This window comes from Taudactylus pleione, unplaced genomic scaffold (assembly GCF_031769625.1).
Source record: "Taudactylus pleione unplaced genomic scaffold, aTauple2 ptg000093l, whole genome shotgun sequence".
Classification (NCBI taxonomy): Eukaryota; Metazoa; Chordata; class Amphibia; order Anura; family Myobatrachidae; genus Taudactylus; species Taudactylus pleione.
The window spans coordinates 16,642,773-16,786,951 of record NW_028284495.1 but is presented as its reverse complement, the minus strand read 5'-3'; the positions used below and the strand labels follow the sequence as shown (position 1 = coordinate 16,786,951).

Below are 144,179 nucleotides of genomic sequence, written 5' to 3'. Positions count from 1 at the left end.
GTTGAAGGGCTAAATACCCCTATAAAGAGGAAGAAAATATTGCGCCATTTAAAATGTTTCTCACCAGATGTGGCGTTTTTGCAGGAAACCCACTGGAAGCAGGGTGAACCAAACACTCTCAGAGATAATTGGGTTAAGGAATTTAGAAGTGCCTCTTTCACTACCAAAACCAGATGGGTAATTATTTTGTTTAGCAAATTTATCACCTATGAGATATTAGATGAAAAAGCTGACCCAAATGGTAGATTTTTATTTGTGAAATTGTGGATAGAGGGAGACATGTTTACTTTTGCTTGTGTTTATGCTCCTCCTGGCCCAAATGCATCTTTTTTTTCTGTCATATACTCAAACTTACAGGTTTGGGCAGAAGGAACTCTAATTTTAGGGGGCGATCTCAATGTGACTATGGAACCAGCTGTAGATTACTCGAGCAACTCGGGGAGGGATGGGTGTCGACAAGGTGCACCACCCACTCTACCGTTACTTATAGACACATTACACTTGATAGACCCTTGGCGCTATTCACATCCTGTGTCCAGAGAATATACTTTCTTTTCCCATCCACACAATTCATTTTCTAGGTTAGACTACTGGTTGATTCCTGAAAATTTATTACATAGAGTGATAGACTCAGAGATAGCAGATATCCTGATATCTGACCAGGCTCCAGTGTGGTTTTCTCTCTGTTTGCAATCCCCTATTCTTTCTTCTTATAATTGGCGTTTCCCAGATTATTTTTCCTCCTCAGAGGACTTCAAACAACAATTAATAAGTAATTTTCAAAACTATATAAGTGATAACCTAATTCATAAACAGGATATAAATCTTCTCTGGCAAGCCTCTAAATCAGTCATGAGGGGCCATGTGATAGCTTATGTCTCATACAGGAGAAAATCTCTTAAGCAAAGGTTCCATCAGGCCAGTATTTCGGTAGCCACAGCTTATGCCAAAATGTTACAAGACTCTTCTGATTCTCATTCTAAGGGATATAGGGATGCTAAGGCTTTATATGACCAGGTATGTACTGAACAAGCCCAAACAAATCTCAATTATCAAAAAAACAAATACTTTCATTGGGGAAACCATCCTGGTAAGTTTTTAGCAAGAATGGTAAAATCCTACACATCTTCTAAGCCTATTTCTTTAATCAATTTGACCCCCTCCGAGTCTACTAGGATGCCTGATAAAATTGCAGAAGCATTTTTACAATATTATGAAAAATTATACCAGGTACCTATGGATGACTCCGATAAAGGAATGAAGTTTTTGGAACAGGCAGGATTAACCAAATTTACACCATTAGATAGAGAGAGCCTTCTTTTACCCATAACAGAGCAAGAGATTACTTCTATTATAAAAACGTTACCTACTGGTAAAATCCCGGGCCCTGACGGATTATCAGTGGCATACTATAAAATGCTCACACCGCAGATCACACCCCACCTTTCAGCTTTATATAATTCAATACTTAGCGGAAATCCTGCACCACCTGCATTTAATACCGCACGCATTATAGTTATACCGAAACCCAATAATGACCCTGCTTCAGTCACCTCATACTGCCCAATTTCTCTACTCAATCAAGACCTGAAATTATTTTCCAAAATTATGGCCCAGCGCTAACAATCTTTAATACCTAAACTATTGCATCCGGCTCAAACAGGCTTCATTAAAGGATGTCACTCTACTCACAATATAAGCACAGTTTTAGCAGCAATGTATGAGTCACATACAGAGAAAAATAAAAGAAACATTGTGGTGAGTTGTGACGCTGACAAGGCATTGTCATTGATAGAGTGTCTTGGTCTCATTTAATACGCATATTTAAATATCAAGAGTTTGGTCCTGATTTTATTCATATATTTGAAACATTATATCAAGATCCAATAGCCTTTTTGACAATAAATCTTTTAAATACCAGACCATTTTGCCTAACTCGAGGCATGAAACAAGGTTGCCCACTTTCGCCACTACTTTTTGATTTAGCCCTAGATCCCCTCTTGCGTCACTTTGAAAAAGCGAGAGGCTGGCAAGGCATTTTCCTGGCAAAACATGAGATAAAATTTTCGGTGTTTGCCGATGACCTCATTATATTTTGCCAACCCTAAGGAAGCTATCCCACTACTCTTACAAATCCCGCAGGTGTTCGAGGAGATAGCGGGTTTTAAAATTAACTATGCTAAAACAGAGGCCTTGGCCTTTATTAGGGAGGTGAAGGCAGGATGGGAAAATTCCTTTCCCTTCAAATGGGCAGATAAATACATTACTTACTTAGGGGTCAATATTCCTTCACACCCTTCTCAACTATATGAGGTTAACTATACCCCCCACTATTGTTAAAAACATATAATGATTTCAAAAAATGGGCCCATCTTCCACTATCCTACATAAGTAGATGTCACCTTTACAAAATGATCAGTTTCCCCAGATTCCTTTACATTCTCCAAATGTTGCCAATTATACCAGACAAAAGAGACCTCAAATTTTGTAATCAGGCTCTCCAAAAATTTATATGGGCAGGAAAAAGACCCAGAATTTCATTGTTTAAATTGCAACAGCAGACACATTTTGGAGGGGTAAATTTGCCATGCATCAGACAATATGCTATGGCTGCTAATTATCGAATAGCAATGGACTGGATTGGAGGTCACAACATTTATACCACATACTCTATGGAGCAGGCATTTATTCCCCACCACAACTTGATATCTCTTGTACATAAACATCCCCGTAATATACCTTCAGAAGCTAGAGAAAACATATTAATAAATACGACATGTATAGCATGGCGAGTTATTAGATCACAATCCCATTTATCCAAATTGTCCTCAATTTTTTTACCATTATGGAAAAATCCGTCTTTTTCACCTGGTAACTCCACCCAATTTAAATGCTGGCACGCTAGTGGTGTTCGGTACATTTACCAATTATTACACGACCAAACACTTCAACCTCTCACTCCTTGACAAATGCAGGAGAAATTTCCTCTGGTCACGATCCCTTTATTTCCATATTTACAGGCGATGAGTTATATTCAAAATATGCTACATGGACTTTCGGAAACCAATCTAATTGGTGTCTAGATAGTGCACTACGCTGTAAACCAAAAGGACCCTTTTCAACATCTTTTATATATTCCTGTGCCCGATCCACTCATAAATTTAGAAACAAGTACTACAGGACTTGCAAAATGGAAAGAGGTTTTCCCACAAATCCCCATAGAGCCTATTGCTCTTTCATGTTTTAAAATGAACAAACAACTGGGATCAGTCTCTTATGCTGAAATGCATCTAAAAATATTACACAGAGCATACTACACCCCTAAATTGAAATATATTATTGGTGATGCGCCTGACGCCAATTGTTATAAATGCTCAGCGCCTAACGCTGACATCGTGCATTGCCTGTGGGATTGTCCACAGGTACAAGTTTTCTGGGAGGAACTTAATAATTATATTAAAGAAATTCTAAAAATTGATTTTGTGATTCGTAGAGAATGGGCATTTAGGAATATATCGGAAAACACACATTCTCAGAGATTGACTAAGGGAAATAAGCAACTTATGACCAAATTGACAGCAGCAGCTAAAATGACCATTCTTTCACAATGGATTGACCCTAACTCACCTACTCTTACATTATTACACCCTAGAATTATATTTTTGTTTACAATGGATTGGACAGAGACGTCCACTAATAAAGAAAAATATGCTGAAAGATTTTTTGCCACATGGTTACCCTATATTCGTACTCTTTCCCCATCAATTAAGGACTCCATATGGAAATGTTTCCAATTAACATCATGGTATAATTTCTAAGTGCTTGATAATGGCCCCCCTTTTTGACTTAACTCAATCTATGTTATTGATCTATGTCATTAATGGTAACCGACTTACTGACAGTATTAATATATGTAACAATGCATGTAAATGTTTCTTATATGTGCAACTACAATTTATATCTGGTTTTCCGCACTGCAAATATTATAATAATTTTGTTGTATGATCGTTCTTGCAAAGTGATTGTTTCATTTACTATGTTGAAGATGATTGTGCATATATCTGTATCACAATATTTTGTTGTCCTAACAATAAAAATTATTTTGGAAAAAAAGAAAGAGATACATGGGTCCATTCCACTCACTGCAGAAAGGTCAACCACCCGAAGGAGGTACAAGGTGAAGTCGAGACAGACAACGTGGACCTATCGATCGCGAGCCTGTTCCAGGAGAACTAAAGACTGCAGTGAAAACTGCCAGAGACATGTACAGATTACTATTTCAGCAATGGAGTGGTGATCTGTTTGTTACTTTTTCTTGTTCCAGGGTTCTTCTCATTCTTATTTGTTTTAGGATATCCTATTTCTGTGATGGAGGATAGATGACAGAGAGGGAGGCTGTTAGTGATGTTGATAGAGAATGGAGTCAGAGTAGAGAGCAATAGAACGATCAGGGCAACCTATGGTCAAACTCAGTTCAGGGATTGTTAAGAGAAATATTAGTCATGGAACTCGGAGACAGTGTAAGGGGTTATTGTCTGAGGAATACTGTATTTGTGAGTACTGCGGATTCCTAGTTGATGAGAAATGCATCCAACAAAGCCAGTCCAAGAGTAATCTGTATTTGGGTGAGTATCCTTTAGAGGATTACCATTCCTTAGTGAGTAAGGTCTTAACCCAAACAGAATGTTGGGTGTGTTCACAAGTACCTCAAGGACAGAGTAATTCAGGATTAGTGCCATACCCATTAAAGTTAGCAGAGGTACTTGAATTACATGGGGGAGGATCGGTGGACAAGAAATTTAATATATCTAGACCCCCTAGCCTTAAGCTCCACCGGTACCATGTAGAATGTAGATAGATCCCTGGTATGATTAAATCTCACAAATTTCAGAAAACCAGGAAATTGGGAAGTGATCTGGAACAATCAGACAATGACCTATTCACATAGTGCTGATAATGAGCCTATTGATTCTGAACTTGTATGCAGAATTATTTCAAGTGGGAGATACTTACGGTATAGGTACATACACAGATACGACAAAGTAATGGTTGGTAGAGTATCTGTAGGGTACTGTGCAAATATTATACAACCAGAAATGTGTACCAGTCAAATGGGGGAAATGAGAATTGGATTCTTTGTAAGAATAATGTGTTCAATGATAATGATGCATTCAGTTCCTTACCTTCTCCCAGATGATGTGTATTTTATATGTGGAAGGAAAGCGTACAAGTGTCTCTCTCCGAACTCTGAAGGTTTATGCTATCTTGGAAGGGTACTACCAGAAATCATGACCCTTACACATGATAAAATGATAGACACTCACCACAACTCTCCCCCTCCTTATACCCATACTCATTATGAATGCATTTTTAAAAGGCACCTCACAGACCGGGGAGACCCCTTAGCCTCAAGTTTGATACAGCAATCCACCGGGATTCAATTCCTCACCGCCTTAGATATCACCCATATGGCCAGAGGAGTTATAAATTACAGGTACATCCGAGCGTTGGCATATCTGATTGATAATATAACTGAGATGTATGATGACACCATCAGGTTTACTGGTAGGGAATTGCAAACCTACAAGAAAGAAATTGTGCAACACAGGATGGTTTTGAATTATGTCACGGCTGTAAAGGGTGGGTACTGTGTAACCTTAGAAACTCAGTATGGAGTCAAGTGTTGCACGCACATCACCAATAATACTAATGACCCCAAAGAGGCGATGGAGCAGAAAATGGATGAAATCTTACAACTAAAGTTGGAATTTTGGAAGGCCCATGATACTTCCTTGTATGAAACTGTGGTAAAGGTAGAGAAATTGTTCTCATGGTTAAACCCTGTAAAATGATTCTCCGGTCTGGGAGAGTGGGCACAGGAGATGATTGCTAGTATAGGTAAGCTCCTTATGTTTATACTTGTTGTCATCTTAGTATTTGGTTTATGTGTCAAATGTATTCTTACTGTGTTAAGGTGTGGAAAACGTACCACCAAGGTAAACCATGAAAATTAAATTCTAATGGTGGTGAGTGGTGGTGGTATAGGTACTAAGGTTGATGAAGAACTGCATTACAATCCTGAAATTGAATGTACCATCAGATAATAATATGTGAATAGGTTTGGTCATGTATAATAAAATATATTGTAAATGTTCCGTTAAACATCATAGATAATGTAGTCTCAATTTCCCCCAAAACTTCCTTTATAGGTTTTATGAGGTCCCACATCCTACAAATGGTCCCATATAGATCTACTGAGTGTGTATAGAGGTTGTTTTACCCTTTCCTGAGGCACACTGTTGATGGTAGATAATAATTTATTATGCATGACTAAGTAGGTTAAGAATAGAATGTGATAGTTTTATGTTTGCTATCAAAGGGTGGACTGTCAAAGTCAAATAATTGGATATGATCACTGTACAATTATTATCTGACGATATAGTTTTCTATGGTCTGATGACGTGTTACTAGGATGCTACTTTGCGTCGGTGCAATTCGATACACTAAAATGCATATTCACAACACACGCTGATGCACATAATGCACACATACAGTATATACACACAGCCGCTTGTATGCGTATTCACATACATACACATGGACGCTCATTTGTATATATTCACATACATACACATAGATACACATTTTGCTATTTCAATACACAGACGCACAAATGCGAACGCATACATATAAAATGGTTCCCACACATTGTAGTTAATAACCAGAGTTATTAAAGGTATTATTATCTAATAATTATGATGTGAAATGTACTTAAAAGAGATCTAAGGTTCAGAATACAGTGGACATGTCATGTTTGCTATCATACTAAATCCCTGTTTATTTGCAGACATCCGTTTCTATCTGCAAAGAAGTTGCATCATGCACCCACTAGTTATGGATGATAGGGAGTTATTGTTTAGAATGTTATTACTAGTATGCGGTGTTGTAACCTGTTTTAACCAGTTGTTCAGTGGGAAGCTACACAATGTGACCATTGGAGAATTGAGCCATACCCCTGATAACACCGTATGAACTGACCAATGACCAGATTGACCAGAAGCAAGAACCAATGAGAACCTGTCAATTTGTCCCATTGTTAACTTTGAAGCCTGTAAGGTATAAAGGCTGTGTCCTGACCTCAGTGTACACACATCTTCTTGTGACCACAGACGTCTGGATTGATGACTGTATACTGGGACCAGTGCGCATGCATATGTATCGGGCTGTACTATTTCATTGTTTTTTGATTGGACTGGAAAGCAATTCTTTCTTAAGCAACTTGCAGTGCTAAATAGCAACATATAGGAATCAATAATCTTCCATTAATTATCTGGACATAACCATCAAAATAAAAAACAACAAAACAACAAAATTGAAACTTCTCTTTTCACTAAGGAAATGGACAGGAACACGTTATTGATGTCCAGCAGCTTTCATCCCCTCAAATTGAAAAAAGGCCTGGCTAGGTCTCAAAAGATACGTGCGGCCCGTATCACTAGTAACAATGCTAAAGTTGAACAAGAGATAGACAACATTGTTGCAAAATTTGAGGAAAGAGAATACAACAAACTCAAATTATTACTTCAAAAACAGGAAGTGTTGAGGATACCAAGAAGTAAGCTATTAGACAATCTGTCTAAACAGAGTGTTTTGAATAAAATTCCTCTGGTTACAGAATTCACTTTGGGAAGTTCAGTGATTCCTAGGGCATCTAAAGCACTTTGGCCCATCATTTGCAGCGATAGAGAATTACATGGTTTGCATTACACATCCCCTTTAGTGAGTTATAAGCAGGGAAAGAATCTCAGAGATATTCTTGTAAAAAGCGATATAACTCCCCTAACGCAAAAAAACATACCAATGTTCACTAAACAACCTGGATGTTATAGGTGTATTTCCTGTACCACATGCAATTACCTGGAGGTGGGTACAACATTTAAACACCCACATACCAACAAGGAATTCAAAATAGCGCATGTGGTAACCTGCTCTACACAGTATGTTATATACATGATTACCTGTTCTTGTGGGCTTAGTTATATAGGCCAAACCACAAGAATGTTTAAAGAAAGGATGGCCTTACACCGATCGGCCATTAAAGCGGCCATTGGTGGTAAAATGAGTGAACAGCCTGTGGCAAAGCACTTCAAGGAGGCAAACCATCAACTATATGACTTGCGCTATAAAATCATAGACCATATACCCCCACTTTATAGGGGAGGAGATCTTCTCCCTCAATACAGTGTCACCGGGAGGATTAAATTAAACACTTTCCTGGAATGTGTGTCTGTGAATAGTTTATTTACATTTTTGTTGACGCTGCCCAGATAATACTGATGCTTCTTCATTAAGTTGTAGATTGGCCACAGATTACTGTTACCCATGCTCTATAACAGTGTGCAAGTTAGTTGATCCAAGCATTTTGCTTTGGGTTCATATATATATATATATATATATATATATTGTTCAAGTCTTATCCTCATGCTTTTTATTTCTTATGCTTTTTGTTATTCAAGTTTGATATTACATATTGCAATGTATTACTTTTTTCACAGCCATCCTCTCAGGGAGTGCCAGGAGCCTGCGTCCACTTGACACTCACTGATGCTTGATACCCATCTCCAAGCAACAGTTCACTTCACAACGATCGGGGAGCCCCCTGCTGTAGTCATCGCTCTTTGATGACGTCCCTGACACTTCGCTCCACAAGACGACACTGAGTGGATGCCAGGATTTCACTTAACACACTGGTATATAGGTAAGCACTGTTTTTCATTTTTGTTTTATGTATAACCTGATGAAAAGACCCTTGTGGTCTTGAAACATTGATTGTATTTTGGATAAACCACGATTTGCTATTTGGAAGTCCGCTGAGTTCTGCCTGACCCTTGCATTAATCTGGGTTCTTTGTATTTTACGTGTTCTAAGGATGGCACCCCAGCATTATTTCATTTACTATGAGTGCCCCTCTACATGAAATGTCATTGGCTACATTTGATAAATGGAGAAGAAGCTGGAATGGAATATTCACTATCAAATGTCTCTTTGACAAAACTATTTTGTATTTTAACAATATGTTTTAAAAAATGATAAGGAGGGATTGCTGCTTGAGCAGCTATTATCACATGACCATCATATGCTTATTATATTATGGGTAATTGAGAGGGAAATGGTGAAAGAAAACAAATTCTAGGTTAGGACATTTCTTCTATAAAGGCTTCATCACGAGGCAATCACAAACAAAATAACAGAAGGTATCTTTATTCTCACAATTTTACCAGCAAAATGTAAAAGTTAATGACCATATTTAATGGCATTTGTAGGAAGTAGCATATAACACTGGAAACAAAATTTTTGCTACTAGGAAATCTCATGGTGTTCTAGGCTAATTTGGATATGCTGACTCCAAATCTTAAATTGAAATGTACCTATCATATTAGGATTTCAAGTTATAGACATTGCCAAAGTTTAAATTGTACATGTTTGTACATTGTATTCATCATGTGAAACAGGCTTTAGAGCAGATCCACAGTCTGGATAAGTGTTTTTTAATTTATTTTTCTCTGAAAAACCCAAGATGTTTGTCATACAGAACTAGCAGTCTGAGTGGTGACTTTTTTTTGGCTTGCACCGTAACATGGGCAATGAAAAAGGCATAGGCTTCCTTTTGCCTCTTGACATTGTGTCAGCCGTGTGTTACACACAGTACAGAAAATGTGAGGTGCCCACCATTTGTCTTGATCTCCAACTTTCACACCAAATTAATGGCGGAAGCAGTCAACACTTTCGTAGCCAAGTTTTAACATTGATCCCGAGGTATAAATCTTCCATAGATATAACAGTAGTTGTCTGGATGGTTGACACAGGTTTGTTTACTTTTCTTCATGGTGATGTGAAAGATGAATATAATATGACAAATGCATATCAGGATTACATGTAATCAGTCACTGTAATTGCTATTGTATAATGTTTATACCTACAACAGTTGGATGGCCATAACTTTAGTTCCTGATGTGATAGTTCGGATTTGGAATCACCACAGAGAAATTAGTCAAGAACACCTGAATTTTCCTTAGTTGCTGTCAATAACTATTTTGTTGTTATCTAGTGTAATCTATGTATGCATTGTACATTTTGCTATGTGATAATTTCTGATAAAGTTATCATCCCAGGCAAAACCTGAAAACAAAACTTTTAACTTTGCTTCCCACTGTATTTTTTGCTGAAAGATTTGACTACAGTACTCATCCAGGGGACAGATTACTGTTATACCATGAGGAGATAACTAATGTAGGAGACTGAGTCATGAATTTTAAAAGAACCCAGGGAAAAGGGCATACTGCCCATTGACACTTAACAGAAAAAAAGTATTTGGGTGTGAAATGTTAACAGTCATAATGTCGTCATTCATGGCATGAGTCATAATAATGTTTACATGCGTCATTTAGACAGTAATGAAATGTTGACATGTTAGAATGTTGACTTTTCATCCTGGTGGACCAGCGGTGACTTACTTGCTCCAAAAAGCTGCAGTGGCTTCTGCTCTGTCTTTGAGGCCTGAGTGGTCATCTGACCATCACTTCTGGGTCAGAGCTCCAGGTCAGGGCAATGTTCTAGTAATTCTCCACTATCCCCAATCCAAGCCCTCCTTGTAGTGCCTAGCCCTAACCTGCCCTCATCCCACAGCCTAACACTAATTCCTCATTCAGCCTAACACTAACCATTGCACCCACAGCCTAACCTTAATGTTGACATTATGACAATGTCAACATTCAGTTGCCTGTTGACATTTTAACAATGTTGACATCATAACTGTCAACATTGTGTCTACATTGTGTCTACATTGTTACTGTTGATCTTTTCTCTACATCCCAAAAAATGTTGCCAGTGTCGTATTTGTGTGTACTTAAAAAGCTCATGGGTGTAAATATTATATTGTACTTCTATATCAGATAATGACATAATAGTAGCATTGTTAAAGATATTTTATAAATGGGATATACTCTTACTCTACCAGCCTTGTAAATTAAGATCAAGGATGACCCTAAACAAAGCATCTAGTGATAAATGCAGGCTTGAAATGGTCAAATCAACTCTCTCATCTCAAAAGGCGATTAGCCTCAATGGCCCTAAGAGGGGAATCAGCTGAAAATGTAATCCTATTTTGAAGCCAGATCATATTAATCACAGGTAGACATGGGACTAGTGCCATCTGAAGTCTAACCCACAGTATCAATGTAGTCCTTGAAAACCAGTTGTTCATCTGATAGAGCAGACAAGTTAACTGGTATTTTTCCAAATTCCAAAATGTTAGGCCTCCCCAATCTTTTGGAAGAAACTGTCTATTTCTGGCAAAGTAAAGGTTTTTCACTTCGACACAGATAGGGACATACTGAACTGTAACAATGAATAGTGCAGGGAAATATTTTAAATTTAATACAATCTAGCATTAATAAGAGTGTTTCTACCAATCTAGCTGTATTTTAATGAAAGAGACAGCCTCCACAAAATAATAGTGTAACAAAATAAAATATTACACATTAGGCCTTAGGCCTAATACATTAAAACATTTTTTCATAATTACCATGCATAAAATGCATTGAAGCATATATGAAATAATAGACATTTTTCAACAGCTGTCAGCTGTAGCACCAAAACCTGTCAGAGACCTACCTGATCAGCAGATACTTCTTCCTAGGGACCTCCATTGTATTAGTAACTGGGTTCACATCCCTATTTGTAATTAACAGCAAACATGTGCCTAAAGCGGAATAATCTACTGTGCAAGAGATTTATTTTCTAATCTGAACTCCACCAACACCAATCATGGAACTGTTAACATTACTACCCTAAGGCTGGACATTTCGCTAATTTGAGGATATGGAATTTCCATTTGACATTTATTTTATTTATCTGCTGACCCATTACTTTCAAGGCCTCTGTATGTGTGTTGTAAGTTGTTATCAATGAATTTTTCAATTAAGATTTATATACAGTGGCAGATTTTACCTAGGGGCTGCAGGGTTGCAGCCCCTCCAGTAAAATCCTCCAGTTCAGTAAACCAGTGCAGTCTGTGACTGCACTGGCAACATTTTGACTGGTAGTGGCTTCCCATTAGAAGCGCCACCTGCCAGTCACACACAGGAAAGGCAGCTCCAGGAGGTGTCTCCTCCCCCTTGGATTGCCAGTCCATGCTGTGATTAGCAGAGAGTGGCTTCCAGTGGAAGCCTCTGCTCTAGCTTTCAGGCAGCCCTACATGGCTTCTCAGGGCTGCAGTGAATGCAGCACCCAGAAGCCAGTGAAATGCGTATGCGCAGCACCACCAAAGCTCATGTGCTAGACTCAGTGCCTACCAGATCTATTGCACAAGTGCTGGGACCCAGCTGGCCATGGCCAGACCAACAGCAGGGGCATCCCCCCTCAGGTAAGAGGACAGGAGCCGCTGCTGTTTATATTTATTATACAGGTAGTTCACAGTTATGCCCTTATATTAAGGTTCAATTGAAAAAAATGGAAATATCCATAGACAATTCCAGAGGGGGGATCATGGTATTTAAGGGGCTACACCTCCAAATCTATTGGACATACCGGGCTGAAATTTAGCATGGGCGGGTAGAACTGTCGCTGGGTGCTACATGCCAAATTTCAGGCAAAAACATAAAAATTAGGATTTGGGAGTAATCTAAAGTTCAAACCGTCAGTTTTTTCTGACACTCTCAATTAGGACCACTTTTCTGCTGTTCTCTATGTGGAGATATTTGGGAAGGTATAACTCAGGGTAGGGGGAAAATTTAGGCTTGGGGTTTGTTTTATTAGGTAGCTATTGCTCCAGGGTAGGGCCTTTTGCAGTTCAGATTATTGAGAAAGTTACAGTTTTTAAACTATTACCTCACAATTGCACCATTATAGAGATAGGAAGATTTAATTCCTTGTGCAGCCTCATTAGTAGCCTCCAGCAGATGTGCTCACTGTGGCTACACTTGGGTGCATTAAGATGGCTGGCCAGTGTGGGCAGTAGCAGTGGTGGGCTTGAGGGAAGAAATCAGTCATTAGCAGCACCGGAACCCGGGGGGGGGTAGTGGGTGTTACCTGTGGCCAGGACCTGGGGATAGTAGCAGGCATTAGCAGCAGTGGTGCAGTTGCAGTGACAGTGTGAGCGGTGGTGGTGCAGGCAGCAGGACCCAGGGAAGGTGGCAGCAGACAGATGCAGGCTTGGATCTGAAAGATCCATGATACCTGCATTTGTGTGTTAATAAACAAACACAGAAGCAGGGACAGGATCAGTGAGACACGTCTGTACTTCTGTGTTTAAAATAAAAACCTGTGTAACAAAAAAAATTGCATGCCCCCCCAAAAAAACAACCAGCCCTGGGCTTTGGAGACCCAGTACTGGTTGAGATAAATACAGGGTACAAATGATGTAGGCATCCCCCATATTAAGCACTAGGAGATGGGTAACAAGCGTCAGTGAGTGTCTAGTGGCTGCAGACTCCTGGCACACCCAGAGAGGATGGCTGTGAAAAAAGTAAAACAGTGTAATATGTAATAAAAGACTTGAATAATAAAAAGCATAAGTAATAACAAGCATGAGGATAAGACTTGAACAATATATATATATATATATATATATATACCCCCAAAGCAAAATGCTTGGATTGACTAACTTGCACACTGTTATAGAGCAAGGGTAACAGTAATCCGTGGCCAATCTGCAACTTAAGTATCAGTATTATTTGGGCAGTGTCAACAAAAATTTAAAACACATAATTCATAGACACACATTCCAGGAAAGTTTTTCATTTATTCCTCCCGGTGATACTGATTTGAGGGAGAAGATCCAACAAAAATTCCCTTTTTAAGAGCAATTTAGCCCTATCTACTCCCCTATAAAGTGGGGGTATATGGTCTATGATTTTATAGTGCAAGTCATGTAGTTGATGGTTTGTCTTCTTGAAGTGCCTTGCCACAGCCTGTTCACTCATTTTACCACCAATGGCCGCTTTAATGGCCGATCGGTGTAAGGCCATCCTTTCTTTAAACATTCTTGTGGACTGGCCGATATAACTAAGCCCACAAGGAGAGGTAATCATGTATATAACATACCACGTAGAGCAGGTTACCACATGCGCTATTTTAAATTCCTTGTTGGTATGTGGGTGTTTAAATGTTGTACCCACCTCCAGGTAACTGCATGTGATACAGGAAATACACCTATAACATCCAGATTGTTTAGTGAACATTGGTATGTTTTTTGCATTAGGGGAGTTGTTACAAGAATATCTTTTTACAAGAATATCTGAGATTCTTTCCCCACTTATAACTCACTAAAGGGGATGTGTCATGCAAACCAGTTAATTCTCTATCGCTGCGAATGATGGGCCAAAGTGTTTTAGATGCCCTAGGAATCACTGAACTTCCCAAGGTGAATTCTGTAACCAGAGGAATTTTATTCAAAACATTCCATATAGACTGATTGTCTAATAGCTTACTTCTTGGTATCCTTAACTCTTCCTGTTTTTGAAGTAACAATGCTTATTTGTTGTATCCTCTTTCCTCAAATTTCACAACAATATTGTCTATCTCTTGTTCAACTTCAGCATTGTTACTAGTGATACGGGCCGCACGTATCATTTGAGACCTAGCTAGGCCTTTTTTCAAACGTGTTCCTGTCCGTTTCCTTAGTGAAAAGAGAAGTTTCAATTTTGTTGTTTTTTTATTTTGATGGTTATGTCTAGATAATTAGTGGAAGAGGTACTGCACTCACAAGTAAATTTAATGGGAGTATTGCGTTGATTGACATTTGCAACCATGGTACAGTATGGAATGATAGTTCATCGCCTTTCCAGAACAGCAGTAGATCATCTATATATCTCACATATAAACTGATGTTATCAGCAATGACAGGATATGTAAAAAAAATGTTCCTCTTGCACAAACATAAAGATGTTCACAAAAACAGGGGCCACATCCAGCTCATTGCAAGTAATATTCCCTGTTGAACAAAAAATAATTTCTCGTTAGGGTGAGGTCCAATAACCTTATAAACAGATCAATGTCCAGGACATCAAAGTTCACTTTGTTTAAGAAAAATCTAGTGACATCAATTCCCTCTTTGTGAGGTATAGCCGTGTAAAGATTTTTTACATCAAGTGTACATAGCAAAATATTATCCGGCACAGAATCACATTGTGATCATTTGTGTCGGAGCAAAGTCGTGTCTTTTAAAAACGTCTTTTGAGACATGACAAAAGGTTGAATCAGACTATCCAAGAATTGTGAGATGGGTTAGTAGAGCAAACCCCAGGCAGAAATGATTGGTCTACCCAGGGGTCTCATCTGGTCCTTATGTATCTTAGGGACCATGTATAGTAGAGGCACCAATGGGTGGGTTTGTGTTAACAATTTCACAATTTTAGGATCCAAATTTTTGTTATCTAATGCTATTTGCAAGATATTATCCAGCTCCTTTCTATACTCATTTGTAGGATCACTAATAAGGTGCTCGTACATATTCAGGTCCGACAACTGTCTGTCAATCTCTTATTGGTAGTCATGGAGATTTTGGATCACAATAGCTCCCCCCTTGTCAACCAGGTGTATAGTAATTGTGGAATCCTGTGCCAGAGTTCTTAGGGCTTTTTGTTCCTCCGGAGAAATATTATGAAAATTGTTTTGTTTGGGCCTGGATATAACGGTGCACTGAATCATCCATCAGCCTAGAGAATGTTTTAATGGAAGGATTATTAGACACTGGGTCAAACTTGGATGTAGAATGTTTCTTTATAAATGGAGTAAATGGTGAATCAGGTGCATCAATTTCAGATTCTTTTTGGTGTTGAAAATATTCTTTATGTCTCAGGGTTCTCGCAAATTTATAATTATACAATTTCCAATCAAACTCCTTATGCTTGTTTGTTGGAACAAACACAAGTCCTTTGTTTAATATGCTTGCTTCAGCCTCTGAGATAATTCTTGAAGAAAGGCTAAAGATCAGATCTTTTTTCTGGCTATTTTTCCAGAGCCTTTTCCCAGGGCAGCTGTTGTAGATGATGAGGATGTCATATAGGCTGAACCCCTTGGTCCACCTTAATCAGCCCAGGTGGCTGAATTAGTGGCATTAAGAAGAGTGTGTGAGTTGGCAGAAGGTAAATCAGCTAACATATTCACTGACTCTAGGTACGCCTTCAGGGTAGTACATTATTTTGGGGCTCTTTGGCATCTTAGGAACTTTATGACAGCAGCAGGCACACCAGTAGCACATTCATAACACATAAAAGGACTTCTGACAGCAATTCAGTTACCAAAAGCAGTAGCTGTCATCAAATGCAAAGCCCACACATGCGAAGAAGACCCAGTGTCAATGGTCAATAACAGAGCAGATGAATCTGCCAAATGGGCATCAGGGTCAAATATAAAGATACCAACTAACAAAGTTATGGTCTTCCAGACAATAGACACACAGAAATTAATTGAAATGCATGATTTGTGTTCCCTACAGGAAAAGGCGGCCTTGAGATTGAAGGGATGTGGTCAGGAGTCCTCTGGACTCTGGAGAGATGGACAATGTAGGCCAGTTGCTCCCAGGGCATACTACCCAAGCCTGGCTGAGGCAGCGCACGGTCTGACTCACCTGGGAAAAGAAGGTATGTGCATGTTGGTCAGAGCATATTGGTGTTGACCAGGCTTTTATTCTCAAGGTGGAAAGAGGGCAATGTCCTGTCTGACTTGTTTGAGGAAAAATGTCGAGAAGACAATACCAACCGAGCCATCCCATATCCCTCTGACAGATGGACCTTTTCAGGTAATACAAATTTACTTCATCCAATTACCACCTTGCAGCAATCTCAAGTATGTATTAGTTTGTACTGATGTGTTTTCTAATTCGGTAGAGGCATATCCAGCTGCCACTAATACTGATGTTTTTACTGCTAAGAAGATTATTCAGGAATTTGTATGCAGATACGGTATCCCTAGAATCATTGAAAATTATAGGGTTACTCATTTCACTGGTGATGTTTTCCAGAACATGTGTAAGCTTATGGGAATCAATAGTAGACTTCACACACCCTACCGACCACAAGCCAGTGCGAACTTGGAGAGAGTGAACGGTACTATTAAGAATAAACTGAGTAAGATCATGCCTGAAACTGGATTAGGATGGCCAGAAGCCTTACCACTAGTCCTCCATAGCATCAGAACCATTTCCGAACCTCCTCTTAATCTGTCCCCCTTTGAGATACTGTTTGGAAGGCAACCTCATTTGATTTTAAGTCGACAGGATGATTTGAAGAGTAATAATGAGGTTACTGTGCAATATCTTATAAAAATGAGTAGACAGTTGAAACAACAGTAACATAAACTGAAAATGTTATTTCCTGGTATCCAAGAAACAAACTGTCATGATGTTGAACCTGGAGAATATGTTATGATCCAAAATTTCTTATGCTTAGGTTGTTTGACAGACTGGTGGGAAGGTCCTTACCAGGTGTTGATGACAAGTACCACATCTTTGAAGTTAGCAGAAAGAGATACCTGGCACTGTGTGTGTTAAACTGGCCTTTGGAGAGCTGTGGCAGGCACCGGAAATTTGAGGCCTAATCCGAGCCAAAAGCCACGGCCTCGATTGCGGTAGGGCTGCCCGACGCCGACTCTGCAACATCGCGGTTCTACCCGGGGCGCTGAAGACACAAAAGGTAACCCCTCCCGCTGATCCCCCAGCCATGAGAGACCCCGAGTACCTGCCACTGGAGACCGTGTCTTGCTGAGGCAGCTGGCGGCGCATGCTGTCTGGCACGCTGCTGTGGCGCTGAACATACCTCGCGGCTGGCTCACTCACTCCCTGCCGCCACAACCCTGGTCAGTGGTTTCCTCCTCACCTCTCCCAGCCTGACTGATCACACACCAGAGGATTTCTACCTCCTGCAAGATATCACTTCTCCCCACATAAGAGATCCCATCATGGGGGGTGGTCTAATTGCAGAGCTAAACTGCAGCGCTTGGAGAGAGCTCCAAGTAAAAACCCTGATAAATCTTTTTTTTTTTCATATCTAAGAGGGGCGCAAACAACCACTTAAATTACTGCTTGTGACCTTCTGTATCCTGTGATTTCCTATATCTGGCTGGATTGATTATTGATCTGCTACCTCAAAATACGTGTAAACAAGCATTTGTAAAAATACTAAATGTACTTGCAAAGTACGCATTGCTGCTACTAATACCTTACATCACTAATACTTGGCTTGGAGCTCCCTCCTGTGTACACTAGTGAAATAACAAACAACAAGCTCCAAACATAAAATACTGGACACTTCTTATCTGCTACATACAGTAAGCACCAGGAGTCCTCTGTAGAATCTTTATACGATCAATCACTAGATCTGTGGTGACGTTGGAAGAATCCTGTTTGCAATAAATTTTGCAGGGAGACACATAGTAGAGAAACACCAGTTTAGTTGGCCCCCACCAAACCGGGACATAACAATTGAAAAGGCTCTGAAAATTTTTTAAACAACAAATTCAAGTGGACTTCCAGTGGGCGGTTCAGATTGACTGGCCGCTTTTAAATAAGAGCTCCCTGCAGGGCGCCTGAGTCAAAACAGCTATTGGCCACGAATACCATTACTTGGTTCTCTAGAACCGACAGAGGCCCCCGGGACACTGCCAGGAAAGAGTGGCTATAGCCCCGGCTCCCTTGGCATCATACCACTGGAGTCTAGCTGCACGTAAGAGCAGCGCCGCTCATAGCCACAACTTTGGATTTGTGGCTGAGCATCTACTTCTACTTCTACATCAACCCCTTATTCTCAATTACTATAAAAATCTTTCATAATTACGCACAACATTATAGGTGCAGTCTTTCCATTGAATCCCAGATAGAGAGAGCAATCTCAAGTTATCATGGAGAAGTTTGTAAAGTCCCAGAGAGGCCCCAGAGGCTCTCAAACAACAAAAAATAAGGATAAAACGACAATCTCGGGACCCTCTTCCCCTTCGACCTCTCTGTCTCCATCTCCTGAGGATCCTTTAGACAATCAGTTTGATTCAAACAAATACAGTACGGTATCCGTTCAAAAAGCTAAAGAAATAGCTGACATAATTTCACCTTTACTGGACCAAAAATTAGCTCCACTGACGGAAGCTATAAACTCAGCTGTTACCCAACTATCACAACACTCACTGAGGCTGACGGAGGTAGAGGAAAGAGTGTCGGTACTAGAGGATGAGTTACATGAGACCAAAAAAATGAAACACACCTATGAATCTACTATAACAGCAATGCATGATAAAATAGAGGACCTGGAGAATAGAAGCAGACGTAACAACCTCATACTAATCGGACTTCCTGAATCGATCAAACCAAGAGAACTCCTGTCGCTTGTCTCCTCATGGCTACCTACTGGTTTAGGTATTGAGACATTGGCGAATCCCATCCTGGTTGAGAGAGCACACAGAATTGGCCCACTTCAACAAGAAACACAACAGCGCCCAAGACCGGTAATCTTCAAAATCCTGAACTATGCTGACAAGATGCGCATTATGGAGGCATATCGCAAAAATAATTCTCTAACCTTTGAGGGCCACAAGTTGCTCCTATTTCAGGACTTTTCGTTTCAAGTCTCATCTCAAAGTCGAGAATTTTCTCCTATCTGCAAGGAACTTTTTAACAAGGGAATACGCTTCGCACTAATGTATCCAGCAAAACTATGTATACTGCATGAGGGCAAACCTGTATATTTTGATTCACCTAAACCTGCTCTGAACTTTCTGAACTCTCTGGACACTAGTTCTCCAATCCAAAATGACAACGACTGATCCATGAAGGAGATATGTTTTTGATAAGTATTTTTGATATCAATAAGTTGAGGAAAATTTATTTTCTATTATACCACGTGATGTTTATATTGTGCACTACATCTAATGTTTTGGGGAGCAATGCACCATTTGGTTCTGATTTATTATCTCAGTTTTACTACACGTATTATATTCAACACCTTTTAGGGTTGTTCTACTGGAATTATTACTTATGTTTATTTTAACTATGAGCAACTATTTTGGTTGCTCTCCTGGGTTCTTAAAATTAAAAATGTTGTTAGGACTCTATGGATAATTGCTATTAATTGCTACCAAAATGCAGTTTTTGTTTCTAATTTGCGCACCATGGTAAATAGATTGAGTTACATGATCTTTCTCCCTTGTCCGATTTGCTGTGAATGGACGGGAGAAACCGATAGGTATATATACGATCACTTGTTGCCTAAGACTGGTATTGGATGATGACTACACCAAATTCAGGGGAGCCATTAGCTAAGAGTACATTGAAATTCCTTACATGGAGTGTTGAAGGGCTAAATACCCCTATAAAGAGGAAGAAAATATTGCGCCATTTAAAATGTTTCTCACCAGATGTGGCGTTTTTGCAGGAATCCCACTGGAAGCAGGGTGAACCAAACACTCTCAGAGATAATTGGGTTAAGGAATTTAGAAGTGCCTCTTTCACTACCAAAACCAGATGGGTAATTATTTTGTTTAGCAAATTTATCACCTATGAGATATTAGATGAAAAAGCTGACCCAAATGGTAGATTTTTATTTGTGAAATTGTGGATAGAGGGAGACATGTTTACTTTTGCTTGTGTTTATGCTCCTCCTGGCCCAAATGCATCTTTTTTTTCTGTCATATACTCAAACTTACAGGTTTGGGCAGAAGGAACTCTAATTTTAGGGGGCGATCTCAATGTGACTATGGAACCAGCTGTAGATTACTCGAGCAACTCGGGGAGGGATGGGTGTCGACAAGGTGCACCACCCACTCTACCGTTACTTATAGACACATTACACTTGATAGACCCTTGGCGCTATTCACATCCTGTGTCCAGAGAATATACTTTCTTTTCCCATCCACACAATTCATTTTCTAGGTTAGACTACTGGTTGATTCCTGAAAATTTATTACATAGAGTGATAGACTCAGAGATAGCAGATATCCTGATATCTGACCAGGCTCCAGTGTGGTTTTCTCTCTGTTTGCAATCCCCTATTCTTTCTTCTTATAATTGGCGTTTCCCAGATTATTTTTCCTCCTCAGAGGACTTCAAACAACAATTAATAAGTAATTTTCAAAACTATATAAGTGATAACCTAATTCATAAACAGGATATAAATCTTCTCTGGCAAGCCTCTAAATCAGTCATGAGGGGCCATGTGATAGCTTATGTCTCATACAGGAGAAAATCTCTTAAGCAAAGGTTCCATCAGGCCAGTATTTCGGTAGCCACAGCTTATGCCAAAATGTTACAAGACTCTTCTGATTCTCATTCTAAGGGATATAGGGATGCTAAGGCTTTATATGACCAGGTATGTACTGAACAAGCCCAAACAAATCTCAATTATCAAAAAAACAAATACTTTCATTGGGGAAACCATCCTGGTAAGTTTTTAGCAAGAATGGTAAAATCCTACACATCTTCTAAGCCTATTTCTTTAATCAATTTGACCCCCTCCGAGTCTACTAGGATGCCTGATAAAATTGCAGAAGCATTTTTACAATATTATGAAAAATTATACCAGGTACCTATGGATGACTCCGATAAAGGAATGAAGTTTTTGGAACAGGCAGGATTAACCAAATTTACACCATTAGATAGAGAGAGCCTTCTTTTACCCATAACAGAGCAAGAGATTACTTCTATTATAAAAACGTTACCTACTGGTAAAATCCCGGGCCCTGACGGATTATCAGTGGCATACTATAAAATGCTCACACCGCAGATCACACCCCACCTTTCAGCTTTATATAATTCAATACTTAGCGGAAATCCTGCACCACCTGCATTTAATACCGCACGCATTATAGTTATACCGAAACCCAATAATGACCCTGCTTCAGTCACCTCATACTGCCCAATTTCTCTACTCAATCAAGACCTGAAATTATTTTCCAAAATTATGGCCCAGCGCTAACAATCTTTAATACCTAAACTATTGCATCCGGCTCAAACAGGCTTCATTAAAGGATGTCACTCTACTCACAATATAAGCACAGTTTTAGCAGCAATGTATGAGTCACATACAGAGAAAAATAAAAGAAACATTGTGGTGAGTTGTGACGCTGACAAGGCATTGTCATTGATAGAGTGTCTTGGTCTCATTTAATACGCATATTTAAATATCAAGAGTTTGGTCCTGATTTTATTCATATATTTGAAACATTATATCAAGATCCAATAGCCTTTTTGACAATAAATCTTTTAAATACCAGACCATTTTGCCTAACTCGAGGCATGAAACAAGGTTGCCCACTTTCGCCACTACTTTTTGATTTAGCCCTAGATCCCCTCTTGCGTCACTTTGAAAAAGCGAGAGGCTGGCAAGGCATTTTCCTGGCAAAACATGAGATAAAATTTTCGGTGTTTGCCGATGACCTCATTATATTTTGCCAACCCTAAGGAAGCTATCCCACTACTCTTACAAATCCCGCAGGTGTTCGAGGAGATAGCGGGTTTTAAAATTAACTATGCTAAAACAGAGGCCTTGGCCTTTATTAGGGAGGTGAAGGCAGGATGGGAAAATTCCTTTCCCTTCAAATGGGCAGATAAATACATTACTTACTTAGGGGTCAATATTCCTTCACACCCTTCTCAACTATATGAGGTTAACTATACCCCCCACTATTGTTAAAAACATATAATGATTTCAAAAAATGGGCCCATCTTCCACTATCCTACATAAGTAGATGTCACCTTTACAAAATGATCAGTTTCCCCAGATTCCTTTACATTCTCCAAATGTTGCCAATTATACCAGACAAAAGAGACCTCAAATTTTGTAATCAGGCTCTCCAAAAATTTATATGGGCAGGAAAAAGACCCAGAATTTCATTGTTTAAATTGCAACAGCAGACACATTTTGGAGGGGTAAATTTGCCATGCATCAGACAATATGCTATGGCTGCTAATTATCGAATAGCAATGGACTGGATTGGAGGTCACAACATTTATACCACATACTCTATGGAGCAGGCATTTATTCCCCACCACAACTTGATATCTCTTGTACATAAACATCCCCGTAATATACCTTCAGAAGCTAGAGAAAACATATTAATAAATACGACATGTATAGCATGGCGAGTTATTAGATCACAATCCCATTTATCCAAATTGTCCTCAATTTTTTTACCATTATGGAAAAATCCGTCTTTTTCACCTGGTAACTCCACCCAATTTAAATGCTGGCACGCTAGTGGTGTTCGGTACATTTACCAATTATTACACGACCAAACACTTCAACCTCTCACTCCTTGACAAATGCAGGAGAAATTTCCTCTGGTCACGATCCCTTTATTTCCATATTTACAGGCGATGAGTTATATTCAAAATATGCTACATGGACTTTCGGAAACCAATCTAATTGGTGTCTAGATAGTGCACTACGCTGTAAACCAAAAGGACCCTTTTCAACATCTTTTATATATTCCTGTGCCCGATCCACTCATAAATTTAGAAACAAGTACTACAGGACTTGCAAAATGGAAAGAGGTTTTCCCACAAATCCCCATAGAGCCTATTGCTCTTTCATGTTTTAAAATGAACAAACAACTGGGATCAGTCTCTTATGCTGAAATGCATCTAAAAATATTACACAGAGCATACTACACCCCTAAATTGAAATATATTATTGGTGATGCGCCTGACGCCAATTGTTATAAATGCTCAGCGCCTAACGCTGACATCGTGCATTGCCTGTGGGATTGTCCACAGGTACAAGTTTTCTGGGAGGAACTTAATAATTATATTAAAGAAATTCTAAAAATTGATTTTGTGATTCGTAGAGAATGGGCATTTAGGAATATATCGGAAAACACACATTCTCAGAGATTGACTAAGGGAAATAAGCAACTTATGACCAAATTGACAGCAGCAGCTAAAATGACCATTCTTTCACAATGGATTGACCCTAACTCACCTACTCTTACATTATTACACCCTAGAATTATATTTTTGTTTACAATGGATTGGACAGAGACGTCCACTAATAAAGAAAAATATGCTGAAAGATTTTTTGCCACATGGTTACCCTATATTCGTACTCTTTCCCCATCAATTAAGGACTCCATATGGAAATGTTTCCAATTAACATCATGGTATAATTTCTAAGTGCTTGATAATGGCCCCCCTTTTTGACTTAACTCAATCTATGTTATTGATCTATGTCATTAATGGTAACCGACTTACTGACAGTATTAATATATGTAACAATGCATGTAAATGTTTCTTATATGTGCAACTACAATTTATATCTGGTTTTCCGCACTGCAAATATTATAATAATTTTGTTGTATGATCGTTCTTGCAAAGTGATTGTTTCATTTACTATGTTGAAGATGATTGTGCATATATCTGTATCACAATATTTTGTTGTCCTAACAATAAAAATTATTTTGGAAAAAAAAAAGAAAGAGATACATGGGTCCATTCCACTCACTGCAGAAAGGTCAACCACCCGAAGGAGGTACAAGGTGAAGTCGAGACAGACAACGTGGACCTATCGATCGCGAGCCTGTTCCAGGAGAACTAAAGACTGCAGTGAAAACTGCCAGAGACATGTACAGATTACTATTTCAGCAATGGAGTGGTGATCTGTTTGTTACTTTTTCTTGTTCCAGGGTTCTTCTCATTCTTATTTGTTTTAGGATATCCTATTTCTGTGATGGAGGATAGATGACAGAGAGGGAGGCTGTTAGTGATGTTGATAGAGAATGGAGTCAGAGTAGAGAGCAATAGAACGATCAGGGCAACCTATGGTCAAACTCAGTTCAGGGATTGTTAAGAGAAATATTAGTCATGGAACTCGGAGACAGTGTAAGGGGTTATTGTCTGAGGAATACTGTATTTGTGAGTACTGCGGATTCCTAGTTGATGAGAAATGCATCCAACAAAGCCAGTCCAAGAGTAATCTGTATTTGGGTGAGTATCCTTTAGAGGATTACCATTCCTTAGTGAGTAAGGTCTTAACCCAAACAGAATGTTGGGTGTGTTCACAAGTACCTCAAGGACAGAGTAATTCAGGATTAGTGCCATACCCATTAAAGTTAGCAGAGGTACTTGAATTACATGGGGGAGGATCGGTGGACAAGAAATTTAATATATCTAGACCCCCTAGCCTTAAGCTCCACCGGTACCATGTAGAATGTAGATAGATCCCTGGTATGATTAAATCTCACAAATTTCAGAAAACCAGGAAATTGGGAAGTGATCTGGAACAATCAGACAATGACCTATTCACATAGTGCTGATAATGAGCCTATTGATTCTGAACTTGTATGCAGAATTATTTCAAGTGGGAGATACTTACGGTATAGGTACATACACAGATACGACAAAGTAATGGTTGGTAGAGTATCTGTAGGGTACTGTGCAAATATTATACAACCAGAAATGTGTACCAGTCAAATGGGGGAAATGAGAATTGGATTCTTTGTAAGAATAATGTGTTCAATGATAATGATGCATTCAGTTCCTTACCTTCTCCCAGATGATGTGTATTTTATATGTGGAAGGAAAGCGTACAAGTGTCTCTCTCCGAACTCTGAAGGTTTATGCTATCTTGGAAGGGTACTACCAGAAATCATGACCCTTACACATGATAAAATGATAGACACTCACCACAACTCTCCCCCTCCTTATACCCATACTCATTATGAATGCATTTTTAAAAGGCACCTCACAGACCGGGGAGACCCCTTAGCCTCAAGTTTGATACAGCAATCCACCGGGATTCAATTCCTCACCGCCTTAGATATCACCCATATGGCCAGAGGAGTTATAAATTACAGGTACATCCGAGCGTTGGCATATCTGATTGATAATATAACTGAGATGTATGATGACACCATCAGGTTTACTGGTAGGGAATTGCAAACCTACAAGAAAGAAATTGTGCAACACAGGATGGTTTTGAATTATGTCACGGCTGTAAAGGGTGGGTACTGTGTAACCTTAGAAACTCAGTATGGAGTCAAGTGTTGCACGCACATCACCAATAATACTAATGACCCCAAAGAGGCGATGGAGCAGAAAATGGATGAAATCTTACAACTAAAGTTGGAATTTTGGAAGGCCCATGATACTTCCTTGTATGAAACTGTGGTAAAGGTAGAGAAATTGTTCTCATGGTTAAACCCTGTAAAATGATTCTCCGGTCTGGGAGAGTGGGCACAGGAGATGATTGCTAGTATAGGTAAGCTCCTTATGTTTATACTTGTTGTCATCTTAGTATTTGGTTTATGTGTCAAATGTATTCTTACTGTGTTAAGGTGTGGAAAACGTACCACCAAGGTAAACCATGAAAATTAAATTCTAATGGTGGTGAGTGGTGGTGGTATAGGTACTAAGGTTGATGAAGAACTGCATTACAATCCTGAAATTGAATGTACCATCAGATAATAATATGTGAATAGGTTTGGTCATGTATAATAAAATATATTGTAAATGTTCCGTTAAACATCATAGATAATGTAGTCTCAATTTCCCCCAAAACTTCCTTTATAGGTTTTATGAGGTCCCACATCCTACAAATGGTCCCATATAGATCTACTGAGTGTGTATAGAGGTTGTTTTACCCTTTCCTGAGGCACACTGTTGATGGTAGATAATAATTTATTATGCATGACTAAGTAGGTTAAGAATAGAATGTGATAGTTTTATGTTTGCTATCAAAGGGTGGACTGTCAAAGTCAAATAATTGGATATGATCACTGTACAATTATTATCTGACGATATAGTTTTCTATGGTCTGATGACGTGTTACTAGGATGCTACTTTGCGTCGGTGCAATTCGATACACTAAAATGCATATTCACAACACACGCTGATGCACATAATGCACACATACAGTATATACACACAGCCGCTTGTATGCGTATTCACATACATACACATGGACGCTCATTTGTATATATTCACATACATACACATAGATACACATTTTGCTATTTCAATACACAGACGCACAAATGCGAACGCATACATATAAAATGGTTCCCACACATTGTAGTTAATAACCAGAGTTATTAAAGGTATTATTATCTAATAATTATGATGTGAAATGTACTTAAAAGAGATCTAAGGTTCAGAATACAGTGGACATGTCATGTTTGCTATCATACTAAATCCCTGTTTATTTGCAGACATCCGTTTCTATCTGCAAAGAAGTTGCATCATGCACCCACTAGTTATGGATGATAGGGAGTTATTGTTTAGAATGTTATTACTAGTATGCGGTGTTGTAACCTGTTTTAACCAGTTGTTCAGTGGGAAGCTACACAATGTGACCATTGGAGAATTGAGCCATACCCCTGATAACACCGTATGAACTGACCAATGACCAGATTGACCAGAAGCAAGAACCAATGAGAACCTGTCAATTTGTCCCATTGTTAACTTTGAAGCCTGTAAGGTATAAAGGCTGTGTCCTGACCTCAGTGTACACACATCTTCTTGTGACCACAGACGTCTGGATTGATGACTGTATACTGGGACCAGTGCGCATGCATATGTATCGGGCTGTACTATTTCATTGTTTTTTGATTGGACTGGAAAGCAATTCTTTCTTAAGCAACTTGCAGTGCTAAATAGCAACATATAGGAATCAATAATCTTCCATTAATTATCTGGACATAACCATCAAAATAAAAAACAACAAAACAACAAAATTGAAACTTCTCTTTTCACTAAGGAAATGGACAGGAACACGTTATTGATGTCCAGCAGCTTTCATCCCCTCAAATTGAAAAAAGGCCTGGCTAGGTCTCAAAAGATACGTGCGGCCCGTATCACTAGTAACAATGCTAAAGTTGAACAAGAGATAGACAACATTGTTGCAAAATTTGAGGAAAGAGAATACAACAAACTCAAATTATTACTTCAAAAACAGGAAGTGTTGAGGATACCAAGAAGTAAGCTATTAGACAATCTGTCTAAACAGAGTGTTTTGAATAAAATTCCTCTGGTTACAGAATTCACTTTGGGAAGTTCAGTGATTCCTAGGGCATCTAAAGCACTTTGGCCCATCATTTGCAGCGATAGAGAATTACATGGTTTGCATTACACATCCCCTTTAGTGAGTTATAAGCAGGGAAAGAATCTCAGAGATATTCTTGTAAAAAGCGATATAACTCCCCTAACGCAAAAAAACATACCAATGTTCACTAAACAACCTGGATGTTATAGGTGTATTTCCTGTACCACATGCAATTACCTGGAGGTGGGTACAACATTTAAACACCCACATACCAACAAGGAATTCAAAATAGCGCATGTGGTAACCTGCTCTACACAGTATGTTATATACATGATTACCTGTTCTTGTGGGCTTAGTTATATAGGCCAAACCACAAGAATGTTTAAAGAAAGGATGGCCTTACACCGATCGGCCATTAAAGCGGCCATTGGTGGTAAAATGAGTGAACAGCCTGTGGCAAAGCACTTCAAGGAGGCAAACCATCAACTATATGACTTGCGCTATAAAATCATAGACCATATACCCCCACTTTATAGGGGAGGAGATCTTCTCCCTCAATACAGTGTCACCGGGAGGATTAAATTAAACACTTTCCTGGAATGTGTGTCTGTGAATAGTTTATTTACATTTTTGTTGACGCTGCCCAGATAATACTGATGCTTCTTCATTAAGTTGTAGATTGGCCACAGATTACTGTTACCCATGCTCTATAACAGTGTGCAAGTTAGTTGATCCAAGCATTTTGCTTTGGGTTCATATATATATATATATATATATATATATATATATATTGTTCAAGTCTTATCCTCATGCTTTTTATTTCTTATGCTTTTTGTTATTCAAGTTTGATATTACATATTGCAATGTATTACTTTTTTCACAGCCATCCTCTCAGGGAGTGCCAGGAGCCTGCGTCCACTTGACACTCACTGATGCTTGATACCCATCTCCAAGCAACAGTTCACTTCACAACGATCGGGGAGCCCCCTGCTGTAGTCATCGCTCTTTGATGACGTCCCTGACACTTCGCTCCACAAGACGACACTGAGTGGATGCCAGGATTTCACTTAACACACTGGTATATAGGTAAGCACTGTTTTTCATTTTTGTTTTATGTATAACCTGATGAAAAGACCCTTGTGGTCTTGAAACATTGATTGTATTTTGGATAAACCACGATTTGCTATTTGGAAGTCCGCTGAGTTCTGCCTGACCCTTGCATTAATCTGGGTTCTTTGTATTTTACGTGTTCTAAGGATGGCACCCCAGCATTATTTCATTTACTATGAGTGCCCCTCTACATGAAATGTCATTGGCTACATTTGATAAATGGAGAAGAAGCTGGAATGGAATATTCACTATCAAATGTCTCTTTGACAAAACTATTTTGTATTTTAACAATATGTTTTAAAAAATGATAAGGAGGGATTGCTGCTTGAGCAGCTATTATCACATGACCATCATATGCTTATTATATTATGGGTAATTGAGAGGGAAATGGTGAAAGAAAACAAATTCTAGGTTAGGACATTTCTTCTATAAAGGCTTCATCACGAGGCAATCACAAACAAAATAACAGAAGGTATCTTTATTCTCACAATTTTACCAGCAAAATGTAAAAGTTAATGACCATATTTAATGGCATTTGTAGGAAGTAGCATATAACACTGGAAACAAAATTTTTGCTACTAGGAAATCTCATGGTGTTCTAGGCTAATTTGGATATGCTGACTCCAAATCTTAAATTGAAATGTACCTATCATATTAGGATTTCAAGTTATAGACATTGCCAAAGTTTAAATTGTACATGTTTGTACATTGTATTCATCATGTGAAACAGGCTTTAGAGCAGATCCACAGTCTGGATAAGTGTTTTTTAATTTATTTTTCTCTGAAAAACCCAAGATGTTTGTCATACAGAACTAGCAGTCTGAGTGGTGACTTTTTTTTGGCTTGCACCGTAACATGGGCAATGAAAAAGGCATAGGCTTCCTTTTGCCTCTTGACATTGTGTCAGCCGTGTGTTACACACAGTACAGAAAATGTGAGGTGCCCACCATTTGTCTTGATCTCCAACTTTCACACCAAATTAATGGCGGAAGCAGTCAACACTTTCGTAGCCAAGTTTTAACATTGATCCCGAGGTATAAATCTTCCATAGATATAACAGTAGTTGTCTGGATGGTTGACACAGGTTTGTTTACTTTTCTTCATGGTGATGTGAAAGATGAATATAATATGACAAATGCATATCAGGATTACATGTAATCAGTCACTGTAATTGCTATTGTATAATGTTTATACCTACAACAGTTGGATGGCCATAACTTTAGTTCCTGATGTGATAGTTCGGATTTGGAATCACCACAGAGAAATTAGTCAAGAACACCTGAATTTTCCTTAGTTGCTGTCAATAACTATTTTGTTGTTATCTAGTGTAATCTATGTATGCATTGTACATTTTGCTATGTGATAATTTCTGATAAAGTTATCATCCCAGGCAAAACCTGAAAACAAAACTTTTAACTTTGCTTCCCACTGTATTTTTTGCTGAAAGATTTGACTACAGTACTCATCCAGGGGACAGATTACTGTTATACCATGAGGAGATAACTAATGTAGGAGACTGAGTCATGAATTTTAAAAGAACCCAGGGAAAAGGGCATACTGCCCATTGACACTTAACAGAAAAAAAGTATTTGGGTGTGAAATGTTAACAGTCATAATGTCGTCATTCATGGCATGAGTCATAATAATGTTTACATGCGTCATTTAGACAGTAATGAAATGTTGACATGTTAGAATGTTGACTTTTCATCCTGGTGGACCAGCGGTGACTTACTTGCTCCAAAAAGCTGCAGTGGCTTCTGCTCTGTCTTTGAGGCCTGAGTGGTCATCTGACCATCACTTCTGGGTCAGAGCTCCAGGTCAGGGCAATGTTCTAGTAATTCTCCACTATCCCCAATCCAAGCCCTCCTTGTAGTGCCTAGCCCTAACCTGCCCTCATCCCACAGCCTAACACTAATTCCTCATTCAGCCTAACACTAACCATTGCACCCACAGCCTAACCTTAATGTTGACATTATGACAATGTCAACATTCAGTTGCCTGTTGACATTTTAACAATGTTGACATCATAACTGTCAACATTGTGTCTACATTGTGTCTACATTGTTACTGTTGATCTTTTCTCTACATCCCAAAAAATGTTGCCAGTGTTGTATTTGTGTGTACTTAAAAAGCTCATGGGTGTAAATATTATATTGTACTTCTATATCAGATAATGACATAATAGTAGCATTGTTAAAGATATTTTATAAATGGGATATACTCTTACTCTACCAGCCTTGTAAATTAAGATCAAGGATGACCCTAAACAAAGCATCTAGTGATAAATGCAGGCTTGAAATGGTCAAATCAACTCTCTCATCTCAAAAGGCGATTAGCCTCAATGGCCCTAAGAGGGGAATCAGCTGAAAATGTAATCCTATTTTGAAGCCAGATCATATTAATCACAGGTAGACATGGGACTAGTGCCATCTGAAGTCTAACCCACAGTATCAATGTAGTCCTTGAAAACCAGTTGTTCATCTGATAGAGCAGACAAGTTAACTGGTATTTTTCCAAATTCCAAAATGTTAGGCCTCCCCAATCTTTTGGAAGAAACTGTCTATTTCTGGCAAAGTAAAGGTTTTTCACTTCGACACAGATAGGGACATACTGAACTGTAACAATGAATAGTGCAGGGAAATATTTTAAATTTAATACAATCTAGCATTAATAAGAGTGTTTCTACCAATCTAGCTGTATTTTAATGAAAGAGACAGCCTCCACAAAATAATAGTGTAACAAAATAAAATATTACACATTAGGCCTTAGGCCTAATACATTAAAACATTTTTTCATAATTACCATGCATAAAATGCATTGAAGCATATATGAAATAATAGACATTTTTCAACAGCTGTCAGCTGTAGCACCAAAACCTGTCAGAGACCTACCTGGTCAGCAGATACTTCTTCCTAGGGACCTCCATTGTATTAGTAACTGGGTTCACATCCCTATTTGTAATTAACAGCAAACATGTGCCTAAAGCGGAATAATCTACTGTGCAAGAGATTTATTTTCTAATCTGAACTCCACCAACACCAATCATGGAACTGTTAACATTACTACCCTAAGGCTGGACATTTCGCTAATTTGAGGATATGGAATTTCCATTTGACATTTATTTTATTTATCTGCTGACCCATTACTTTCAAGGCCTCTGTATGTGTGTTGTAAGTTGTTATCAATGAATTTTTCAATTAAGATTTATATACAGTGGCAGATTTTACCTAGGGGCTGCAGGGTTGCAGCCCCTCCAGTAAAATCCTCCAGTTCAGTAAACCAGTGCAGTCTGTGACTGCACTGGCAACATTTTGACTGGTAGTGGCTTCCCATTAGAAGCGCCACCTGCCAGTCACACACAGGAAAGGCAGCTCCAGGAGGTGTCTCCTCCCCCTTGGATTGCCAGTCCATGCTGTGATTAGCAGAGAGTGGCTTCCAGTGGAAGCCTCTGCTCTAGCTTTCAGGCAGCCCTACATGGCTTCTCAGGGCTGCAGTGAATGCAGCACCCAGAAGCCAGTGAAATGCGTATGCGCAGCACCACCAAAGCTCATGTGCTAGACTCAGTGCCTACCAGATCTATTGCACAAGTGCTGGGACCCAGCTGGCCATGGCCAGACCAACAGCAGGGGCATCCCCCCTCAGGTAAGAGGACAGGAGCCGCTGCTGTTTATATTTATTATACAGGTAGTTCACAGTTATGCCCTTATATTAAGGTTCAATTGAAAAAAATGGAAATATCCATAGACAATTCCAGAGGGGGGATCATGGTATTTAAGGGGCTACACCTCCAAATCTATTGGACATACCGGGCTGAAATTTAGCATGGGCGGGTAGAACTGTCGCTGGGTGCTACATGCCAAATTTCAGGCAAAAACATAAAAATTAGGATTTGGGAGTAATCTAAAGTTCAAACCGTCAGTTTTTTCTGACACTCTCAATTAGGACCACTTTTCTGCTGTTCTCTATGTGGAGATATTTGGGAAGGTATAACTCAGGGTAGGGGGAAAATTTAGGCTTGGGGTTTGTTTTATTAGGTAGCTATTGCTCCAGGGTAGGGCCTTTTGCAGTTCAGATTATTGAGAAAGTTACAGTTTTTAAACTATTACCTCACAATTGCACCATTATAGAGATAGGAAGATTTAATTCCTTGTGCAGCCTCATTAGTAGCCTCCAGCAGATGTGCTCACTGTGGCTACACTTGGGTGCATTAAGATGGCTGGCCAGTGTGGGCAGTAGCAGTGGTGGGCTTGAGGGAAGAAATCAGTCATTAGCAGCACCGGAACCCGGGGGGGGGTAGTGGGTGTTACCTGTGGCCAGGACCTGGGGATAGTAGCAGGCATTAGCAGCAGTGGTGCAGTTGCAGTGACAGTGTGAGCAGTGGTGGTGCAGGCAGCAGGACCCAGGGAAGGTGGCAGCAGACAGATGCAGGCTTGGATCTGAAAGATCCATGATACCTGCATTTGTGTGTTAATAAACAAACACAGAAGCAGGGACAGGATCAGTGAGACACGTCTGTACTTCTGTGTTTAAAATAAAAACCTGTGTAACAAAAAAAATTGCATGCCCCCCCAAAAAAACAACCAGCCCTGGGCTTTGGAGACCCAGTACTGGTTGAGATAAATACAGGGTACAAATGATGTAGGCATCCCCCATATTAAGCACTAGGAGATGGGTAACAAGCGTCAGTGAGTGTCTAGTGGCTGCAGACTCCTGGCACACCCAGAGAGGATGGCTGTGAAAAAAGTAAAACAGTGTAATATGTAATAAAAGACTTGAATAATAAAAAGCATAAGTAATAACAAGCATGAGGATAAGACTTGAACAATATATATATATATATATATATATATACCCCCAAAGCAAAATGCTTGGATTGACTAACTTGCACACTGTTATAGAGCAAGGGTAACAGTAATCCGTGGCCAATCTGCAACTTAAGTATCAGTATTATTTGGGCAGTGTCAACAAAAATTTAAAACACATAATTCATAGACACACATTCCAGGAAAGTTTTTCATTTATTCCTCCCGGTGATACTGATTTGAGGGAGAAGATCCAACAAAAATTCCCTTTTTAAGAGCAATTTAGCCCTATCTACTCCCCTATAAAGTGGGGGTATATGGTCTATGATTTTATAGTGCAAGTCATGTAGTTGATGGTTTGTCTTCTTGAAGTGCCTTGCCACAGCCTGTTCACTCATTTTACCACCAATGGCCGCTTTAATGGCCGATCGGTGTAAGGCCATCCTTTCTTTAAACATTCTTGTGGACTGGCCGATATAACTAAGCCCACAAGGAGAGGTAATCATGTATATAACATACCACGTAGAGCAGGTTACCACATGCGCTATTTTAAATTCCTTGTTGGTATGTGGGTGTTTAAATGTTGTACCCACCTCCAGGTAACTGCATGTGATACAGGAAATACACCTATAACATCCAGATTGTTTAGTGAACATTGGTATGTTTTTTGCATTAGGGGAGTTGTTACAAGAATATCTTTTTACAAGAATATCTGAGATTCTTTCCCCACTTATAACTCACTAAAGGGGATGTGTCATGCAAACCAGTTAATTCTCTATCGCTGCGAATGATGGGCCAAAGTGTTTTAGATGCCCTAGGAATCACTGAACTTCCCAAGGTGAATTCTGTAACCAGAGGAATTTTATTCAAAACATTCCATATAGACTGATTGTCTAATAGCTTACTTCTTGGTATCCTTAACTCTTCCTGTTTTTGAAGTAACAATGCGTATTTGTTGTATCCTCTTTCCTCAAATTTCACAACAATATTGTCTATCTCTTGTTCAACTTCAGCATTGTTACTAGTGATACGGGCCGCACGTATCATTTGAGACCTAGCTAGGCCTTTTTTCAAACGTGTTCCTGTCCGTTTCCTTAGTGAAAAGAGAAGTTTCAATTTTGTTGTTTTTTTATTTTGATGGTTATGTCTAGATAATTAGTGGAAGAGGTACTGCACTCACAAGTAAATTTAATGGGAGTATTGCGTTGATTGACATTTGCAACCATGGTACAGTATGGAATGATAGTTCATCGCCTTTCCAGAACAGCAGTAGATCATCTATATATCTCACATATAAACTGATGTTATCAGCAATGACAGGATATGTAAAAAAAATGTTCCTCTTGCACAAACATAAAGATGTTCACAAAAACAGGGGCCACATCCAGCTCATTGCAAGTAATATTCCCTGTTGAACAAAAAATAATTTCTCGTTAGGGTGAGGTCCAATAACCTTATAAACAGATCAATGTCCAGGACATCAAAGTTCACTTTGTTTAAGAAAAATCTAGTGACATCAATTCCCTCTTTGTGAGGTATAGCCGTGTAAAGATTTTTTACATCAAGTGTACATAGCAAAATATTATCCGGCACAGAATCACATTGTGATCATTTGTGTCGGAGCAAAGTCGTGTCTTTTAAAAACGTCTTTTGAGACATGACAAAAGGTTGAATCAGACTATCCAAGAATTGTGAGATGGGTTAGTAGAGCAAACCCCAGGCAGAAATGATTGGTCTACCCAGGGGTCTCATCTGGTCCTTATGTATCTTAGGGACCATGTATAGTAGAGGCACCAATGGGTGGGTTTGTGTTAACAATTTCACAATTTTAGGATCCAAATTTTTGTTATCTAATGCTATTTGCAAGATATTATCCAGCTCCTTTCTATACTCATTTGTAGGATCACTAATAAGGTGCTCGTACATATTCAGGTCCGACAACTGTCTGTCAATCTCTTATTGGTAGTCATGGAGATTTTGGATCACAATAGCTCCCCCCTTGTCAACCAGGTGTATAGTAATTGTGGAATCCTGTGCCAGAGTTCTTAGGGCTTTTTGTTCCTCCGGAGAAATATTATGAAAATTGTTTTGTTTGGGCCTGGATATAACGGTGCACTGAATCATCCATCAGCCTAGAGAATGTTTTAATGGAAGGATTATTAGACACTGGGTCAAACTTGGATGTAGAATGTTTCTTTATAAATGGAGTAAATGGTGAATCAGGTGCATCAATTTCAGATTCTTTTTGGTGTTGAAAATATTCTTTATGTCTCAGGGTTCTCGCAAATTTATAATTATACAATTTCCAATCAAACTCCTTATGCTTGTTTGTTGGAACAAACACAAGTCCTTTGTTTAATATGCTTGCTTCAGCCTCTGAGATAATTCTTGAAGAAAGGCTAAAGATCAGATCTTTTTTCTGGCTATTTTTCCAGAGCCTTTTCCCAGGGCAGCTGTTGTAGATGATGAGGATGTCATATAGGCTGAACCCCTTGGTCCACCTTAATCAGCCCAGGTGGCTGAATTAGTGGCATTAAGAAGAGTGTGTGAGTTGGCAGAAGGTAAATCAGCTAACATATTCACTGACTCTAGGTACGCCTTCAGGGTAGTACATTATTTTGGGGCTCTTTGGCATCTTAGGAACTTTATGACAGCAGCAGGCACACCAGTAGCACATTCATAACACATAAAAGGACTTCTGACAGCAATTCAGTTACCAAAAGCAGTAGCTGTCATCAAATGCAAAGCCCACACATGCGAAGAAGACCCAGTGTCAATGGTCAATAACAGAGCAGATGAATCTGCCAAATGGGCATCAGGGTCAAATATAAAGATACCAACTAACAAAGTTATGGTCTTCCAGACAATAGACACACAGAAATTAATTGAAATGCATGATTTGTGTTCCCTACAGGAAAAGGCGGCCTTGAGATTGAAGGGATGTGGTCAGGAGTCCTCTGGACTCTGGAGAGATGGACAATGTAGGCCAGTTGCTCCCAGGGCATACTACCCAAGCCTGGCTGAGGCAGCGCACGGTCTGACTCACCTGGGAAAAGAAGGTATGTGCATGTTGGTCAGAGCATATTGGTGTTGACCAGGCTTTTATTCTCAAGGTGGAAAGAGGGCAATGTCCTGTCTGACTTGTTTGAGGAAAAATGTCGAGAAGACAATACCAACCGAGCCATCCCATATCCCTCTGACAGATGGACCTTTTCAGGTAATACAAATTTACTTCATCCAATTACCACCTTGCAGCAATCTCAAGTATGTATTAGTTTGTACTGATGTGTTTTCTAATTCGGTAGAGGCATATCCAGCTGCCACTAATACTGATGTTTTTACTGCTAAGAAGATTATTCAGGAATTTGTATGCAGATACGGTATCCCTAGAATCATTGAAAATTATAGGGTTACTCATTTCACTGGTGATGTTTTCCAGAACATGTGTAAGCTTATGGGAATCAATAGTAGACTTCACACACCCTACCGACCACAAGCCAGTGCGAACTTGGAGAGAGTGAACGGTACTATTAAGAATAAACTGAGTAAGATCATGCCTGAAACTGGATTAGGATGGCCAGAAGCCTTACCACTAGTCCTCCATAGCATCAGAACCATTTCCGAACCTCCTCTTAATCTGTCCCCCTTTGAGATACTGTTTGGAAGGCAACCTCATTTGATTTTAAGTCGACAGGATGATTTGAAGAGTAATAATGAGGTTACTGTGCAATATCTTATAAAAATGAGTAGACAGTTGAAACAACAGTAACATAAACTGAAAATGTTATTTCCTGGTATCCAAGAAACAAACTGTCATGATGTTGAACCTGGAGAATATGTTATGATCCAAAATTTCTTATGCTTAGGTTGTTTGACAGACTGGTGGGAAGGTCCTTACCAGGTGTTGATGACAAGTACCACATCTTTGAAGTTAGCAGAAAGAGATACCTGGCACTGTGTGTGTTAAACTGGCCTTTGGAGAGCTGTGGCAGGCACCGGAAATTTGAGGCCTAATCCGAGCCAAAAGCCACGGCCTCGATTGCGGTAGGGCTGCCCGACGCCGACTCTGCAACATCGCGGTTCTACCCGGGGCGCTGAAGACACAAAAGGTAACCCCTCCCGCTGATCCCCCAGCCATGAGAGACCCCGAGTACCTGCCACTGGAGACCGTGTCTTGCTGAGGCAGCTGGCGGCGCATGCTGTCTGGCACGCTGCTGTGGCGCTGAACATACCTCGCGGCTGGCTCACTCACTCCCTGCCGCCACAACCCTGGTCAGTGGTTTCCTCCTCACCTCTCCCAGCCTGACTGATCACACACCAGAGGATTTCTACCTCCTGCAAGATATCACTTCTCCCCACATAAGAGATCCCATCATGGGGGGTGGTCTAATTGCAGAGCTAAACTGCAGCGCTTGGAGAGAGCTCCAAGTAAAAACCCTGATAAATCTTTTTTTTTTTCATATCTAAGAGGGGCGCAAACAACCACTTAAATTACTGCTTGTGACCTTCTGTATCCTGTGATTTCCTATATCTGGCTGGATTGATTATTGATCTGCTACCTCAAAATACGTGTAAACAAGCATTTGTAAAAATACTAAATGTACTTGCAAAGTACGCATTGCTGCTACTAATACCTTACATCACTAATACTTGGCTTGGAGCTCCCTCCTGTGTACACTAGTGAAATAACAAACAACAAGCTCCAAACATAAAATACTGGACACTTCTTATCTGCTACATACAGTAAGCACCAGGAGTCCTCTGTAGAATCTTTATACGATCAATCACTAGATCTGTGGTGACGTTGGAAGAATCCTGTTTGCAATAAATTTTGCAGGGAGACACATAGTAGAGAAACACCAGTTTAGTTGGCCCCCACCAAACCGGGACATAACAATTGAAAAGGCTCTGAAAATTTTTTAAACAACAAATTCAAGTGGACTTCCAGTGGGCGGTTCAGATTGACTGGCCGCTTTTAAATAAGAGCTCCCTGCAGGGCGCCTGAGTCAAAACAGCTATTGGCCACGAATACCATTACTTGGTTCTCTAGAACCGACAGAGGCCCCCGGGACACTGCCAGGAAAGAGTGGCTATAGCCCCGGCTCCCTTGGCATCATACCACTGGAGTCTAGCTGCACGTAAGAGCAGCGCCGCTCATAGCCACAACTTTGGATTTGTGGCTGAGCATCTACTTCTACTTCTACATCAACCCCTTATTCTCAATTACTATAAAAATCTTTCATAATTACGCACAACATTATAGGTGCAGTCTTTCCATTGAATCCCAGATAGAGAGAGCAATCTCAAGTTATCATGGAGAAGTTTGTAAAGTCCCAGAGAGGCCCCAGAGGCTCTCAAACAACAAAAAATAAGGATAAAACGACAATCTCGGGACCCTCTTCCCCTTCGACCTCTCTGTCTCCATCTCCTGAGGATCCTTTAGACAATCAGTTTGATTCAAACAAATACAGTACGGTATCCGTTCAAAAAGCTAAAGAAATAGCTGACATAATTTCACCTTTACTGGACCAAAAATTAGCTCCACTGACGGAAGCTATAAACTCAGCTGTTACCCAACTATCACAACACTCACTGAGGCTGACGGAGGTAGAGGAAAGAGTGTCGGTACTAGAGGATGAGTTACATGAGACCAAAAAAATGAAACACACCTATGAATCTACTATAACAGCAATGCATGATAAAATAGAGGACCTGGAGAATAGAAGCAGACGTAACAACCTCATACTAATCGGACTTCCTGAATCGATCAAACCAAGAGAACTCCTGTCGCTTGTCTCCTCATGGCTACCTACTGGTTTAGGTATTGAGACATTGGCGAATCCCATCCTGGTTGAGAGAGCACACAGAATTGGCCCACTTCAACAAGAAACACAACAGCGCCCAAGACCGGTAATCTTCAAAATCCTGAACTATGCTGACAAGATGCGCATTATGGAGGCATATCGCAAAAATAATTCTCTAACCTTTGAGGGCCACAAGTTGCTCCTATTTCAGGACTTTTCGTTTCAAGTCTCATCTCAAAGTCGAGAATTTTCTCCTATCTGCAAGGAACTTTTTAACAAGGGAATACGCTTCGCACTAATGTATCCAGCAAAACTATGTATACTGCATGAGGGCAAACCTGTATATTTTGATTCACCTAAACCTGCTCTGAACTTTCTGAACTCTCTGGACACTAGTTCTCCAATCCAAAATGACAACGACTGATCCATGAAGGAGATATGTTTTTGATAAGTATTTTTGATATCAATAAGTTGAGGAAAATTTATTTTCTATTATACCACGTGATGTTTATATTGTGCACTACATCTAATGTTTTGGGGAGCAATGCACCATTTGGTTCTGATTTATTATCTCAGTTTTACTACACGTATTATATTCAACACCTTTTAGGGTTGTTCTACTGGAATTATTACTTATGTTTATTTTAACTATGAGCAACTATTTTGGTTGCTCTCCTGGGTTCTTAAAATTAAAAATGTTGTTAGGACTCTATGGATAATTGCTATTAATTGCTACCAAAATGCAGTTTTTGTTTCTAATTTGCGCACCATGGTAAATAGATTGAGTTACATGATCTTTCTCCCTTGTCCGATTTGCTGTGAATGGACGGGAGAAACCGATAGGTATATATACGATCACTTGTTGCCTAAGACTGGTATTGGATGATGACTACACCAAATTCAGGGGAGCCATTAGCTAAGAGTACATTGAAATTCCTTACATGGAGTGTTGAAGGGCTAAATACCCCTATAAAGAGGAAGAAAATATTGCGCCATTTAAAATGTTTCTCACCAGATGTGGCGTTTTTGCAGGAATCCCACTGGAAGCAGGGTGAACCAAACACTCTCAGAGATAATTGGGTTAAGGAATTTAGAAGTGCCTCTTTCACTACCAAAACCAGATGGGTAATTATTTTGTTTAGCAAATTTATCACCTATGAGATATTAGATGAAAAAGCTGACCCAAATGGTAGATTTTTATTTGTGAAATTGTGGATAGAGGGAGACATGTTTACTTTTGCTTGTGTTTATGCTCCTCCTGGCCCAAATGCATCTTTTTTTTCTGTCATATACTCAAACTTACAGGTTTGGGCAGAAGGAACTCTAATTTTAGGGGGCGATCTCAATGTGACTATGGAACCAGCTGTAGATTACTCGAGCAACTCGGGGAGGGATGGGTGTCGACAAGGTGCACCACCCACTCTACCGTTACTTATAGACACATTACACTTGATAGACCCTTGGCGCTATTCACATCCTGTGTCCAGAGAATATACTTTCTTTTCCCATCCACACAATTCATTTTCTAGGTTAGACTACTGGTTGATTCCTGAAAATTTATTACATAGAGTGATAGACTCAGAGATAGCAGATATCCTGATATCTGACCAGGCTCCAGTGTGGTTTTCTCTCTGTTTGCAATCCCCTATTCTTTCTTCTTATAATTGGCGTTTCCCAGATTATTTTTCCTCCTCAGAGGACTTCAAACAACAATTAATAAGTAATTTTCAAAACTATATAAGTGATAACCTAATTCATAAACAGGATATAAATCTTCTCTGGCAAGCCTCTAAATCAGTCATGAGGGGCCATGTGATAGCTTATGTCTCATACAGGAGAAAATCTCTTAAGCAAAGGTTCCATCAGGCCAGTATTTCGGTAGCCACAGCTTATGCCAAAATGTTACAAGACTCTTCTGATTCTCATTCTAAGGGATATAGGGATGCTAAGGCTTTATATGACCAGGTATGTACTGAACAAGCCCAAACAAATCTCAATTATCAAAAAAACAAATACTTTCATTGGGGAAACCATCCTGGTAAGTTTTTAGCAAGAATGGTAAAATCCTACACATCTTCTAAGCCTATTTCTTTAATCAATTTGACCCCCTCCGAGTCTACTAGGATGCCTGATAAAATTACAGAAGCATTTTTACAATATTATGAAAAATTATACCAGGTACCTATGGATGACTCCGATAAAGGAATGAAGTTTTTGGAACAGGCAGGATTAACCAAATTTACACCATTAGATAGAGAGAGCCTTCTTTTACCCATAACAGAGCAAGAGATTACTTCTATTATAAAAACGTTACCTACTGGTAAAATCCCGGGCCCTGACGGATTATCAGTGGCATACTATAAAATGCTCACACCGCAGATCACACCCCACCTTTCAGCTTTATATAATTCAATACTTAGCGGAAATCCTGCACCACCTGCATTTAATACCGCACGCATTATAGTTATACCGAAACCCAATAATGACCCTGCTTCAGTCACCTCATACTGCCCAATTTCTCTACTCAATCAAGACCTGAAATTATTTTCCAAAATTATGGCCCAGCGCTAACAATCTTTAATACCTAAACTATTGCATCCGGCTCAAACAGGCTTCATTAAAGGATGTCACTCTACTCACAATATAAGCACAGTTTTAGCAGCAATGTATGAGTCACATACAGAGAAAAATAAAAGAAACATTGTGGTGAGTTGTGACGCTGACAAGGCATTGTCATTGATAGAGTGTCTTGGTCTCATTTAATACGCATATTTAAATATCAAGAGTTTGGTCCTGATTTTATTCATATATTTGAAACATTATATCAAGATCCAATAGCCTTTTTGACAATAAATCTTTTAAATACCAGACCATTTTGCCTAACTCGAGGCATGAAACAAGGTTGCCCACTTTCGCCACTACTTTTTGATTTAGCCCTAGATCCCCTCTTGCGTCACTTTGAAAAAGCGAGAGGCTGGCAAGGCATTTTCCTGGCAAAACATGAGATAAAATTTTCGGTGTTTGCCGATGACCTCATTATATTTTGCCAACCCTAAGGAAGCTATCCCACTACTCTTACAAATCCCGCAGGTGTTCGAGGAGATAGCGGGTTTTAAAATTAACTATGCTAAAACAGAGGCCTTGGCCTTTATTAGGGAGGTGAAGGCAGGATGGGAAAATTCCTTTCCCTTCAAATGGGCAGATAAATACATTACTTACTTAGGGGTCAATATTCCTTCACACCCTTCTCAACTATATGAGGTTAACTATACCCCCCACTATTGTTAAAAACATATAATGATTTCAAAAAATGGGCCCATCTTCCACTATCCTACATAAGTAGATGTCACCTTTACAAAATGATCAGTTTCCCCAGATTCCTTTACATTCTCCAAATGTTGCCAATTATACCAGACAAAAGAGACCTCAAATTTTGTAATCAGGCTCTCCAAAAATTTATATGGGCAGGAAAAAGACCCAGAATTTCATTGTTTAAATTGCAACAGCAGACACATTTTGGAGGGGTAAATTTGCCATGCATCAGACAATATGCTATGGCTGCTAATTATCGAATAGCAATGGACTGGATTGGAGGTCACAACATTTATACCACATACTCTATGGAGCAGGCATTTATTCCCCACCACAACTTGATATCTCTTGTACATAAACATCCCCGTAATATACCTTCAGAAGCTAGAGAAAACATATTAATAAATACGACATGTATAGCATGGCGAGTTATTAGATCACAATCCCATTTATCCAAATTGTCCTCAATTTTTTTACCATTATGGAAAAATCCGTCTTTTTCACCTGGTAACTCCACCCAATTTAAATGCTGGCACGCTAGTGGTGTTCGGTACATTTACCAATTATTACACGACCAAACACTTCAACCTCTCACTCCTTGACAAATGCAGGAGAAATTTCCTCTGGTCACGATCCCTTTATTTCCATATTTACAGGCGATGAGTTATATTCAAAATATGCTACATGGACTTTCGGAAACCAATCTAATTGGTGTCTAGATAGTGCACTACGCTGTAAACCAAAAGGACCCTTTTCAACATCTTTTATATATTCCTGTGCCCGATCCACTCATAAATTTAGAAACAAGTACTACAGGACTTGCAAAATGGAAAGAGGTTTTCCCACAAATCCCCATAGAGCCTATTGCTCTTTCATGTTTTAAAATGAACAAACAACTGGGATCAGTCTCTTATGCTGAAATGCATCTAAAAATATTACACAGAGCATACTACACCCCTAAATTGAAATATATTATTGGTGATGCGCCTGACGCCAATTGTTATAAATGCTCAGCGCCTAACGCTGACATCGTGCATTGCCTGTGGGATTGTCCACAGGTACAAGTTTTCTGGGAGGAACTTAATAATTATATTAAAGAAATTCTAAAAATTGATTTTGTGATTCGTAGAGAATGGGCATTTAGGAATATATCGGAAAACACACATTCTCAGAGATTGACTAAGGGAAATAAGCAACTTATGACCAAATTGACAGCAGCAGCTAAAATGACCATTCTTTCACAATGGATTGACCCTAACTCACCTACTCTTACATTATTACACCCTAGAATTATATTTTTGTTTACAATGGATTGGACAGAGACGTCCACTAATAAAGAAAAATATGCTGAAAGATTTTTTGCCACATGGTTACCCTATATTCGTACTCTTTCCCCATCAATTAAGGACTCCATATGGAAATGTTTCCAATTAACATCATGGTATAATTTCTAAGTGCTTGATAATGGCCCCCCTTTTTGACTTAACTCAATCTATGTTATTGATCTATGTCATTAATGGTAACCGACTTACTGACAGTATTAATATATGTAACAATGCATGTAAATGTTTCTTATATGTGCAACTACAATTTATATCTGGTTTTCCGCACTGCAAATATTATAATAATTTTGTTGTATGATCGTTCTTGCAAAGTGATTGTTTCATTTACTATGTTGAAGATGATTGTGCATATATCTGTATCACAATATTTTGTTGTCCTAACAATAAAAATTATTTTGGAAAAAAAAAAGAAAGAGATACATGGGTCCATTCCACTCACTGCAGAAAGGTCAACCACCCGAAGGAGGTACAAGGTGAAGTCGAGACAGACAACGTGGACCTATCGATCGCGAGCCTGTTCCAGGAGAACTAAAGACTGCAGTGAAAACTGCCAGAGACATGTACAGATTACTATTTCAGCAATGGAGTGGTGATCTGTTTGTTACTTTTTCTTGTTCCAGGGTTCTTCTCATTCTTATTTGTTTTAGGATATCCTATTTCTGTGATGGAGGATAGATGACAGAGAGGGAGGCTGTTAGTGATGTTGATAGAGAATGGAGTCAGAGTAGAGAGCAATAGAACGATCAGGGCAACCTATGGTCAAACTCAGTTCAGGGATTGTTAAGAGAAATATTAGTCATGGAACTCGGAGACAGTGTAAGGGGTTATTGTCTGAGGAATACTGTATTTGTGAGTACTGCGGATTCCTAGTTGATGAGAAATGCATCCAACAAAGCCAGTCCAAGAGTAATCTGTATTTGGGTGAGTATCCTTTAGAGGATTACCATTCCTTAGTGAGTAAGGTCTTAACCCAAACAGAATGTTGGGTGTGTTCACAAGTACCTCAAGGACAGAGTAATTCAGGATTAGTGCCATACCCATTAAAGTTAGCAGAGGTACTTGAATTACATGGGGGAGGATCGGTGGACAAGAAATTTAATATATCTAGACCCCCTAGCCTTAAGCTCCACCGGTACCATGTAGAATGTAGATAGATCCCTGGTATGATTAAATCTCACAAATTTCAGAAAACCAGGAAATTGGGAAGTGATCTGGAACAATCAGACAATGACCTATTCACATAGTGCTGATAATGAGCCTATTGATTCTGAACTTGTATGCAGAATTATTTCAAGTGGGAGATACTTACGGTATAGGTACATACACAGATACGACAAAGTAATGGTTGGTAGAGTATCTGTAGGGTACTGTGCAAATATTATACAACCAGAAATGTGTACCAGTCAAATGGGGGAAATGAGAATTGGATTCTTTGTAAGAATAATGTGTTCAATGATAATGATGCATTCAGTTCCTTACCTTCTCCCAGATGATGTGTATTTTATATGTGGAAGGAAAGCGTACAAGTGTCTCTCTCCGAACTCTGAAGGTTTATGCTATCTTGGAAGGGTACTACCAGAAATCATGACCCTTACACATGATAAAATGATAGACACTCACCACAACTCTCCCCCTCCTTATACCCATACTCATTATGAATGCATTTTTAAAAGGCACCTCACAGACCGGGGAGACCCCTTAGCCTCAAGTTTGATACAGCAATCCACCGGGATTCAATTCCTCACCGCCTTAGATATCACCCATATGGCCAGAGGAGTTATAAATTACAGGTACATCCGAGCGTTGGCATATCTGATTGATAATATAACTGAGATGTATGATGACACCATCAGGTTTACTGGTAGGGAATTGCAAACCTACAAGAAAGAAATTGTGCAACACAGGATGGTTTTGAATTATGTCACGGCTGTAAAGGGTGGGTACTGTGTAACCTTAGAAACTCAGTATGGAGTCAAGTGTTGCACGCACATCACCAATAATACTAATGACCCCAAAGAGGCGATGGAGCAGAAAATGGATGAAATCTTACAACTAAAGTTGGAATTTTGGAAGGCCCATGATACTTCCTTGTATGAAACTGTGGTAAAGGTAGAGAAATTGTTCTCATGGTTAAACCCTGTAAAATGATTCTCCGGTCTGGGAGAGTGGGCACAGGAGATGATTGCTAGTATAGGTAAGCTCCTTATGTTTATACTTGTTGTCATCTTAGTATTTGGTTTATGTGTCAAATGTATTCTTACTGTGTTAAGGTGTGGAAAACGTACCACCAAGGTAAACCATGAAAATTAAATTCTAATGGTGGTGAGTGGTGGTGGTATAGGTACTAAGGTTGATGAAGAACTGCATTACAATCCTGAAATTGAATGTACCATCAGATAATAATATGTGAATAGGTTTGGTCATGTATAATAAAATATATTGTAAATGTTCCGTTAAACATCATAGATAATGTAGTCTCAATTTCCCCCAAAACTTCCTTTATAGGTTTTATGAGGTCCCACATCCTACAAATGGTCCCATATAGATCTACTGAGTGTGTATAGAGGTTGTTTTACCCTTTCCTGAGGCACACTGTTGATGGTAGATAATAATTTATTATGCATGACTAAGTAGGTTAAGAATAGAATGTGATAGTTTTATGTTTGCTATCAAAGGGTGGACTGTCAAAGTCAAATAATTGGATATGATCACTGTACAATTATTATCTGACGATATAGTTTTCTATGGTCTGATGACGTGTTACTAGGATGCTACTTTGCGTCGGTGCAATTCGATACACTAAAATGCATATTCACAACACACGCTGATGCACATAATGCACACATACAGTATATACACACAGCCGCTTGTATGCGTATTCACATACATACACATGGACGCTCATTTGTATATATTCACATACATACACATAGATACACATTTTGCTATTTCAATACACAGACGCACAAATGCGAACGCATACATATAAAATGGTTCCCACACATTGTAGTTAATAACCAGAGTTATTAAAGGTATTATTATCTAATAATTATGATGTGAAATGTACTTAAAAGAGATCTAAGGTTCAGAATACAGTGGACATGTCATGTTTGCTATCATACTAAATCCCTGTTTATTTGCAGACATCCGTTTCTATCTGCAAAGAAGTTGCATCATGCACCCACTAGTTATGGATGATAGGGAGTTATTGTTTAGAATGTTATTACTAGTATGCGGTGTTGTAACCTGTTTTAACCAGTTGTTCAGTGGGAAGCTACACAATGTGACCATTGGAGAATTGAGCCATACCCCTGATAACACCGTATGAACTGACCAATGACCAGATTGACCAGAAGCAAGAACCAATGAGAACCTGTCAATTTGTCCCATTGTTAACTTTGAAGCCTGTAAGGTATAAAGGCTGTGTCCTGACCTCAGTGTACACACATCTTCTTGTGACCACAGACGTCTGGATTGATGACTGTATACTGGGACCAGTGCGCATGCATATGTATCGGGCTGTACTATTTCATTGTTTTTTGATTGGACTGGAAAGCAATTCTTTCTTAAGCAACTTGCAGTGCTAAATAGCAACATATAGGAATCAATAATCTTCCATTAATTATCTGGACATAACCATCAAAATAAAAAACAACAAAACAACAAAATTGAAACTTCTCTTTTCACTAAGGAAATGGACAGGAACACGTTATTGATGTCCAGCAGCTTTCATCCCCTCAAATTGAAAAAAGGCCTGGCTAGGTCTCAAAAGATACGTGCGGCCCGTATCACTAGTAACAATGCTAAAGTTGAACAAGAGATAGACAACATTGTTGCAAAATTTGAGGAAAGAGAATACAACAAACTCAAATTATTACTTCAAAAACAGGAAGTGTTGAGGATACCAAGAAGTAAGCTATTAGACAATCTGTCTAAACAGAGTGTTTTGAATAAAATTCCTCTGGTTACAGAATTCACTTTGGGAAGTTCAGTGATTCCTAGGGCATCTAAAGCACTTTGGCCCATCATTTGCAGCGATAGAGAATTACATGGTTTGCATTACACATCCCCTTTAGTGAGTTATAAGCAGGGAAAGAATCTCAGAGATATTCTTGTAAAAAGCGATATAACTCCCCTAACGCAAAAAAACATACCAATGTTCACTAAACAACCTGGATGTTATAGGTGTATTTCCTGTACCACATGCAATTACCTGGAGGTGGGTACAACATTTAAACACCCACATACCAACAAGGAATTCAAAATAGCGCATGTGGTAACCTGCTCTACACAGTATGTTATATACATGATTACCTGTTCTTGTGGGCTTAGTTATATAGGCCAAACCACAAGAATGTTTAAAGAAAGGATGGCCTTACACCGATCGGCCATTAAAGCGGCCATTGGTGGTAAAATGAGTGAACAGCCTGTGGCAAAGCACTTCAAGGAGGCAAACCATCAACTATATGACTTGCGCTATAAAATCATAGACCATATACCCCCACTTTATAGGGGAGGAGATCTTCTCCCTCAATACAGTGTCACCGGGAGGATTAAATTAAACACTTTCCTGGAATGTGTGTCTGTGAATAGTTTATTTACATTTTATGTTGACGCTGCCCAGATAATACTGATGCTTCTTCATTAAGTTGTAGATTGGCCACAGATTACTGTTACCCATGCTCTATAACAGTGTGCAAGTTAGTTGATCCAAGCATTTTGCTTTGGGTTCATATATATATATATATATATATATATATATATATATATATTGTTCAAGTCTTATCCTCATGCTTTTTATTTCTTATGCTTTTTGTTATTCAAGTTTGATATTACATATTGCAATGTATTACTTTTTTCACAGCCATCCTCTCAGGGAGTGCCAGGAGCCTGCGTCCACTTGACACTCACTGATGCTTGATACCCATCTCCAAGCAACAGTTCATTTCACAACGATCGGGGAGCCCCCTGCTGTAGTCATCGCTCTTTGATGACGTCCCTGACACTTCGCTCCACAAGACGACACTGAGTGGATGCCAGGATTTCACTTAACACACTGGTATATAGGTAAGCACTGTTTTTCATTTTTGTTTTATGTATAACCTGATGAAAAGACCCTTGTGGTCTTGAAACATTGATTGTATTTTGGATAAACCACGATTTGCTATTTGGAAGTCCGCTGAGTTCTGCCTGACCCTTGCATTAATCTGGGTTCTTTGTATTTTACGTGTTCTAAGGATGGCACCCCAGCATTATTTCATTTACTATGAGTGCCCCTCTACATGAAATGTCATTGGCTACATTTGATAAATGGAGAAGAAGCTGGAATGGAATATTCACTATCAAATGTCTCTTTGACAAAACTATTTTGTATTTTAACAATATGTTTTAAAAAATGATAAGGAGGGATTGCTGCTTGAGCAGCTATTATCACATGACCATCATATGCTTATTATATTATGGGTAATTGAGAGGGAAATGGTGAAAGAAAACAAATTCTAGGTTAGGACATTTCTTCTATAAAGGCTTCATCACGAGGCAATCACAAACAAAATAACAGAAGGTATCTTTATTCTCACAATTTTACCAGCAAAATGTAAAAGTTAATGACCATATTTAATGGCATTTGTAGGAAGTAGCATATAACACTGGAAACAAAATTTTTGCTACTAGGAAATCTCATGGTGTTCTAGGCTAATTTGGATATGCTGACTCCAAATCTTAAATTGAAATGTACCTATCATATTAGGATTTCAAGTTATAGACATTGCCAAAGTTTAAATTGTACATGTTTGTACATTGTATTCATCATGTGAAACAGGCTTTAGAGCAGATCCACAGTCTGGATAAGTGTTTTTTAATTTATTTTTCTCTGAAAAACCCAAGATGTTTGTCATACAGAACTAGCAGTCTGAGTGGTGACTTTTTTTTGGCTTGCACCGTAACATGGGCAATGAAAAAGGCATAGGCTTCCTTTTGCCTCTTGACATTGTGTCAGCCGTGTGTTACACACAGTACAGAAAATGTGAGGTGCCCACCATTTGTCTTGATCTCCAACTTTCACACCAAATTAATGGCGGAAGCAGTCAACACTTTCGTAGCCAAGTTTTAACATTGATCCCGAGGTATAAATCTTCCATAGATATAACAGTAGTTGTCTGGATGGTTGACACAGGTTTGTTTACTTTTCTTCATGGTGATGTGAAAGATGAATATAATATGACAAATGCATATCAGGATTACATGTAATCAGTCACTGTAATTGCTATTGTATAATGTTTATACCTACAACAGTTGGATGGCCATAACTTTAGTTCCTGATGTGATAGTTCGGATTTGGAATCACCACAGAGAAATTAGTCAAGAACACCTGAATTTTCCTTAGTTGCTGTCAATAACTATTTTGTTGTTATCTAGTGTAATCTATGTATGCATTGTACATTTTGCTATGTGATAATTTCTGATAAAGTTATCATCCCAGGCAAAACCTGAAAACAAAACTTTTAACTTTGCTTCCCACTGTATTTTTTGCTGAAAGATTTGACTACAGTACTCATCCAGGGGACAGATTACTGTTATACCATGAGGAGATAACTAATGTAGGAGACTGAGTCATGAATTTTAAAAGAACCCAGGGAAAAGGGCATACTGCCCATTGACACTTAACAGAAAAAAAGTATTTGGGTGTGAAATGTTAACAGTCATAATGTCGTCATTCATGGCATGAGTCATAATAATGTTTACATGCGTCATTTAGACAGTAATGAAATGTTGACATGTTAGAATGTTGACTTTTCATCCTGGTGGACCAGCGGTGACTTACTTGCTCCAAAAAGCTGCAGTGGCTTCTGCTCTGTCTTTGAGGCCTGAGTGGTCATCTGACCATCACTTCTGGGTCAGAGCTCCAGGTCAGGGCAATGTTCTAGTAATTCTCCACTATCCCCAATCCAAGCCCTCCTTGTAGTGCCTAGCCCTAACCTGCCCTCATCCCACAGCCTAACACTAATTCCTCATTCAGCCTAACACTAACCATTGCACCCACAGCCTAACCTTAATGTTGACATTATGACAATGTCAACATTCAGTTGCCTGTTGACATTTTAACAATGTTGACATCATAACTGTCAACATTGTGTCTACATTGTGTCTACATTGTTACTGTTGATCTTTTCTCTACATCCCAAAAAATGTTGCCAGTGTTGTATTTGTGTGTACTTAAAAAGCTCATGGGTGTAAATATTATATTGTACTTCTATATCAGATAATGACATAATAGTAGCATTGTTAAAGATATTTTATAAATGGGATATACTCTTACTCTACCAGCCTTGTAAATTAAGATCAAGGATGACCCTAAACAAAGCATCTAGTGATAAATGCAGGCTTGAAATGGTCAAATCAACTCTCTCATCTCAAAAGGCGATTAGCCTCAATGGCCCTAAGAGGGGAATCAGCTGAAAATGTAATCCTATTTTGAAGCCAGATCATATTAATCACAGGTAGACATGGGACTAGTGCCATCTGAAGTCTAACCCACAGTATCAATGTAGTCCTTGAAAACCAGTTGTTCATCTGATAGAGCAGACAAGTTAACTGGTATTTTTCCAAATTCCAAAATGTTAGGCCTCCCCAATCTTTTGGAAGAAACTGTCTATTTCTGGCAAAGTAAAGGTTTTTCACTTCGACACAGATAGGGACATACTGAACTGTAACAATGAATAGTGCAGGGAAATATTTTAAATTTAATACAATCTAGCATTAATAAGAGTGTTTCTACCAATCTAGCTGTATTTTAATGAAAGAGACAGCCTCCACAAAATAATAGTGTAACAAAATAAAATATTACACATTAGGCCTTAGGCCTAATACATTAAAACATTTTTTCATAATTACCATGCATAAAATGCATTGAAGCATATATGAAATAATAGACATTTTTCAACAGCTGTCAGCTGTAGCACCAAAACCTGTCAGAGACCTACCTGGTCAGCAGATACTTCTTCCTAGGGACCTCCATTGTATTAGTAACTGGGTTCACATCCCTATTTGTAATTAACAGCAAACATGTGCCTAAAGCGGAATAATCTACTGTGCAAGAGATTTATTTTCTAATCTGAACTCCACCAACACCAATCATGGAACTGTTAACATTACTACCCTAAGGCTGGACATTTCGCTAATTTGAGGATATGGAATTTCCATTTGACATTTATTTTATTTATCTGCTGACCCATTACTTTCAAGGCCTCTGTATGTGTGTTGTAAGTTGTTATCAATGAATTTTTCAATTAAGATTTATATACAGTGGCAGATTTTACCTAGGGGCTGCAGGGTTGCAGCCCCTCCAGTAAAATCCTCCAGTTCAGTAAACCAGTGCAGTCTGTGACTGCACTGGCAACATTTTGACTGGTAGTGGCTTCCCATTAGAAGCGCCACCTGCCAGTCACACACAGGAAAGGCAGCTCCAGGAGGTGTCTCCTCCCCCTTGGATTGCCAGTCCATGCTGTGATTAGCAGAGAGTGGCTTCCAGTGGAAGCCTCTGCTCTAGCTTTCAGGCAGCCCTACATGGCTTCTCAGGGCTGCAGTGAATGCAGCACCCAGAAGCCAGTGAAATGCGTATGCGCAGCACCACCAAAGCTCATGTGCTAGACTCAGTGCCTACCAGATCTATTGCACAAGTGCTGGGACCCAGCTGGCCATGGCCAGACCAACAGCAGGGGCATCCCCCCTCAGGTAAGAGGACAGGAGCCGCTGCTGTTTATATTTATTATACAGGTAGTTCACAGTTATGCCCTTATATTAAGGTTCAATTGAAAAAAATGGAAATATCCATAGACAATTCCAGAGGGGGGATCATGGTATTTAAGGGGCTACACCTCCAAATCTATTGGACATACCGGGCTGAAATTTAGCATGGGCAGGTAGAACTGTCGCTGGGTGCTACATGCCAAATTTCAGGCAAAAACATAAAAATTAGGATTTGGGAGTAATCTAAAGTTCAAACCGTCAGTTTTTTCTGACACTCTCAATTAGGACCACTTTTCTGCTGTTCTCTATGTGGAGATATTTGGGAAGGTATAACTCAGGGTAGGGGGAAAATTTAGGCTTGGGGTTTGTTTTATTAGGTAGCTATTGCTCCAGGGTAGGGCCTTTTGCAGTTCAGATTATTGAGAAAGTTACAGTTTTTAAACTATTACCTCACAATTGCACCATTATAGAGATAGGAAGATTTAATTCCTTGTGCAGCCTCATTAGTAGCCTCCAGCAGATGTGCTCACTGTGGCTACACTTGGGTGCATTAAGATGGCTGGCCAGTGTGGGCAGTAGCAGTGGTGGGCTTGAGGGAAGAAATCAGTCATTAGCAGCACCGGAACCCGGGGGGGGGTAGTGGGTGTTACCTGTGGCCAGGACCTGGGGATAGTAGCAGGCATTAGCAGCAGTGGTGCAGTTGCAGTGACAGTGTGAGCAGTGGTGGTGCAGGCAGCAGGACCCAGGGAAGGTGGCAGCAGACAGATGCAGGCTTGGATCTGAAAGATCCATGATACCTGCATTTGTGTGTTAATAAACAAACACAGAAGCAGGGACAGGATCAGTGAGACACGTCTGTACTTCTGTGTTTAAAATAAAAACCTGTGTAACAAAAAAAATTGCATGCCCCCCCAAAAAAACAACCAGCCCTGGGCTTTGGAGACCCAGTACTGGTTGAGATAAATACAGGGTACAAATGATGTAGGCATCCCCCATATTAAGCACTAGGAGATGGGTAACAAGCGTCAGTGAGTGTCTAGTGGCTGCAGACTCCTGGCACACCCAGAGAGGATGGCTGTGAAAAAAGTAAAACAGTGTAATATGTAATAAAAGACTTGAATAATAAAAAGCATAAGTAATAACAAGCATGAGGATAAGACTTGAACAATATATATATATATATATATATATACCCCCAAAGCAAAATGCTTGGATTGACTAACTTGCACACTGTTATAGAGCAAGGGTAACAGTAATCCGTGGCCAATCTGCAACTTAAGTATCAGTATTATTTGGGCAGTGTCAACAAAAATTTAAAACACATAATTCATAGACACACATTCCAGGAAAGTTTTTCATTTATTCCTCCCGGTGATACTGATTTGAGGGAGAAGATCCAACAAAAATTCCCTTTTTAAGAGCAATTTAGCCCTATCTACTCCCCTATAAAGTGGGGGTATATGGTCTATGATTTTATAGTGCAAGTCATGTAGTTGATGGTTTGTCTTCTTGAAGTGCCTTGCCACAGCCTGTTCACTCATTTTACCACCAATGGCCGCTTTAATGGCCGATCGGTGTAAGGCCATCCTTTCTTTAAACATTCTTGTGGACTGGCCGATATAACTAAGCCCACAAGGAGAGGTAATCATGTATATAACATACCACGTAGAGCAGGTTACCACATGCGCTATTTTAAATTCCTTGTTGGTATGTGGGTGTTTAAATGTTGTACCCACCTCCAGGTAACTGCATGTGATACAGGAAATACACCTATAACATCCAGATTGTTTAGTGAACATTGGTATGTTTTTTGCATTAGGGGAGTTGTTACAAGAATATCTTTTTACAAGAATATCTGAGATTCTTTCCCCACTTATAACTCACTAAAGGGGATGTGTCATGCAAACCAGTTAATTCTCTATCGCTGCGAATGATGGGCCAAAGTGTTTTAGATGCCCTAGGAATCACTGAACTTCCCAAGGTGAATTCTGTAACCAGAGGAATTTTATTCAAAACATTCCATATAGACTGATTGTCTAATAGCTTACTTCTTGGTATCCTTAACTCTTCCTGTTTTTGAAGTAACAATGCGTATTTGTTGTATCCTCTTTCCTCAAATTTCACAACAATATTGTCTATCTCTTGTTCAACTTCAGCATTGTTACTAGTGATACGGGCCGCACGTATCATTTGAGACCTAGCTAGGCCTTTTTTCAAACGTGTTCCTGTCCGTTTCCTTAGTGAAAAGAGAAGTTTCAATTTTGTTGTTTTTTTATTTTGATGGTTATGTCTAGATAATTAGTGGAAGAGGTACTGCACTCACAAGTAAATTTAATGGGAGTATTGCGTTGATTGACATTTGCAACCATGGTACAGTATGGAATGATAGTTCATCGCCTTTCCAGAACAGCAGTAGATCATCTATATATCTCACATATAAACTGATGTTATCAGCAATGACAGGATATGTAAAAAAAATGTTCCTCTTGCACAAACATAAAGATGTTCACAAAAACAGGGGCCACATCCAGCTCATTGCAAGTAATATTCCCTGTTGAACAAAAAATAATTTCTCGTTAGGGTGAGGTCCAATAACCTTATAAACAGATCAATGTCCAGGACATCAAAGTTCACTTTGTTTAAGAAAAATCTAGTGACATCAATTCCCTCTTTGTGAGGTATAGCCGTGTAAAGATTTTTTACATCAAGTGTACATAGCAAAATATTATCCGGCACAGAATCACATTGTGATCATTTGTGTCGGAGCAAAGTCGTGTCTTTTAAAAACGTCTTTTGAGACATGACAAAAGGTTGAATCAGACTATCCAAGAATTGTGAGATGGGTTAGTAGAGCAAACCCCAGGCAGAAATGATTGGTCTACCCAGGGGTCTCATCTGGTCCTTATGTATCTTAGGGACCATGTATAGTAGAGGCACCAATGGGTGGGTTTGTGTTAACAATTTCACAATTTTAGGATCCAAATTTTTGTTATCTAATGCTATTTGCAAGATATTATCCAGCTCCTTTCTATACTCATTTGTAGGATCACTAATAAGGTGCTCGTACATATTCAGGTCCGACAACTGTCTGTCAATCTCTTATTGGTAGTCATGGAGATTTTGGATCACAATAGCTCCCCCCTTGTCAACCAGGTGTATAGTAATTGTGGAATCCTGTGCCAGAGTTCTTAGGGCTTTTTGTTCCTCCGGAGAAATATTATGAAAATTGTTTTGTTTGGGCCTGGATATAACGGTGCACTGAATCATCCATCAGCCTAGAGAATGTTTTAATGGAAGGATTATTAGACACTGGGTCAAACTTGGATGTAGAATGTTTCTTTATAAATGGAGTAAATGGTGAATCAGGTGCATCAATTTCAGATTCTTTTTGGTGTTGAAAATATTCTTTATGTCTCAGGGTTCTCGCAAATTTATAATTATACAATTTCCAATCAAACTCCTTATGCTTGTTTGTTGGAACAAACACAAGTCCTTTGTTTAATATGCTTGCTTCAGCCTCTGAGATAATTCTTGAAGAAAGGCTAAAGATCAGATCTTTTTTCTGGCTATTTTTCCAGAGCCTTTTCCCAGGGCAGCTGTTGTAGATGATGAGGATGTCATATAGGCTGAACCCCTTGGTCCACCTTAATCAGCCCAGGTGGCTGAATTAGTGGCATTAAGAAGAGTGTGTGAGTTGGCAGAAGGTAAATCAGCTAACATATTCACTGACTCTAGGTACGCCTTCAGGGTAGTACATTATTTTGGGGCTCTTTGGCATCTTAGGAACTTTATGACAGCAGCAGGCACACCAGTAGCACATTCATAACACATAAAAGGACTTCTGACAGCAATTCAGTTACCAAAAGCAGTAGCTGTCATCAAATGCAAAGCCCACACATGCGAAGAAGACCCAGTGTCAATGGTCAATAACAGAGCAGATGAATCTGCCAAATGGGCATCAGGGTCAAATATAAAGATACCAACTAACAAAGTTATGGTCTTCCAGACAATAGACACACAGAAATTAATTGAAATGCATGATTTGTGTTCCCTACAGGAAAAGGCGGCCTTGAGATTGAAGGGATGTGGTCAGGAGTCCTCTGGACTCTGGAGAGATGGACAATGTAGGCCAGTTGCTCCCAGGGCATACTACCCAAGCCTGGCTGAGGCAGCGCACGGTCTGACTCACCTGGGAAAAGAAGGTATGTGCATGTTGGTCAGAGCATATTGGTGTTGACCAGGCTTTTATTCTCAAGGTGGAAAGAGGGCAATGTCCTGTCTGACTTGTTTGAGGAAAAATGTCGAGAAGACAATACCAACCGAGCCATCCCATATCCCTCTGACAGATGGACCTTTTCAGGTAATACAAATTTACTTCATCCAATTACCACCTTGCAGCAATCTCAAGTATGTATTAGTTTGTACTGATGTGTTTTCTAATTCGGTAGAGGCATATCCAGCTGCCACTAATACTGATGTTTTTACTGCTAAGAAGATTATTCAGGAATTTGTATGCAGATACGGTATCCCTAGAATCATTGAAAATTATAGGGTTACTCATTTCACTGGTGATGTTTTCCAGAACATGTGTAAGCTTATGGGAATCAATAGTAGACTTCACACACCCTACCGACCACAAGCCAGTGCGAACTTGGAGAGAGTGAACGGTACTATTAAGAATAAACTGAGTAAGATCATGCCTGAAACTGGATTAGGATGGCCAGAAGCCTTACCACTAGTCCTCCATAGCATCAGAACCATTTCCGAACCTCCTCTTAATCTGTCCCCCTTTGAGATACTGTTTGGAAGGCAACCTCATTTGATTTTAAGTCGACAGGATGATTTGAAGAGTAATAATGAGGTTACTGTGCAATATCTTATAAAAATGAGTAGACAGTTGAAACAACAGTAACATAAACTGAAAATGTTATTTCCTGGTATCCAAGAAACAAACTGTCATGATGTTGAACCTGGAGAATATGTTATGATCCAAAATTTCTTATGCTTAGGTTGTTTGACAGACTGGTGGGAAGGTCCTTACCAGGTGTTGATGACAAGTACCACATCTTTGAAGTTAGCAGAAAGAGATACCTGGCACTGTGTGTGTTAAACTGGCCTTTGGAGAGCTGTGGCAGGCACCGGAAATTTGAGGCCTAATCCGAGCCAAAAGCCACGGCCTCGATTGCGGTAGGGCTGCCCGACGCCGACTCTGCAACATCGCGGTTCTACCCGGGGCGCTGAAGACACAAAAGGTAACCCCTCCCGCTGATCCCCCAGCCATGAGAGACCCCGAGTACCTGCCACTGGAGACCGTGTCTTGCTGAGGCAGCTGGCGGCGCATGCTGTCTGGCACGCTGCTGTGGCGCTGAACATACCTCGCGGCTGGCTCACTCACTCCCTGCCGCCACAACCCTGGTCAGTGGTTTCCTCCTCACCTCTCCCAGCCTGACTGATCACACACCAGAGGATTTCTATCTCCTGCAAGATATCACTTCTCCCCACATAAGAGATCCCATCATGGGGGGTGGTCTAATTGCAGAGCTAAACTGCAGCGCTTGGAGAGAGCTCCAAGTAAAAACCCTGATAAATCTTTTTTTTTTTCATATCTAAGAGGGGCGCAAACAACCACTTAAATTACTGCTTGTGACCTTCTGTATCCTGTGATTTCCTATATCTGGCTGGATTGATTATTGATCTGCTACCTCAAAATACGTGTAAACAAGCATTTGTAAAAATACTAAATGTACTTGCAAAGTACGCATTGCTGCTACTAATACCTTACATCACTAATACTTGGCTTGGAGCTCCCTCCTGTGTACACTAGTGAAATAACAAACAACAAGCTCCAAACATAAAATACTGGACACTTCTTATCTGCTACATACAGTAAGCACCAGGAGTCCTCTGTAGAATCTTTATACGATCAATCACTAGATCTGTGGTGACGTTGGAAGAATCCTGTTTGCAATAAATTTTGCAGGGAGACACATAGTAGAGAAACACCAGTTTAGTTGGCCCCCACCAAACCGGGACATAACAATTGAAAAGGCTCTGAAAATTTTTTAAACAACAAATTCAAGTGGACTTCCAGTGGGCGGTTCAGATTGACTGGCCGCTTTTAAATAAGAGCTCCCTGCAGGGCGCCTGAGTCAAAACAGCTATTGGCCACGAATACCATTACTTGGTTCTCTAGAACCGACAGAGGCCCCCGGGACACTGCCAGGAAAGAGTGGCTATAGCCCCGGCTCCCTTGGCATCATACCACTGGAGTCTAGCTGCACGTAAGAGCAGCGCCGCTCATAGCCACAACTTTGGATTTGTGGCTGAGCATCTACTTCTACTTCTACATCAACCCCTTATTCTCAATTACTATAAAAATCTTTCATAATTACGCACAACATTATAGGTGCAGTCTTTCCATTGAATCCCAGATAGAGAGAGCAATCTCAAGTTATCATGGAGAAGTTTGTAAAGTCCCAGAGAGGCCCCAGAGGCTCTCAAACAACAAAAAATAAGGATAAAACGACAATCTCGGGACCCTCTTCCCCTTCGACCTCTCTGTCTCCATCTCCTGAGGATCCTTTAGACAATCAGTTTGATTCAAACAAATACAGTACGGTATCCGTTCAAAAAGCTAAAGAAATAGCTGACATAATTTCACCTTTACTGGACCAAAAATTAGCTCCACTGACGGAAGCTATAAACTCAGCTGTTACCCAACTATCACAACACTCACTGAGGCTGACGGAGGTAGAGGAAAGAGTGTCGGTACTAGAGGATGAGTTACATGAGACCAAAAAAATGAAACACACCTATGAATCTACTATAACAGCAATGCATGATAAAATAGAGGACCTGGAGAATAGAAGCAGACGTAACAACCTCATACTAATCGGACTTCCTGAATCGATCAAACCAAGAGAACTCCTGTCGCTTGTCTCCTCATGGCTACCTACTGGTTTAGGTATTGAGACATTGGCGAATCCCATCCTGGTTGAGAGAGCACACAGAATTGGCCCACTTCAACAAGAAACACAACAGCGCCCAAGACCGGTAATCTTCAAAATCCTGAACTATGCTGACAAGATGCGCATTATGGAGGCATATCGCAAAAATAATTCTCTAACCTTTGAGGGCCACAAGTTGCTCCTATTTCAGGACTTTTCGTTTCAAGTCTCATCTCAAAGTCGAGAATTTTCTCCTATCTGCAAGGAACTTTTTAACAAGGGAATACGCTTCGCACTAATGTATCCAGCAAAACTATGTATACTGCATGAGGGCAAACCTGTATATTTTGATTCACCTAAACCTGCTCTGAACTTTCTGAACTCTCTGGACACTAGTTCTCCAATCCAAAATGACAACGACTGATCCATGAAGGAGATATGTTTTTGATAAGTATTTTTGATATCAATAAGTTGAGGAAAATTTATTTTCTATTATACCACGTGATGTTTATATTGTGCACTACATCTAATGTTTTGGGGAGCAATGCACCATTTGGTTCTGATTTATTATCTCAGTTTTACTACACGTATTATATTCAACACCTTTTAGGGTTGTTCTACTGGAATTATTACTTATGTTTATTTTAACTATGAGCAACTATTTTGGTTGCTCTCCTGGGTTCTTAAAATTAAAAATGTTGTTAGGACTCTATGGATAATTGCTATTAATTGCTACCAAAATGCAGTTTTTGTTTCTAATTTGCGCACCATGGTAAATAGATTGAGTTACATGATCTTTCTCCCTTGTCCGATTTGCTGTGAATGGACGGGAGAAACCGATAGGTATATATACGATCACTTGTTGCCTAAGACTGGTATTGGATGATGACTACACCAAATTCAGGGGAGCCATTAGCTAAGAGTACATTGAAATTCCTTACATGGAGTGTTGAAGGGCTAAATACCCCTATAAAGAGGAAGAAAATATTGCGCCATTTAAAATGTTTCTCACCAGATGTGGCGTTTTTGCAGGAATCCCACTGGAAGCAGGGTGAACCAAACACTCTCAGAGATAATTGGGTTAAGGAATTTAGAAGTGCCTCTTTCACTACCAAAACCAGATGGGTAATTATTTTGTTTAGCAAATTTATCACCTATGAGATATTAGATGAAAAAGCTGACCCAAATGGTAGATTTTTATTTGTGAAATTGTGGATAGAGGGAGACATGTTTACTTTTGCTTGTGTTTATGCTCCTCCTGGCCCAAATGCATCTTTTTTTTCTGTCATATACTCAAACTTACAGGTTTGGGCAGAAGGAACTCTAATTTTAGGGGGCGATCTCAATGTGACTATGGAACCAGCTGTAGATTACTCGAGCAACTCGGGGAGGGATGGGTGTCGACAAGGTGCACCACCCACTCTACCGTTACTTATAGACACATTACACTTGATAGACCCTTGGCGCTATTCACATCCTGTGTCCAGAGAATATACTTTCTTTTCCCATCCACACAATTCATTTTCTAGGTTAGACTACTGGTTGATTCCTGAAAATTTATTACATAGAGTGATAGACTCAGAGATAGCAGATATCCTGATATCTGACCAGGCTCCAGTGTGGTTTTCTCTCTGTTTGCAATCCCCTATTCTTTCTTCTTATAATTGGCGTTTCCCAGATTATTTTTCCTCCTCAGAGGACTTCAAACAACAATTAATAAGTAATTTTCAAAACTATATAAGTGATAACCTAATTCATAAACAGGATATAAATCTTCTCTGGCAAGCCTCTAAATCAGTCATGAGGGGCCATGTGATAGCTTATGTCTCATACAGGAGAAAATCTCTTAAGCAAAGGTTCCATCAGGCCAGTATTTCGGTAGCCACAGCTTATGCCAAAATGTTACAAGACTCTTCTGATTCTCATTCTAAGGGATATAGGGATGCTAAGGCTTTATATGACCAGGTATGTACTGAACAAGCCCAAACAAATCTCAATTATCAAAAAAACAAATACTTTCATTGGGGAAACCATCCTGGTAAGTTTTTAGCAAGAATGGTAAAATCCTACACATCTTCTAAGCCTATTTCTTTAATCAATTTGACCCCCTCCGAGTCTACTAGGATGCCTGATAAAATTGCAGAAGCATTTTTACAATATTATGAAAAATTATACCAGGTACCTATGGATGACTCCGATAAAGGAATGAAGTTTTTGGAACAGGCAGGATTAACCAAATTTACACCATTAGATAGAGAGAGCCTTCTTTTACCCATAACAGAGCAAGAGATTACTTCTATTATAAAAACGTTACCTACTGGTAAAATCCCGGGCCCTGACGGATTATCAGTGGCATACTATAAAATGCTCACACCGCAGATCACACCCCACCTTTCAGCTTTATATAATTCAATACTTAGCGGAAATCCTGCACCACCTGCATTTAATACCGCACGCATTATAGTTATACCGAAACCCAATAATGACCCTGCTTCAGTCACCTCATACTGCCCAATTTCTCTACTCAATCAAGACCTGAAATTATTTTCCAAAATTATGGCCCAGCGCTAACAATCTTTAATACCTAAACTATTGCATCCGGCTCAAACAGGCTTCATTAAAGGATGTCACTCTACTCACAATATAAGCACAGTTTTAGCAGCAATGTATGAGTCACATACAGAGAAAAATAAAAGAAACATTGTGGTGAGTTGTGACGCTGACAAGGCATTGTCATTGATAGAGTGTCTTGGTCTCATTTAATACGCATATTTAAATATCAAGAGTTTGGTCCTGATTTTATTCATATATTTGAAACATTATATCAAGATCCAATAGCCTTTTTGACAATAAATCTTTTAAATACCAGACCATTTTGCCTAACTCGAGGCATGAAACAAGGTTGCCCACTTTCGCCACTACTTTTTGATTTAGCCCTAGATCCCCTCTTGCGTCACTTTGAAAAAGCGAGAGGCTGGCAAGGCATTTTCCTGGCAAAACATGAGATTAAATTTTCGGTGTTTGCCGATGACCTCATTATATTTTGCCAACCCTAAGGAAGCTATCCCACTACTCTTACAAATCCCGCAGGTGTTCGAGGAGATAGCGGGTTTTAAAATTAACTATGCTAAAACAGAGGCCTTGGCCTTTATTAGGGAGGTGAAGGCAGGATGGGAAAATTCCTTTCCCTTCAAATGGGCAGATAAATACATTACTTACTTAGGGGTCAATATTCCTTCACACCCTTCTCAACTATATGAGGTTAACTATACCCCCCACTATTGTTAAAAACATATAATGATTTCAAAAAATGGGCCCATCTTCCACTATCCTACATAAGTAGATGTCACCTTTACAAAATGATCAGTTTCCCCAGATTCCTTTACATTCTCCAAATGTTGCCAATTATACCAGACAAAAGAGACCTCAAATTTTGTAATCAGGCTCTCCAAAAATTTATATGGGCAGGAAAAAGACCCAGAATTTCATTGTTTAAATTGCAACAGCAGACACATTTTGGAGGGGTAAATTTGCCATGCATCAGACAATATGCTATGGCTGCTAATTATCGAATAGCAATGGACTGGATTGGAGGTCACAACATTTATACCACATACTCTATGGAGCAGGCATTTATTCCCCACCACAACTTGATATCTCTTGTACATAAACATCCCCGTAATATACCTTCAGAAGCTAGAGAAAACATATTAATAAATACGACATGTATAGCATGGCGAGTTATTAGATCACAATCCCATTTATCCAAATTGTCCTCAATTTTTTTACCATTATGGAAAAATCCGTCTTTTTCACCTGGTAACTCCACCCAATTTAAATGCTGGCACGCTAGTGGTGTTCGGTACATTTACCAATTATTACACGACCAAACACTTCAACCTCTCACTCCTTGACAAATGCAGGAGAAATTTCCTCTGGTCACGATCCCTTTATTTCCATATTTACAGGCGATGAGTTATATTCAAAATATGCTACATGGACTTTCGGAAACCAATCTAATTGGTGTCTAGATAGTGCACTACGCTGTAAACCAAAAGGACCCTTTTCAACATCTTTTATATATTCCTGTGCCCGATCCACTCATAAATTTAGAAACAAGTACTACAGGACTTGCAAAATGGAAAGAGGTTTTCCCACAAATCCCCATAGAGCCTATTGCTCTTTCATGTTTTAAAATGAACAAACAACTGGGATCAGTCTCTTATGCTGAAATGCATCTAAAAATATTACACAGAGCATACTACACCCCTAAATTGAAATATATTATTGGTGATGCGCCTGACGCCAATTGTTATAAATGCTCAGCGCCTAACGCTGACATCGTGCATTGCCTGTGGGATTGTCCACAGGTACAAGTTTTCTGGGAGGAACTTAATAATTATATTAAAGAAATTCTAAAAATTGATTTTGTGATTCGTAGAGAATGGGCATTTAGGAATATATCGGAAAACACACATTCTCAGAGATTGACTAAGGGAAATAAGCAACTTATGACCAAATTGACAGCAGCAGCTAAAATGACCATTCTTTCACAATGGATTGACCCTAACTCACCTACTCTTACATTATTACACCCTAGAATTATATTTTTGTTTACAATGGATTGGACAGAGACGTCCACTAATAAAGAAAAATATGCTGAAAGATTTTTTGCCACATGGTTACCCTATATTCGTACTCTTTCCCCATCAATTAAGGACTCCATATGGAAATGTTTCCAATTAACATCATGGTATAATTTCTAAGTGCTTGATAATGGCCCCCCTTTTTGACTTAACTCAATCTATGTTATTGATCTATGTCATTAATGGTAACCGACTTACTGACAGTATTAATATATGTAACAATGCATGTAAATGTTTCTTATATGTGCAACTACAATTTATATCTGGTTTTCCGCACTGCAAATATTATAATAATTTTGTTGTATGATCGTTCTTGCAAAGTGATTGTTTCATTTACTATGTTGAAGATGATTGTGCATATATCTGTATCACAATATTTTGTTGTCCTAACAATAAAAATTATTTTGGAAAAAAAAAAGAAAGAGATACATGGGTCCATTCCACTCACTGCAGAAAGGTCAACCACCCGAAGGAGGTACAAGGTGAAGTTGAGACAGACAACGTGGACCTATCGATCGCGAGCCTGTTCCAGGAGAACTAAAGACTGCAGTGAAAACTGCCAGAGACATGTACAGATTACTATTTCAGCAATGGAGTGGTGATCTGTTTGTTACTTTTTCTTGTTCCAGGGTTCTTCTCATTCTTATTTGTTTTAGGATATCCTATTTCTGTGATGGAGGATAGATGACAGAGAGGGAGGCTGTTAGTGATGTTGATAGAGAATGGAGTCAGAGTAGAGAGCAATAGAACGATCAGGGCAACCTATGGTCAAACTCAGTTCAGGGATTGTTAAGAGAAATATTAGTCATGGAACTCGGAGACAGTGTAAGGGGTTATTGTCTGAGGAATACTGTATTTGTGAGTACTGCGGATTCCTAGTTGATGAGAAATGCATCCAACAAAGCCAGTCCAAGAGTAATCTGTATTTGGGTGAGTATCCTTTAGAGGATTACCATTCCTTAGTGAGTAAGGTCTTAACCCAAACAGAATGTTGGGTGTGTTCACAAGTACCTCAAGGACAGAGTAATTCAGGATTAGTGCCATACCCATTAAAGTTAGCAGAGGTACTTGAATTACATGGGGGAGGATCGGTGGACAAGAAATTTAATATATCTAGACCCCCTAGCCTTAAGCTCCACCGGTACCATGTAGAATGTAGATAGATCCCTGGTATGATTAAATCTCACAAATTTCAGAAAACCAGGAAATTGGGAAGTGATCTGGAACAATCAGACAATGACCTATTCACATAGTGCTGATAATGAGCCTATTGATTCTGAACTTGTATGCAGAATTATTTCAAGTGGGAGATACTTACGGTATAGGTACATACACAGATACGACAAAGTAATGGTTGGTAGAGTATCTGTAGGGTACTGTGCAAATATTATACAACCAGAAATGTGTACCAGTCAAATGGGGGAAATGAGAATTGGATTCTTTGTAAGAATAATGTGTTCAATGATAATGATGCATTCAGTTCCTTACCTTCTCCCAGATGATGTGTATTTTATATGTGGAAGGAAAGCGTACAAGTGTCTCTCTCCGAACTCTGAAGGTTTATGCTATCTTGGAAGGGTACTACCAGAAATCATGACCCTTACACATGATAAAATGATAGACACTCACCACAACTCTCCCCCTCCTTATACCCATACTCATTATGAATGCATTTTTAAAAGGCACCTCACAGACCGGGGAGACCCCTTAGCCTCAAGTTTGATACAGCAATCCACCGGGATTCAATTCCTCACCGCCTTAGATATCACCCATATGGCCAGAGGAGTTATAAATTACAGGTACATCCGAGCGTTGGCATATCTGATTGATAATATAACTGAGATGTATGATGACACCATCAGGTTTACTGGTAGGGAATTGCAAACCTACAAGAAAGAAATTGTGCAACACAGGATGGTTTTGAATTATGTCACGGCTGTAAAGGGTGGGTACTGTGTAACCTTAGAAACTCAGTATGGAGTCAAGTGTTGCACGCACATCACCAATAATACTAATGACCCCAAAGAGGCGATGGAGCAGAAAATGGATGAAATCTTACAACTAAAGTTGGAATTTTGGAAGGCCCATGATACTTCCTTGTATGAAACTGTGGTAAAGGTAGAGAAATTGTTCTCATGGTTAAACCCTGTAAAATGATTCTCCGGTCTGGGAGAGTGGGCACAGGAGATGATTGCTAGTATAGGTAAGCTCCTTATGTTTATACTTGTTGTCATCTTAGTATTTGGTTTATGTGTCAAATGTATTCTTACTGTGTTAAGGTGTGGAAAACGTACCACCAAGGTAAACCATGAAAATTAAATTCTAATGGTGGTGAGTGGTGGTGGTATAGGTACTAAGGTTGATGAAGAACTGCATTACAATCCTGAAATTGAATGTACCATCAGATAATAATATGTGAATAGGTTTGGTCATGTATAATAAAATATATTGTAAATGTTCCGTTAAACATCATAGATAATGTAGTCTCAATTTCCCCCAAAACTTCCTTTATAGGTTTTATGAGGTCCCACATCCTACAAATGGTCCCATATAGATCTACTGAGTGTGTATAGAGGTTGTTTTACCCTTTCCTGAGGCACACTGTTGATGGTAGATAATAATTTATTATGCATGACTAAGTAGGTTAAGAATAGAATGTGATAGTTTTATGTTTGCTATCAAAGGGTGGACTGTCAAAGTCAAATAATTGGATATGATCACTGTACAATTATTATCTGACGATATAGTTTTCTATGGTCTGATGACGTGTTACTAGGATGCTACTTTGCGTCGGTGCAATTCGATACACTAAAATGCATATTCACAACACACGCTGATGCACATAATGCACACATACAGTATATACACACAGCCGCTTGTATGCGTATTCACATACATACACATGGACGCTCATTTGTATATATTCACATACATACACATAGATACACATTTTGCTATTTCAATACACAGACGCACAAATGCGAACGCATACATATAAAATGGTTCCCACACATTGTAGTTAATAACCAGAGTTATTAAAGGTATTATTATCTAATAATTATGATGTGAAATGTACTTAAAAGAGATCTAAGGTTCAGAATACAGTGGACATGTCATGTTTGCTATCATACTAAATCCCTGTTTATTTGCAGACATCCGTTTCTATCTGCAAAGAAGTTGCATCATGCACCCACTAGTTATGGATGATAGGGAGTTATTGTTTAGAATGTTATTACTAGTATGCGGTGTTGTAACCTGTTTTAACCAGTTGTTCAGTGGGAAGCTACACAATGTGACCATTGGAGAATTGAGCCATACCCCTGATAACACCGTATGAACTGACCAATGACCAGATTGACCAGAAGCAAGAACCAATGAGAACCTGTCAATTTGTCCCATTGTTAACTTTGAAGCCTGTAAGGTATAAAGGCTGTGTCCTGACCTCAGTGTACACACATCTTCTTGTGACCACAGACGTCTGGATTGATGACTGTATACTGGGACCAGTGCGCATGCATATGTATCGGGCTGTACTATTTCATTGTTTTTTTATTGGACTGGAAAGCAATTCTTTCTTAAGCAACTTGCAGTGCTAAATAGCAACATATAGGAATCAATAATCTTCCATTAATTATCTGGACATAACCATCAAAATAAAAAACAACAAAACAACAAAATTGAAACTTCTCTTTTCACTAAGGAAATGGACAGGAACACGTTATTGATGTCCAGCAGCTTTCATCCCCTCAAATTGAAAAAAGGCCTGGCTAGGTCTCAAAAGATACGTGCGGCCCGTATCACTAGTAACAATGCTAAAGTTGAACAAGAGATAGACAACATTGTTGCAAAATTTGAGGAAAGAGAATACAACAAACTCAAATTATTACTTCAAAAACAGGAAGTGTTGAGGATACCAAGAAGTAAGCTATTAGACAATCTGTCTAAACAGAGTGTTTTGAATAAAATTCCTCTGGTTACAGAATTCACTTTGGGAAGTTCAGTGATTCCTAGGGCATCTAAAGCACTTTGGCCCATCATTTGCAGCGATAGAGAATTACATGGTTTGCATTACACATCCCCTTTAGTGAGTTATAAGCAGGGAAAGAATCTCAGAGATATTCTTGTAAAAAGCGATATAACTCCCCTAACGCAAAAAAACATACCAATGTTCACTAAACAACCTGGATGTTATAGGTGTATTTCCTGTACCACATGCAATTACCTGGAGGTGGGTACAACATTTAAACACCCACATACCAACAAGGAATTCAAAATAGCGCATGTGGTAACCTGCTCTACACAGTATGTTATATACATGATTACCTGTTCTTGTGGGCTTAGTTATATAGGCCAAACCACAAGAATGTTTAAAGAAAGGATGGCCTTACACCGATCGGCCATTAAAGCGGCCATTGGTGGTAAAATGAGTGAACAGCCTGTGGCAAAGCACTTCAAGGAGGCAAACCATCAACTATATGACTTGCGCTATAAAATCATAGACCATATACCCCCACTTTATAGGGGAGGAGATCTTCTCCCTCAATACAGTGTCACCGGGAGGATTAAATTAAACACTTTCCTGGAATGTGTGTCTGTGAATAGTTTATTTACATTTTTGTTGACGCTGCCCAGATAATACTGATGCTTCTTCATTAAGTTGTAGATTGGCCACAGATTACTGTTACCCATGCTCTATAACAGTGTGCAAGTTAGTTGATCCAAGCATTTTGCTTTGGGTTCATATATATATATATATATATATATATATATATATATATATATATTGTTCAAGTCTTATCCTCATGCTTTTTATTTCTTATGCTTTTTGTTATTCAAGTTTGATATTACATATTGCAATGTATTACTTTTTTCACAGCCATCCTCTCAGGGAGTGCCAGGAGCCTGCGTCCACTTGACACTCACTGATGCTTGATACCCATCTCCAAGCAACAGTTCACTTCACAACGATCGGGGAGCCCCCTGCTGTAGTCATCGCTCTTTGATGACGTCCCTGACACTTCGCTCCACAAGACGACACTGAGTGGATGCCAGGATTTCACTTAACACACTGGTATATAGGTAAGCACTGTTTTTCATTTTTGTTTTATGTATAACCTGATGAAAAGACCCTTGTGGTCTTGAAACATTGATTGTATTTTGGATAAACCACGATTTGCTATTTGGAAGTCCGCTGAGTTCTGCCTGACCCTTGCATTAATCTGGGTTCTTTGTATTTTACGTGTTCTAAGGATGGCACCCCAGCATTATTTCATTTACTATGAGTGCCCCTCTACATGAAATGTCATTGGCTACATTTGATAAATGGAGAAGAAGCTGGAATGGAATATTCACTATCAAATGTCTCTTTGACAAAACTATTTTGTATTTTAACAATATGTTTTAAAAAATGATAAGGAGGGATTGCTGCTTGAGCAGCTATTATCACATGACCATCATATGCTTATTATATTATGGGTAATTGAGAGGGAAATGGTGAAAGAAAACAAATTCTAGGTTAGGACATTTCTTCTATAAAGGCTTCATCACGAGGCAATCACAAACAAAATAACAGAAGGTATCTTTATTCTCACAATTTTACCAGCAAAATGTAAAAGTTAATGACCATATTTAATGGCATTTGTAGGAAGTAGCATATAACACTGGAAACAAAATTTTTGCTACTAGGAAATCTCATGGTGTTCTAGGCTAATTTGGATATGCTGACTCCAAATCTTAAATTGAAATGTACCTATCATATTAGGATTTCAAGTTATAGACATTGCCAAAGTTTAAATTGTACATGTTTGTACATTGTATTCATCATGTGAAACAGGCTTTAGAGCAGATCCACAGTCTGGATAAGTGTTTTTTAATTTATTTTTCTCTGAAAAACCCAAGATGTTTGTCATACAGAACTAGCAGTCTGAGTGGTGACTTTTTTTTGGCTTGCACCGTAACATGGGCAATGAAAAAGGCATAGGCTTCCTTTTGCCTCTTGACATTGTGTCAGCCGTGTGTTACACACAGTACAGAAAATGTGAGGTGCCCACCATTTGTCTTGATCTCCAACTTTCACACCAAATTAATGGCGGAAGCAGTCAACACTTTCGTAGCCAAGTTTTAACATTGATCCCGAGGTATAAATCTTCCATAGATATAACAGTAGTTGTCTGGATGGTTGACACAGGTTTGTTTACTTTTCTTCATGGTGATGTGAAAGATGAATATAATATGACAAATGCATATCAGGATTACATGTAATCAGTCACTGTAATTGCTATTGTATAATGTTTATACCTACAACAGTTGGATGGCCATAACTTTAGTTCCTGATGTGATAGTTCGGATTTGGAATCACCACAGAGAAATTAGTCAAGAACACCTGAATTTTCCTTAGTTGCTGTCAATAACTATTTTGTTGTTATCTAGTGTAATCTATGTATGCATTGTACATTTTGCTATGTGATAATTTCTGATAAAGTTATCATCCCAGGCAAAACCTGAAAACAAAACTTTTAACTTTGCTTCCCACTGTATTTTTTGCTGAAAGATTTGACTACAGTACTCATCCAGGGGACAGATTACTGTTATACCATGAGGAGATAACTAATGTAGGAGACTGAGTCATGAATTTTAAAAGAACCCAGGGAAAAGGGCATACTGCCCATTGACACTTAACAGAAAAAAAGTATTTGGGTGTGAAATGTTAACAGTCATAATGTCGTCATTCATGGCATGAGTCATAATAATGTTTACATGCGTCATTTAGACAGTAATGAAATGTTGACATGTTAGAATGTTGACTTTTCATCCTGGTGGACCAGCGGTGACTTACTTGCTCCAAAAAGCTGCAGTGGCTTCTGCTCTGTCTTTGAGGCCTGAGTGGTCATCTGACCATCACTTCTGGGTCAGAGCTCCAGGTCAGGGCAATGTTCTAGTAATTCTCCACTATCCCCAATCCAAGCCCTCCTTGTAGTGCCTAGCCCTAACCTGCCCTCATCCCACAGCCTAACACTAATTCCTCATTCAGCCTAACACTAACCATTGCACCCACAGCCTAACCTTAATGTTGACATTATGACAATGTCAACATTCAGTTGCCTGTTGACATTTTAACAATGTTGACATCATAACTGTCAACATTGTGTCTACATTGTGTCTACATTGTTACTGTTGATCTTTTCTCTACATCCCAAAAAATGTTGCCAGTGTTGTATTTGTGTGTACTTAAAAAGCTCATGGGTGTAAATATTATATTGTACTTCTATATCAGATAATGACATAATAGTAGCATTGTTAAAGATATTTTATAAATGGGATATACTCTTACTCTACCAGCCTTGTAAATTAAGATCAAGGATGACCCTAAACAAAGCATCTAGTGATAAATGCAGGCTTGAAATGGTCAAATCAACTCTCTCATCTCAAAAGGCGATTAGCCTCAATGGCCCTAAGAGGGGAATCAGCTGAAAATGTAATCCTATTTTGAAGCCAGATCATATTAATCACAGGTAGACATGGGACTAGTGCCATCTGAAGTCTAACCCACAGTATCAATGTAGTCCTTGAAAACCAGTTGTTCATCTGATAGAGCAGACAAGTTAACTGGTATTTTTCCAAATTCCAAAATGTTAGGCCTCCCCAATCTTTTGGAAGAAACTGTCTATTTCTGGCAAAGTAAAGGTTTTTCACTTCGACACAGATAGGGACATACTGAACTGTAACAATGAATAGTGCAGGGAAATATTTTAAATTTAATACAATCTAGCATTAATAAGAGTGTTTCTACCAATCTAGCTGTATTTTAATGAAAGAGACAGCCTCCACAAAATAATAGTGTAACAAAATAAAATATTACACATTAGGCCTTAGGCCTAATACATTAAAACATTTTTTCATAATTACCATGCATAAAATGCATTGAAGCATATATGAAATAATAGACATTTTTCAACAGCTGTCAGCTGTAGCACCAAAACCTGTCAGAGACCTACCTGGTCAGCAGATACTTCTTCCTAGGGACCTCCATTGTATTAGTAACTGGGTTCACATCCCTATTTGTAATTAACAGCAAACATGTGCCTAAAGCGGAATAATCTACTGTGCAAGAGATTTATTTTCTAATCTGAACTCCACCAACACCAATCATGGAACTGTTAACATTACTACCCTAAGGCTGGACATTTCGCTAATTTGAGGATATGGAATTTCCATTTGACATTTATTTTATTTATCTGCTGACCCATTACTTTCAAGGCCTCTGTATGTGTGTTGTAAGTTGTTATCAATGAATTTTTCAATTAAGATTTATATACAGTGGCAGATTTTACCTAGGGGCTGCAGGGTTGCAGCCCCTCCAGTAAAATCCTCCAGTTCAGTAAACCAGTGCAGTCTGTGACTGCACTGGCAACATTTTGACTGGTAGTGGCTTCCCATTAGAAGCGCCACCTGCCAGTCACACACAGGAAAGGCAGCTCCAGGAGGTGTCTCCTCCCCCTTGGATTGCCAGTCCATGCTGTGATTAGCAGAGAGTGGCTTCCAGTGGAAGCCTCTGCTCTAGCTTTCAGGCAGCCCTACATGGCTTCTCAGGGCTGCAGTGAATGCAGCACCCAGAAGCCAGTGAAATGCGTATGCGCAGCACCACCAAAGCTCATGTGCTAGACTCAGTGCCTACCAGATCTATTGCACAAGTGCTGGGACCCAGCTGGCCATGGCCAGACCAACAGCAGGGGCATCCCCCCTCAGGTAAGAGGACAGGAGCCGCTGCTGTTTATATTTATTATACAGGTAGTTCACAGTTATGCCCTTATATTAAGGTTCAATTGAAAAAAATGGAAATATCCATAGACAATTCCAGAGGGGGGATCATGGTATTTAAGGGGCTACACCTCCAAATCTATTGGACATACCGGGCTGAAATTTAGCATGGGCGGGTAGAACTGTCGCTGGGTGCTACATGCCAAATTTCAGGCAAAAACATAAAAATTAGGATTTGGGAGTAATCTAAAGTTCAAACCGTCAGTTTTTTCTGACACTCTCAATTAGGACCACTTTTCTGCTGTTCTCTATGTGGAGATATTTGGGAAGGTATAACTCAGGGTAGGGGGAAAATTTAGGCTTGGGGTTTGTTTTATTAGGTAGCTATTGCTCCAGGGTAGGGCCTTTTGCAGTTCAGATTATTGAGAAAGTTACAGTTTTTAAACTATTACCTCACAATTGCACCATTATAGAGATAGGAAGATTTAATTCCTTGTGCAGCCTCATTAGTAGCCTCCAGCAGATGTGCTCACTGTGGCTACACTTGGGTGCATTAAGATGGCTGGCCAGTGTGGGCAGTAGCAGTGGTGGGCTTGAGGGAAGAAATCAGTCATTAGCAGCACCGGAACCCGGGGGGGGGTAGTGGGTGTTACCTGTGGCCAGGACCTGGGGATAGTAGCAGGCATTAGCAGCAGTGGTGCAGTTGCAGTGACAGTGTGAGCGGTGGTGGTGCAGGCAGCAGGACCCAGGGAAGGTGGCAGCAGACAGATGCAGGCTTGGATCTGAAAGATCCATGATACCTGCATTTGTGTGTTAATAAACAAACACAGAAGCAGGGACAGGATCAGTGAGACACGTCTGTACTTCTGTGTTTAAAATAAAAACCTGTGTAACAAAAAAAATTGCATGCCCCCCCAAAAAAACAACCAGCCCTGGGCTTTGGAGACCCAGTACTGGTTGAGATAAATACAGGGTACAAATGATGTAGGCATCCCCCATATTAAGCACAACCAAAACCAGGCTTTTCAGAACCAGTCCTGGTTGCCAAAATACTGGGGACAATTGACGTAGGTGTCCCCCATATGAAACACAACCAGCACTGGCCTCTTAGCCGGTTCTGGTTTTTGAAATGAGGGGGAAAAATGCATAGGGTCCCTCTGTATTTACCAGAACCAGCAATGGACCTTTCTAGTGGGGGGTAATGCCACAGCTAGGGGAGCCCTTTCACCTGGCCCCCAGCCGAAGCATCACACCTGACTGCTAGTCAGCCCAGGCTGGGGATCCCTGGGGAGCTGGGGACCCTTCCAGGCAGTGGGTGCCGGGTTGATTATGTAAAGTGTGGTGCAAGTAAAGAGTGAATATATTGACTTTTGCAGGGGAACTACAGTTCCCAGTAAGCCTCCCCCGCATGTTGGTACTTGGAGAACCACAAGTACCAGCATGCGGGGCTTTATGAGACTGCTGGTACCTGTAGTTCCACAACAAAAGCAATATTAAAAGTCCATAGAACACACACACCATAGAAAGTAACATTTTATTCAAACATACAGTGCATGCATACACGCTATCTCACATATTCACCTATGTATGCCTGTAGCCCATTGGTCCTCTTCTCCATGTAGATAAATCCAATGGTGTTTTTGTAATAAAAAATCCTATGTGTGGATCATCATTCCAAAGTAGGCAATACAGGGTGTTGGCAAAAAAAACCCTAAATACGCGGACCAGCGAACCTTACTGTTATTTGAGGACAGTATTACACGAATGACAGCTCTGCCATGGGATTTCAGTACAGAGGTGAGGTGAGCCTTCCACCTCTTTGCCAATAAGTAGTTCTCACCATTGACTTTAAGGATGAGAACCACGCATGCCCATTTAAAAAATGTCACTTCAGCACCATTTTTTAAAATCAAAGATGGCTGCCGCGAGCAAATCATGGCTCACAACAACATCACCCTACCCCCTCGGCTGGATTATATAAGCCAGTGCGAGGACACGGCATGACAGTCCGATGGCGGAGGGGCAGCGGCTGAAGACTGCCAAAGAAAGAAGACACCGTGGAAGTCCTGGAAGGGCGGCAGCCATGAAAGAGATTAAAGGCCACCACCCTCCAGATGAAGATGCCATGGAAGTCCTGGGGGAAGCGGCAGCCATGAAAGAGAGCTTAAAGGCTGCCACCAACCAGGTGTAGGTGCAGAAAAATAAAGTTTTAAAACAATCGGTGTCTGTTTTTCTTTTTATATATATTTATTTTACAGGAGTACTATAGGTACCAGTGGGCCCTTAATGCCCCGCCTTTGGTACTTGTGGTTCTCCGAGTACCAGTATGCGGGTAAGGCTAGCTAGGGCCTCTAGTGTTTCTGAAAAAGACAATATTTTAGGTCTTTATTTTGCATTACACATTACATAATCAACCCGAGGATAGCCCCGTGCTAACGGCCTGGGCCTGGGGTGCCCTGGAGAGGGGAACCCCTTTATGGTGGGTCCCCAGCTCCCCAGGGATCTCCACCTGGGCTGAATCGCAGCCCATGTTAATGGGCTGCTATTCAGGGGCCCAGTAAAAAGGCTCCCCTGGTTGTGGCATTAGCCACCACTAGAATAAGTTTGGTGCTGGTACTGAAAATACAGGAGGACACTACACATTTTTCCCCCTGTATTTCCAGAACCAGGACCAGCTCAGAACTCAGTGCTGGTTGCGCAGAATACGGGATACCCCTACATTGTTTGTCCCTGTATTTTGGCAACCAGAACTGGTTCTGATTAGCCGTGTGCTGGTTCTGTTAAATACAGGGGATCCTATGTCATTTCTCCCCTGTATTTTCACAACCAGGACTGGCAGGGAAGAGCCCATGGCTGTTTGTGCTTTAGGGGGGGCACTTTACACTATCAACTCAGCACCCTCCTCCCCAGGGGTGCTGGAGATAGCCCTGAGCTATCAGCCTGGGGTGCCCTGGAGAGGGGGACCTTTTAATTGAGGGGGTCCCCAGCTCCTCAGGGATCCCTGGCATGGACTGACTAGTGGTCAGGGTTGATACTTTGGCTGGGGGCCCTGGTGAAAGGGATCCACTGGCTGTGGCATCAGACCCCTATTAGAAAAAGTCCAGGGCTGGTTCTGTAAAATACAGGGGAACACTACTCATTTCCCCACCTTTATTTCCAGAACCAGGACCAGCTCAGAGCCCAGTGCTGGTTGCGCAAAGTGCGACAGACCCCTACATCATTTGTCCCCCGTATTTTTGCAACCAGGGCTGGTTCTGACTAGCCCAGTGCTGATTTTGCTTAAGTACAGGGGACTTCTACATCATTTGTCCCCTGTATTTAAGCACAACCAGCACTGGGTCACTAAAAGCCCGGAGCTGGTTGCTTTTTTGCGGAGGAAGGCAAGCCATTTTTTTCTTTTTTTACACAGGTTTTTATTTTATTTTTATAATGCAGTAGCACAGACAAATCTCTCTGATCCCATCCGTGCTCTGTGTCAATGACCCAGATGTGAATAGCATGGATCTCCTGGTCCGTGCATGCATCTTTGTCATTGAAATACACAGCAGCACATATGGGTCTCACTGACCCATCCATGCTTCTATATCAATGACACAGATGCATGTTTCACAGATCTTCCTGGTCCGTTCTACATGCATTTGTGACATATCGCACTCAATCTAATGATTATGCAAATCATTAGATTATGCACAATAGATTGGGTGAACATCATGCAACTTTTGCTGCACATCGTTCACTTTAGCTGCCAGAGAGAGTTCACGGGCGATTGCATACAAGATTGCATCATATGCAAATTGCACCATATATGGGGGCCTTAAGCATGGATTGGTCCTCTGCGGTCCAAAGTAGGCAATCAATGGGCTTGGCAAAATAAAAAAACATAATACGCAACCCAAGGACATTAGTACTGTCCTACAAGGACAGTACTACCCAAATGAGAGTTTAGCTGTGGGATTTCACAATTGCACCTTTCACCACTCAGCCAATGAGCATTTCTATTCATTGACTTCAATGGTGAGAACCGCGCATGCCCATTTAAAAAATAGTGCCTCAGCACAATTTGTGAAATCTAAAGATGGGGATGCAGCAGTGAAAAGCTGCTGAATAGAGAAGACACCAGGGAAGTCCTGGATGGGCGGCGCCCTCCAAGTAAAGTCACCGTAGAAGTCCTGGGGCAAGTGGCAGCCATTTAAAAGAGCATGCAGGTGAGGCTTGAGGGGACCTATAGTGCTACTGCAAAAGACAGTATTATACTTAAATTTTTTAAACCACATTACACTATCAACTCTGCACCCACCACCCCAGGGGTGCTGGAGATAGCCCTGGGTTAACCTGGGGTGCCCTAATCCCCACGGATTCCTAGCCTGGGCTGACTGTGGCATTAGCCCACTACTAGAAAAAGTCTGGTGTTGGTTCTGAAAAATACAGGGGAACCATACTTATTTTCCCCTGTATTTCCAGAACCAGGACCAGCTCAGAGCCCAGTGCTGGATGCGCTGAATACGGGGGACCCCTATGTCATTTGTCCCTTGTATTTTGGCAACCAGGACTGGTTTTGATTTGCCTGGTGCTGGTTGGGCTTAATACGGGGAAACTCCTACATTTGTCCTCCATATTTTCACAACCAGGACAAGTGGTGAAAAACCCAGGGCTGGTTGTGTCTGGGGGGGGCATGTCCTTTTTTTAATTTTTATTTTACACAACTTCAAACTGTAACACAGATTCATAGATGGATCTCACTGATTCATCCAAGCATCTATGTCTTATATTCTCAGATGCATGCCCAGCACCAGTGAGCACCTCTGTCACTCACTGATGCCCTTGTGCACTGTTCCACTGCTGCCACTGGTCTGCACCCTGCTGATGCCCCTGCCCTGCACTTCTACAACCCAGCCATACAGCTGTCTCTCCCTGTGCATCCACAAAACATCTCCTGTGTGCCGGCAGCCTTCTCCACCTGTGCTAATGTACCATTTTGTTGCCCTTCTCCCATGCAGGTGGCCCGGTTTGATCCTCCAAACCCTGATAGTTAATAAATTTTAAAAAAGCAATGAAATTCCATAGACAAAAATCTTATGGTTCACACATCCCATTAAGCATTTTTAGACATGATCTGAAAATTCACAAAACCTATTGATTTTCTGCCACTCAAACTTCAAAAAGCAATGAAATTATGAAAAAGCGTTCTATGCAATAAAGCTGTCTTTTTGAACTCTTATTTGAAGTCTGGTGAGTGCACCCCGAAATAACTCTCTATCTATTGGTGGTTCCTTGGACCTACCTGGACCACAATTTGATGTTGCACCCCAGCATTTATCTTTCCAAAGTGAGTGCGGAATTGACAAAAAAGTATATATATATATATATATATATATATATATATATATAAAACAACAAAAGATGCACATTCACTTTAGAGACTTAGGGGAAATTTACTAAGATTCTTGTCTGGTCAAGATTGCACATGAGTTCAGGCATTTTTTTTCAACTTGGAAATTTACTAAAGACAAAGGGCCTGATTCAGAGCCGGATGCAATTAGCGCTCGCTCGTCCAGAAAATAGGGGTGGCTATTCAAATGAACTGTTCACTCTTTGCGGTCTGTTCACGCCTCTGTGTCTGAACGAGCGAACAAAACATGCAGTCTTTTTTTTGTAAAAAATGCCCCCTGGCCGCTCGCATCCTACGTCATGTCCGCTATTTATTAGATTAATCGAGTACATCGAAAGGCAACTGAACTGCTTGCAGTGCTTGTGGTCTGGATTTTCCTACCACAATCTTGCGATCAGTTCTGGCTTTAAAATAACCCAGTGACGTGGTCGATGATGCTGCTGTTTTAATTATGCACACCCATAAAACACCCGTTTTGACCTTTAAGCACGCCTGCGTTCGGATCTCCACTCCCTGTTTTCAAGCACCTTCCCCCGTTACCACCCACAAACGCCTCATTCTGTCACTCAAATTAGCAGGCACTCGCTATTTTGTGAGCGCTCGATTTCAGACCGCAATGAATGGTTCGCGCATGCGTATTACGATCCGTACGCATGCGCAGTTGGGCAAACATCGCTCGGAATGAATGAGCAGCCGCTTGTGAGCGGCTCTGAATCAGGCCCAAAGTCTAGTGAGTTTGAGAGAGATCTCTATATTTACACTGAAAAACTCGGGTGACTTTGCGAACAAGATTAAATACACCATCGGCCAAACTTGAAAGTACTTTAAGTGAAAAAGATACAACTCAGGAATTTACCAAGAGTCGTGATTACAATCATGGGTGTAATTGTAGCAAACTAGGACCTAAACAGAAGTTTCAAATAAAGCACATACTCAGCAGTCAGTTTGGCAGAAACATACACAGATCAGTGTGATTTGTGTATGTTTCTGCCTCTAAACACTACCTAAAGGGTTAATATATACAAAAATTACTTTGGGTCCCCCCACAAAAAGTATAACCTCTGCCGGGCTGCTCAGCCAGTCCTGGTTCCTAAATATATGAGAAAAAAAACAAGTAGGGATCCTCCATTTGTTAGGAACCAGCACTGGGCTGCTGAACCTGTCTTGGTTTTAAAAATAGGGGGAAAAATTTGCATAGAGATCCCCCTATTTTTAAAACAAACACTGGGCTCGAATCCAGCTGGGGTGTAATACTACTGCCAGGGGACCATTTCACTGGGTTTCCCCAGCCAAAGCATTATCACTCCAAGCTGGGGATCTCATGGGAGGAGGGGATCCCCCAAAAAAGGAGTCCCCCCCTCTCCCGAGCACCCCAGGCTTAAGCTGAAGGCCAGGTCTCTTCCCCGTACCCCTGAAGCGGTGGGTGCAGGGTTAATAGTGGTGAAAATAGAGTAAAACTATTGTTTATTACAGTGGAACTACAGGTGTCAGCGTGTGCCTGCCCTTTGGCACTTTTGGAACTACAAGTGCCAGCAGGAGGATTGGCACACGTACTCCCACTGTAAAAAATATAGTTAAAAAACCACAAGACACACACCATAGATTATAAAATTTTATTACACTCACACATATTTATCTGCTGGCAGCTGTTCCCTTATCAATGTACAATTCCAATGGTTTACTTGTAAAAAAAACTTATGGAGAAAGTGAACGTGCACACAGATGTGTCCGGCTATATCTTTGCTCATACCAAAGAATTCTGGATTCTCTGCCGCAGCATGTCAATATGCATAATGGTGTGACATATTGAATGCCACAAAAGACTATACGCCATGCAGTACACCATTTACCTGCTGAGTGGAGAATGCTCCATGGGTGAAAACTACATTACTGAATACAATACTTTATGATAAACTTCCTGTGCATCTTTTCATCATGTAAGGACAGTTTACTGTGCAGTATAGATGGCCCTGTAATGTGTACATTACAATGTCTATAGCGGTTTAGCATAAAAATGCATATGGGTAGCATACTTTAGCATGGAAATGACAGTTGGTGGGAAGTTGGGATCAATGTATTGAATTCGGCAAAGTTCCTTAAGAATAATAAATCTGAATACCTCTGTCTTTACTGGACATGTGTCTTTTGGCCAACGCTGATACAGTATGCAACTCACACACCAAATGATTTAATTCTTTATTTATTAATGACAAAATGCAGTTCAGTACTACTGTATAGTATAGAGAAGGACAAATTCCATCAGCCAATTGGAAAATGGTGCAACAAAAACTTTGTTGTCTATTTGACGCATGTGATTTGCAGTTTAGAAAAGGCTACATCTGGAGGACAGAAAGTTGTATTACATGCTCTGGTTTTTCCAGCGCTTTAGTACTGTACATTACATTGTGCCTTACTGCAGCATGATGAACCTTAGAACACCAAGCAGCGGCATTGCAGGGCACAACTAGCATGGCGTGCTAAATGGCATATGGAGCAAAGCTGTAGCAGGACACATCTGTATTACTAAGACATTCTGGACCTTGCACCACTGCAATTAACCAAGGATTGAGTGCATCTCAATCCAAGTAACATACAGTTAGAGTCATAAAATGTTACTTAACAATATATGAACATAGCTAGCACTGGTGTTCTATATTGTATACATATTATCATGCTGTCTATGTTATGCGGAAATAGATGTTAATGTGCACACACTGATGGAACAATTTTATGACTCTAACTGTTATATTACTTGGATCATGTACTTACAGTCACACTTTTTTTGTATCAGTGGTCTCCATGTCTATGGGAATGTGGTGATGACATCAGCATTAAGTGTCTCCATTACAGATGCTGGGGGCTGCAGCATTCATGTGGTGTGGTGGTAATAAGTAAGTCTATGTTTGATATGTTTTTTACCCTCAAAATGGAGCAATAAAAGGCTCTCAATCTTTGGCATACTTACCTGCATTCATGATTAATTTACTGACCTGAGTGTTGGTGTCTGTGTGTGTATATATATATATATATATATATATATATATATGTATATATATATATATATGTAAAATATTATCCACGGGCATAGGGAGGGCAGTTATACCAAAGTTTGAGCTCTGGGCACCAAAGTCGCCAGAAGGTGCCATGCATACTGTAGCATGCTGTGCCTGATGGCTGATTTCAGACACCGGAAGCAGCTGTCAAATAGTTGACAGCCTGCTGGGTCTGTGTTCAGCCTGCCGGGTGCCATATTCATGCATGTAACATCATGATGTCACAGCAGGGAAAGAGGAGCTATGATGCACCTGGCGGAAAAAAAGAAAAGAGGTGCATGCTAGCTGGATAATATAGTATAATTGTTGTGCACAGCACTATATATATATATATATATATATATATATATTACAAGGAGCAGGAAGAGGAGCATGCAGGTTAAAGAGAAGAAGGTAAGTCAGAGGGGGCTGGGGAAGGGGTTGGCTGGTGTGACAGGACTGAAGAGAAAGGGGGCTAGTGTGATATGGGGCTGGTGTGGTTGTTGCAGATGGATCCCCTTCAGTAGATGTACCCTCACGTCATCACTTACTATCCACGTGGACATTGATTGGGAATAGTAATCCGGGGTGAGCAAAGTGGAAGAGCCACCATGCCCAAAGCATGGCAACAAGGGAGAAAGCTCACAAGGGTACAAGTTTCTTAAGTAAAAGTGCTTTAAGGGCATGGAACTGCAGTTCTGCCCTCAATCTATGTCACGTCCAGATACATTAACTGAAGGAGACTGAATTCACAACCCTGGTGTGACAATGGGCTTAAGAGAAAGTGGGCTAGTGGGACAGGAGGCTGGTGTAACAGGGGGCTGAAGAGACAGTTGGCTAAAGAGAAAGTGGGCTGGTGTGTCAGGGGGCTGGAGTGACATGGGGCAGGAGGATGGAGTGATGGGGCAGGAGGTTGGAGAGGCACAGGGGCAGGAAGCTGTAGAGTGCATGGAGCAGTAGGTGACACAGGGTACATGAGTCTGGTTAAACCTCTATTGTATGATGACAGTGGTTACATTCCTACACAAAAAAGCATCTTCCAGACATTGAACATTGGACATTGTGGGCGATCTCTCTACTGGTTGCGGAGGTCCAGACTTTGCAACCATTACTTAGGTAATTTATTTTATTTTATTATTGTTACCATCTACCCCAGAAGATTCTAAAGCTACAGTATTAAAGAAACCTTTATAGGCTTGGCTACACCTCCCTTATTCTGAGTGGGGTATGCCATTCTGATATAATTGCATGTAGAAACTATCACTTAAAATCTTGTTTGATACATTTGATTATTATAGAAGTTCTTTGTTGTTTCCATTGCTCACATATGTCTGACACGACTTCATGAGGTTTTGAAAACTAGTGGAAAATCTGATCCGGAATACACACCTTGATATTAAGTATTTGTTTCAATATATACTATTTTTTATTGCTATTACCAGCGCCATCCCACACTCAAGATGTTCTTTTGTATGTTTTGGTCTATTTATGCGGAGGCAGAGTTTGTGGACAGACGCATTAGGGTAGGGTCCTTGGATACTATCCCTAAATTTAATGTTTTTGGTAAGCAGTTCCATACAGTAGCTATTAAAAATCAAAGTTAATGAGGACAAACCTGAAAGTTCCATTGTTGATATTGAATAGAGACAACAAAATTCCATTATTAAATATATTGTATAAATTTAGGAAAGTGTTCAGAAATGCCAAATGTAATCAACTACTTTTTTTTATATATCCCCAGTGTAACTTATCAAACACCTTCTATACACTGAAAAAGAGAAGGAAATGAGGGGTTTATGTACTAGAATTGGAAGACATAATCTTAAGGGCTCTCCTAGTATTGCCTGATGCCTGTCTCTCAGCCTTCAATGCTACCTTGACCCAATTAATGAGCAAAGGGATGTTTTACGGTTTCATGATTAGTGGCAATCTATTAGTCAAAATGAAGGTAACTCATGCCTATTCTTTAGACTTTTCATGCCCCCCTTGGAATGAGTTTTAGTCCTTTCAGGTTTAGAAGTCAATGGACTGCTTTGGTGCACAGTGTAAAAAAGAAAATGAATTACATTATACTCCGATCAGATGTGTGCTATCATTGTATGCAAGAGGAACAGGGAATTCCAGATTATACTCCAGGTACTATGTAGCAGCTAGAAAAAAAAGAAGAAAAAGTGCAAGTACTACTTTCTCTTGTGTTTAACAGATTGCTCAGTATAGTAGTTGAGAAAAAGGGTTGACAATATAATGCACAAATCGCTTTAACATTCTTTAGGAAGCCACAATTATTCCCCTCACTTATTTCTCCCTTCAGAACTAGATTGTCATTCTATAATATTTCTTTAGGATGTGCAGCTATCTGACTGTAGTTAGACTTCATGTCCAAACATGGTTTGTTGAAATGTTCTGTTGTTTGCTTCCACTGAAAGGGAGAAATCCTCTGATTAAATACTAATGTTGACAACTTTTTGATTAAGATATATTACAACCCATTCATACAAAATTTCAAATGCATAAATTATGTTTTTGTAATTTAGCCAGGTTTTGTGTATTTATCTCATGATGTTTGTCTGTCAGACATTATTTAGGATTACCATCAGCTTCTATATTATAGTATTTATCCTGCAGTAAGTTTAGACATTCTGAAGTTACACACAGTACACATACAGTAATGAGACAATTTTATCTAATATGCTCTATTGGCACACTGGGTCATGTGTTCTCACTGAAGGGGATTATTAAAAAAATATTCTGCTAGTTGTGACTATATCATAGTAATCGTCGTCTGTCAAATCTGTCATTTGACCTCAGGTATCCCATATTGACACTTTAATGTATCTGAAAATATTTTATTAATATTTTGATATATTTATGAATATATAAAACAGTAAGGGTGAATTCAATTATCTCACCTCTGCACACAATAGAGCGAGATGCTGTTATGACAACATGTAAATGGCGGCTATGATATAGTTACTAACTCCCCCTTGTGATGGGGACTCACACCGGGCTCACTTATTTTTGCTCACAGCCCAATGGAGCTGAGAACAAAAATCCACTATACCAGCAATACCTTAAGTATGGCATACAGCCACACTAACTCGCAGGGACAAGAACATTGCTCCTAATTGAATCCCTCCCCTATATTTTGAATTATTTAAATTTATTAAATTTTTTACATTTAGAAATAAATTTGATACTCTATAGTGTTACATTTACATTACTTCCAATAAAAAATATGAAAATTAGATTAACACCATTCTATATAACACTGATACTCAAATTTTAAGACACACTTCTGTACAAATCATCAATTTAGCAAAGCACTGCATCAAGTGCTTATTTAATAGCTGTATGCTTATAGGTAATATAGCAGGCCATGTTTCTGTAAAACCTTTATGACACACTCCAATTTTAATTCAATATGTTTGGCCTGAAGGATTTTTGGAACCTACTTAATAGGTCACAGTTGTATCACTTGCTGTGGAACCAAGAACATCATGTGCTTTTCTCCTAAGAAATACAATAAGAATTCAGATTATCTGTGCGATATAAATATGTATCTCTGGACCAGTGTCCAGAGATACATATTTTTACTATATTCAATTCTAGGGGATGAGTGTTACTTTGTGAGTAACTTGGGGTTAATAGTCAATTACACTTATAATAATTTATTTTTCCATGTTCTCCAAAATGAACATTTATGAACATCACAAAAAAATGCTCTCAGACCTAGTACAGTATATTAATTAAGCGTTTAATTGCATTATGTTCAATATTTTACAATTTAAATTAGGACCCCACTAAAGCCATTTTATTGCGGGATACTTTTAATCTATTCATTGTTGATTTATCATGCTTTGTTATTTTTTATTATTTACTATGAGATGAGTTAGTGACTTTATTGCATCTCATTGTTTTATTTAAATTTAGTATAATTACCATATATTTTATAATTTTGCTGGGAGTTAGTGCTGTGAAATTATTCTTTTTTACATTACAATTGAGGGATGACACCATAAAATTAAACATGTACATTTCTAAGTTTGTATGACATATGGCCAGAGTCATTATATGTCAATAGGACTTAAAAATTGATAATGCTTTAAATTTGTGGTCTGATTATGTCCATCTGGATGTGTTTATTTGCAGAATATGTTTAAAACAGGACTGGCTTCATTGCGGGCACTATCTCATTTCACATGCTAACATACATTACTTAGTGGCTGATTTGGTACAAAGCTAGCAGTGTAGATATAATGTGAAGAAAATATTGCTAGCATATGGCTGGAAGGAGATTGTTTTGTCTTTTGGTCCTTTGGCTGGAATGCATATCTAGTCATGTAGCCTGTCTATATTAAGAATGATTGTTCTGCTGGCAGGAATATATAAGTTTTAATTTTAAACAGATTGAGCCTTACATTAGCACACACGTTTGTACTGTTTTTTTTTTAATCAAGAGGGTAAAGAAGCATTGTAGATACTGTATGTGGGAGTTGTAGATGTGATTTAGACAACATGGTATTACAGTTTAAGTTCTCAGTATAAGCATTGTTTTAAAATAGTAAAATTATTCCATACTTTTCAACACTAAAAATGAAAATATGGTGGTTATAGGGTTGGGCATAATGAAGTTATTTAAAAATGTGCCTACAAAGTAGGTAAGTAATGTGTGGTGAAGGAGAAAGAAGAAATTGATCTTATTTATGTACAGTACATATTATGGGGATGCAGTTGATATGCTGGTGGACGGGATGCCGGCAGTCGAAATACCAACACCGGAATCCCGCCACCTGGCATAATGCCAATGCCTATAGCCCGATGGACAATATGAATCTGGTGTTGGCATCCTGACCGTCGGAAGCCCGAATGTCTAGATGGGGGATGGGGGGTTAGGATTAGGCACCCCCAGGGTGAATTAAGGTTAGACACCCCACGGGGAGGGTTAGGGTTAGGCTAGAGAAAGGGAGGGTTAGGGTTAGGCACCCCCATGGGGAATTATGGTTAGGCTCTTCCCCTGGATGGTTAGGTTTAAGGTGTGGGAATGGGGGGTTAGGGTTAGGCACCATCTGGGTGAGGATATGGTTAGGCACCCACCAGGGAGGTTAGGGTTAGGCACCACTAAGGGAGGGTTTGGGTTAGGGGGGAAGAGGGGAGGGTTAGGCTACCGATCTTCACCATTTGGCCTTTCAATGTCAGTATTTGAACTGGTGGCTATTCAGCCGCCAACATCTCATACTGATTCCCATATTATGTTAGGTGAGAAAGGGCAAGCTTGTAACCTTTTATAAGGTATGCATTGTGAAGAAAGGTGAACAATCTATATGAAAACATTGCTAATATTAAAATAAACCCAACACTCTCCAGTGAGTTCCTGTTTCCTACTTTCCAGCTTATGCACCAGCTTTGTCTGAATACTGTCAAATGAACTATTTATAATAACCCATTTTTGCTATAACTGCTTTTTGAAAATGTTCTTATCTTTATTTTTATGCTCTTTGTGACCTCACTTTTGACCTGTTGTAATTCCGTACCTCACACCCTTGTTCCCATGTGCATATTATCTGCTATTCACTATGGTTAACTAAAAAAATTTACCTTTTCTAGTGAATATACTATACGCCCATGCACTCTATTTCTCACTGCTACTTAACAATCTCTCTATTTTTAGCCACTGCCTTCCACTGCATAATTCAGCTACTCATATCTAATCCTCCTATGTTATCCCATTACATATCACATATCTCGAATGCAAATACATATCTAATATGGGACTCAAAATAAATTCATAATGTGACACAGACACCTTCAAGATGACTCTCACAAAAAAAATCTCTTGTAACAGTCTGTTTTATTTGGTAGAATGGCAGACAACTTACAAAAATCAAGCATTGAAATTCCCACTGTCAGCATCTTTGCATGATGTACTACTGCCGGTGATTCTTGACATGCCACCAATGGTGCACCTTCACATGTAACATGGCATGCACCATTAACACTTGAACACTTGCAGTAGCCCTTTGGCAGGTGTCATTTCTCCACTGAACATGGCCTCTGTGGCTGCATCTGTGTTTCTGAGAAAGCAACCGCTTTCACTGTCACACCTGCAACACATGAGACATATGTTTTTTGCATTCACTTCAAGCCACATTCCCAGGAACACCCATACATTTGCCGCCTCATTACTGATACCATGACTCCAAATCGAATTAGAATCATTTTGCATATACTCTGTGCAATGCATGCACTGTAGGGGTTTTCAAAACTTTTTGAGCATGCGCATTGGCTCAAGTGTGTGAACATCAGCAGTGTATTTGAATTGTAGAACAAGTGAAACACTGAGCAGCTGGAGATACAACTGTGAGGTGGGATGTGCTGCTGAATGAGGGGGGTGTCTATCCTCCCTCAGTAATAGGTAAACACAAAACACAATGTATCCAGCACACTAACCCTCCCGGTTAATGAATGAGAATCAGGTGTATGTAAAGGATAAAAAATAGATACTTTATTGTGTAGGACACTTCTAAATTGCATGCATGAAAATATGGAGCTTGACTATTGGCCTCCCCCTGAGTGGGTAAGGGGTGTATGGCCTGTGGCTGGGCTTACTGACCACAAGGAAAACGGTAGGTGGGTGTGGATGGGACTGTCTTGGGTGGGCAATGCGGCGTCCCGCTATTGTCTAAGTCAAATAAAGTCACTTGGTGGCTCGATGGATCGGTGCCCGGGTGGTCTTCAGTGCAGGTGGGAGACCACTGGGGCCGTGGAGCTAGGCGTCTGGACAAGTAGGTCAGAGCTAGATCCGGACTCAGGTGTCCTCTGGTGAGAGAGGAAACGCCGGGGTCACAGTGTTTAGCCTGTCACTGCCATCTGTGGGGAGGAGAAGGCCGGTCCCGACCAAGCCGACCCCTCCACTTCAAACGCCTTACCTCTCACTTGCCGCCTGGTGTGGCTGGATCCCTCCCGAACTTGTCCTCTTTGTCCGCGGCTCCTGCTGAATGTTCTCTGGCTGTATGGCTGGCGTCTCTGTCCTCGTGCTGTTACCTCCGCATCAGGTGGTGTTGACACGTGACTGGTTCCGTCTGAGGCAGGCTGGTGGGAGATTAGCACTGCGATGTAACCACTCAGGGGTGGAATAGCAAGTTCTATGGGTGTAGGGATGAATAGGATCTGGATAGGATTGTGTGCTCCAACGCATTTCTACCCCTTGGGGTCTTCCTCTGGGAGATGAGTACTACTTGAACTTGCTATTCCACCCCTGAGTGGTTACATCGCAGCGCTAATCTCCCACCAGCCTGCCTCAGACAGAACCAGTCACGTGTCAACACCACCTGATGCGGAGGTAACAGCACGAGGACGGAGACGCCAGCCATACAGCCAGAGAACATTCAGCAGGAACCGCGGACAAAGAGGACAGGTTTGGGAGGGATCCAGCCACACCAGACGGCAAGTGAGAGGTAAGGCGTTTGAAGTGGAGGGGTCGGCTTGGTTGGGACCGGCCTTCTCCTCCCAAATAGATGGCAGTGACAGGCTACACACTGTGACCCCGGCGTTTCCTCTCTCACCAGAGGACGCCTGAGTCCGGATCTAGCTCTGACCTACTGGTCCAGACGCCTAGCTCCATGGCCCCAGTGGTCTCCCACCTGCACTGAAGACCACCAAGTGACTTTATTTGACTTTGACAATAGCAGGACGCCGCATTGTCCACCCAAGACAGTCCCATCCACACCCACCTACCGTTTTCCTTGTGGTCAGTAAGCCCAGCCACAGGCCATACACCCCTTACCCACTCAGAGGGAGGCCAATAGTCAAGCTCCATATTTTCATGCATGCGATTTAGAAGTGTCCTACACAATAAATTATCTATTTTTTATCCTTTACATACACCTGATTCTCAGTGTATTTGAATTGCATGCACCTCTGAATTAGGCCCTAAGGGCCTGATTCAGAGCCGCTCGTAAGCGGCCGCTCGTTTGTTCCGAGCGATGTTTGCACAACTGCGCATGCGTACAGATCGTAATACACATGCGCAAACCAGTCAGTGCGGCTGAAAATCATTTGTTCACTAAATAATGAATGCCTGCTATTTTGAGTGACATGAGGAGGCGTATGTGGGTGGTAACAGGGGAAGGTGCTTGAAAACGGGGAGTGGAGATCCGAACGCAGGCGTGCTTAAAGGTCAAAATGGGCATTTTATGGGTATGCATAATTAATACAGCAGCGTCATTGACCATGTCACTGGGTTATTTTATAGTCAGAACTGCTCGCAAGATTGCGGTAGGAAAAACCAACCACAAGAATAGCGAGCAGTTCATACGCTGGTCGATGTACTCAATTAATCTAATAAATAGCGGACATGATGTAGGATGCGAGCGGCCAGGGGGCGTAGTTTTCCAAAAAACGACCGCATGTTTGGTTCGCTCATTCAGACCTAGAGGCGTGAACAGACTGCAAAGAGCGAACGGTTCATTTGAATAGCCACCCCTTTTTTCTGAACGAGCGAGCGCAAATAGCGTCCGGCTCTGAATCAGGCCCTAGGTATGGTTAGAATGTATGCAAATTAATTTACTCCTAATATACTACCTTCCTCTGCATATGCTTCAAGGTTCAGTTAAAGCACAGGTTGTCATACTTGGTCCTCGGGATCCCAAACAGTGCACATTTTCCATCTTTCCTCACAGAATCGCAAGTGAAATAATTAGCTCAACCTGTGGATCTTTTAATATGTGCAGTGAGTATTGAATGCACCTCTATACCTGCTTGGTAACTTGGAAAATGTGACCTGTGTGGGGTCCTGAGGACAGAGTTTGAGAACCACTGAGTTAAAGCAGCCCATAAGTTTCAGGTATCAAAAACAGCCTTTACCCCTAAAAGCAGGTACATGTCCTTCATTAGTTTAAACATAAAATGAGTCACCTGACCTCTGAGGATCTCTTTGGGTATTCCCAGGCATGTAAACATAAGTACATTAGTTCCAATTCCTTAGCTATGTTGAAATTTTGTTGGAGATGAGCAAGTCCGTTACTTAGAGAACCGGACCCACCCGAACTTCCAGATCTGAGGCGAGAACCGAGCTAGGCTCAGGTTTTCTTGCATGACTCGGATCTCAAAATGAGGCAAAATGTCATCCTCCCACTGTCGGATTCTCACGGGTTTTGGATTCTGTAAAAGTCCCGGTGATCGGCGCCATTTTCACTCCTGGTGTTGAAGGTGAACTGAACAGACGTGTTGCTGTCACTGTCTGCATCAGCGTGTTGAACAACTTGTCCTGTCAGGGTCTGAAGGTTGCTGCTGTGTTGTACATAAAGGGGTTCGGGCCGCAGTATATAAAGAGGGCTTCAGTGGGTGCTGCAGCTGCTGTGTCACTATTCCTGTCAATCAAAGGGCTGCTGCTGTGAATTTATACCTAAGGGGTGTTGTTGTTGTCCTGTCCATCAAGGGGCTAGGGCTGCAGTCCATAAATAAGTGCTGTGTTGTTTAGGGGGTGCTCTGTCAATCAGGGGTGCTCATCCCCAGTGTAAAAAAAATAAGTGTTTTTTTTGTGTGTGGGTGTTAGCAACTTTGCTGCACTATTATTGTACAGTGACACTGCCACAGTTTATCGTCCTAGTATTTGTGACTCTGCAGGTGGTCTGTCCGCACTCGGCAGGGGTACTTTGTTGTCCATAAAAACGTGTACTGTCTGTGTTGTTCATCAAGGGGCTGCTGCCTCTTCCAGAATTGCTCTTCCCCAGTGTGAAAAAAATAAAAGTGTAATTAAATTAATAATATCAATATCAATACACAAAAAAAATATGTTTTTTTGTGTGTGCATTAGCAATTTAGCAGTGCTATTATTGTTTGGTGATACTGCCGGCCAGACCACAGTTTATTGTCCACTTATTGTGACACTATAAGTCATAGCGCAGTTTGTTATTTTTATTCATAAATAATTAAACTTGTTACACTGTAAGTGGTAGTGCAGTCTAATATTCAACTTTTCACTTCTTTCCTCAATTGTGAATAAGTTATTACTTTACACACTGACTACAAGACCACAACAAAGCGCTAAATAACATTCATTATATATAAAACACAATGACATCACTGTAAGTGATAGCACATTATTATATTCTTATTCATAAATAATACATTTTGTGACACTAGTGTTAGCGCAGCGTGTTATTCTTATTCATAAATAATTTTGTAACACTGTAAGCTGCAGCGCAGTGTGTTATTCTTTTCTTATTCATAAAAAATTTTGTGACACTGTAGGTCATTGATACCACAGTGTAATATTTAAAAATGACACAAATTGATGTGTGTGCTCTACTCTACTTCATTCATGTTTGTTGATATGGAGAATGATCTGTTGAGACTTGAGAGGAGAGTAGGAACCACATAGTAATGCTGGAGCTGCTGCCAGTTCCACCAGTCATGATGATACTAGTACATCTACATAATCTACTAAAGCTGATGCCCAGGGGCATACAGGGCTTAAGTCAGGGCATCTAAAATCAAGAACCAATCTTTTATAGTGGTAAAGAAGAAAACATCAAAGGGAAAGTTAGCTGCAGAAAGACATAAAAAAGACATAAAATTGGCAATTTTCCAGTTTCACCACATGACTAAGGTTCTGATTCCTATGATGATGTAAGCACAAGTGAACATGCTGACATAGAAATCAAGGATGCTTCTATGGAATTGCACCAGGATGAGCAGGATATTTGTGTAGCTGATGCTAATGAGGATGTTGATTAAGATGTTGATGATGAGGATGTTGATGATGAGGATGTTGTTGATGAGGATTTTGTTTGTGTAAATTAGGCACCAGTGGATGAAACAGTTGTTGCCCATGATAAGGAAAAGCCCATTGCCATGCCTGGGCACAAGACAAATAAACTTGGTTGTGTTGACTCATCTGCATCACCAGTGTTTTTTTGGGAGGAAAGTTTAGTTTTTTCTCAGCAGATGCACTTGCTGGAGAAACTGCTGCATCATGTGCCACTTGAGCTGACAATATGCTAACCAACAGCTCTTTGCACCTCTTCAGATCTGTGGCCATTTGGAAGAAAGACACAATGTCTTCATTCCTTCTCAGATGAAAATGCCAGCAGCAGCGGGCATAGCGCTCAAGGATTCTCAAGAAAGACACAATGCAGACTTAAACCTTACATCTTAAATCTTGTATTTGCTCTGTTTGGCTTGTCCACATATATGTGGTTAAGTGGACAGTGAGTACAACAGCATTTTGGTGACCACTAATTAAGTTTTTATTTTAATGTCCCAGAATAGGTTGGGAAATGCTTTTCTAGTGAAGTGGAATCTTTGCAAAGGATTGTTTAACAGTCAATTGTTTTAGAAAGCACTATTAGTAGTCTTCCTGGTCCCCTTCTGAAAATCTACTCCCAGCAGCAGGCATAGCACTCAAGGATTCTTCTGGGGCAAGGACTGATGTGAATGAGTAAAATATATTTTGTAAATGCCTCCCTTCCTCTCCTCCTCTCCTCTCTCATAAATTTGCTTTAGGAATCAAATAATAAAATAAAATTTACTACCAATCAACCCTTTCTGTCCCTACCTTTAACTACATACATAATCCAACTTCCTCAGGCCTCTTAAATAATAAAAACATTTGTTTTCTGATATGCCATGTTGGAATTTGAACTGCCACAAGTTTGTGTCACCCACTGTTGCCTCTTAACTTAGTCAGCCAGCTAGGTGCAAATTTTGGGCCTAAACTGGATGAAAACAATATTGAAAGCTTTTAATTAGTCAAAATTGACTGGAAATGAGTGGAAATTAATGTTATTGAGGTTAATAGTACTGTAAGAACAAAAAAAAATTATGTGATTTTAGCAGATTTTATACATTTCTGAAAAAATACAGATCCAAAACCAAAACAAGCAAGGGGCAGTTTTGGCAAAACCAAATCCAGATCCAAAAGACAAGAAGGTATAGATCCAAAACCACAGCCAAAAAACACAGGGGTCAGCACACATCTCTACCTTTTGTCCCTGTTGACCTATTGACTGTCTAATATCTGGTGTCCATGTAGACATTGTCAACCTTTTTACTGTAGATTTTTCAATCCACACCCATTTCATCTGACCTCCGTTTAGTCCAAGGGTCCCAAACTAGATGTACAGAATACCCAGATCACATAAATATATATGTGTATATATATATAAAAAGCACTAATCCACGGCACTCACCATTCCTAGCTTTGGGGTGCAACATGGTATGTGACCACATTGTTTAAATAGAAATCACAGGGGCTCTGCATTCACCATAATAACTAATAATAATAATAATAATAATAATAATAATAAACAGTTACCAAAACCCCACTGTTTATTATTATTATTATTATTATTAGTTATTATGGTGAGTGCAGAGCCCCTGTGATTTGTGTATGTATATATATATATATATGTCGCTGCCATTGTATATTTAATAAAATATAGTAATTGATTTCACAATATACAGACAGTGAGCTTGATTCACTACGGATCGCTATTCTGCTTATACCCATGCAACTGCATTGCTAATATCAGTGATGATAGTTAAATGTTCACATTCTCATTGCAATCGCAGCCTGACATAAGGATGCCCACTTCCCCTTACTAACAGCCATCTACTTGACCAACATTGTGAAACAGTCAGTAACATCGAGTAACATTGGACAGTTAGGTAAGCCCAGACCTTACTCAGGAATTGCCTACTTATGGGCATGCTATGATGACCTCGGCAGCATCTGGGATCGCAGTGGATAATTTATGCATGCCCCTGCGACAGCGTTGAGATGCACTGGCATGCCTGCATTTATTGGACCACCTCCCTCTCACCACCCACAAACTGCACTTCCTGTCAATCTCTCTGCCATGGGTCTGCATAGTCACTGCAATCACAATTCCTAATGCATTGCCTTGCTCGCACACACGCACTGCGATGCATGTGCAGTGCGAATTAGTAGACCAATTGCATGAGTATAAGCAACTGCATTCCTTGCTGAATCAGGCCCAGTATTATCTATTACTGCAATACTTTGTGGTGTGTGTATAAGAGACATTTCTAATACAATTTTATTCTATTATAAAGTAAGTAATATCAATGATACCATATTGTCAAGAATTTTATAAGACCCCTTTAGTTTCTAAAAAAAAGAGATACAACCCAAATGCTTAGGTCTCTTTTTTCTGGTCTACTAGCACTTACGTTAACCGGATTTTGCATACTGTTTTTAATAAGCTAATGTAAAGCACTTTAGGTCCTACTGCAAAAAAAGTGCTATATAAATAAGTTTTTTTATTAATATACATACTAGCCATTTTATTTGCATTTTGCTGTGTGACATACCACTGTGAGGTACTGGATGAAATGTCAGCATATAAATAGTCACAAAAGCATCACAGTATAAATTATTTAAAATAAATTACTAATAAATACAACTAATGCTTATATATTATACATAAGCAGTGGCACAAACACCGCTATTTAAAATAATATGCAGTAACACATCTATGACACATAGTGGCACAGCAGTGGCAGACATTATAGCAAATTAATAACCTATATGACCCAAAATAATTAGAATAGAAAAAAAAAATATTTTCTTGCAGCTTCTGCAATGATCTACATGCAGTTGCTGAATGCCAAAAATACAAAACAAATTTACAGCCACAAAAGGTTCGACCCCATCATTAGAAACAGTCATTCTCAAGGAATTTTTGGGATTCTTCTTGGGAAACATGGATAGGAAAGGATTCAGTTTGCTTTTGAAAACTGGATGTAAGAGGACTACCTCTGATCGCTAATGAGGAGGTTGATGATGAAGCTGTTGGTGGTGAAGATTGCATGTGCTGTTATATATCCATGCTGATGGTAGCTGATGTTGACTGCTTGTTATTATATTTAATTGTGCATAACTTGATTAACAACTTGAGTTAACTCTCTTCATATTATGTAACAGGGAGAAGGCACCACAATTGTTAACATCCCTATCTCTACTTATTTTACACTTCAAATGCAACAGTTGCCTTGACCAATGTTCTTAGGATTTATGTAAAAAATGTTCCACTAGGAAGAGGTGGCTCTTTTGGTCTTTTGCCAAAGCATGACAATACACTTTTTTATATTGCCATGAAGTGCTTCAACTAGTGGCTGATTTACTTTGACTCAAACAACATAATCCTCCTGAATTTTATTGATTTGTTCTTGTCCAACACATTCATCATCATCATTAGTGTAAGACACACAATGATTCCCCTCTTCCGGCTGCACAGTTACAAAGAAGCATCCTCAATATATATGTCTTAACCATCATCATCATTACTTTTACTACTACTTATCCTCACATTTGCAGAAAGTTCGGAAATGGTGGAAGGAGCTTCTTCAGGATTCAAGTGTCAGAATCAGAAATGTCAGACTCAAACACAGCACTGGTGGAAACACTTAGACCTTCCTCGGGAATCCTCAGGATACTGTGAATTTTGTGCACACACAATTTTTTCTTCAGCCTTAGCATTCCTTTTGTAGAATGATTAGCTTGTTTTAGAGGTGACACATCTAGACTCAGAGTGAGAAGGTAGCGTATGCGAGGTTACAGAAGATGCCTGAGTGTGTTTGGCCCTGGCTTTTGCAATAGACATTCTAGTGCATGAAAGAGCAGAATCAGAACAACACCTTGCAAATAAAGGCCCATGGTGGTGAGCCTTTTCTTGACACCACTTGTGGTATATAGCATGTTGGCAATTTTCAATTTTTCAACAGTAACTTTTCCCTTTATAGTTAGAGATTGTTTTCTTAAAGATTGTCAAACATTGTTTATATTTGGCATTCCCTTTCTTACACCTTCTTCTTGAGTCTTGACCTTTTTAATGTTAAAATGTATTTTTGTTTTAAAAAAAATCTTATATCTCTCATGTAAACTTTATAAAATATATTCCAAGGGAAGATTGTGTGTGTTTTATGGGTAGTGTAGATTACTGTATTTATTGGGTATTTTGGACCTATCAGCTGCACCACCAAATTAATAAACATTAAATGAAGATATTTTGTTTTGGTTTAAAAAAAATAATTAACATTTACATATGTAATGCCAGCATATCCCCTTGTGCTTTATAGATTAGTCCCCTTGTCTCTCCCCAGAGTACAGGAGGTAGTGCAGGAAAAAAACTCTTCCAATGTTGTTTCAGCTATTGCCCAGAGGTCAACATAGTTTTCCAAATAAGGGCAGAGCAAATGTATCTGCTTATGTAGACTGAATGTCAGGTCTGGATTATTTTTTGAACCTGGGGTGGATGCAGGAAAAGAAACATGAACAGGTTTGTAATATTGGAATGCAGCAGGTTTAATAGGAGTATTAATATTCATGAAGTGGTAATAAATATATAAACTGGAAGAAAATAAACAAGTCCAAGTGATGTGAGGCTGAAAATAAATATCTGGCAGGGAAGCAAAGTCCAATTAATGAGGATGGAAATAGGTGTCAGGCAGAAAAAAACAAAATCCAATTAGTGAGGCTGGGAGCAGGTGTCAGACAGAAAAAAAAAAGATCAATGGAGGTGTGACTGAGTAACAGAAGTCTGAAGTGCTGGAGTGAGTTCTGAGTCTGGCATGCTGGAGGGTACACAAACCATGGGGTGAGTAATGGGGTATTACAGGGTAGATGCAGGTATATAGGAATAGGCTGTGATGGAGACAGAGCAGGAAATGGAGCACTACTGGGACTGCAATAATCCCACCGAGCTAAGAAGCACAGATAACTCTCACACAACTTGTGCTGTGTACACGTTGCACTGGCAACTAGAGGGCATGTTGAACACCCTTAAGTACCATGGGAAAGTGCATGTTAGGCTGCTGAGAGTAAACACAAGATGCTCCAACCTGATTGGCCCATTCAGGTCACATGCCCAAAACCAAGATGGCAGCGCCCAGCAATCCCCTGCGTGGCAGCACTGCCAGTCTTATCTGTCACCACATAGCTTGTACCCCTCAGCGTTTTGAGGGTGTTTTAGGGGTGTACATAAATTACCTGCTACGACCGACATAGAAGGCCGGAAGTATTAAAACGTCACTCTGCGAGCAGGTTCGAGGCCTGGCTGATTGCACAGCTTGAGGTTGGGTACGTGCTCTTGCAAGCCCTAGAGTACAATCGATACTATCGAATGTTATTGATGTTAGGATTGATATTTCAATTTTGAGCCACGCAATGCAAGCAGCTAATAATCATTTTTTGAAGCTAATAACACTGCTGATTGGCTTGTAATTAATTCAGCTGCATTTGCATTAGCGAATAATAGGAAAAAAACAATTTCATGGGGATGGCTTTTTCAATGCATTTTTGTTTTAATTTTTGGTGTAATTTGCATTATTTAGCCTGCACTAGTCTTTTCATATCCTCTGCTTTTTCAATACCTTGATTAACCATGTATATTTTTCATTATTAAATCAGACACAATTTCATTAGTTTGTTCAATATTTTTTTTTAAAGAATATATACTGTATATTCAATTTTTATGCATTTGGCAGCATGCAAAAATAAAGAAATTAAAAAAAACAACGCTTTAGAACAGTAATTAAATAATTGTCAACAAGATAGTAACAAGCTGATCGATAGAGCATAGAAACATGACATATGGGCATCAACACAACACAAGCGGCCGCAACCATCAGAAGAAAATTTACATACAGCGACTGACAACGATTGACTCGATCGCTAGCTGCTATCACTCGCTAGCTAGAGGAGGTGCATTGTTCATGTATGGCCGTCATTTTGGTTGTGACCGACCGGCCGTGCAATTGCTTCCTGTTTCAGTTTCTTGGTCATTAGGCGTACGACCGAGCGTCCATTTACGACCGACTCTGAATGAGGTCCAAAGTCCTTATTTTGTTTCTGGCCTGAAGTATCTCTGTGCTACCAGAGGTGCTGCTGATGTATTCGGATGTTTTTTACTAAAATCCAGGCATTAAACTCACCCCCTTTTAATCACCTGCACCTGCCTCACTAACTGTTTATTCCCCTCACCATACACCTTGCTGGTCATTGTTTGTTTTCCCTGGATAGCATTCTACTATGTTCCAGACATTCTAGTTTCATGATCTTGTGCCTTGAAGTTCCTGGTAACCTGTGTTGTTTTCCTGTGTCCTTGGGCCTGGTTGGTTGCCATAATTGCCAGGTCACAGTTTGTCTGCATTTCCCAGAGGTAAGTTACCTGTGTCTATGTTTTTCTCTGTCTCTGTTTTGCCTGGGACAGTCTGCCCAGTTTACTTGGTAACCAGCTACACCCAAAGTTTCCAGCTACATCTGATGTTTTGTTTCTTTATACCCTGCATTGCTTTGACTATATTTTTGTTATAATAAAACAGTTACATTTCACTATACTCATGATTCCATAGCTGTCATTACAAGTATTCCATTTTTATAGCTATAGATATTATTGTATTTTAGCCAAAGGTAGAAAGCCTCTCTGTGGACATGGTGAGAGTTGGGACAGTGAAGGAAAGGGTATGTTTATAGAAATATAGAAATTGTAGCTTTGTTTTAGAAACACAATACATTTATTAAATCCCATATCGGGATAGTGCCAAAAAAATTGCACTTACTTAAACAACCACATACAGAATGATATGTTGCTAATTTGTGCAATGTCATTTTAAGAAAATTGATGAATATTGAACAATATTTCTTGAAATGACTTTGAACAAAGCTTGTAAAATATCATTCTCTATACGGTTGTTTAGGTAATTGCAATGGAGATGAAAGGAGAATCTTTTTCAATAATAGCAGAAACAACTTTAGATGTTAGTTACTACGAGCAAATGGCTATTGTTTTTAGATTTATTCCACAAGGAAAAGTATTGCCAGTTGAAATGTCTTACTTTACCACACCCATGAAAATAACCCATGCAAAATATATCTTCACAAAAATCTAAAAAATTATTGAATTTATGAGTATTAGCTGGAACAATGTAGTAGTTGTGCGCTTTCATGAAGCATCAACAATGGCTTGTGAGTTCACAGTTGTACAAGCAAGATGTGCTTGCTCATCTAACAAGCAAAACCGTTTGATTTTTTTAATACTTTTTTGGTGTTGTCCAGTTGATTTACAACTTTATTGAAGGTAGTGTAAATTGACACATTGTGTTAAAGAACATATTAGTCCCCTAATTCCATGCTTAAAATCTTGAAAACATTATCAGTTACTCACTGGGCCTGTCATGCTGAGTCTTTTGCAGTTGTATATACTGTAAGCAGTACAATTGTATTGTTCAAACAATTGAGCAAACAGTTGAGGATTCTACAGATTGCAAAATCACAGCTAAAGAGAATGGGATATTTTGTCAAATAAAGTCTTTCAACTTCATCTGTTTATAAATAATGCATCCTATTCTTCGCAATGATTGTAAAAATAAGTAAAACACTGCAATAACATTGATTTATGTGAAGCAATGGAAGAAGTAAAAAATATGTCTACTGCTCTAGAAGATTTAAGAAAAAAATAATAATCATTTGAAACCATGTTCCAAAAACATGCAAACAAACAGGTATTGATATCTGAGACCAAGAAAACACAAGGTATTCATTTTGGTGAATGTCTCTTTCAGTACAGCTGCAACAATCAAAATCAAGAAAGATGAAATCAAGTATTTTACATTTTAACTTGTATTTGATTCTCTGCTGCAAAGGTTGCACATAAGATTTTCCAAGGCAACTGTCCAAGTCATCAACGCCATTGGAAAAAACATGCAGCTTATTGTCACAGATGACAAAGACCTCAAGACTGTAGCTAAATATTTCATCCTGAATGTGCCTCCTTGAAGCTGAACTATGGATAGTGAAAAAAATAGAAAAATATCCTCCCACTAAACATCAAGTAGGTTGAAGTGGTTAGCAGAAATCTATAGAAAAACAACTTATAAAACTTCTGTAATTCCTGTCACAAACTAATAATACTAGAAAAAAGTATATATCAGGCGCACACTATAAATATTATAAATAGTTAAAAACAGCTAATAAAGCAGCTCTCAAAAGGGGTGTTTGGGATCACCCCACAAAACCATGAGAACACAATTAGAAATGAGATAAAGAGAGCGCTTAATGAATAAAAGTAAATCTCCTTAGTGAAATATAAAATGACAATTTTAATAACAGTCAATCAAAAGGCAACATAAATCATTACAAAAATGGCCAATGAGACATATATCAATGATTAAAAATAATGAGTACTCATTGAGCCAGTAAACTTTGGCTACACTGTCTCATTCACCGCAGCTAGGCTTATGCTGTGAGCAAGCCAGGTGATCGGATCGGTGACAAGTGGAACTCCAAGCCATCTTCCAGCAGTCTCTTCAGATCTTTATTCTTCAACACTATTACTGAGCCGGTTGAGTGAGTAATTGGTGACTAACTATTTATCTAAAAAGAAAACCTCTATCTCTGGAATACTGGATTCTTACCATATTTTTCCTGTATTTGGATCAACGATATATGGGGTTGCAATCTAACCAGTAAGTAGTGGGTTCTATATACTGTACTCCATCTGAAACAAAATATTTTCATTCAATTAGACTACATATCCTTTTTTTCTCACTGACTATCATTCAAAATCGGCATCCAGCTGGTTTATGTTATTATTTTTAATCATTGATATATGTCTCATTGGCCATTTTTATAATGATTTATGTTGCCTTTTGATTGACTGTTATTAAAATTGTCATTTTATATTTCACTAAGGAGATTTACTTTTATTCATTAAGCGCTCTCTTTATCTCCTGTCACAAACTGCTCATGTGAAAACTGAACATCAGTAAGACAAAACAATGATGCAGCAGGGACTATGCTTGGTAATGCTGCCTCACATAGAGAAATCTATGGCTCCTTCAACCGAGTTTGAAGTTGTAATTGATGAACTACAGAAAATGTTTGATAGATGAATGGCTTCTCTGGCATGATTAAAAAACTAAATTAATCTTTGCTTTTACATTTTAATATCTTGGTTTGTGGCCCACACACCCCTTTTTAAGACCCTGTACACACCTATGCTGACATGCTAATAATGTGAAGTAAACAGTGGCAGCTCCAGAGAAGGGGCTGCAGTGCAGTCCAAAATTCAAATAGGAGAGCCACACTAACTGCTCTTACAAACACTGGCTGTGACTCACTGGCAGTTGGTGTGACTCCCCTATTTGAATTATGGACTGCACTGCAGCCCAACCTCTGGAGCCACCACTGGATGTAAAGAATATTATCAGTGTTGGCCTAACAACTTCAAGCATGATGGTAGAGCATCATCCCAGATGTTACTGATCCTATGGATTTAAGATAAAAGAAACAAAGTAAAAGTATTCCTGGGATATTCATTCACCACATTTATTTTGCCTTTTAAATTAATGTCTCATTGGGCAGACTTGCACTGGTGCCTGTATCTCACAAGTTATGACCTTTCCCCCATAGTCTTGAGATCCTTTTATACTTGTTCTGAGAATGTTTCTTATTAATTAACTTTAGATTCAGTAATACATGTGGACTGTTGTATATTGAGATGGGAGAGGGATGGAGTTTTCACAACTGATATCACATTTTGTTTTAAAACATTGTTTCAAAGTATGATTTCTAGTATATTTGTTAGGCATCCAGAAATAATTTAAAACATCTTGTCCTCTGATTGGTGTTACATAATTTCTCTAGAATCCTAGAGTCATTGAGGTTTCATGTATATTTGGACAAAAACACTAGTAACAGATTTTCCTAGAATTATGTTTTTTTATATTTTGTGTTTCTTTTCTCCCTCTTTGTATTTTAACCCATTATTGAGGTTTGTGTGTTAGGGACCTCCAATGGTTATTTTCTGTTACTCTATGTTCTGCAGTTGTCTAAAAAATCTCTTGACATCTTCTGGTCATTTGGAAAAATTTATATTTGCCACTATTTGGAGATCTGATTTCTTTATTAGTCTGTCTTCCCCTCATATTATCATGTATCCATTTGTTGTACTTTTTTCCAGGAATATTCAATAGCAGAAACTACCTCCCTCCAGTTTTGTCTCTCCTTCCTTGGCTCATAACAATTCCTATTTTTGTTTTCCCATATTCCAAAAAGTCTCCTGTGAACCTTTTAACTTTAGTGTCTATAATTTCCCCTTCTAATGTTTTCACTTGTATATAATTTTGTATTTCTTTAAATTCCTCCAAATGCTCTACCATTTCTATTTTTATCATCTTATTCTGACAATAAACTATCAGATTCAATCAATTCTGTCTTCCTCTCCATAACATTTAGCTTCATTAGTACTCACAAGCCTGCATCTAAGATTTTATTAAAAAAATTCTGGGAATTATTAATTATCTTTCCCAAATATTGCATATTTGTTTAGCCGTAATCCAAGTGGATATTGTTTGTGTCTGTAGATAATTTTCTATTACTGTTAGTTCCCAGCAAAAATACATCCTTTAATCTGTAATTTTACAAGAGTTAAACAAACAAAATCTAAATCCAAATTTCAATTTACTTAACTAAATTAATATTTGTTTCCAAATAATCATTAAAACATTTTATCACACACCGATGCACATCTGGGTGATCACCTGTTGCGCTTTATAATGTACCAACACAAATAAAGAAATATTAAAAATGAGGATAAAAAAATCAATTTCAGGTATGACAATACACATCACCAGTTCAAGGTAAACAACAATAATAACATAGAAATGTCTCATTCATTTACAAAGTTACCAGAGGTGTGGCTTGTATTGATTGGATAAAGGAGGCAGCTTGGATATTTATTTGGTATCTAGAGTTCCAAATACATTACAACATACATAAATATAAATATATATATATATATATATATATATATACAGTGCATCCGGAAAGTATTCACAACGCTTCACATTTTCCACATTTTGTTATGTTACAGCCTTATTCCAAAATGGAATAAATTCATTTTTGTCCTCAAAATTATACACACAATACGCCATAATGACAACATGTAAAATGTTTTTTTGCAATTTTTGCAAATTTAATAAGAAAAATAACCTAAGAAATCACATGTACATAAGTATTCACAGCCTTTGCTCAATACTTTGTTGATGCACCTTTGGCAGCAATTACAGCCTCAAGTCTTTTTGAATATGATGCCACAAGCTTGGCACATCAATCTTTGGGCAGTTGCGCAAATTCCTCTTTGCAGCACCTCTCAAGCTCCATCAAGTTGAATGGGAAGCGTCGGTGCACAGCCATTTTCAGATCTCTCCAGAGATGTTCAATTGGATTCAAGTCTGGGCTCTGGCTGGGCCACTCAAGGACATTCACAGAGTTGTCCTGAAGCCACTCCTTTAGATATCTTGGCTGTGAGCTTAGGGTCATTGTCCTGCTGAAAGATGAACCGTCACCACAGTCTGAGGTCAAGAGCACTCTGAAGCTGGTTTTCATCCAGGATGTCTCTGTACATTGCTGCATTCATCTTTCCCTCTATCCTGACTAGTCTCTCAGTTCCTGCCGCTGAGAAACATCCCCATATCATGATGCTGCCACCACCATGCTTCACTGTAGGGATTGTATTGGCTGGTGATGAGCGGTGCCTGGTTTCCTCCAAACATAATGCCTTGCATTCACAAAGAGTACAATCTATGTCTCTCATGGTCTGAGAGTCCTTCAGGTGCACTTTGGCAAACTCTAGGTGGGCTGCCATGTGCTTTTTACTAAGGAGTGGCTTCCATCTTGCCACTCTACCATACAGGCCTGATTGGTGGATTGCTGCAGAGATGGCTGTCCTTCTGGAAGGTTTTCCTCTATCCACAGAGGAATGCTGTAGCTCTGACAGAGTGACCATCAGGTTCATGGTCTCCTCCCTGACTAGGGCCCTTCTCCCATGATCACTCAGTTTAGACGGCCAGCCAACTCTAGGAAGAGTCCTGGTGGTACCGAACTTCTTCCATTTATGGATGATGGAGGCCACTGTGTTCATTGGGACCTTCAAAGCAGCAGATATTTTTCTGTACCCTTCCCCACACTTGTGTGTTCTTGACAATCCTGTTTTGGAGGTCCATAGACAATTCCTTGGACTTCATGCTTGGTTTGTGCTCCGACATGCACTGTCAAGTGTGGAACCTTATATAGACAGGTGTATGCATTTCAAAATCATATCCAATCAACTGAATTTACCAGAGGTGGACTCCAATTAAGCTGTAGGAACATCTCCTCAAGGATGATCAGTGGAAACAGGATGCACCCAAGCTCAATTTTGAGCTTCATGGCAAAGGCCGAGAATACTTATGTACATGTGATTTCTTAGTGGTTTTTTTAAAATTAGCAAAAATCTCAAAAAAACTTTTTACACATTGTCATTATGGGGTATTGTGTGTAGAATTTTGAGGACAAAAATTTATTTATTCCATTTTGGAATAAGGCTGTAACATTACAAAATGTGGAAAAAGTGAAGCGTTATGAATACTTTCCGGATGCACTGTATGTATATATATATATATATATATATATATACATACCGCCCCCATCACGGGACCCCACTTTACTGCAAGTCCCTACTCTATTGCTCAGCATTATAACATGGACATAGCCATCACATTAGTGTTAAACTCAGGGTATGCTATCAAGGTTTAAAGCTCACAGTAACTTTGCTTTTAAATGTGAGAGAGTTACCAAGCACACCTGTTGCAAAGCACCTAGGAAAACAGCTGACACAAGTTAGATAACTAGTTAAAAAGGGTGCATGAGAAAATGTGATCACAAAAAATGATTAATTATAAAAATTAATCATAATAAACAAAAAGCACTAATCCACAGCACTCACCATTCCCAGATTTGGGGTGCAACATGGTTTTTGACCACATTGTTTAAATAGAAATCACAGGGGCTCTGCACTCACCATAATAACTAATAATAATAATAATAATAATAATAATAATAATAAACAGTGGGGTTTGGTTCATGAATTGATCAGTGCATTTAAGCTTGCAGCCCCCGTCACGGGACCCCCGTGAGAGCAGAGCCCCTGTGATTTCTATTTAAACAATGTGGTCACATACCATGTTGCACCCCAAATCTAGGAATGGTGAGTGCCGTGGATTAGTGCTTTTTGTTGTTGTTTTTTTTTAAGTCTGTTTTTTTATTTGTTTTTTGTCCATAATATAAGCATTCAACAGAATAATACAGATAATTAAATAAAAATGAAAAGTACAAAATGTGTGGATCTACACAGAAATTCTATTAGTTATGTCAAAGACAATCAGAAACCGGTATAAACATTGAAATATTGTCCAAGAATATACATGTTGCTGAACATAAGGTATAAACATCAGAAAGTTTTAATGTAAATTGGAAATATTACACACTACATATAAGGTGTGCTACCCTTAGGTTATTCTTAAATTATCCATAATTGGAGATATATGAGGGGGTGAAATATAGAAAAAGTGTAGATCTTAAGCCTAAATATAATCTTAATATTGAAATCATATAAAATGTCGGGACTGGAGAAGGAGGGGGTGGGAAAGGAAGGGATAGGGGGTGCGGTGTTGGCTGATAGTGTACCTCTGACCACATCCACACAAGTTTTAATAATGATCTAAGGGTTGGTAATGTGATATACCATGTCTAGCCAGACATGTCAGATGCTGGAGTGAGAATTACATTTGGCTAAAAGACATCGGTGCAGAGACCAATCAGTGTTTTCAGGGAGTTTAAAGATTTTCATTTGGGAGTCGGGTTCTAGGGATTCTATAAAAGTTCCCCATTTTTTGTAGAATTTAATTATTCCTTTTTCAATGTCAGGCAAGGTGGACTTCCTTTCCAAATAAAGTAGATTGATAAGTTTGAGTTTGACTTCTGATAGAGAAGGGGACTAATGAGATGTCCAGTGCATCATTATAATTTTTTTTTAAATGCTGACTATTATTGTTAACAACGGGGTAATAGAGTTACCATGTGGTTTAAAATCCCAGTTTTTAAAGTTTGCCAATAAACATGCTAGAGGATCAGGTGGAAGCGAGATAGATAATATAGTTTTTATATAATTTAGGATTTTGTTCCAAAATCTTTGGATTTTCCAACAAGACCAAAGACAGTGGAAGAATGTTGCATCTGATCGGTGACATTTGGGGCATTGTCCCAAGTAGGTAGGGTCTATGTGCTTATACTGGATTGGGGATATGTACGCCTTCTGGAGTGTGCGCGCGTGTACCTCCTGTAAGTAAGCTGAACCTAAAGCTTTAATGGTTGTGTCATAGTGATTCGTCAAGTCTGTCAGAGAGGTAATATCAGGAAAATCTTTTTGCCAGTGCTGGGTCAGTTTTTCCCAGTGGGGTGTATTGGAGGATTGAATTATGTCTGAATAGATAAGTTTAGTTTTGTATGAAAACTTAGTGGATAAAGTTAGAGTTTTCATTAGAGGATCTGTGGTAGATGTGAGTTTAATGTCTGGTAATAAGGAGGAGATATAGTGATGAGCCTGAAGGAACATAAAAAAATGATGTTGTGGTAAGTTCTATTTATCTTGCAAAGTTGTAAATTGTGTAATGTTGCCTCCTGGGTCAAACACTTTAGAGTCAATGTTTAATCCTTTATCTTTCCAAGTGTAGAAAAGTTTGTTAGAGATTGACGGTGTAAAGGATGGGTTTCCCCATAGGGGTACATATGGGGAGGCGTGAGGATTTCTTTAAAATTTCTTACTAAGTGAAATCCATTTTTGATAAGTGTCATGGAATATAATATGTTTGAGAATGTGATTGGGGATATCTTTAGATTTAGCATGAAGAAGGGCACCAGGGGAGAAGGGGGCAAATAAGGCTTTATCAAGAGGGTAGTCTACATAGCTCGATTTTTCGAGAAGCCAGTCTGCAATATATCTTAAGAAAATGGATAAGGAGTATGCCGCAAAGTCAGGTACACCAAGACCTCCCATGGTGCGAGTGGATTGCATTCTACTTAAAGCAATTTTTGTTTTTTTTGACTACCACATAAAGCACGTCATCACTTTATTAATACGTTTAAGATCTGCAGTCTTTAGACTGATGGGTAGAATTTGCATCAGATAAAATATTTTTGGGAAAATGATACTTTTCAAGATTGCTATGCGACCCGAGAGAGGGGAAGAAGACTCCAATTATCTATCATCGTAATGATTTTGGAAATGATGGGAGTGAAGTTTAATTTGTAGAGATTGTTGGGGTTAGGGGGAATATTAACCCCAAGATAGGTTATCTTTGTTTTGTTTACATGAAAGGGAGAGTTTGTTTGGGTGTGTGAGAAAGATAGGATTGAGAGTCTCCCAGAGGCATCAATTCCAATTTGGAGATGTTGTTTTTGTAACCGGATACTGATCCAAAAGAGGAAATAATTTTCATCACTGTAGGGTTGGAGGATGAGGGTTCCGAGATGAAAAGGAGCATGTAGTCTGCAAACAACGCTACCTTTAATTCAACATCTCCAATCTGAATGCCCCTAAAAATTGATGAGGATCTCAATGCCATTGCTAGTGGTTCTAGTGCGATGGCAAATAGTAGAGGGGATAAGGGGCAGCCCTGTCTGGTGCCCTTTTGAATGATGAAAGGGGGTGAGAGATGGCCGTTGCATGAGACTTGTGTTTGAGGGTGGTGATATAAGAATTTTAATATTTGAATAAATGGGGCAGGATAACCGAATTTGCAGAGGGTGTTAAATAGGTGATGCCAGAGTATAAGGTCGAAAGCCCTCTCTGCGTCTAGGGAGAGGATAAGACTGTTAGAGGTTGTTGAGGTGTTTGTAGATGCAGAAATGGCTGTTAATACCTTACTGACATTAACCACTGAATGCCTTCCCCATATGAATCCGGTTTGATCCGGGTGAATAATGTGTGGAAGTGTTAATTTTAAATGATCTGCTAATATTTTTGCTAAAAGCTTGTAATCCAGCTTTAGTAGGGAAATGGGTTGGTATGTGCCAGGGAATTAAAGATCTTTACCTGGTTTTGGGATTAGTTTTAGAATAGCAGAATTAAAATGAGTTGGGGGAGTTGTTTCAGTGAGCATTGCGTTAAATACTTTTAGTAATGTATCATCTATTAGTGGGAGTAAAATATTATAAAACTCGCTACTATACCCATCAGGGCCTGGGGCTTTGTTAGATTGTAAGTGTTGAATGGTTTTGCGTATTTCTTCTAATGTTATTGGGGTAATTAATGATTGTGCCATTTCTGTTGTGATGGTTGGAACAGACTGAGTTTCCCAGAAAACTGAGTTGGAGATTTCAAGGTGGGGGGAGGGGGGGAATGGGAGATCAGTTGTTGGAGGGACATAGGAGTTTGTGGGGAGGAATATAGGGTATTAAAGAATGATCTCATTACTTCGGTAATTTCTTTGTTAGAAGTGGTTAGTGAGCCAGGTGAGGTCTGTAATGGATGAACAATCATTGGCGGTCTAGTACCATTGAGCAAGTTAGATAGGAGTCGGCCTGATTTGTTACCGAATTTATGTTGTATTGAAAATAGGTTTCTCTCTCCCATTGTGTGCATTAACTCCTCAAATGAGTCTTTGCCAATAAGTATAGTTCTCTGTTTTGAGGTGTTTGTGTAAGCTTATATTGCTGAAAGGTTTCAGTAAGTGACTCATGAAGAGAAAGGTATTGTGCTGCATATTTTTTGTTATAGTCTGAGGTAAAGGAAATGATTTCTCCTCGGAGTACAACTTTGACTGTTTGCCAAAATAGAATAGGGTTATTGTCAAGGTGTGTGGAGTTATCTTTTTTGTAGTTTTCCGAGGCTAAAAATAGGCAATCTCGGAATTTGGGGGATTGGGAAAGGTAAGACGGGAATTTCCAGAGTCTTACCAGGCCAGGTTCATCTGGAAAATGAAGGGTAGCCGATACTAATGCATGATCGGATAAAGAAATCGGACCTATTGTGGCTTCTGAGACTTTCGGGAATAGACTATGCAAGAAGAGAATGTAGTCAATTCTCAAAAGATAGCCATGTGCGGCAGAGAGGCATGTGAAATCCTTCTCAATCTTTCCTACAGGGTGTAAGGCTCTCCAAATATCTATTAGTCATAGTCTTTTAGCGAATAACAGAATACCAAGTTTAGGGGGGTGGATGAGCTGTGTGGGTTGTGGAGAGCGATCCAATATATGGGATGAGACTAAATTAAAATCCCCGCATATTATGAGAGGTTCATTGGTTAGTGGAGCCAGTAATGATATGAGAGATTGGAAAAATCATTTTGAGTAGTTGTTCAGAGCATAAACACTACAAAGGTTGAATCTGTCGTCTGAGAGGAGAATTGTTGTAAGGATATATCTACCCTCTGGGTCTGATGTTGAAGATACTACTGTGATTGGGAGCTGTTTTCTTGCTAAAATTTCAACGCCACGGGCCTTGGAAGTATATGGTGCCGAAGCCAGAACTGACCAACCCAAAATGTTTAGTTTTAGGATCTCAGTCGCAATAAGATGAGATTCCTGAATGAGGGCTATGTCAATCTTTTGTTTATTTAAATAGATTAGTATTTTTCTCCTCTTTGCTGGGGAGTTGAATCCCCCGACATTCCAGGTTCCTATTTTGATGTCAGGCATCTATTAGTCTTGATTAAGCGTTTTGAACATCTTATGTGGGGGTGGGTCAGAGGCACACCACTTTTGCCAATTTGCCAGATTTTGTATAATGGAATAGGTAGGGGTAAGACAGGGAAGACAGGAAGGAGAAAACAAAATATAAAAAAGAAATGCTAACAATTTTAGGAGTGTCCTCCAAAGTACGGTATTGCATTTTGTTCTTATTACAAGTTTGCTAAGAACACTTAACTTCAAGGAGATACAAGTGTAATACTTGTATGCCATAAACATAATGGAACGATTGAAGTACCGGGAGTTACTGGAAACCTCCGCACCTTGTCCCAGCATGATATCTTCTTCTTAAAGTTAATAATTATAATTAACAAAATTACACACCTCTGTATATTATAGCTGAGTTAGTGAAAATAGGTATTAATGGAGATGATTATAAGATTTAATACAGATGTGACACACTGCAGTTATAGAAAACTTATTACCATAGCCGGTATATGAGAAGAGTGAAGAAATCACAACATACTGAGTTATTGTAGTTATAGCTGTCGATTAAAGGAATAGTAACCTACAGCTAGAAAAGAAAGTAACATAGTGAGAATTGCCTGCTGTCATTCAGAAAACTAATGAAGTAGGACTTTAACATGAAGGTTCATCCAAGGATTGAATCACTAAATAGCTAGATAGTAGGTCTATCTTGTTTTACCTTTCACGCTGGGTTAGAGGAGGGGGTTTCCATATCATGTATGGAAGCCAGCGTAAGTTCCCGTAAGTATTCGGAGGCATCATCTGGAGTGGAAAAGTCTTTAAATTCTTTTCCTTTGTAAATATGGAGCCTTGCAGGGTATAGCAATCCAAACTTGCAGCCTTCTGATATTAGGCGAGAGCAGAGTGGGGAAAAGGCTTTTCGGGCCCTAGTCAGTTCTGCTGAATAGTCCTGGAATATATAAAGGTTGTTATTTTCCCACTTTACACCTTTTATTTTCCTGGATGCTGTCCAGATGGTCATCTTATGTAGATAATTGAGGCTCCTGAATAGGACCACCCGGGGGTGTGGTTTGGTTTGTGTGGGAGTGGGTCCAAGTCTATGGACTCGTTCAATAACCATGTCCCTGCTTTCAGTCTCAATGCCTAGGAGGGAAGGTAATGTGTTGCGGACAAAGTGATCTAGTGCTGCTCCTTCAATAGTTTCAGGCACTCCTACCAGTCTGATATTGTTTCTTCTAGATCTGTTCTCAAGGTCGTCGACCTTATTCCATAATTGATAATTTTCCTTATGGAGGGAAGAGATAGAATTCTGCAAGTTACCTATCTCATGTTGAGCTGCAACCAATTGTTGTTCTGAGTCTGACACCCTCTGAGTCAGTCTGGTGAGCTGCCCTGTGATGTCTGCTTGTGTGAGCAGTGGGTTATTGTGTTTTTTATTGCCTCCACTATGTCTCAATAAGTAGCTGGGGCATCTGGTGCATGACATACCTTGTAGGGAGAGGAGCCCTCACCATCTGCGGACGCTTTCTTAGATGCCAGGGAAAGCGCCTCAGTCTCCGGGTCTGGCGCCATGTTGGGTGTGGCGCGGCATTTCTCCTGCCGTGGTAGCTGTGCTGCCGGGTGTTGCGGGCTGCGATGGAGCCTGTCCATGCAGTTAGGTAAGAGCGCTCCGGTTAGAGGGGTGTACTTGAGGCTGAAATAGCCTTGTAATAGGGTTTCACTGGGAAGCGGTGTGGGAGCTCAGATGTGGAGCTGCCTCACTCCATCAACCCGGAACCAGAAGTCCCCTCTTTTTGTTTATTATGATTAATTTTTATAATTAATCATTTTTGTGATCACATTTACTCATGCACCCTTTTTAACTAGTTATCTAACTTGTGTCTGCTGTTTTCCTAGGTGCTTTGCAACAGGTGTGCTTGGTAACTCTCTCACATTTAAAAGCAAAGTTACTGTGAGCTTTAAACCTTGATAGCATACCCTGAGTTTAACACTAATGTGATGGCTATGTCCATGTTATAATTCTGAGCAATAGAGTAGGGACTTCCAGTAAAGTGGGGTCTCATGACGTGGGCTGCAAGCTTAAATGCATTGATCAATTCATGAACCAAAACCTCACCATTTATTATGTTTATTATTATTATTGTTAGTTATTATGTTGAGTGCAGAGCCCCTGTGATTTATATATATATATATATATATATATATATATATATATATGCAAAGGCTGGCACTCATTCTCTTCAAAGATGCAGCTGCCAGGGTGCCTTTAGCAGATGGATTATAGTGTTATGCTGCAGGACTCGTCACAGGCACAGTAAATAACAACAGGTGACCCCGCTGTTGTTAGATCAATGTTTAAGTTATATTTAATAACTTTCGTCGGAACAAAACATCCTAATGAAAATTATAAAAAATAACTTAAACATTGATCTAAAAACAGCTGGGTCTCTGGGTTTAAATCCAACTTCATCCAGTGGAAGGCCCAGCACAGGCTCCCTGGGTTGAAATTCTGCCCGGGTCACTCTGCTGTGAGGTCCAACCGGGACTCCAACCACTCCATTAGGCATCCCAAACCAATTGCCACCGCTCTGTTAAGTTTTTATCCATATTCATTTAGTGGAAGGCCCAGAACAGACTCCCCAGGTCAAAGATCTGCCCAGTGTCCCTGGGTCAAAGTTCTGCACAGCATATAACAACAGGAGGTCCGTTTTCCAAGTTCTTTACTTCTGTGTGGTAATTATCCAGGTAAAGAGCAGGCTGGATTGCCAGACAACCTGTTAGAGAAAAGGTGTGTCAATTTCTCTTATTTAAATGTTTTGTGTGAGTTGGACATTAGGTTCTCCAACCCTTATAGAGGGAGACTTATGTATAGTGAGTGCCAGAAAGGACAAAATTTAATTTAGTTTTGTTAATTTTGAATGAGAATATAGCTTTGCATATTTGTACCAAGTCACTGGATTGGTGTACTATTAATTAGGCTTCTGCAAGAGAAGTGCTACTGACCTTGCAACTATATAAATGTATTATTATTAATCAATATTTGCAGGGCACCACATGTGGTCCTCAACACCATGCAGATGGCAAATGACAAGACAGTACATTGTAACACAGTTCAATACAATAATTAATACAGCATGCAATAAGAAATAACACTGCAATTCTCAATATAGCTACTGATACCAGTGGTGCATGGGGAATATTCAATACAAACTGAAATCTGTACCCATATGCTAGGGTGCAATTAACAGGTTTAGAGCCACTGCAAGAGGATATGAAGGAAAGACAAAGAAGAATTAGAGTCCTGCTCAGAGAGTCCAATGGGGAGGTAAACCAGTGTAGCAGGTGAGCAAGTTGAGTAGATGATGAGATAGGAGAGAGGAGCGCCCTGCTAATAGGATCTTACATATTAAAGGGTAGGAGAGACAAACAGATGGCAATAAGGAATTTAGGGCAGGTAGCAAGAGGGGGGGATTTGGATGATGAAAGAGGGTAATGTGAACTTTGTGGGAACATGGTTAATCAGTATGATGGTATGCTTTTATTTAACAGGTGGGTTTTCAGCATGGTGGGGAGTTTGACTGGGGCGGTACACCTGTCAAACTGTAATGCAGGTGTCCTAAGGCGAGCTCAGGGAGAACAGAAACCTCCCATGGAGCAGAAGGCTAAGGGATAGTATGATAGAGTTAGAAAGATCATTCCAGTAATGGGGTGCAGCACATGAGAAATCTTGGATTGAGGACTGAAAGATAGTAACCAGAGGGGTGGACATTTTTATGGTCATTGGCCGTCCAGAGTGAGCAGGAGGGAGTATGTAGGGAGATGAGGTTAGAGATATAGCGAGCAGTACACGTGGTAAGGGCCTTATACTTGAGAGTGAGGAGTTCAAAGAATGTTTTTCAAGGGAGATGAAGCCAGTATAGGGCTTGGCAGAGAGAGGGAAGTCAGTTGTAGAGTGACAAGAAGGAAGATAAGTCTAGATGAAGAATTAAATACAGAGAAGAGAAGAGCAAGGTGGAAGCAAGGGAGGCCAGTAAGGAGAAGGCTGCAGTATCCTGGGAGAGGTATGGTCTGATGCGAGTGATGTAGAGTTTGAAACTAAAGGATTGGGCAAGAGATTGAATGTTGGGGTTGAAAGAGAGAGTTGAGTCAAAAATGACCCCCAGGCAGTGGACTTGGGAAACAGAGGAGTTAATGGTGTTGTCAACAGTGATAGAGATGTTGCGGGAAGGAACAGCTTAATGGAGGGAAGACAATGAGTTTATCTTTGGCCATGTAGAGTTTTTAGACAAAGACATCAAGGAGAAGATGGAAGAAGGAGAGATCAAGAGAGGAGAGGTAGAGATGAGAGTCATCAGCATAGAGGTGGTACTGGATGATGAAAGAACTGATGGAGGAGGTATACAATGAATAGAGCAGAGGATGATGGAATTAGAGAAGGAGCTGTTGGCGAGGTAGGAGGTGTACCAGGAGTGACAGAGAAACCAGTGGTTTGGAGGGTGCACAGTAGGAGAGGGTGATTCACAATGTCAAAGGATGCAGAGAGGTCCAAGAAGATAAGCTTGGAGAAGTGGTCCCTGGAGTTTGGCAGAAAGTAGATAATTAGTGACTTTGGCCAGGGCAGTTACAATGGAGTGGAGAAGGTGAAAGCCAGATTGAAGAAGATCAAGTATGGATTGTCAGAGAGGTAGCAGGTGAGATGTTTATAAACAAGCTGCTTCAGTATTTTGGAGAAAAAAGAGAAAACAGAGATGGGCCAGTAGTTAGAGAGTGAAGTGGGGTCAAACTTGTTTTTTTTAGAATTGAGGCAAGAGCATGTGTGAAGGAATAGGGTAAAATTGCAAAGGGGAGGGATAGATTCAAGAGGTGAGCTAGGTGGGTTCAGGCAGAGAGGGAGAGGGAGCAAAGAATACGAGGGGGGATGGGATCCATGTGGCATGTAGAGGGGTAGAGGATATGATTAGGGAATGGATTTCATCACCTGTGGTTGGGGTGAGATAGTTATGGAGCACAGAGTGAAGTGGCTGGGAGGAGAAGAGGGGTGAGTGGTGGGGTTGGGAGAGTAATGGAAGGAGATTTCCTGATGGATGGCCTCAATTTTACTACTGGACAAGAGATTGGACTTAGTGGATAATGTGAGAATTTCTCCAGTGGCAATCGGCAGAGAGGGTGCATTTTTGGACTAACCGGGTATGTTTGGAGTGCCAGGAGTGGTTTTTGGAGGTGCAAATTTAGCCCAAAGAGGAGGGGGCAGCAGAGTTGAAAGGAGAGATCAAGATTGTAAAAGGTGGCTGTCTGGTTGGGGCAGCTCAAAGTGAATAAGGAGGGGGGATATCAGCAAGGAGTACAGTATATTAGGGTATAGGGCATTGAGATTACCCTGTTGATGGTAGATTTGGGAGTGAAAAGTGCCGCAGGAGAAGCGGAAAGGAAAATAGTGGTCAGAGAGTAGGAAGAGAGAGTTGGAGAAGTCAGAGATATCACATAGATGGGAGAAGTCTAGGTCAAGAGAGTGGGTGGGGGAGGAGTTCCGTTGAGAAATGCCAAAAAAGGAAGAAAGGATGAGAAGATTGGTGGAAGCAGAGTCAGTGGTGATATCAATGGTGATGTTAAAGTCACCTAGGATGATGGAATGGAGGTCAAAGGAAGATAGTGGGAAAGTAATGTGGTAAAGTTATCAAGGAAATGGGAAGTGTGGCCAGGGGCATGGTAGATGACTGAAATACAGAGATGGATGAGGTGGAATAGATGGATAGAGTGGACTTTAAAGATGGAGAAGGAAAGGGATGACTCAGGGGGATGACACAAACGGTACAGATGTTTGATATAAGGATGCCAACTTCACCATCTGGGTGGTTGTTAGGTTTGATGGAGTGGGTGAAGTAGAGGCCCCATAAGAGAGAGCAACAGGGGAAGTATAGTCAAGTTTCAATGATGGCAAGAAGATTGAGTGATATGGAGATGAAGAGGTCATGGATACTGGGAAGTTTTTTACAAAGTAATCTGTAATTCTAGAGGCCACAGGAGAAGGGGAGAGAGGGGAAATACAGATGAGATAGACTTGATTGCTGGGATTTGAGGGCAGGGGGTGAGGATGGGTATGGGACAGGAGCAAGGAGGCATGGTTACCAACTAGGGGAGTAGGGGAGTAGAGAGTGGTGGGCTTAGAAGGTTGTAGGGTGGTTTTGGGAGAGTAGTGGTGTAAAAAGAGAGGATAGGATGTACAGTGTGTGTTCAAACTACAGTAGATAAAAGACAATAGTGACAATACAGTTGGTAGTGAAGCAGTAAGCAGGGCCACAGACAGTCGGCCCGGCCCCATTATTATCAAGGGGTTATGGTCTATTCACAGGAGGCAATGTAAACCCCTCAGGCCGGCGCAAATTGAGGGATGGCATGATTAGTGTGATCACTCCCTTCCACAGGCAGAGGAGAGGAGACTGCAGCTGCTGCTCAATGGCAGCAGTGAGCAGTTTTCAGCTGCAGCCCAAAACACAGCAGCAGGTAAGAGAGAGGGGAATTAAATTACCATTCTGTCTTAATACAGATCATTAACTGCTGATATAATGTATGGAACATTTACCAAACATAAGTGTCTATGTACTGTACTAAGCCTTGGAGAGAGATGAAGAGGACGGAGATAAAGTCCCAGACAATCAGCTCCTAACTGTCACTTTACAGGCTGTGTTTGAAAATGACAATTAGGAGCTGATTGGTGGGTAATTTATCTCAGTCCACTTATAGTAGTCACAAGTATATGACAAAATTATTAATGTACTCTCATCCTAGAGACTGTGTTAAAGTATATCAGTCACAGGTTTTTGCAGTTACCATTACAAATATATATATTTTAATCTTAAAGTACATGAGCCTCATTCAGATATTTAATCTGTATCTTCTCATTCAAACATGAAAGCGCTAAGTTTGTACATTAGACATTGGGCAGCACAGATGGTGTAATGGTAGCATTACTGCCTCACAGCACTGAGGTCGTTGGTTCGATACCCACTACGGCCCTAACTGTGTGGAGTTTGTATATTCTCCCTGTGCTTGCGTGGGTTTCCTCCGGGTTCTCCGGTTTCCTCCCACACTCCAAAAATATACTGGTAGGTTAATTGGCTCCTAACAAAAATTACCCCTAGTGTGTATGTGCGTGTGCATGTGGTAGGGAATATAGATTGTAAGCTCCACTGGGGCAGGGACTGATGTGAATGGCCGAATATTCTCTGTAAAAGTGCTGCGGAATATGTGTGCGCTATATAAATAATGTCCATGGTAATAAATAAATAAATAATAATTAGATATTTAAAGCATAAGCCTAATAGATTATATAGTGAACTTGTAAACATACATTTGCAGATATTCAATACAATAGTAATAGTTGACTAGTATGTATTAGCTTTGTTTACATACAGCTTATATTGTGCATTTCACAGTGTATTCTACTGTGAATCTGACAAAGGGTTAGATGCAGACTGGAAACATGAAAGCATTAGCGAGATGTTTTGCTGCAAGCCAAGTAATAACTCATTTTCAGTAAAATGTCATTTTCCTAGCAGAAAACATTGCTCATGCTCACATGCACATAGGTAGAACTAGAAATGCAATAATCTGGAGATTTTTATTGCAAACAATTGTCTTTATTTTACTGCTTCGTACAGAGTGTTTTGCAAATGTGCTGACTTTCATTGCATTTCAATTTCATTTCTAACTCAAAGAATCATATTATATCTACGCAAAATATGCTGGTTCTACTATATATGTATAAAAAACATGAGTTTTCCATCTAATAGTGCACTTTATATAGTACAAATAGTATATTTAGCATTTAAGATTCTAAACATTGTTTGCTTTATTACATCTACAGATCTGTTTTCTTATTATGTTTGAATAATAAATATGTTTGAAGGGATGCATTGCATTTTAATGGAATAATATCTTTGCCACTTAACTAAATAGAAGGCAAGCTTTTATATCTGATTTAACAATTTAAATGTTTTTTTATGGACATATATATATAGTTTCCTGAAAAATACTGAAAACTGTATGGATAAGTCTTCTGTACTCATGTCATGATCAATACTGTAAGCTCCTATTTTGAATATATTTTTGCTAAATAATTCAATATGATTGCAACATTTTCACAGTGAACCTATCAATAAGAGGTCTTGGCAGTTTTGTCATTAGAAATCCTTGTGCCCAATACAAATTAAATAGATAAGGCCCACATTTCTTCCTTCTCACCTTCTGCATCCAATTTTCTGGCTCCTCCCTTATCCCAAACAAATATTTAAATCCCCTATTTCCACCTCCTTTTGCTACTGTTTAGTAAATTTTACTGAAATAAAGATTGTAATAAGAACAAAAACATTTCATCATTTCAATAAAGCTTCAAGAAATCCTACAAATTACTAGAGATGAGCAGGTTTGTTTTCATGGAAACCAAAACCACCTGAACTTACCGGTTCTGAGTAATCCAGGTCCCAGCTCAGATATTCTCACCAGCTCCAGATCCTAAAACAGGGCAAAACATTATCCTCATGGTGTGGGATCTCCAATGTTTTGGATCCGGAGTGCAGACTGATGAATCCAACCAGCGGTCGCTACCTGTCTCTCAGCCAACCAATGAATCCCCATAGACATCAATGGGCTCATTGAAGTCTATGGGGAAGAGTTGGCAGAGTGACAACCATTCTCAGCCAACCAGCGGCCTTTTACCATGGTAGCAACCACTGATTAGATAAAAAAAAAATAAAAAAAAAATGGTGTGAGGTCCCTCTACCCTATGCATAACCAGCACCAGGCATTTTGAGCCAATACTGGTTGTGAAAATATAGTGGGGGGACTTAGGGCCCCTGCATTTTACACCACCAGGCTCATGAACTGATCCTGGGTTGAAAAGGTGTCCCCCCTCCCAGGGACATCCTAGGCTGAGGCTGATAACCTGGGGCTATGCTCAGCACCCCTAGTGGCAGTGGGTGCTGAGTTCATTGTGGGAAAGATAGAAAAAATACTGTCTTTTACAGTGGACCACAGATCCCAGCAAGCATGTCCCACTTGATGGTACTTGGAGAACCTCAAGTACCAACATGCAGGGCATTAAGGGCCTGCAGTGCATGTAGTCCCCTGTATAAGAAAGTAAAACAAAGACAAGACACACACACACCGAATATTGTAATATTTTATTAAACATTTACACATACACTCACTCACAGTAAATACTTACCTTGACTCCTTGTAGCGATTTGGCCCCCTTGACCACATAGCATCCACGATTGCTGTAAAAAAAATACATACTAACCTGCCCCTTGTGTCATGTCCTTTTCAGTCCACATAGGCATCCAGGGTCTTCTTAAAATAACAAACTGAGCACTGCAAATCCACTGGACATAGTATTGATCTTTACAGTCACTACTACCCGAATGAACGCTAACCAGGAGAATATCCTCACTGGGGAGAGCATTAATTGGCTGAGAGAGGTGAGTTCCCAAATCTCTAATCCAACAAACACTTTCCACATTCACTTCAATGGTTATTTCTGCTAATAACATAGCGGTTTAAACTATTGAAGTGAATGGGGTAAGCATTTATTGGTTAAGAGAGCTGGGGCTCACCTCTCTCAGCCAATTAATGCACTCCCCATTGTTTTCAATAAGTGCCAGTGGGCCTTTAATGTCTGGGCTTGCTGGAACTTGGGGTTCTCCAAGTACCAGTATGCGGGGCAAGCCTGCTGGGACCTGTAGTCCACATATGAAAGACCATATTCATTAATTCAATCTTTTACACCATGAACTCAGCACCCACCAACACCAGGGTGCCAAGCATAGCTCCAGGGTATCAGTCTGAACTTGGAGTGTCTCTTAGTGACACCCCTATTGTCACTTAGTGACACCCCAAGTGGGGATCCCCACTTCCTGAGGAATCCTCAGCCATGCCTGCTTAGTAGAAGATGCTAAATGCTTTTGCAGGGGGACCCAATAATATGTGTCCCTCTGCTGTGGCATTTCTTCCCCACTAGAAAGAGCCCAGTGCTGGTTGTGTAAAATACAGGGGTCCCCTACATAATTTTTTTCCATATTCTCACAACCAGGAGAGAGTCAAGAACCTGTGTTGGTTGTATAAAATATAGAGGACCCCCACATTCTTTTCCCTTGAATTTTTACAACCAGGACCAGCTAAAAAAAACCTGATGCTTGTTGTGCTTTGGGGCGGGGGGCCTCACACATTTTTTTGTCCAATTTTTAATACTTTATTTGCTTTTACACACACAGAAGCACTGCACAGATCACACTGATCTGTGCAGGCTTCTGCAAACACAGTGTGAGGTTGTCAAAATTGACTAAAAATTACTGGAAATTCATGTCATTGAGGTTAAGAATACTATAAGAACAAAAACAGGCCCAAATTATGTTATTTTAGCCATTTAAAAAATATACGGATCCAAAACCAAAATATATGAAGGTGGTTTTAGAAAAACCAAAACTAAAACGATAATGAATTAGAACCAAAACCAAATCACGGAGGTCAGTGCACATCTGACATGTATCTGTATGTTTTATGTAGCACAGTTATTAAAACATTATTCTTGTTTAAACCAGTTTTATTTTAATATTGTGGCCAAACATAATCCCAAACCACAACATATGCCCTTTAAATGCCCATAAGACCTCATATTATTGATGCTTCTTCCTTCTGTGAGTTTGTGCCATGTGGTGGAGGTATGTTGTGTTTGGTGTCACCAGACATCACATGAGATACACTGTCACAGGGCTCATTGGAACTGACAATCCTGGTCCCTTTCCACTGAACCTGTTGACATATACTCACTGTATTTTTTTTAAGAAAATACAGTGAAAAGTATATGAAGTGGATTCACAGGAACAGAGCTTTTTCGCATGCTCTGTCCCTGTATGCGATTTTTGATACATCCTTGTGATGCATTCAAATATCGCATTGCGATATTGTGCAAATTTATCACAGCCAATCTGCATATGAGATGAGGATTGTGATAAATATTCCTCATTGTATGATACATTGTAATTCTTAAGTAGCAACCTTCTACTTTGTTTTGCTTAGGTCTTTGTTAATAAACATTGTAACATGTTAAGTTCACTTTCGGTAAGTCCACTAAACAATTCTATCCAGATGCACATACAATAAAATTGTATCACAATAGCAAGAGTAGTTGCCAGTTATATTGTAACTGATTGTGGGACATAATCATATAATTATTTAGCAATGTTATACAGAGTCAGTCTCTAACATGTGGTGTGTTGTTTACAGTTCCACTCAGTGAACAAATGGATTAAGTGTATATTAAGCCAGGTCCACACTAGATGCAGTCTAGTGTTACTGACATCTTTAAAGATGGGACCAGGTGGGAAGCCATCATCGGCAAGTGCATACACACTGTCAGGAACCGTATGGGAAAAAGCCAGGAGGTTAGGGTGACTAGGGAACAAGCAGGTGAGTGGCAGTGCTAGGTCTCACTATTGCGGCCAAACCCAGGTTTGGATAGACCTGCGCAGAGGTGCGGATTCTATCTCACTTGGTGTTCTCCACCAGTGCCCCCGCATCCTAAATCCCCCTGTGACCACCACCACCCTGTGCTTTCCCACTTATTTTTTTACTATTTTTTTTAGTAAATCTCAGGCAGATCACATTTTCCATTACAAGTACTGTATGGGAAATGTGATCTGCATACTCAAAGCATGCAAATTTAAGGGCATAGAGTAGTTTTTCATGAAAATTACTCTAATTGTCTTTTTATTTTTTTTAGTAAATTTAATATTGAAAATAGGCCACAATATCTTAAATGAAGATTCAAGTCACAAGTTTTAAGTGACTTTGTTTTACCATTTAAAACATTTAGCAACTATAAGAAATCATATCCAGATGACTCATCTTCTAACAGGTTATTATTTCAAGTATATTTCTTCCATAACTAGCAGTTTTATTAATAGATAACAAGAGTTATATTTTAAATTCTTCACTGCTTGAAATTGTGTGTCCAATTTACAATGCTTCACTTTTCTGAGACTTTAGCTATAGTGTATATATGCCAGTCCAAAAAAACAGCACTAGGAGATGTAATAAATGCAAAGAAAGTCTTGTATTGAAGAATATCAACATTTCAGAGCTACCGCTCCATCGTCAGGACCATACAAATAATATAAACAGAAAAACATAACACTTACCCACATAAATATCCTTGCAGAGCACCCCATGTCCATGCTACCACTCCAGTATCCAGCTTCCAGGAGGATCTCCAAAGGGTTGACTTCCGGTAACCACTGTGGCTGTAACCAAGGGAACCATCCACTTGTATTCCACCTGGCCTGCACACTCAGTTCCCGGGTCATTATCCAGTTCCACCCTGCCAGCAGACCCTTGGTAACAGAAGTGGGCAAGTGAATATATACCTCACAATAAACACACTGTGTATTTCATATAGAAATTGTAAATATATATCAATGTTATTAAATGTTATTTTATTAAAAAAATGCATGATCCACTGTATTCCAAGACTAAAATTCCATTACTTTTAAACATCATTCTTAAAACAGGATATCCATGGATGACTTATAAGCAACGGCATAATCGAAATTCAGGAAAACACCTAACATCCACATATTTATAATATCAATGGTAGGTTAAAGGGCATAAATCACAACAACTCCAATTAATTTTATAATTTAACCTATTTGTTTCTGTGCCTGTAAGGTTTTAAGGTCATAACCCCTTAATCTGAATTTATCAATGAAGGAATCTAATTGTACCCTTACCTTGGACCAATCACTAGTGATGTGAGCAATCCGCATCATTTGGGATAAGAGTAGCCCTCTTTTGAGGGACTCTGGGTGGTGATTGGAGGCCATCAGGAAGGTTTACCTGTCTGTTGATTTATTATATACCTCTGTTTCAATTCTACCATCCTTCACAAGGATTTTAACATCTATGAAACAAGCCTAACAGGAACTATACATATATGTAAACTTAATAGGAGATGTCAAATCATTAATCTCTGTTATGAGATCCACAAATGTGTCCATACCCCCTGACTACAATAAAAATGCATTGTCTATGTACCTAGTGTACCTCAAAATATAATCCCTGGATATGTGATTATTGAAGAACAATTTCTTCTCTTGCTCAAATATATAAATATTTGCATACACGGGGGCACTGGATGAACCCATGGCACACCCATGTAATTGCAAATAAAATGTAATATCGAAAAGAAAACAATTTCTATATCTTGTTAACTCCACCAATGTAAGAAACAATTTATGATCAAAGGTTGAACTCAAAAGATTTGACTCCAGAAACTATTTCATTGCACAGAAGCAAGCTGTATATCATGAGTGTGAGTGCCGGCAGATCTGTGTATTTCTATAGTGTTTATATGTTATAAATCATACTTGATTTTAAAGAAATGTTTTTCATTAATATTTCTATGATTATTGTTTATGCCCAATTCTATTACATGTTTCCTGTGTGAGGCCTATATTATAAATAGATCCTAAGCACACAGCAGATCAGCTTTAACAAAGACCCTATATGGGTTGAAACTAGGGGTGAGCGGGTTCGGATTTCTGAAATCCGAACCCCCCCGAGCCCCCCTGATCCGAGTCTGATCCGAGTCAGGCTCGACTTTTCCCGCCTGACTCGAATCTGAAATCGAGGCAAAACGTCATCATCCCGCCTTCCGAGTCTCGCGGGTTTTGGATCCTATATAAGGTACCCGCGTCGGCGCCATTTTCTCACTCGGCTGTGGACAGTGAAGAGGGAGGGTGGGAGTTAGGGCTGTGTAGTGTAGTGTAGTGTAGTGTAGTGCTGCTGTTGTCCACTACTACAAAGTCCATAGGGGCTGGCTGTGTTGTGCTTTGCTGCTGTTGTTAATAGGGGCTGTGTCCACTACTTCAAAGTCCATAGGGGCTGGCTGGACTGTGTTGTGCAGTCAGTTCTTCATAGGGGCTGTGTCCACTCCAAAGTCCTGTGCAGTGTCCCAGTCCTAAAGGGGTGCTGTAGTGTTGTCCAGGGGGTGCTCTGTCCATCAGGGGTGCTCCCCCCAAGTGCTAAAAAAATAATATATTTTCTGTGTTTGTGAATTGTGTGTGCAGTAGCCACACGTGCATCAACAAAGTAGTGCCAAGCGTGCGCCTGTGTCATAAGTAAAGGGCCGGCTGGCTTGACCGTTAAGGGTGCTGTAACCCCCGAAAGTACACTCCAGTCCAAACCAAAAAAAAAATTATTTTCTGTGTTTGTGAATTGAGTGCGCAGTAGCCGCACGTGCATCAACAAAGTAGTGCCAAGCGTGCGCCTGTGTCATAAGTAAAGGGCCGGCTGGCTTGACCGTTAAAGGGTGCTGTAACCCCCAAAGTACACTCCAGTCCAAACCAAAAAAAAATAATTTTCTGTGTTTGTGAATTGTGTGCGCAGTAGCCGCATGTGCATCAACAAAGTTGTGCCAAGCGTGCGCCTGTGTCATAAGTAAAGGGCCGGCTGGCTTGACCGTTAAGGGTGCTGTAACCCCCGAAAGTACACTCCAGTCCAAACCAAAAAAAAAATTATTTTCTGTGTTTGTGAATTGTGTGCGCAGTAGCCGCACGTGCATCAACAAAGTAGTGCCAAGCGTGCGCCTGTGTCATAAGTAAAGGGCCGGCAGGCTTGACCGTTAAAGGGTGCTGTAACCCCCCAAAGAACACTCCAGTCCAAACCAAAAAAAAAATTATTTTCTGTGTTTGTGAATTGTGTGCGCAGTAGCCACACGTGCATCAACAAAGTAGTGCCAAGCGTGCGCCTGTGTCATAAGTAAAGGGCCGGCTGGCTTGACCGTTAAGGGTGCTGTAACCCCCGAAAGTACACTCCAGTCCAAACCAAAAAAAAAATTATTTTCTGTGTTTGTGAATTGTGTGCGCAGTAGCCGCACGTGCATCAACAAAGTAGTGCCAAGCGTGCGCCTGTGTCATAAGTAAAGGGCCGGCTGGCTTGACCGTTAAAGGGTGCTGTAACCCCCAAAGTACACTCCAGTCCAAACCAAAAAAAAAATTAATTTCTGTGTTTGTGAATTGTGTGCGCAGTAGCCACACGTGCATCAACAAAGTAGTGCCAAGTGTGCGCCTGTGTCATAAGTAAAGGGCCGGCTGGCTTGACTGTTAAGGGTGCTGTAACCCCCGAATGTACACTCCAGTCCAAACCAAAAAAAAAATAATTTTCTGTGTTTGTGAATTGTGTGCGCAGTAGCCACACGTGCATCAACAAAGTAGTGCCAAGCGTGCGCCTGTGTCATAAGTAAAGGGCCGGCTGGCTTTACCGTTAAGGGTGCTGTAACCCCCGAAAGTACACTCCAGTCCAAACCAAAAAAAAATTATTTTCTGTGTTTGTGAATTGTGTGCGCAGTAGCCGCACGTGCATCAACAAAGTAGTGCCAAGCGTGCGCCTGTGTCATAAGTAAAGGGCCGGCTGGCTTGACCATTAAAGGGTGCTGTAACCCCCAAAGTACACTCCAGTCCAAACCAAAAAAAAAATTATTTTCTGTGTTTAGCCGCACGTATATATCAAATCGATATAACATAAATGGAGGACCAAACTTTCTCCGATAAAAATAAAATAGAGAAAGATCAAGAACCACTTCCTCCTAGTGCTGAAGCTGCTGCCACTAGTCATGACATAGACGATAACATGCCATCAACGTCGTCTGCCAAGGCCGATGCCCAATGTCATAGTAGAGGGCACATACAATCCCAAATGGCAAAGTTCAGGAAAATGACCTTGAAAAAGACATTTAAATCAGCTGAAGAGAAACGTAAACTTGCCAATATGCCATTTACGACACGGAGTGGCAAGGAACGGCTAAGGTCGATCCCTAGTATGTTCATGACTAGTGGTTCAGCTTCACATGACGATGGAAGCCCTCCTCCCACTAAAAAAATCAAAAGAGTTAAGCTGGCAAAAGCACAGCGAAGAACTGTGCTTTCTAAGAAGATATCACAAATCCCCAAGGAGAGTCCAAGTGTGGTGGTGGTTGCGATGACTGACCTTCCCAGTACTGGACGGGAAGAGGTGGCTCTTTCCAATATTTGCACGCCCCCTGCAAGTGCTGAAAGGAGCACCCACAGTCCACTTGCTGATATGCAAATTGAAGATGTCACTGTTGAAGCACAACAGGATGAGGATACTGGTGTAGCTGGCGCTGAGGACGAAGTTGGCGAGGAGGATTCTGATGGTGATGTGGTTTGTTTAAATCAGGCTCCAGGGGAGACAGTTGTTGTCTGGGGAATGAAAAAGCCCATCACGGTCATGCCTGGGCAGAAGACCAAACATTCCACCTCTTTGGTCTGGCAATATTTCTATCCAAATTCCGGACAACAACTGTCTTGCCATATGTACCATATGTAAAGGTGAAATAAGTAGGGGTAGGGACGTCAACCACCTAGGAACATCCTCCCTTATACGGCACCTGCAGCGCATTCATAAAAAGTTACTGTCAAGTTCAGAAACTTTGGCTAAGACCGTAAGCAGTCCAGGGACACCTAAATCCCGTTGTCCTGTTGTATCCAAGCGCCTGCAAACCACACCGTCAACTCCCTCCTCGTCAATTTCCTCCTTAGTCAGGATCGGAAGTAGTCCTGCAGGCCATGTCACTGGCATGACTGACTCTCCTATCCGGGATTCCTCCGTAGGATCCTGCATTGCTACGCCTACTGCTGCCGCTGCTGCTGTTGCTGCTGCTGGGAGTCGTTCATCATCCCAGAGAGGAAGTAGAAACACCACTACTTTTACTAAACAATTGACCCTCCAACAGTCCTTAGCGAGGAGGATGAAGTACGACAGCAGTCATCCTGAAGCAAAACGTATAACTGAGGCCTTGACTGCTATGTTGGTGTTAGACGTGCGTCCAGTATCCGCCATTAGTGCAGTGGGATTTAGACAATTGATGGAGGTAGTGTGTCCCCGGTTCCAAATCCCGTCTAGATTCCACTTCAGTAGGCAGGCGATACCGAGACTGTACAGAAACGTCAGAAAAAGTGTCCTCAGTGTCCTGAAAAATGCCATTGTACACAATGTCCACTTAACCACGGACATGTGGACAAGTGGAACAGGGCAGACTAAGGACTATATGACTGTGACAGCCCACTGGGTAGATGTATCACCTTACGCAGCAACAGCAGCAGCATCACCAGTAGCAGCATCTCAGAAATGCCAGCTCGTTACAAGGCAGGCTACACTGTGTATCACCGGTTCAGTAAGAGGCACACCGCCGACAACCTCTTAGAGAAACTGAGGGAAATCATCGCCCAGTGGCTTACCCCACTTAGACTCTCCTGGGGATTTGTGATATCTGACAATGCCACCAATATTGTGCAGGCATTACATCTGGGCAAATTCCAGCAAGTCCCATGTTTTGCTCACACAATAAACTTGGTGGTGCAGAATTTTCTGAAAAGCGACAGGGGCGTGCAGGAGATGCTTTGGGTTGCCCAAAAAATTTCTGGCCACTTTCGCCATTCAGCGACTGCATGCCGAAGACTGGAGCGCCAGCAAACACTCTTGAACCTGCCCCGCCATCACCTGAAGCAAGAGGTTGTGATGCGGTGGAACTCAACCCTCTATATGCTTCAGAGGATGGAGGAGCAGCAAAAGGCCATACAAGCCTATACATCCACCTATGACATAGGCAAAGGAGGGGGTATGCACCTGACTCAAGCGCAGTGGAGAATGATTTCCGTGTTGTGCAAGGTTCTCCAGCCCTTCGAACTTGCCACACGTGAAGTCAGTTCAGACACTGCCAGCTTGAGTCAGGTCATTCCCCTCATCAGGCTTTTGCAGATGCAGCTGGAGAAAGTGAAGGAGGAGCTAAGACGGAGCGATTCCGCTCGGCATGTGGGACTTGTGGATGAAGCCCTTCATTCGCTTTGCCAGGATTCCAGGGTGGTCAATCTGTTGAAATCAGACCACTACATTTTGGCCACTGTGCTCGATCCTAGGTTTAAAGCCTATGTGGTATCTCTCTTTCCAGCCGACACAAGCCTGCAGAGGTGCAAAGACCTGCTGGTGAACACACTGTCAGCTGAAGCGGAACGTGACACGTCAACGGCTCCTTCTTCATTTTCTCCCGCAACTGGGGCTGCCAGGAAAAAACTTAGGTATCCTAAGCAACCCGCTGGCGGTGATGCAGGGCAGGCAGGACCAAGTTTGGACATCTGGTCCGGACTGAAGGACCTGGCAACAATTTCTGACATGTCTACTGTCACTGCATATGATACTGTCACCATTGACAGAATGGTGGAGGATTACATCGGTGACAGCATCCAAGTAGGCATGTCAGACAGTCCATACCTGTACTGGCATGAAAAAGAGGCAATTTGGAGGCCCCTGTACAAACTGGCTCTATTTTACCTGAGTTGCCCCCCCTCCAGTGTGTACTCCGAAAGAGTGTTTAGTGCAGCCGGGAACCTTGTCAGCAAAAGGCGTAGGAGGTTGCTTCCACAGAATGTGGAGAAGATGATGTTCATCAAAATGAATTATCAGCTCTTCCAGGGAGACCAGCCTCCAGAAGGTACAGAGGGACCTGTGGTGGTGGATTCAAGTGGGGACAAGTTAATACTTTGTGAAGATGAGGATGTACACACTGAAGAGGGTGAGGAATCGGTGGATGAGGAGCATGAGGATGACATCTTGCCTCCGTAGAGCCAGTTTGTGCAGGGACACATTAATTGCCAGCTTGTTTTGTGGGGGCCCAAACAAACCAATCATTTCAGCCACAGTTGTGTGGCAGACCCTGGTGCTGAAATGATTGATTTGTTAAAGTGTGCATGTCCTGTTTATACAACATAAGGGTGGGTGGGAGGGCCCAAGGACAATTCCATCTTGCACTTCTTTTTTTTCTTTGCATTATGTACAGTTTGGGGCCTAGTTTTTCTAACTGCCATCCTGTCTGCCACTGCAGTGTCACTCCTAGATGGGTCACGTGTTTGTGCCGCCCACTCGTGTCGCTTAGCATAGTCATCCAGCTACCTCGGTGCATCCTTTTGGACATAAAAACACTATTGTGAGGTGTGAGGTGTTCAGAATAGACTGGAAATGAGTGGAAATTAAGGTTATTGAGGTTAATAATAGCATAGGAGCAGAAAAACCTACAAATTCTGTGATTTTAGCTGTTTTTATGCTTTTTTTCAAAAAAATACTGATCCAAAACCCAGAACCCAAAACACGGAAGGGTGGTTTTGGCAAAACCAATCCAGATCCAAAACACGAAGAAAGATCCATATCCAAAACCAAAACACAAAACACGAAAAGTGGCCGGTGCACACCCCTAGTTGAAACGTGTTGGTGAATGCAATGTGTCTTTATTTTACCCTTTTTAGGGTGGTCTTCTTCCAAGAGTGATCATTTATGTTTGGTCATGAAAAATTCCATGTTTCTCAGAAATATTCACTGACATACTTGCTACATCTGCTCACTCTGGTAGTATTAGATTATTTAATCATGTACAGCCATACTTTGAAAAGATAATGCACTAGCAGTTCACTGTTGTCATTTATAACATCCATGTATGTGGTTTGGTGACATTTAGAGAATTGTATAGTGATATGAACTCCATCATCCATACCATCTGTAATTTTAGATATGCCTTTACAAGATTGTAGGACAGTAAACACTAATTTTTAAGAGACCCTGTTCCCTACTTAATTTTGTTTACACCAAACTTTGTATTTGTCATCTTTTCAAGAAAACTTAGTTTTTAACTGTCATATTGTTTTGAAGGTTGAATGTTTTACACTAGATTTTTCAACTTTATTCTCATTTTCTTCAGTTTTGGTTTCTAAAAATGGTAGATGTATCTGAGAAGGCAGACTTCACAACTGCTACACTACTAAGAGTGTGCATTAACTTTACAATTGAATATGTTTCTTTTCCAAAGAATTTCAACAACAGAATGAATAATTTTTTTTTACTTTGATTGTGCCATTTGCCAATTTGACAATGCTGTCATGCTAGGAGACAAGGTCTAGTTTGACCTTTCACCTTTTTTGTTACTAGCAAACTACACTGCCTTTATATGCACTGTATATTTTTTGAATGTTTGCTTTATGACTACATTTTTTGTAAAAGAAAGCAAAAAGGCTAAATAAAGTTTAAACTTAATGGAGAACCCACCCCCTTTTGAAATTTTATAGACTTCTGGGGGTAGATTTATCCATTTATCATATGTTTTATATATAGTTATTGAGTTTTATGAACAATCTCTTCAACCAATTCAATGCTCATATTCAGACAGCTTGTAGCAGACAGATCATTGGGTCAGCACTTTTCCTCTCCCTGTCTCCCCTTCTACACTTACCTTAACCTCTGGGAAAAAATATTTTATGTGATCTATGTTGAACATGAGTATCTGACAAATTCTTCTTCTTCACAGTCTTTCTTCTACCAGAACTGCAAAAGGATAAACTTGTCAGCTTTCACCTCCCTGTTGCCATCATAATCCAAGCAAAAATGTCTAAACCAAAATTACTGTAATATTAAAATTAGAAATTAATAAAAAATTTATTAATTAATTAAAAAATATATTAACTGGTACCTGTTTCTTAATGGCATTGTGTCCAATAATGTTATTAAAATGAATAATTTTTATTCTTATAGTGGTAAAATATTCTAGTCCACTAATACACTAATAACAGGAATAGAGTTTGAACATATTTGGAATAGAGATTCAGTAACATGTAATGAAACAGAAGGTAAAAGAGTCCTGCACAAAACAGTCTTACTCAATATATACAGTATACAATCAAAATAATATTTGCTTACAGAAGTCATAAATTAAATATAAATTAGTCATTCAGATTGATTCTGTGAAATAATTAGGCTAAAGTGTGTTAAAAGAATAGTCTACCTGCAATGGAGTAGGCAAATAGAGGCTTATTTAGTGTTTAAATAGAAATCCATTTGCATCGTATAAAAATACATACAACCATTCTGACTGCAGTATATACAAAAATGATACTGTTGTAGTTAGAGTTCAGTGTATCTTAAAGATGTTTCCATGGTGTTCACATGTAACTTAAGTACATTAAGGGCATGGAACATAAGTCAACCATGTCCTTTAGAGATGTGCCCGATTTCAATATGCATTTCACAGATTTAGAATGTGTAAATTTGCACCTCATGTAGTCATCGTGTTATAGTTAATGTTGATGATGCTGAAGGACACATCTTTATGATAGGTGTATCTATTCTATATGCTAGATTAACCATTTCACATATCTTAAAATGCGTGCAGCTCAAAATATACAGTTAACCCTGCGTCAAGCGCAGCTGGCCTGACAGACTCCACAAAGCTGTTCTTGGTCACCTCTCTGCCACAAGTGGGTGCAGGGGCCTGCCCTTCCTAGTACCTTCCTATCTCTAGGTGCTGTTTGGAGTGCAGTAGTGACCTTCCTGGCCTCTCAGGCTCATTGCATCCGAACTCGACCGACTTTTGAAAGTACGTATTTCTTTTTATTTTCTCACAATTTTGTGTATTTTGCTCATTTTAAGAATTAAAATTACAAAGATTGTGGATATTTTGCAGGAATATGTAGGTTTGTCCTGGGTGGCCTCTTAGGCGCACTGTGCTTCTTAAAATTTAGTATTTTTTGTTTTACTTGCTTTAAGGTCAATAAATGTGGTTTTGTGAATCAAATTTCCATATATTCTCTCTTTTTACATCCTAATGAAGGTAACTGATCAATTTAAGAATGTTAGAATTGAGTTAATTAGGTGTTAATGATGATTTTATTACAGGCACCTGTCAGGCGCACTGCACCTGAACCTGGTAGTCCCAGATGTGTGCCTGACGCAGGGTTAAACCACAAATTCAGAAAACTATTTAATCTCTTATATTTGAGGAAACCACTAATTGAGGCATATACAGTGACCACACTGGTCTGGTTACTTCCAAAGCTCCCTTCAAACTTCCTTAATTACTTTGATATAATACAGAAAATACATTCTACCAACTACAATGTTCTATATTTGTACTCCACTGTGTCAATAACATGTATACACGTTTTCTAATTTATTTATCAAAGTTGGTACATATAAAAATATTTATGCAGCACCCACTTCGGAAACACAGATCATCTTCATACATAAATAAAATATTGGTTCCACAATTGTTTTCAATCTGTCATGTAACATGGACTTTGTGGCTGATTCCGAGTTGGGAGCAAAGCAAAAAGTTTTTTTTTTAAAGTAACTTCACACCTGGGAAATCATGTTGCAGTGCAAGGGGTGCCAATGCATTTATTTATTTGCTTTATGCATGCATTGTAAATATTGGCTGCTTTTTCATGTAGCCTTAAATGATGAACAGCTTTACTTTTACATTAAAGCTTATATTTGATCTAGAGTGCACAAGTCTTAAATCTAAATATCTCTATCCAGTTTAAAATTGCCACACTTGCAGAATAACATGATTTTCATCAAGGTGTAAAGTTACTCCTTTCTGTTTTTGCCTTGCTCCCAACTCTGAATCTGCTGCTTTGTTATTTTGTTATGAAGAAGTCCTTAAATATAATAACTAGATATTCACTTTGTCCTGTTATAAGCATTAACATATTAAGCACTGTACACTGAGAAACAAATAACCAGTGTTGTAACAGGGCTCAAAGTGCCCTGTGCTGCTCCTGCCCCCTAAGCACATGATGTCATTATGTTGCTTAGATTGGGTTGGGTGACCAGGCCAGGTGATCTGGTTGCAGCACTAACCAGAACATCCTGACGATGCTCCGATCGGCTTTACAGACTGCAAGGTGTGACTGCAGCAGTGATCATGGCTGCAGGGTGCCATTCCTAAGCAACCTGCTAGTCAGAAGCAAGGCCTTTAGGGCAGCAATGGTGCCACCCACAGAGCTCTCCACTCTGTGCGGTGGCACTACTTGCACATCTCCAGTTATGGCCCTGCAAATGACATACAATAACATGAAACAAGTTACATACTGTACATGAAACAGAATGTAAATACTTTATGGCCCAAATGAGCCATAACGTAAGTATGCTACCTTTATACATAAAGTAGCAGAATTACAATTGTAGCAATTGGTGGGAATACATTATATGCATATATACACTGGGCCTGATTTAGAGGTGATTGTTAACCAAAAACAATGCTGATGTTTGCGCAGCTGATTTATTATTTGCTACTGCTCATGCACAAAATATTTTGAAAACCATATGGTGCATGCATTCACCTAAGCCTATGTACAAATGTGCTGTTATATACAGGACTGCTGGTATCAGAATTGGTGAGGTATAACCATGGGCATTCATGGGTGTGGATTGAAAGGTGTCATGAAGGGAAAGCAAAAATAGGACAATCTCATGGGTGTGTTATGGGAGTGTCATGAGTGTGTCAGAGAAAGCAGATGAGTTTTCTGAGTACACAAGTGGAACGATGAAGCACCTCTGCAAAAAGATACAACCATGGCTGCATTAGTGTGCACCTCTGAATCAGGCCCGCTGTGTTCATTCCTGGCTCTAAGTACAGTACTGTATCGTGCTAGTTCTTGGTTTTGGGCAGTCGGGTGCTTTCCTTAGGGTACATAGAGTCATACAACACAATGTTATTAGACCACACAATAACTAGAATCAGGCGCAAAAATAATAAAAAAACAAAGAACACAGGCTCCTACCCTGGAGCTTCCAATAAGTATTCTGGAAAACAACAAAAGCACAAAGGAGCACAATTAAATATACTTTATATCATTTTAATAAAAATACTTGTTCACAAACAATTAGATATAAACATAAAAAAACCCACCTATTATGGCCAATATAAAAAATATATAGTCCTGAGAACAAAAGAATATCCACTTTAAATTAGGAGCTAACTACAAATAGCTGATTGGAACATATGTCATATTTTAAAATAAATGTGGATCTCTACTAGACTACTATACAATATTGAAACTCCTAATTTAAAGTGGATATTCTATTGTTCTCGCGACTATATATTTTTTATATTGGGCATAATAGTGTTTTTTATTATTATGTTTATATCAAATTGTTTGTTTGTGAACAAGTATTTTTATTACGATGATGAGATAATGTATCTTTAATTGCGCTCCCTATGTGCTTTTGTTGTTTTCTATAAAAGGCAATGTATCTATCTTATTGTTGTTATGATGTCTAGTATTTTCACCTCTCTGAGTTAGACAAGTCTCCTTTAAAGTTGTATTTGCAAAATTTTTTTATGGTTTACTACTGTGTACTTACATACAGTATTTCTGTACTATGCATGTGCACCAAAAATGCTTCTGTATCAATATTTTTTATATCATATATTTGTAGCCTCATAAAACTGGCAAGTGAAAGCTGAGTATAGTAAAGGCATGTTCATATAAGTGTAACAAACTCATACATGTTTACATTCCTCCTATTGCACTCCTTTTTATTGTGTACGTTCAGAGCATAAATGCATACAACTCCAAATGATGTCAGTAATTTCTAAAACTTTTATATTTCTTTATCTTTGCTGATACTTTCTTATGCTTCCACCTTGATTTGTTTTTAAGTATATTACTTTTGTTTGTTTAGTTTGTATTAACAAATGTCACATTTATTGAGGAGGATATTGTCCCTGTCTATGAGCTTTATTGTTTATCTGAGTTTATTAAATTTAGCATTTCTGAAATTATTGTTTTTGTAGCTCAGCTATGAAATGTTTTGCTTAAAACACAAGTCAAAAGTTAATATGTTATGATCACAATGTGTAATTTCTTCTTTTTCTTTATATAACATAACATGTAATATCAGTTACAGTATATTAATTAATATTAATTTCAAAACCATTTGAGAAAGATATTTGTGTTTTATTTTTGTAAAACTGTGCTTAATTTAACAGAATGACTAGCTTTAGTGTCCAATGTATAGCTGATCAAAGTCCCCCATAATGAGAAGCCCATTATAATTTGCTGCCATTTTAGTATGCATTAATAATTGACTTTCAGTAAAGTGCATAAATTATGTTCATCCATCCATTATTGGTATATTTGTTCCCATATGCATTCAACTATAGGGAAGATACATATTCTCCCACAATTAAATTTTTAAACAGGATTTTTCTGGACATATAGATAAATGTCACTTATTTATATATGTCTGACCCTACTTATATTTTTATATACATTTCCAGTTACAAATTTCAAGTACAGTAGGTATATTTTTGTTTTTAAACTATAATGCAACTACTCAAATATTCTTAGTTCTAGATCACCTATGTTAGTTAGAAAACTTATCTTAATACAGTTTTTTTATCCCATTTGTTTTTATTTTAAAGCATGTCTCCTTGTCCTCACCCATCCCTCCATTAACCTTTACTAAGCTTTCTTTCCTATTTACACTATATTGCATACAGTACTTCTGTCATTAACATTCCCCTAATTTTTAGTTTATAATCTACTCCAAATATTTTAGCATTTATCAACCAGCATTGCTGAATCTTCCCTAATAAGCTACTGTATAGTCTGCCCTTGCTATAGAGAGGCTTTAGATGACAGATAAACTGGTTAAATTTTTATACAAAGCAAAACCCTCATTCCATACTGTACAACCATTTCTCAGTGAATTGTGAACTTGCCCACCATCTATTAGATACACTAATAAATATCCATAGGGTTATTATATTAAGCTTTCACTTTAACCAACTGTGAGTATTATTCTGGAATTCCCACCTTTACATTATTTGTCATTGGTGTGTGACAGCATCACTGGATCATCCCCAGTCTATTACAATAATCTGTCAACCTAATCTGCTCTATATTGTGCAAAAAGACCCTGGAGACAAGTAATTGTTCTGCCCAAGGGACAGAGCACCCTATCAGCTCATATAAATTGAGTCCCCCACCATGGCAATCTTCCAGGCCTGCTCTATACTTATGGTAGATTATATAAAATACCTGTTAACTAAGAAGCTAGGAGAGCAAAGGGATTTATTGAATTTATTAATAAACAATTGCTCTCCTGTTGTAACTACAGCAATACATCATTTTTTTAAATAAATTTCACAGGTATGGCAAAAAATCATAAACAAGTAACTGAAAATATTTATGGACATGCTGACTTTTGCAGAACATGTCAGCCAAGGTCCATGGAAAGTTTGTTACTATTAGTTCAGTAAACTTAAAGCTTATATTATGTTTCTGCTGACTTCTGTAAAACTCCCCATTTTACTTTTGGGGTACATGAATATTGCCTTATGGCTCCATTAAGTTTTCAGGTTACATGTATTAGAACACAGCTGGTTTGGTCCAAGTTGGGGTTTGGAAAATGTCTGATGGATTTTATATTCTCCTGTATTTATGGGACATTGGCAAAAGGCAATTAAATAATAGCTGACTGCATCAGGAGCATTATTACGTTCTATGAAGCCCTAACTCATCTTGTTCCACTGGTGTAGGCTATAAATTGCCATGAATGCTGTATATCATATTTGCACCACATTTTGTTAGAAGTATAAAAGGGAAACCTGTTGGATATATATATAAATATTTGTGCATCCAGGAGTCTGGAAGACACAGAAAAATGAAGAGTCTAATTGAATTTATAAAAAGGCAATTGTTCTGCTTTGATTTAGTTGTAACTAGTACACATGGCTAAACACAATTATTAATACTCTTTAGAGATAAAGCACAAAGAGATTATTCATAATCTTTGATTACATGTACACCCTTGCAATACAAGCTGACCTTTACTTATTTTTCTGTGAACTCAAGCTTTGCTTTTTTTCTTGAAGGCATTAGATATAATCAGTCATGCCATAAACAATAACCTGCAGAGAGAAAAGTCATGATAACATTTAATGTTAATCAAATTTGGTTTATCTGATGTTAACAATAAAAATCCAAAGACGATTATGTGGAAATTCACAATGCCTGATTTTTATTTTTTAAAATATGTAAAAAAGGGGATGACAGAGAAAAGGATCTTCCACTCATACAAGTCCATCAATTAAAAGAGATATAAACAAATAGAAACTCTTCGGTGGGTTAAGGGAAGATGTTGCTTAGTTGAAAAAGGGGAAGGTTATTAAACTGCTTCCCAGTTGACCAAGTCTTGTAGAAAGTTACTGAATTAATTCTCAGTATACTGGTCATAAATTCCATTTCATAGATGTTCTAATTTAACAGAGGCCAAGTGGGTTTGATTCTTCCATGAGACAGTAATCAAATACTCAGTGATAAGCAAGGTCAGAAATGGGAAAATATACATTATTGTGACCAGGTCCCCTTCCTGCTGTCCCACTCCCTACATGTCTAAAATGGCTACTGTAGTGTATGGCTTTGACAGCATGTGGGTTGACCTCCAGTGTGGGGCACCAGGGGTTTAAAAACTGAATACATTAGAAACCAATTTATTTTTTGCATGTACTACCCTCCAGCACCAGACCCAATGCTAAAATAGTGAAATCCTGGCACAATGTACCAGGATAAGTATATTTAGGGTTGTGGGGACTGTTTTAATAGTGTAGACATGTATTTTAATGTGCACCCAAAGTGTTAAGAGCACTGCAGTTGAGGGTGACAGGTCATGGCTGCAGTTTTGTCATACATCATGCACAGTGCAAGGAATGAATATGTTGCCATGTATTTATAAAATGTGTTAATATAAAAATATTTCAAAATAAAATGTAATGTTAAGTTCTGCAACAAGATCCTGGGTCACCATACTGTGGGTATAAAGCTCAGTGCAAGGCACATTAATGTGTTATGGTATAAAAATGTATAACTAGCAGTTATTTAACATGTGTCCAAATGTTAACAAAACATGTACAGGTTGAGTCTCCCATATCCAAATATTTCGAAATACATAAATTTTTTAGCATGACTGAGATAGTGAAACCTTTGCTTTTTGATGGTTCAATGTACACAAACTTTGTTTAAAGCACAAAATTATTAAATATATTGTATAAAATTACCTACAGGCTTTGTGTATAAGGTGTATGTGAATATATATATGTAAACAAACTTTGTTTGAGCCACAAAATTATTGAAAATATTGTATAAAATTACCTGCAGGCTGTGTGTATAAGGTGTATATAAAACATAAATTCATTATGTGTTTAGATGTGGGTCTCATTCCAAAGATATCTCAGTATGGTATACAAATATTCCTAAATACAGAATATTCTGATATCCAAAATACCCCTCATCCCAAGCATTTTGGATATGGGAGACACAACCGGTATCCTATCTTATCCCTGGTTTACTGCAAGGAGAGTACAGTAATTACATATACTTACACATGGAAGCTCATATGTATATAGTTGCTATTTCAATACACAGACACACATATGCAGATGCATATGTGCAAGATGGTTCCCACACATTATAGTTAATACCCAGTGTTATTAAAGGTATTTCTAGCTAATAATTATGATGTAATATGTACTTAAACGAGATCTAAAGTTTAGAATATACTGGAAATGTAATGCTTGGTATCATACTAAATACCTGTTTAATTGCAGACATCCGTATTTATCGGCAAAGAGGTCGTATCATGCGTCCGCTAGTTATGGATGATAGGGAGTTATTGGATAGAAATGTTATAACATGCATGTAGTGTTGTAGCTAGTTTTAACCAGTTGTTCAGCGGGAAGCTACAGAAAGAGACCAATGGAGAACTGAGTCATGCCCCTGATGACACCGTATAAATTGACCAATGACCAGATTATCCAGAAGCAAGAACCAATGGAAACTTGTCAACAAGTTCCTCTGTTAACTCTGAACTCTGTAAATTATATAAGCTGCATCCCGATCCCAGTGTTCGGACATCCTCTTTGATGATCACAGGCTTCTGGATTGATAACTGTATGCTGGGGCCAGTGCGCATGCGTATGTATCGGATTTTACTTTATTATTGCTTTTTACTCTAATTGTTAAATCTTACATCGTGTTACCCCTTTATACATAAATAACTTTTTGTGCTTTGGAACCACATGATTGGACTGGAAAGCAATTCTTTCTTAAGCGACTTGCAGCGCTAAATAGCGACTAGCGACTATTAGGAATCAATAGTGCGTACACACGGTATGATTAAAATGAACGATAACGATATCGATCATATCGTTATTGTTCATATCATGCATTTTTTGGTGCCAAATGACCTGCGATGTGCATGCATGTATGGACAATAATGATATTGTTCATTGCCTGTGCAAGCAGGCCAACATGGTTTATGTCGACCAGGTTATTATATGGACCCGCGATCATTGATCGTGGGTCGCTATAGTTGTTGGTAAGTTGTTGGTGTGCTGGATGATCAATATAGATCATCCAGCACACCAGGAGGGTGCAGGACGATCAGACAGCGATATATTTATCGCTGTCTGAGCGCTCCATTTATGCACCATAAGAAAGTTAGTTTAGATATTTTCTAGCTTGGTATGATAAACATTTGTTTGTTTGTTTTGAGGTTCCTCAGTGTGAAGTCTTATTTCTATTTAGTGGTTTAATAACTATTTTCATAAAAAAGTTTATATATTGTGGGATCACAGGTATGGGATGGCACTTGTCTCAGACTACATACACTGATGGTTGCAATGCATTTTTATTATTAAAATATAAATGTAAATAGGCATAAAAACTGACTTTGTTTAAGCTTGCCTTTTATTTGTGTTTGATATGTGTTTAGATGTATTTACATATGTATTACATTCGCATTTTAAACCAGACAGTAAGAAAACAGAAAGTTATCTTGTTTAAGCCAAACACATGTGCAAATGCATTGGGGAGTTTGTAAGCTTTCTCCAATGGAATCAAGTTTCAACTGCCAATGCCAATGTGTACATAGTCTAATAGTCTGGGGAAGTAGAAATGCAAATCGTGGCAGAATATTGAAATTAAATGTAAAACTCAACTGTGAAATAAACAACAACTTTAGGCAAAGGACCAGAAGCTGAAAGAAATTGTTCCTGACTCAACTGGATCCACCATCTGTCAATGACAGGGAATCCTCCAATATCCATTCTATTTCTTTATAAGCATCAAATAGCAGTGTGAAAGCATAGGATAGTTTTTCGGAAATGGTTCAAATAAAAAAAAACGAGCACCTAAAGGATTCAGTAGATGAGTAACATGATTTGAAACACCATTCAGTCATTATATCAATACATCACCCCCTATGCAGTATATCTGCTTTTGGAAGGCTTCAATTTAAACTCTGGTGATGAAAGATGTACCACTAAGGGGATCTAAGACTGGCAACTATGGTTAGTTACTTTGAGGTCCTTTGAAGGCATATGATTCACAGTACTGTGCACTTCTTTATAATATATGATGAATTGGATAGGATTTAAATGATTGATAGGGCAATGGTCTGTATTGTGGATAAGGCAGAGTTCTATATGGTAGACAGTTTGGGTCTGTAAGGTGGACAGGGTTGAGGGTATGCAGTGTATAAGGAGTAAGAGTAGGATGTTTGTGGTGGACATGAAGCTGGACATGTAGAAAGGGCTCATTTACATTTGTACAGTATGTATATCTGTTTTTTATTATTTATATTATTTTTTGCATATAATGCACATTTTCATACTGTCTATGACCTGGATAAATACATACACACAAATGTCAGGATGCATATCATGAGGCACATTTGCTATAGGGTTGGTGCTAGTGAGGATGCTACTGCAAAAGATAGATGCTTCTGCTTGGTTGATTGTGTCTTGACCACTCCCATGGTGGGTGCCAGGTTGATAGTGTTTATGTGTTGTTAAAAACTAGAATTGTTAATATTGTCTTTAGCTGTAGAACTACACATCCCAGTAAGCCTCCCACCCATGCTGGTACTTGGAGAACCACAAGTACCAGCATGCGGGGAATTACGAGCCAGCTGGTACCTGTAATTCTACAGCAAAATAAATATAAAAACAAACACAGGACACACACATGGTACAAAATAAAAGTTTATTAAACATACATGCACACACACACACATGTACACACACTCACTTCTCCAGTAAATTATTTATAGGGTAACTAAAAAAGAAAAAATATACTCACCTTCTGCTATGCATGGACCGGCCCTCTTCACTTCAAAGTAGGCAATTCCCAGGCTTGGCAAAACAAAAAAAAATGTGATACGCGACCCACGGACATCCCGAATGAGAGCTTAGCGGTGGGATTTCACATGGAAACCCCACTGCTGAGTGCTCATTGGCTGTGAGAAGTGAGCCTCCTCCTCTTAGCCAATGAGCAGTTCTCACCATTGACTTTAATGGTGAGAACCGCGCGTGCCGATTTAACAAATGGCACCTCAGTGCCATTTTTAAAATTTAAAAATGGCCACCATGACCAATCACAGCTCGCTACATCATTACCCCATCCCCTCAGCTGGCTTAAATGAAGCCAGTGCAAGGCAACATCAGGCCAGTCTGTCAGCAGGGATGCAGCAGTGAAGAGCTGCTGAAGAGAGAAGATGCCAGGGAAGTCCTGGATGGGTGGCGCCCTCCAGGTGAATTCGCTGTGGAAGTCCAGGGGCAGGCGGCAGCCATTAAAAAGAGCTTAAAGGCTGCTGCCTCTCAGGTGAAGGTGCAGTACAATAAAATAATAAAAAAAGGTGTCTGTTGTTTTTTTATATATATATTTCTTTTACAGGGGTACTATAGGTATCAGCGGGCCATTAATTCCCCGCTTGCTGGTACTTGTGGTTCTCAAGGTACAAGCATGCTGGGTCCTGTAGGTCTACGGCAAAATACAATATTATACTTCTATATTTTTAGTCCACATTACACTATCAACCCTGACACCCACTGCCCAAGGGGTTAATGGGATAGCCCTGGGCTAGTAGCCTAGGCCTGGGGTGCCTGGGAGAGAAGGACCACTTTATTTGGGGGTCCCTAGCTCCCCAGAGATTCCTGGCCTGGGCTGACTAGTGGTCAGGGTTGATTCTTCAGCTGGGGAGCCTGGTGAAATGGCTCCTCTGGCTGTGGCATCAGCCCCCCCCACTATAAAAAGTCTGGTGCTGGTTCAGGAAAATACAGGTGAACCCTACTAATTTTTTTCCCTGTATTTCCAGAACCAGGACAGGCTCAGAGCCCAGTGCTGGTTGCACTAAATACAGGGGACCCTTACATAATTTGATCCCTGTATTTTGGCAACCAGAACTGGTTCTGATTTGCCTGGTGCTGGTTGTGTTTAATATGGGGGGGCCTCTATGTCATTTGTCCTCCATATTTTCACAACCAGGACCGGCAGTGAAAAGCCCGGGGATAGTTGTGTTGGGGAGGGGGGAATTTCCCTTTTTTAATTTTTATTTTACACAACTTCAAATTTTAACATAGATGCATAAATGGATCTCACTGATTCATCCATGCTTCTGTGTCTTATTTTCTCAGATGCATGCCCAGCGCCAGTGAACACCTCTGTCACCCGCTGATGCCCCTGTGCACTGTTTCACTGCTACCACTGGTCTGCACCCTGCTGCTGCCACTGCCCCGCACTCCTGCAGCTCACCCCATAGTTGTCTCTCCCTGTACATCCCCAGAACACCTCCTGTGTTCTGGCCTTTCTCCACCTGCGCTAATAAATCATTTTTTTGCCCTTCTCCCCTGCATGTGGCCTGGTTTGCTCCTCCAAACCCTGATAGTTAATATATATTTAAATTCCATGGACAAAAAACCATGTGGTTTCACATGTCCCATTAAGGCTGCTTAGACATGATCTGAAATTTCACAAAACCTATTGAAGTTCTGCCACTCAAACTTAAAAAAGCAGTGAAATTATGATCATTAAGGCTGATACCTTAATGGACGTGTTCCTTGCATAATACAGATATGTTATGCAATGACACCATGTGGTTAACTGCAGATTCAGCACTCTCACAGAGTAAGATTGCTGTCATTCACAAAATGGTGCAAATGGGGGGAGATAGAATGGCATGGTTTGGGGGAACAGAGTGACATGAATTGGGGGTGCAGAGTGGCATGGATGTGGGAAGACAGAGCAGCGCATATGGATAAAGACAGATTGGTGTGGAAGAGGAATACAGACTAGCACAATGTGAGAACACACAACAGTAGGGATTAGGGAAGACAGATTGATGAAGATGGGTGGGAAGAAAGAGTGGTATGGGTGGGAGGGGTAAGACAGAGTGGTACGGTTGGCGAGGACAGAGTGGTGCAGATGGAGGAAGAAAGAGTGCCAGAGATGAGGGGAAGACAGTGTGACATGTCTGGGTGCAAGACAGTGATGCAGATGGATGGAATCACAGTGGCATAGATGCAGGAAGACAGGGTGGTGCACATGGGGAAAGACATATTGGTGTGGATGAGGGCATGCAGACTAGCACAGCTGGAAGAACACACAGCTGTAGGGATTGGGGAAGTTATAGCAGCATGGAGGCATAGATAGTGTACATAGATAGAGTATGATAGTTTTAGAAATTAGGGAGCTAAATGTGTGTAATGAATGAGATGGATGTATTGAGTGAGAAGGATGTTGGAACCCATTGGGATTATTGTGGTGACTGAATGGGATGAATGTGGGCACTAAATGAGATGTTTGTGCCAAATAACTGCTCAGACCTCTTCAGACTGCATGTGTGTATTCCAATGAACACATAATTCTGTGAATTAGTAGCTCCACCATTTTGTGAGTGACAGCAATCTCACTCTGTGAAAGTGCTGAATCTGCAGTTAACCACATGGTGTCATGGCATTGCATATCTGTGTTATGCAAGGAACACATCCACAAAGACGTGAGCCTTAATGATTATA

The 144,179-nt window shown here is 39.7% G+C and overlaps 4 pseudogenes; all 4 read left to right on the top strand.

Moving 5' to 3' along the window:
- Positions 1–6,014, top strand: part of LOC148526861 (uncharacterized) — a 6,077-nt pseudogene extending 63 nt beyond the window's left edge.
- A 14,259-nt stretch (positions 6,015–20,273) lies between these two features.
- On the top strand, positions 20,274–26,353 carry LOC148526860 (uncharacterized; annotated as a pseudogene).
- Positions 26,354–40,620: 14,267 nt separating this feature from the next.
- Positions 40,621–46,700, top strand: LOC148526859 (uncharacterized; annotated as a pseudogene).
- A 14,270-nt stretch (positions 46,701–60,970) lies between these two features.
- LOC148526858 (uncharacterized) lies at positions 60,971–100,708 on the top strand (annotated as a pseudogene).
- Positions 100,709–144,179: the final 43,471 nt, after the last annotated feature.